Source organism: Salvelinus alpinus, chromosome 2 (genome assembly GCF_045679555.1).
Source record: "Salvelinus alpinus chromosome 2, SLU_Salpinus.1, whole genome shotgun sequence".
Taxonomy (NCBI): Eukaryota; Metazoa; Chordata; class Actinopteri; order Salmoniformes; family Salmonidae; genus Salvelinus; species Salvelinus alpinus.
Window position 1 is genome coordinate 12,567,522 of NC_092087.1, and position 144,179 is coordinate 12,711,700.

The following is a 144,179-nucleotide window of genomic DNA, read 5'->3' on the forward strand; positions in this document are numbered from 1 at the left end:
ATGTGGAGGCTATATACAGGAGGTGCCGGTACCGAGTCAATGCGGAGGCTATATACAGGGGATGCCGGTACTGAGTCAATGTGCAGGAGTACAGGTTAGTTGAGGTTAGTGTTTTTGGTTATTGTCCTGCTTAAAGGCGAATTCATCTCCCAGTGTGGTGGAAAGCAGACTGAACCAGGTTTTCCTCTAGGATTTTGACTGTGCTCAGCTCTATTCCGTTTCTTTTTTCATCCTGAAAAACTCCCCGGTCCTTAACGATTACAAGCATATCCATAACATGATGCAGCCACAACTATGCTTGAAAATAAGGAGAGTGGTACTCAGTAATGTGTTGTATAACATTTGCCCCAAAAATACCACAATGTATTTAGGACAAAAAGTTAATCGCCTTGCCACATTTTTTGCAGTATTACTTTAGTGCCTTGATGCAAGCAGGATGCATATTTTTTAATATTTGTAATTATGTACAGGCTTCCTTCTTTTCACTGTCAATTAGATTAGTATTGTGGAGTAACTACAGTGTTGATCCATCCTCAGTTTTCACCTATCACAGCCATTAAACTCTGTAACTGTTTTAAAGTCACCATTGGCCTCATGGTGAAATCCCTGAGCGGTTTCATCCCTCTCCGGCAACTGAGTTAGGAATGACGCCTGTATCTTTGTAGTGACTGGGTATATTGATTCACCGTGCTCAAAGGGATATTCAATGTGTGACCTCCCTGGTCTTTGTGGTGGAAAAGATGTTTGAAATATACTGCTCGACTGAGGGCCTCAATGTGGGGTTCAGAGACAAGGTAGTCATTCAAAAACAAAGTTATTAACCAACCGCTTGTGAAGCACATTTTTACTCCTGTACTTAAATTAGGCCTGCCATAACAAAAGGGGTTGAATACTTATTGACAATTCAGCTTTTCATTTTTAATTAATTTGTTAAAAAGAGTAAAAATATAATTCCACTTTGCCATTATGGGGTATTGTGTGTAGGCCGATGACACAAATCTCCATCAATCTTACATTCAGGCTGTAACAACAAAAAATGTGGAAAAAGTCAAGGGGTGTGAATACTTTCTGAAGGCTCTGTATTAATTGGGAGAATATAACGTAGTATAGGCCTAAGAAATGTGACAACATATTAGGAACACCTTCCTAATATTGATTATTTTGCCCTCAGAACAGCCTCACTTCGTCAGGGCACTGACTCTACAAGGTGTTGAAAGCGTTTCACAGGGATGCTGGCTCATGTTGACTCCAATGCTTCCCACAGTTGTCAAGTTGGCTGGATGTCCTTTGGGTAGTAGGTCATTCTTGATAAACACCGGAAACTTGGGAGTGTGAAAAACCAAGCAGTGTTACAGTTCTTGACACAAACCAGGGCGCCTGGCACCTACTACCATACCCCGTTCAAAGGCACTTCAATCTTTTGTCTTGTCCATTCACTCTCTGAATGACACACATACACATTCCATGTCTCAATTGTCTCAAGGCTTAAAAATCATTCTTTAACCAGTCTCCTCCCCTTTATCTACACCAGGTATGGGCACCAGGTATGGGCACCAGGTATGGGCACCAGGTATGGGCACCAGGTATGGGCACCAGGTATGGGCACCAGGTATGGGCACCAGGTATGGGCACCAGGTATGGGCACCAGGTATGGGCACCAGGTATGGGCAACTGACGGTGGGGGCCACAAAAAAAAAAAACTCATGAAGGGCCGCAGTGGCTCCTGGGTCTGTATACCCACATCCATAACCCCCTACACATTTTGTCCTAGGGTATAATAAAAATAAAAAATACAACTTTTTAAAGTTTGCTGCAATTTTACACAATGGGTCCCATCCTGGTCGGTAATTGGACTATGCTTTACTACAGGTTTAGATAGCTGGCCGATAGACTGACTTACCAATCTAAAACAACAATATTCTATTATTCTAAGTTCCAAAAAAATACAAATAGTTTACTTCTTTTTGATGTATTTGACCTTTTTCTCCCCAATTTCTTGATAACCAATCTTGTCTCATCGCTGCAACTCCCCAACGGGCTCTGGAGAGGCGAAGGTCGAGTCATGCGTCCTCCGAAACATGACCCACCTATCCACGCTTAACACCTGCCTGCTAAACCTGGAAGCCAGCCGCACCAATGCAATCAGACGGAGGAAAGAGCTTCCAAACTGACGACCAAAGCCCGGCCCACCACAAGGAGTCGCTAGAGCGCGATGAGCCAAGTAATGCCCCCCCGCCGGCAAAACACTCCCCTAAACAGGACGACACAGGGCCAATTATGCGCCCCCCTATTGGACACAGCCTGGGATCGAACCCGGGTCTGTAGTGATGCCTCAATCACTGCGATGCAGTTCCTTAGACCGCTGTGCCACTCGGGGGCCCTAACTTATTTTTACATTTTTGTTACTCATTGGTACGTACGCAGGCTGCCAGTTGCCCATCCCTGAACTACACTGAGTGAAGTGGATTTAACAAGTGACATCAATAAGGGATCATAGCTTTCACCTGGTCAGTCTGTCATGGAAAGAGCAGGTGTTCCTAATGTTTTGTACACTCAGTGTATGTTCCATTCAGAAGAGAACGAGGCTTGTCTAGCCCACACAGAATGTAATACAGAAATTATATTTTAGCTTTGAACTTTGCCTCCTGCAGTTCTAGTCATTAGGATACTCATCCAAACCACTAATGACAACTTAAACTATCTTCCTGAGTCTTTAATGAACCTTACCAAACTTTAGTAATTTAGTTTCTTCAGTGCAATAGTTACTGTAAAATGTCAGTTGTGTACTATCAGTGTAAAATGTTGTGAATACCACTAACTAGTGTGTAATAACCACAAATACCACTCCAATAGTATTGTCTTGCATCAGATCGCATGACGACAGCCTGCCCTCACTGTCGGTTGAGGAACGAGCGTCGCACACGAGTGAGGCCACCGGTCTGGAAGAGAATGCTCCCATGGTGTAACAGTCAGTTCTCTCTTGTTTCAGAGGCAGCCTGAGGTCATCGACCACAGACTTACCACATACAACATTAACATGACTGAAGGCTCAGAAGTGTTGATTGAGTAAAGCCCAGCTAGTTGATAGCCAATAAAAACTCCAATACAAGGACTTTACTATAATTAATGTAGAACGGTGGTAATAAACATAGTAATAAAAAAAATAAAAAAAGCATATTAATATTTGCCGATCGTGTGTAATCATGTTTCTTCAGTTCCTTTCCCCAGCCTGGGCTCGAACCATGGACCCTGTGAACATATTGACAACTTTCACCCACCAAGCATCGTTACCTCGCACCCCTAAATAGCAAGCGTTTGACACGCCGGCAACACTCGTTTTACTGGAATATAGAAAATACTATATAGCATCCTAACAATTACAAGTCAGCCATTTCCAAAATGTTCATTTTTTATTAAGTACAGAAAAGAGGCTCGATTTAGCAGTAAACAATCAAAGGCAGAGGAGGAGGAAGAGGCAAGGAGCGGTCAGGGAAAGAGAATAGAGAAGGGAGGGGCTTGTAGAAAAAGAGCAAAACGGGGGGGGGGGGGTATTCCAGCCTCATTATTATTACAATCCACGATTTTGTTTCTCTTTGATGCAGTTAAAACAGCAGACCACTGCAAGCGGGGCAACATCAGTATGAAAATATGCTTTAAAATGCAGCAAAAAACTAGCAAACGCGTCTCAAGGCTTCAGTTGACATCCTAAACGACTCAAACAATTTCAACACCGCAAGTGGCACCCTATTCCCTATATAGTGCACTACTTTTGAACTGGGCCCTTAAGAATCGGGTCAAAAGTAGTGCACTGTGTAGGGAATAGGGTGCCATTTGGGACGTAGACAGCCCCCTCTCCTTTATAACGTACACCGTTGAAACAGCAGCTCCTAAAAACTGTACAGCCGCTGTTCTGTAGAGGGAAAGCAGAGAGCCACGGTCAACGTATTTAGTACAGATATGTACAACACAGGGGTCCAGATATGGCACCGTGTTCCTAACTTTATAGGGAACAGGGCGGCCATTTTTGGAAGGCAACCACGACCTTCTGAATAGAAAATAAAAATCTGATTTTCTGGAATCAGATACAGTAGTACCCATTCTGATAATTTTGTGAAAGTGGATAATTGATTCATGATATTGTATCACACCATCTAGCTAACACCCAAATCATTTTTTTTCCTTTCTCTGAGGCAAACCTTGTGTGGAACGTTAAACACCACAGGAGAGAACATATGAAACATGGTTATTCAGTAGCATTAGTCATGGTCTGTGGACCCATGCAGGTAACAGAAAGTAGTAAATTAAAATTGAGTTCATGGTACTGTCCCCACATTGTGCGAAGTGCTATTACAAAGCTGCTACCTGGAGCGAGACAACGAAGGGACAGGGATGATGTCACAGAACCACTTACGGAACCAGACGGTTCCATTCCGTTCAGGAAGTTTCAGTTCATTCACATCGGTTCCCAGTTCAGGAAGATCTCATGGAGAATCCTTAGAATCTATGACAGTCCAAACCTTCTTTATCGTATTCTAGGCAGCTACGCTTCCCCACAAAACACACAATAAATATATGTTTTGTTATTGAAGGAAAGATTCAAACTAACCTCTATCAATACTGTACATAGAACAAAACTATTCTGATGTGCTAGTCTAGTGGTAGACAGTTGGTGTTCTGGTGATACGATCCATTGGAGGTCTGTACTTAACTCTGACAGGTGTGTGCATATTCAATCAAACAAGACAAAAACTAAAAGACAGGATACTCTCAGAACAAAACGTGTTACCAGGTGTCATCGTTGGTACAGAGAGAAAAGAGAGGGAGGAGAGAGAAAAGACGTTGATACTCAAGTGATATCCAGTCAGTAGAAACAAGGAACCGAATAAGAGACAAACAGATAAGAGTTCTACTGGATTATACCTGGGACACTAGGGTGTTCAGCAGCCAGTCTAGTGTGTGTGTTGAACCACTAGGTGGAGATGCAGTCATAGTGAAAGCCCTGGCTCTCCGTTGAGGTGTGTGTTTATGTATGTTTGAATGTGTGTATCGAAGAGTGTATGCGTTAGTGTGTTTATGTACATGTCTGCTGCTTGTGACTGTGGTAGCGCCCGGGGATCCTCTAGGGGGCGATCCATGCGTGTCGGAGGCACTCCGCAGCCGTGGCTCTCTTCTCTGGTACCAGGTCTAACATCGGGAGCAGGAAGCTGGAGAAGGTAGCTGCCTCCTCTTTAGACCACTCATACTTCTCCACCAACACCTCCAACAGACCCCACGGCTTCAGCTTGGTGATGTGCCGGAGGTCCCCTACAGAGAGAGAGGGAGTTCACTACACACATACCGCAGAAAGATAAAACAGAAAGACATACACCCTCACACTTAGACAAGGCTCAACTTTAAACCAAATCAAACAACGCAGTTAAGAAAATATTTACAAAAATCTAGTAAAAAATAAAGAAAATTGAAAACAAACAAATACTTTAAAGAGCAACATTAAAATAACAATAGCGAGGTTATATACAGGAGGTACCAGTACAGAGGCAATGTGCAGGGGGCACTGGTTAGTTGAGGTAATATGTACATGTTGGTAGAGTTATCAAAGTGACTATGCATAGATAATTAACAGAGTAGCAGCAGAGTAAAAATGGGGGAGGGGGGATTAGCTGTTCAGCGGTCTTATGGCTTGGGGGTAGAAGTTGTTAAAAAGCCTTTTGGACCTAGACTTGGTGCTCCGGTACTGCTTGCCGTGCGGTAGCAGAGAGAACAGTCTATGACTGGGTGGCTGGAGTCTGACAATTTTTAGGGTCTTCCTCTGACACCGCCTGGTAGAGAGATCCTGGGTGGCAGAAAGCTTGGCCCCAGTGATGTACTGGGCCGTACGCACTACCCTCTGTAGCACCTTGCGGTCGGAGGCCAAGCAGTTGCCATAGTAGGCAGTGATGCAACAAGTCAGGATGCTCTCGATGGTGCAGCTGTATAACTTTTTGAGGATCCATGCCAAATCTGTTCAGTCTCCTGAGGGGGAATAGGCTTTGTCGAGCCCTCTTCACAACTGTCTTGGTGTGCTTGGACCATGATAGTTTGTTGGTGATGTGGACACTGACAAGCTCATAACCTGCTCCACTACAGCCCCGTCAATGAGAATGGGGGCGTGCTCGGTCCTCCTTTTCCTGTAGTCCACAATCATCTCCTTTGTCTTGATCACGTTGAGGGAGAGTTTCTTATCCTGGCACCACACGGCCAGGTCTCTGACCTCCTCCCTATAGGCTGTCTCATCGTTGTCAGTGATCATGCCTACCTAACACTGTTGTGTCGTCGGCAAACTTAATGGTGTTGGAGTCGTGCCTGGCCATGCAGTCATTAGTGAACAGGGAGTAAAGTATGGGACTGAGCGAGAAAGTTACCTACGCAAAGACCTTGTATAGGAAAGAGCAAAAAGACAGAAAAACATCACATACACTAACAAACACAGTAAGAAACAGCAGATGTAACGTTTGTTTACCTTTCTTGGTGAAGAATTCCTTGGAGTATTTTCCTGCTAGGATCAGCTTCCTAGGAACTTTACCCAGCAGCTCAATGATCAGCGCTATGTGGTCTACACACAGGATGAAGAAAGGAGAAGTGAATAACACAGACGTCCAGAATCCTCCCTGGGGAGACAGTAGCAGGATGACATGGGATGCCAGTGTCTAAAGTAGGGCCCTGTGTTTTGTGCAAACATGACATGCTTGGATTTTAACCTTTATTTAAAAATACTGACCCCTTTTCTTTTTATGTCAGACTGTCCTGCACCACCCTCAGCCAACTGCTTTTCATTTTCACTTCTTGATTAAGCTTAAAATACAGGATAAACTCTTGCTATGTCACATTAAATCGCTCAAAACACAGGTCCCTAAACTTTGAGGTACAAAATATGACAGACTTTTTAAAAGGCACAATCTGTAAGACTTAAATAAGAGGGGGGAGAGGTGGAACATGCCTTCATCTCTGGTGTAGTCCTGTCCAGAGTGAGGCTCAAACAGGTAGTCTCCTGTAGCCAGCTCAAAGGCCTGGTTAAAACACACAGTCACAACAGTTCATATACAACACACTACCACAAAACATTGTATATAAACACAGTAAAATAACTTGTCCTTGTACCATTACTGTCCTGTCCTCTGTGTTTTCCCTCCATAACATCTCTCACATTCCTTTGTGGTTTAACAGCCTTCTGACTGTCAAGGAAGGCTGATCTCCTGTGTGAGCGTGTCCTTCAGGGAACGCTCTCCTTTATGCGTCTGTAACTAATGAAGTAGACCATAGCCAGCCCTTATTGTTGTTTTGAAACGCTCAGTCATACCAGACAGGGTAGACTGATGACTAGCCAGCCGGGCAGCTCAATACAAGCCCATATCAAAGCACTGTCTGCTAGGCAGTTAGACTTACTGAGGCTATACATTTACTGAGGTGTTTCAAGTTCCTGGGGGACCTCCTTAGGAAACTAACCCATTTATTAAACATGCTTGTATTTATAAGTTATAACACGCATTCATTTTTCGTGGTGCAGTGTGGTGCAGACTTTGTGGTGCAGACTTAGTCAACATCATACAGCCCACCTGACCTGCGGTATTTCTAACAGATGAAAAACACAAACATTCCACGTTCATTTGACAGGAACACAGAAACATTCCAACTGACAGGCATGTTTTGGGTTGATATTACATGCATGAGAGAGAGAGAGTGTGTGTGTGTGTGTCCACCCACCATTGCAGCAGTGCTCCAGATATCAGCAGGCGTCCCGTAGCCCGCTCCCATCAACACCTCCAGAGAACGGTACTGACGAGTTTGGATGTCATCTGTAAAGTGTTTGTGCTGAGGGATGGAGAGAGAGACAAGGAGAGAGAAGGGTTCACTGATCTGAAATGACTGGTATTAGTAAAACTGTTGCTAATTCAGTCATTAGTTTCATCATCTGATCGTTTGGAGTTGATGAGAAGTGGAACTTCCTGATTAATAATTAAAACCTCTTAAGGATCAAACCTCTTTTTCTTTTCAATTTTGGCCAAAAAACAACATACCCAAATCTAAGTGCGTGTAGCTCAGGACCTGCAGCAAGGATATGCTGATTCATGACACCACTTGAAAGGAAACACTTTGAAGTTTGTGGAAATGTGTAACTAATGTAGGTAGGAAGTATAAAAAGATGCATTTAAATGTTTTTAAACAGTCTGGTCCAGTGGTCCTGGGGTCTAGGGTGGTCCAGGGTGGTCCAGTAGTCTAAGCCACTGCCTCCAGAACATCCACCACTGCAGAATGGGTGCCATGTCAACCCACTACTATTTCAACACCATCTTGCAGAATGTCTGATGTACTCACCACCCAGCAGGCGTTCCCCAGGTCGGCGATTTTGATCTGGATCTTGTCTGCATTGAGAGGTTCCAGAGGGTTGACCAACAGACTACCTGCTGCTACTTTATCTACAGACAAGAGAGAGAGAACGAGAGATGGACAAGGAGAGAGGAACACAATGCATTAGCCAAGTGAACATACCGACATGACCAAAAGTAAGTGGACACCTGCTCGTCGAACATCGCATTCCAAAATCATGGGCATTAATATGGAGTTGGTCCCCCCTTTGCTGCTATAACAGCCTCCACTCTTCTGGGAAGGCTTTAAACTAGATGCTGGAACATTGCTGCGGAGACTTGCTTCCATTCAGTAACAAGAGCATTAGTGGGGTTGGGCACTGATGCTGGCCGATTAGGCCTGACTCGCAGTCGGCGATTCCTCCCAAAACTGTTCGATGGGGTTGAGGTCAGGGCTCTGTGCAGGCCAGTCAAGTTCCTCCACACCAATCTTGACAAAACATTTCTCTACGGACCTCGCTTTGTGCACGGGGCGGCAGGTATCCTAGTGGTTAGAGCGTTGGACTAGTAACCGAAAGGTTGCAAGATCGAATCCCCGACCTGACAAGGTAAAAATCTGTCGTTCTGCCCCTGAACAAGGCAGTTAACCCACTGTTCCCCTGAACAAGGCAGTTAACCCACTGTTCCCCTGAACAAGGCAGTTAACCCACTGTTCCTAGGCCGTCAATGAACAAAAATAATTTGTTCTTAACTGACTTGCCTAGTTAAATAAAAGGTAAAAGAAAAAAATGTATTGTCATGCTGAAACAGGAAAGGGCCTTTCCCAAACTGTTGCCACAAAGTTGGACGCACAGAATCGTCTAGAATGTCAAGATTTCCCTTCACTGGAACTAAGGGGCCTGAACCATGAAAAACAGCCCCAGACCTTTATTCCTCCTCCACCAAACTTTACAGTTGGCACTTTGCATTGGGGCAGGTAGCGTTCTCCTGGCATCCGTCGGACTTCCAGATGGTGAAGCGTGATTCATCACTCCTGAGAACGCGTTTCCATGAAGCTCCCGACGAACAGTTCTCGTGCTGACGTTGCTTCCAGAGGCAGTTTGGAACTCATTAGTGAGTATTATAACCGAGGACAGACGATTTTTACGCATTACGCACTCAGTGGTTCCATTCTGTGAGCTTGTGTGGCCTACCACCTCGCGGATGAGCCATTGTTGCTCCTAGACGTTTTCACTTCACAACAACAGCACTTACAGTTGACCGGGGCAGCTCTAGCAAAGCAGAAATTTGACGAACTGACTTGTTGGAAAGGTGGCATCCTATGACGGCGCCACGTTGAAAGTCACTGTGAAGAGAGGAAAGAGAGGAGGAGGAAAACGAAGAGGAGATTGAAAGAGTACTGAAGAGGTGATATTAGAAGCACTTAGGAGGTGGTTAGTGGGGAGACTAACATACCGCCGCGCCTACAGATAACACTACAGATACCGCCACGCCTACAGATAACACTACAGATACCGCCTTGTCTACAGATAACACTACAGATACCGCCACGCCTACAGATAACACTACAGATACCGCCTTGCCTACAGATAACACTACAGATACCGCCACGCCTACAGATAACACTACAGATACCGCCTTGTCTACAGATAACACTACAGATACCGCCACGCCTACAGATAACACTACAGATAACACTACAGATAACACTACAGATACCGCCGCGCCTACAGATAACACTACAGATACCGCCACGCCTACAGATAACACTACAGATACCGCCTTGCCTACAGATAACACTACAGATACCGCCTTGACTACAGATAACACTACAGATAACACTACAGATACCGCCGCGCCTACAGATAACACTACAGATACCGCCTTGCCTACAGATAACACTACAGATACCGCCTTGTCTACAGATAACACTACAGATACCGCCACGCCTACAGATAACACTACAGATACCGCCTTGCCTACAGATAACACTACAGATACCGCCACGCCTACAGATAACACTACAGATACCGCCTTGTCTACAGATAACACTACAGATACCGCCACGCCTACAGATAACACTACAGATACCGCCGCGCCTACAGATAACACTACAGATAACACTACAGATAACACTACAGATACCGCCGCGCCTACAGATAACACTACAGATACCGCCGCGCCTACAGATAACACTACAGATACCGCCTTGCCTACAGATAACACTACAGATACCGCCTTGACTACAGATAACACTACAGATAACACTACAGATACCGCCGCGCCTACAGATAACACTACAGATAACACTACAGATACCGCCGCGCCTACAGATAACACTACAGATACCGCCACGCCTACAGATAACACTACAGATACCGCCTTGCCTACAGATAACACTACAGATACCGCCACGCCTACAGATAACACTACAGATACCGCCGCGCCTACAGATAACACTACAGATAACACTACAGATAACACTACAGATACCGCCGCGCCTACAGATAACACTACAGATACCGCCGCGCCTACAGATAACACTACAGATACCGCCTTGACTACAGATAACACTACAGATACCGCCTTGCCTACAGATAACACTACAGATACCGCCGCCCCTACAGATAACACTACAGATAACACTACAGATACCGCCGCGCCTACAGATAACACTACAGATACCGCCTTGACTACAGATAACACTACAGATACCGCCACGCCTACAGATAACAGTACAGATAACACTACAGATACCGCCGCGCCTACAGATAACACTACAGATACCGCCACGCCTACAGATAACACTACAGATACCGCCTTGCCTACAGATAACACTACAGATACCGCCTTGCCTACAGATAACACTACAGATAACACTACAGATACCGCCGCGCCTACAGATAACACTACAGATAACACTACAGATACCGCCGCGCCTACAGATAACACTACAGATACCGCCGCGCCTACAGATAACACTACAGATAACACTACAGATACCGCCACGCCTACAGATAACACTACAGATACCGCCGTGCCTACAGATAACACTACAGATACCGCCGCGCCTACAGATAACACTACAGATAACACTACAGATAACACTACAGATACCGCCACGCCTACAGATAACACTACAGATACCGCCGCGCCTACAGATAACACTACAGATAACACTACAGATACCGCCGCGCCTACAGATAACACTACAGATAACACTACAGATACCGCCGCGCCTACAGATAACACTACAGATACCGCCGCGCCTACAGATAACACTAGATACCGCCACGCCTACAGATAACACTACAGATACCGCCGCGCCTACAGATAACAGTACAGATAACACTACAGATACCGCCGCGCCTACAGATAACACTACAGATACCGCCACGCCTACAGATAACACTACAGATACCGCCGCGCCTACAGATAACAGTACAGATACCGCCGCGCCTACAGATAACACTACAGATACCGCCGCGCCTACAGATAACACTACAGATACCGCCACGCCTACAGATAACACTACAGATACCGCCGCGCCTACAGATAACAGTACAGATAACACTACAGATACCGCCGCGCCTACAGATAACACTACAGATACCGCCACGCCTACAGATAACACTACAGATACCGCCGCGCCTACAGATAACAGTACAGATACCGCCGCGCCTACAGATAACACTACAGATAACACTACAGATACCGCCGCGCCTACAGATAACACTACAGATACCGCCTTGCCTACAGATAACACTACAGATACCGCCTTGCCTACAGATAACACTACAGATACCGCCTTGCCTACAGATAACACTACAGATACCGCCGCGCCTACAGATAACACTACAGATAACACTACAGATAACACTACAGATAACACTACAGATACCGCCGCGCCTACAGATAACAGTACAGATAACAGTACAGATAACACTACAGATAACACTACAGATAACACTACAGATACCGCCACGCCTACAGATAACACTACAGATACCGCCGCGCCTACAGATAACACTACAGATAACACTACAGATACCGCCGCGCCTACAGATAACACTACAGATACCGCCACGCCTACAGATAACACTACAGATAACACTACAGATACCGCCACGCCTACAGATAACACTACAGATACCGCCGCGCCTACAGATAACACTACAGATACCGCCGCGCCTACAGATAACACTACAGATACCGCCGCGCCTACAGATAACACTACAGATACCGCCACGCCTACAGATAACACTACAGATAACACTACAGATACCGCCGCGCCTACAGATAACACTACAGATACCGCCGCGCCTACAGATAACACTACAGATACCGCCGCGCCTACAGATAACACTACAGATAACACTACAGATAACACTACAGATACCGCCACGCCTACAGATAACACTACAGATACCGCCGCGCCTACAGATAACACTACAGATAACACTACAGATACCGCCGCGCCTACAGATAACACTACAGATAACACTACAGATACCGCCGCGCCTACAGATAACACTACAGATACCGCCGCGCCTACAGATAACACTACAGATAACACTACAGATACCGCCGCGCCTACAGATAACAGTACAGATACCGCCGCGCCTACAGATAACACTACAGATAACACTACAGATACCGCCGCGCCTACAGATAACACTACAGATACCGCCGCGCCTACAGATAACACTACAGATAACACTACAGATAACACTACAGATACCGCCGCGCCTACAGATAACACTACAGATAACACTACAGATAACACTACAGATACCGCCGCGCCTACAGATAACACTACAGATACCGCCGCGCCTACAGATAACACTACAGATACCGCCTTGCCTACAGATAACACTACAGATACCGCCTTGCCTACAGATAACACTACAGATACCGCCACGCCTACAGATAACACTACAGATAACACTACAGATACCGCCGCGCCTACAGATAACACTACAGATACCGCCGCGCCTACAGATAACACTACAGATAACACTACAGATAACACTACAGATACCGCCGCGCCTACAGATAACAGTACAGATAACAGTACAGATAACAGTACAGATAACACTACAGATACCGCCACGGCTACAGATAACACTACAGATAACACTACAGATACCGCCGCGCCTACAGATAACACTACAGATAACACTACAGATACCGCCTTGTCTACAGATAACACTACAGATAACACTACAGATACCGCCACGCCTACAGATAACACTACAGATACCGCCGCGCCTACAGATAACACTACAGATACCGCCGCGCCTACAGATAACACTACAGATACCGCCGCGCCTACAGATAACACTACAGATACCGCCACGCCTACAGATAACACTACAGATAACACTACAGATACCGCCGCGCCTACAGATAACACTACAGATACCGCCGCGCCTACAGATAACACTACAGATAACACTACAGATACCGCCGCGCCTACAGATAACACTACAGATACCGCCGCGCCTACAGATAACACTACAGATAACACTACAGATACCGCCGCGCCTACAGATAACACTACAGATACCGCCGCGCCTACAGATAACACTACAGATACCGCCGCGCCTACAGATAACACTACAGATAACACTACAGATACCGCCGCGCCTACAGATAACACTACAGATAACACTACAGATACCGCCGCGCCTACAGATAACACTACAGATACCGCCGCGCCTACAGATAACACTACAGATAACACTACAGATACCGCCGCGCCTACAGATAACACTACAGATAACACTACAGATAACAGTACAGATACCGCCGCGCCTACAGATAACACTACAGATACCGCCACGCCTACAGATAACACTACAGATACCGCCGCACCTACAGATAACAGTACAGATACCGCCGCGCCTACAGATAACACTACAGATACCGCCTTGTCTACAGATAACACTACAGATACCGCCACGCCTACAGATAACACTACAGATAACACTACAGATACCGCCGCGCCTACAGATAACACTACAGATACCGCCGCGCCTACAGATAACACTACAGATACCACCGCGCCTACAGATAACACTACAGATACCGCCGCGCTTACAGATAACACTACAGATACCGCCGCGCCTACAGATAACACTACAGATACCGCCACGCTTACAGATAACACTACAGATACCGCCGCGCCTACAGATAACACTACAGATACCACCGCGCCTACAGATAACACTACAGATACCGCCGCGCCTACAGATAACACTACGATACCGCCGCGCCTACAGATAACACTACAGATACCGCCGCGCCTACAGATAACACTACAGATAACACTACAGATAACACTACAGATACCGCCACGCCTACAGATAACACTACAGATACCGCCGCGCCTACAGATAACACTACAGATACCGCCGCGCCTACAGATAACACTACAGATAACACTACAGATACCGCCACGCCTACAGATAACACTACAGATAACACTACAGATACCGCCACGCTTACAGATAACACTACAGATACCGCCGCGCCTACAGATAACACTACAGATACCACCGCGCCTACAGATAACACTACAGATAACACTACAGATACCGCCGCGCCTACAGATAACACTACAGATAACACTACAGATACCGCCACGCTTACAGATAACACTACAGATACCGCCGCGCCTACAGATAACACTACAGATACCGCCACGCCTACAGATAACACTACAGATAACACTACAGATACCGCCACGCCTACAGATAACACTACAGATACCGCCACGCTTACAGATAACACTACAGATACCGCCGCGCCTACAGATAACACTACAGATACCGCCGCGCCTACAGATAACACTACAGATAACACTACAGATACCGCCACGCCTACAGATAACACTACAGATAACACTACAGATACCGCCACGCTTACAGATAACACTACAGATACCGCCGCGCCTACAGATAACACTACAGATACCACCGCGCCTACAGATAACACTACAGATAACACTACAGATACCGCCGCGCCTACAGATAACACTACAGATAACACTACAGATACCGCCACGCTTACAGATAACACTACAGATACCGCCGCGCCTACAGATAACACTACAGATACCGCCACGCCTACAGATAACACTACAGATAACACTACAGATACCGCCACGCCTACAGATAACACTACAGATACCGCCACGCTTACAGATAACACTACAGATACCGCCGCGCCTACAGATAACACTACAGATACCGCCACGCCTACAGATAACACTACAGATACCGCCACGCCTACAGATAACACTACAGATAACACTACAGATAACACTACAGATACTGCCACGCCTACAGATAACACTACAGATACCGCCGCGCCTACAGATAACACTACAGATACCGCCACGCCTACAGATAACACTACAGATAACACTACAGATAACACTACAGATACCGCCGCGCCTACAGATAACACTACAGATACCGCCACGCCTACAGATAACACTACAGATACCGCCGCGCCTACAGATAACACTACAGATACCGCCACGCCTACAGATAACACTACAGATAACACTACAGATAACACTACAGATACCGCCACGCCTACAGATAACACTACAGATACCGCCGCGCCTACAGATAACACTACAGATAACACTACAGATACCGCCACGCCTACAGCTGTAGTGTATTCAGTGATGTGAAACATTCAGAATGTTGCAGATAGACATGTAAGGAGTAGATCTGACGATCATTTAATCTACATGTTAGAGAGACGTGTGATGTACATGACATCTCTGTTCCATCTGAATGTTCAGTAACGCTGCGGCTTCCTGATGAAGTACCCAGCAAAGTGTCACTTCTCCACCACTAACCGTTCCTCTCCTCCTCCTCTTCATCCTCTATTCCAGGCATCATCACAGTCTCCATCTCCTTCTCTGGTCGTTTACACTCCTCCATCTCTCTCTCCTTCCCCTGCTCTCTCCCTTGTTTACCGTCTGTACCGGGATCGTGTGGGTCACCGGGACCTTTGCCGTTGTACTCTGGGTAAGATGCATTGACCGGCAGGTCTCGACCCTCCGTGCTGGCGTTGAGTTTGTTGGCTTTCTGTTGGTCCTCTTCGTCTATCTCCTCTTCTTCCTCGGTCCTCTGTACCTCCTGGCTCGCCGTGTCCTCCTCTGTGTGGCCGTTGCAGGTCACCTCCATCCTGCTCTCCTCCTCCTCCTTCTCTTCCGGTTTATCTAGACCTGGGTCAATGCAACAGATCAGTCAGTCAGTCACACGAATAGCAATCAATACACTGCCGTGATCGCCAAACAGAAGAAAACGGCCTGAAACAGGGAAGGTACTACGTCAACTTATGCAAGAACTGGCAGAAATGTTTTGCTGTAGCGTGCCCTAATGTACACGATCCAAGTCACCAACCCTGGTCCCATGATATATGGTTTAAAAAGAAATATGCCTTTCAGGTCCTTTAAAAACAAAAAAGGAAACAGAATCTAATAGAGGTCCGCAGCATCGTTCTGATCTAGATTAAAGGTGAAGCACAGTCCCCGGGTGGGTTTACCTGCTGTGACATCATTAGCCATGTCCTGTAGCGTGTCAGACGAGGGCGGGGGGGCACAGGGAGGGGCGTCTGTAGTGGTCTCTTCCTCCCCCTCCTCTTCCTCTCCTCCTTCCGGCGCTCCCTCCATCTCCTGAATCCTCTTCTCTAACATCTCTGCCTGCTTCTTCTGTTTCTTCTTCATCTTCTTCTTCTTGTTCTTAGACATCTTCACCGTCTGAGGGGCGAGGAGAGAAGAGGGGCAAGGAAGAGAGGGGCGAGGAGAGGAGCGAAAATAGGGACGACGAGGAGAAGAGGGACGAGGAGAGGGACGACGAGGAGAAGAGGGGCGAGGAGGGGAACGAGGAGAGTTGAGGAGAGGGGCGACGAGAAGGGGGGGAGAGGATACGGATAAGGAGACGGATAAGGAGACGGATAAGGGGGAGAGGGATGAGGAGGAGGGGATATGGATAAGGGGGAGAGGGATGAGGAGAGGATAAGGGGGAGAGGGATGAGATGAGGGGGTAAGGAGAGGATATGGATAAGGAGAGAATGATAAGGGGGAGAGGGATGAGGAGGGGGTAAGGAGAGGATATGGATAAGGAGAGAATGATAAGGGGGAGAGGGATGAGATGAGGAGGGGGTAAGGAGAGGGAGATTAAAATAAATAAAATGGGAAGAGAGAAGAAGGCTTAAGGTTTGGACTACTGTACCATTGCTAAGTGTGAACAGAACCACCCACTCCAACACATTATCTGGTAGATACAGCTGGTAGCAGCCACCACACACACAAAACAACATGCTTTTAGAAATAACACAAAGACTGATAGACTCACTGGTTTGGGTGCTGGAGCTGTGCTCACTGTGAACAGAGAGAACATTTTAGTCAGTGTTATGTCCTCAGCAAAATAACGACTAAACCAGCAGCAAAGGTGATATGTCATATCTGCCTCAGTAATTAGCATGCAGTTTCAGTAGTACAGTGTGCATGTACTTTGTGTGTGTGCGTGTACTTTGTGTGTGTGCGTGTACTTTGTGTGTGTGTGTGTGTGTGTGTGTGCTCTGATTCACACACAGCTCTCCAGTGTCGTGGACCAGCGGGACTCGCACACCATCCCCGACCCCGCCTAAGAGACGGACGGTTATTTCTGCACCAAAACCCAGTGACTCACTGAACACCTATTTTTTATAGCCTTCGTGGCTTTGCATAATGGCCTGTTCTCTAGTGTCTTCTCTTTCTGTTGCATAATGGCCTGTTCTCTAGTGTCTTCTCTTTCTGTTGAATAATGTCCTGTTCTCTAGTGTCTTCTCCTCTTTCTGTTGCATAATGTCCTGTTCTCTCGTGTCTTCTCTTTCTGTTGAATAATTGCCTGTTCTCTAGTGTCTTCTCTTTCTGTTGAATAATGGCCTGTTCTCTCGTGTCTTCTCCTGTCTGTTGAATAATGGCCTGTTCTCTAGTGTCTTCTCCTGTCTGTTGAATAATGGCCTGTTCTCTAGTGTCTTCTCCTATGTCTGTTGCATAATGGCCTGTTCTCTCGTGTCTTCTCCTGTCTGTTGAATAATGGCCTGTTCTCTAGTGTCTTCTCCTATGCCTGTTGAATAATGGCCTGTTCTCTCGTGTCTGTTGAATAATGTCCTGTTCTCTAGTGTCTTCTCTTTCTGTTGCATAATGTCCTGTTCTCTCGTGTCTTCTCTTTCTGTTGAATAATTTCCTGTTCTCTTGTGTCTCCTCCTGTCTGTTGAATAATGGCCTGTTCTCTAGTGTCTTCTCCTATGTCTGTTGCATAATGTCCTGTTCTGTCGTGTCTTCTCCTCTCTGTTGAATAATTGCCTATTCTCTAGTGTCTTCTCCTATGTCTGTTGCATAATGGCCTGTTCTCTCGTGTCTTCTCCTGTCTGTTGAATAATGGCCTGTTCTCTAGTGTCTTCTCCTATGCCTGTTGAATAATGGCCTGTTCTCTCGTGTCTGTTGAATAATGGCCTGTTCTCTAGTGTCTTCTCCTATGTCTGTTGCATAATGGCCTGTTCTCTAGTGTCTTCTCTTTCTGTTGCATAATGGCCTGTTCTCTAGTGTCTTCTCTTTCTGTTGAATAATGTCCTGTTCTCTAGTGTCTTCTCCTCTTTCTGTTGCATAATGTCCTGTTCTCTCGTGTCTTCTCTTTCTGTTGAATAATTGCCTGTTCTCTAGTGTCTTCTCTTTCTGTTGAATAATGGCCTGTTCTCTCGTGTCTTCTCCTGTCTGTTGAATAATGGCCTGTTCTCTAGTGTCTTCTCCTGTCTGTTGAATAATGGCCTGTTCTCTAGTGTCTTCTCCTATGTCTGTTGCATAATGGCCTGTTCTCTCGTGTCTTCTCCTGTCTGTTGAATAATGGCCTGTTCTCTAGTGTCTTCTCCTATGCCTGTTGAATAATGGCCTGTTCTCTCGTGTCTGTTGAATAATGTCCTGTTCTCTAGTGTCTTCTCTTTCTGTTGCATAATGTCCTGTTCTCTCGTGTCTTCTCTTTCTGTTGAATAATTTCCTGTTCTCTTGTGTCTCCTCCTGTCTGTTGAATAATGGCCTGTTCTCTAGTGTCTTCTCCTATGTCTGTTGCATAATGTCCTGTTCTGTCGTGTCTTCTCCTCTCTGTTGAATAATTGCCTATTCTCTAGTGTCTTCTCCTATGTCTGTTGCATAATGGCCTGTTCTCTCGTGTCTTCTCCTGTCTGTTGAATAATGGCCTGTTCTCTAGTGTCTTCTCCTATGCCTGTTGAATAATGGCCTGTTCTCTCGTGTCTGTTGAATAATGTCCTGTTCTCTAGTGTCTTCTCCTCTTTCTGTTGCATAATGTCCTATTCTCTCGTGTCTTCTCTTTCTGTTGAATAATTGCCTGTTCTCTAGTGTCTTCTCTTTCTGTTGAATAATTGCCTGTTCTCTCGTGTCTTCTCTTTCTGTTGAATAATGGCCTGTTCTCTAGTGTCTTCTCTTTCTGTTGCATAATGGCCTGTTCTCTCGTGTCTTCTCCTGTCTGTTGAATAATGGCCTGTTCTCTAGTGTCTTCTCCTATGTCTGTTGCATAATGGCCTGTTCTCTTGTGTCTTCTCCTCTCTGTTGAATAATTGCCTGTTCTCTAGTGTCTTCTCCTATGTCTGTTGCATAATGGCCAGTTCTCTCGTGTCTTCTCCTGTCTGTTGAATAATGGCCTGTTCTCTAGTGTCTTCTCCTGTCTGTTGAATAATGGCCTGTTCTCTAGTGTCTTCTCCTATGTCTGTTGAATAATGGCCTGTTCTCTAGTGTCTTCTCCTGTCTGTTGAATAATGGCCTGTTCTCTAGTGTCTTCTCCTATGTCTGTTGAATAATGGCCTGTTCTCTAGTGTCTTCTCCTATGTCTGTTGAATAATTGCCTGTTCTCTCGTGTCTTCTCCTATGTCTGTTGAATAATTGCCTGTTCTCTCGTGTCTTCTCCTATGTCTGTTGAATAATAGCCTGTTCTCTCGTGTCTTCTCCTATGTCTGTTGAATAATTGCCTGTTGTCTCGTGTCTTCTCCTATGTCTGTTGAATAATGTCCTGTTCTCTAGTGTCTTCTCCTCTTTCTGTTGCATAATGTCCTATTCTCTCGTGTCTTCTCTTTCTGTTGAATAATTGCCTGTTCTCTAGTGTCTTCTCTTTCTGTTGAATAATTGCCTGTTCTCTCGTGTCTTCTCTTTCTGTTGAATAATGGCCTGTTCTCTAGTGTCTTCTCTTTCTGTTGCATAATGGCCTGTTCTCTCGTGTCTTCTCCTGTCTGTTGAATAATGGCCTGTTCTCTAGTGTCTTCTCCTATGTCTGTTGCATAATGGCCTGTTCTGTCGTGTCTTCTCCTCTCTGTTGAATAATTGCCTGTTCTCTAGTGTCTTCTCCTATGTCTGTTGCATAATGGCCAGTTCTCTCGTGTCTTCTCCTGTCTGTTGAATAATGGCCTGTTCTCTAGTGTCTTCTCCTGTCTGTTGAATAATTGCCTGTTCTCTAGTGTCTTCTCCTATGTCTGTTGCATAATGGCCTGTTCTCTCGTGTCTTCTCCTGTCTGTTGAATAATGGCCTGTTCTCTAGTGTCTTCTCCTATGTCTGTTGAATAATGGCCTGTTCTCTAGTGTCTTCTCCTGTCTGTTGAATAATGGCCTGTTCTCTAGTGTCTTCTCCTATGTCTGTTGAATAATGGCCTGTTCTCTAGTGTCTTCTCCTATGTCTGTTGAATAATTGCCTGTTCTCTCGTGTCTTCTCCTATGTCTGTTGAATAATAGCCTGTTCTCTCGTGTCTTCTCCTATGTCTGTTGAATAATTGCCTGTTGTCTCGTGTCTTCTCCTATGTCTGTTGAATAATGTCCTGTTCTCTAGTGTCTTCTCCTCTTTCTGTTGCATAATGTCCTATTCTCTCGTGTCTTCTCTTTCTGTTGAATAATTGCCTGTTCTCTAGTGTCTTCTCTTTCTGTTGAATAATTGCCTGTTCTCTCGTGTCTTCTCTTTCTGTTGAATAATGGCCTGTTCTCTAGTGTCTTCTCTTTCTGTTGCATAATGGCCTGTTCTCTCGCGTCTTCTCCTGTCTGTTGAATAATGGCCTGTTCTCTAGTGTCTTCTCCTATGTCTGTTTCATAATGGCCTGTTCTCTTGTGTCTTCTCCTGTCTGTTGAATAATGGCCTGTTCTCTAGTGTCTTCTCCTATGTCTGTTGCATAATGGCCTGTTCTGTTGTGTCTTCTCCTGTCTGTTGAATAATGGCCTGTTCTCTAGTGTCTTCTCCTATGTCTGTTGCATAATGGCCTGTTCTGTCGTGTCTTCTCCTCTCTGTTGAATAATTGCCTGTTCTCTAGTGTCTTCTCCTATGTCTGTTGCATAATGGCCAGTTCTCTCGTGTCTTCTCCTGTCTGTTGAATAATGGCCTGTTCTCTAGTGTCTTCTCCTGTCTGTTGAATAATTGCCTGTTCTCTAGTGTCTTCTCCTATGTCTGTTGCATAATGGCCTGTTCTCTCGTGTCTTCTCCTGTCTGTTGAATAATGGCCTGTTCTCTAGTGTCTTCTCCTATGTCTGTTGAATAATGGCCTGTTCTCTAGTGTCTTCTCCTGTCTGTTGAATAATGGCCTGTTCTCTAGTGTCTTCTCCTATGTCTGTTGAATAATGGCCTGTTCTCTAGTGTCTTCTCCTATGTCTGTTGAATAATTGCCTGTTCTCTCGTGTCTTCTCCTATGTCTGTTGAATAATAGCCTGTTCTCTCGTGTCTTCTCCTATGTCTGTTGAATAATTGCCTGTTGTCTCGTGTCTTCTCCTATGTCTGTTGAATAATGGCCTGTTCTCTAGTGTCTTCTCCTATGTCTGTTGAATAATGGCCTGTTCTCTAGTGTCTTCTCCTCTGTCTGTTGAATAATGGCCTGTTCTCTCGTGTCTTCTCCTGTCTGTTGAATAATGGCCTGTTCTCTCGTGTCTTCTCCTGTCTGTTGAATAATTGCCTGTTCTCTAGTGTCTTCTCCTATGTCTGTTGCATAATGGCCTGTTCTCTCGTGTCTTCTCCTGTCTGTTGAATAATGGCCTGTTCTCTAGTGTCTTCTCCTATGTCTGTTGAATAATGGCCTGTTCTCTAGTGTCTTCTCCTGTCTGTTGAATAATGGCCTGTTCTCTAGTGTCTTCTCCTATGTCTGTTGAATAATGGCCTGTTCTCTAGTGTCTTCTCCTATGTCTGTTGAATAATTGCCTGTTCTCTCGTGTCTTCTCCTATGTCTGTTGAATAATAGCCTGTTCTCTCGTGTCTTCTCCTATGTCTGTTGAATAATTGCCTGTTGTCTCGTGTCTTCTCCTATGTCTGTTGAATAATGGCCTGTTCTCTAGTGTCTTCTCCTATGTCTGTTGAATAATGGCCTGTTCTCTAGTGTCTTCTCCTCTGTCTGTTGAATAATGGCCTGTTCTCTCGTGTCTTCTCCTGTCTGTTGAATAATGGCCTGTTCTCCCGTCTGTTGCATAATGGCCTGTTCTCACGTGTCTTCTCCTCCGTCTGTTGCATAATGGCCTGTTCTCTAGTGTCTTCTCCTATGTCTGTTGAACAATGGCCTGTTCTCTTATGTCTTCTCCTGTCTGTTGAATAATGGCCTGTTCTCTCGTGTCTTCTCCTATGTCTGTTGAACAATGGCCTGTTCTCTCATGTCTTCTCCTGTCTGTTGAATAATGGCCTGTTGTCTCGTGTCTTCTCCTATGTCTGTTGAATAATGGCCTGTTCTCTAGTGTCTTCTCCTTGTCTGTTGCATAATGGCCTGTTCTCTCGTGTCTTCTCCTGTCTGTTGAATAATGGCCTGTTCTCTAGTGTCTTCTCCTATGTCTGTTGCATAATGGCCTGTTCTCTTGTGTCTTCTCCTGTCTGTTGAATAATGGCCTGTTCTCTAGTGTCTTCTCCTATGTCTGTTGCATAATGGCCTGTTCTGTTGTGTCTTCTCCTGTCTGTTGAATAATGGCCTGTTCTCTAGTGTCTTCTCCTATGTCTGTTGCATAATGGCCTGTTCTGTCGTGTCTTCTCCTCTCTGTTGAATAATTGCCTGTTCTCTAGTGTCTTCTCCTATGTCTGTTGCATAATGGCCAGTTCTCTCGTGTCTTCTCCTGTCTGTTGAATAATGGCCTGTTCTCTAGTGTCTTCTCCTGTCTGTTGAATAATTGCCTGTTCTCTAGTGTCTTCTCCTATGTCTGTTGCATAATGGCCTGTTCTCTCGTGTCTTCTCCTGTCTGTTGAATAATGGCCTGTTCTCTAGTGTCTTCTCCTATGTCTGTTGAATAATGGCCTGTTCTCTAGTGTCTTCTCCTGTCTGTTGAATAATGGCCTGTTCTCTAGTGTCTTCTCCTATGTCTGTTGAATAATAGCCTGTTCTCTCGTGTCTTCTCCTATGTCTGTTGAATAATTGCCTGTTGTCTCGTGTCTTCTCCTATGTCTGTTGAATAATGGCCTGTTCTCTAGTGTCTTCTCCTATGTCTGTTGAATAATGGCCTGTTCTCTAGTGTCTTCTCCTCTGTCTGTTGAATAATGGCCTGTTCTCTCGTGTCTTCTCCTGTCTGTTGAATAATGGCCTGTTCTCTCGTGTCTTCTCCTGTCTGTTGAATAATTGCCTGTTCTCTAGTGTCTTCTCCTATGTCTGTTGCATAATGGCCTGTTCTCTCGTGTCTTCTCCTGTCTGTTGAATAATGGCCTGTTCTCTAGTGTCTTCTCCTATGTCTGTTGAATAATGGCCTGTTCTCTAGTGTCTTCTCCTGTCTGTTGAATAATGGCCTGTTCTCTAGTGTCTTCTCCTATGTCTGTTGAATAATGGCCTGTTCTCCCGTCTGTTGCATAATGGCCTGTTCTCACGTGTCTTCTCCTCCGTCTGTTGCATAATGGCCTGTTCTCTAGTGTCTTCTCCTATGTCTGTTGAACAATGGCCTGTTCTCTTATGTCTTCTCCTGTCTGTTGAATAATGGCCTGTTCTCTCGTGTCTTCTCCTATGTCTGTTGAACAATGGCCTGTTCTCTCATGTCTTCTCCTGTCTGTTGAATAATGGCCTGTTGTCTCGTGTCTTCTCCTATGTCTGTTGAATAATGGCCTGTTCTCTAGTGTCTTCTCCTATGTCTGTTGAATAATGGCCTGTTCTCTCGTGTCTTCTCCTGTCTGTTGAATAATGGCCTGTTCTCTCGTGTCTTCTCCTGTCTGTTGAATAATGGCCTGTTCTCTAGTGTCTTCTCCTCGGTCTGAGGCTGTTAGAGTTAGCGCTACTGCAGCTCTCCCTCTCAATGTCACCCCTACCATTACAGATGGATCAGCATCAGACAGCTAGATAAAAGGGTTAGTTTCATCACTTCAACACCACACCAGAACAAAGCCCAGTCTCATCTCAATCCATATCTACCATCAACTACTTTTTTCACCTAAACGTTAGGCTCAGTCTTTAGATATCAAGTCTGTCAGTGATTTGCCTCTGATGCTTGTGTCTGAATTTCCCTATAAAACTCTTGATGTACCAGCAAAACAGGAATCCAGACAATGAATGAATAACCTTAATGTTTTTCCCTCTTTGTTCTGATCATTCTCCTAGACTGGCTGGTGATCCCAGACTGAAACGCTGAATGTCTGGCTCGACTTGGCAGGGCTCGCTCTTTTTGTTCAGAACATTGGGACAAAGCACCATACAAAAAAATATATGATCCTTTGAAGAGCTTATAATTAAGAGCTTTGAGTGAAAAGCACTAATTAATACAATCTCATTATTCACCAGCATGCCAAGCCCTGATGGTAATGCTATTATGTCCATGTTGATACAGCTTTCCAACACTGCACCGTGTTCATTCAAAATGGTGGATGCGAGGGGTCAGTTACCAGCAGCCATCTTCCTGACATAGTGTGTGTGTGTGTGTGTGTGTGTGTGTGTGTGTGTGTACCTGCGGAACCGGAGGGGGGTGGAGCTCCAGTCCTCTGCCATTCCGTTGCCTCGGCAGCCATCTTCCTGACATAGTGTGTGTGTGTGTGTGTACCTGCGGAACCGGAGGGGGGTGGAGCTCCAGTCCTCTGCCATTCCGTTGCCTCGGCAGCCATCTTCCTGACATAGTGTGTGTGTGTGTGTGTGTGTACCTGCGGAACCGGAGGGGGGTGGAGCTCCAGTCCTCCGCCATTCCGTTGCCTCGGCAGCCATCTTCCTGACATAGTGTGTGTGTGTGTGTGTGTGTGTGTGTACCTGCGGAACCGGAGGGGGGTGGAGCTCCAGTCCTCTGCCATTCCGTTGCCTCGGCAGCCATCTTCTTGATGTAGGGCTCGTTGACCGTCAACAGGATGTTCTCTGGCTTGATGTCTGTATGGATGATCTTACACTTGGAGTGAAGGTAGTCCAGGCCCTGGAGAACCTACAGGAGGGCAGAGGATCAGTAAGACCACGGCTGTATCTGAGGGTTTCAACAATGAGGAAACATTCCCCAGATTCCAGTTGGAGGACTCCTGGAACCATGGAAACTTTTGGTAAAGTTTCTGGAATTTTAAACCCGCTTTCAATACCAATTACTAACAGTTTCAGAGTTAAAATTCTGTTGAATGTTTGTTTTTGCTATCAAAATAACCTGGAACGCACCCAACCTGGAACGCACCCAATGTTGTGTGAGAAATAAGCTGAGTTGTTTTACCTGTCGTATGATGCTCTTGACGCAGGGCAGAGGAAGGCCCTGGTAGTTAGACTTGATGATCCACTTCAGCAGGTGATGACCCAGAACCTCAAACACCATACAGACATCTGACAGGGGAGGTCAAGGACCTGTACAGGACTAGTACAGGACAAGTAGAGGACAAGTACAAGACTAGTAGAGGACAAGTACAGGACTAGTACAGGACAGCATGGGAGAGGTGGGAAGCCTAACTCAAAACACACACCCCCTTGTCATTCACCCTTTTGCATTTGGCTTACACCTACGCAATATAAAATGTCAACACCTAAAAGGTTCTGCCAAGAACCAAGATGGAAGTAGGCACACCAACCCAGAACTCATTACCAACTCTTCAAGAAGCTAGGACATGCTGGGACGGAGTCTGGGAGTGTTGCCTGGACACCCAGCTGTGATCAGGATGTAACGGTCTCTAGCTAGGCGAACAGAGAAACTGTCAGAACTTTGGGCATCCGTGTGTGTCCTCTAGCTGGAATGTGTTGTGTTGCCAAACGTCCAGACAACGCTGGCCAAACGTCAGCAAGGCAGGGACACATCTGTGTGTCCTCTAGCTGGAATGTGTTGTGTGGCCAAACGTCAGCAAGGCAGGGACACATCTGTGTGTGTCCTCTAGCTGGAATGTGTTGTGTTGCCAAACGTCCAGAGAACGCTGGCCAAACGTCAGCAAGGCAGGGACACATCTGTGAGCCACCAATAGTTAGTGGCAGGACTTGGGCAATTAATCGTTTAACTTCTTTGGGACAGCGGGGGCAGTATTGAGTAGCTTGGATAAAAAGGTGCCCAGAATAAACTGCTTGCTACTCTGTCCTAAAAGCTAGAATATGCATATAATTAGTAGATTTGGATAGAAAACACTCTGAAGTTTCTAAAACTGTTTGAATGATGTCTGTGAGTATAACAGAATTCATATGGCAGGCAAAAACCTGAGAAAAAATCCAACCAGGAAGTGGGGAATCTGAGGTTTGAAGTTTTCAACTCTTTGCCTTTCTAAGATACAGTGGAAATGGGGTCATGTTGCACTTCCTAAGGCTTCCACTAGATGTCAACAGTATTTAGAACCTTGTTTTATGCTTCTACTATAAAGGAGAGGGGAATGAGTCAGAGGTCTGGCAGAGTGCCACGAGCTGGCCACGCGCATTCACATGAAAGGTAGCTTGGAACATTATTGAAGATTTATGATAAAAACATCCTAAAGATTGATTCTATACTTCGTTTGACATGTTTCTACGGACTGTAATATGACTTTTCGTCTGAACTTTCGCCTGGACCTGCCAGCGCGTCGTCAGTTTGGATTGTGTACTAAATACGCGAACAAAAGGAGTTATTTGGACATAAATGATGGACTTTATCGAACAAATCAAACATTTATTGTGGAACTGGGATTCCTGGGAGTGCATTCTGATGAAGATCGTCAAAGGTAAGTGAATATTTATAATGCTATTTCTAACTTTGTTGACTTCACAACATGGCAGATATCTCTTTGACTTGTTAGGGCTCTGAGCTCTGTACTCAGATTATTGCATGGTGTGCTTTTTCGGTAAAGCTTTTTGAAATCTGACACAGTGGTTGCATTAAGGAGAAGTTTATCTAAAGTTCCATGCATAACACATGTAATTTCATCAACATTTATGATGAGTATTTCTGTAAATTGATGTGGCTCTCTGCAAAATCACCAATGTTTTGGAAGCAAAACATTACTGAACGTAACATGCCAATGTAAACTGTGATTTTTGGATATAAATATGAACTTTATCGAACAAAACATACATGTATTGTGTAACATGAAGTCCTATGAGTGCCATCTGATGAATATCAAAGGTTAGTGATTAATTTTATCTCTATTTATGATTTTTGAGACTCCTCTCTTTGGCTGGAAAAATGGCTGTGTTTTTCTGTGGCTATGTACTGACCTAACATAATCATTTGGTGTGCTTTCGTCGTAAAGCCTTTTTGAAATTTGACACGTTGGCTGGATTCACAACAAGTGTAGCTTTAATTTGGCGTATTGCATGTGTGATTTCATGAAAGTTAAATTTTTATAGTAATTTATTTGAATTTGGAGCTCTGCATTTTCACTGGATGTTGGCCATGCGGGACGCTGGCGTCCCACATATCCCAGAGAGGTTGAGGCTCATAATATTGACCAATAGTAACACACTGATCCGAGTGAGTACGGAGTACATGGAATATGCCGGTTCTCTCTTGTTGTCAGTTTTCATACTATGTTGAGCAGCAGTGTTGTCGTGGACGTTTAACTGAGGATACGAGTTCCGTTGATGCCAGAGATCCTGAAGTCATCCAGTAGCTGAACTACCCTCTCCCTGCTGGGGTCCTTCTGGTCCGTGTTCCTGACCTGGAACACACACATCAATACTAATCATATTGAGTACAAGTGAGCGACTGAGTGACTGAGTGAGTGAGTGTATGTGTTCCTCACTGATCTCAGCAGCTTGATCTCATCCAGGGCTGTCTCAGTGTAATGCTCTGCACTCTTCACCACCTTCATGGCCACAAAACACTTCCCCCTGGAAATACAGGACAACATATGTTACACAATGAAACACCAATAAGCCTCTACCACTTTAACGGGCCTTTACTCAGCACCATTTACACAGACAGAACTTACTGTATGTCCCAGGCCAACCACACGGTGGAGAAATGTCCCCAGCCCAGCTTCCTGATCACATGGTATCTACCATTGAACAGGTCTCCTATCTTCACATGGTGGTAACCTCCTGCAATAGTAACACATATTAGTTGGATGTGTGCATGTGTGTGTGTTGTACCTCTACAGTAGCCGGTGAGTGTGTGTGTGTGTGTGTTGTACCTCTACAGTAGTTGGTGTGTGTGTGTGTGTGTGTGTGTGTGTGTGTGTGTGTGTGTTGTACCTCTACAGTAGTTGGTGTGTGTGTGTGTGTGTGTGTGTTGTACCTCTACAGTAGTTGGTGTGTGTGTTGTACCTCTACAGTAGTCGGTGTGTGTGTCTATCATACCTCTACAGTAGTCATTGGGGTCTTCCTGCTCCTCATCGTCAGAGCCCAGTATCTCCTCATCCTGGTCTGGGAGAGGAGAGTCATTCTGCTGGGATGCAGGGTCTGGTCTGGAGAGAGAGAGGGAGAGATGGGGAGAAAGGAGAGAGAAGAGTGAATGGGGAAAGGAGGGAGAAAGATTAGACAAAGCTTATCTTTTTCATTCAAATCGCAGAAATTTCTCAAATTTTGGCCACAAATATATTTACATCCCTATTGGTGAGCATTTCTCCTTTCCCAAAATATTCCATCCACTTTACAGGTGTGGCAAATCAAGAAGCTGATTAAACAGCATGATCCTTACACAGGTGCACCTTGTGTTGGGACAATAAACGGCCACTTCAAAATGATATGATTGAGCGTGCTATTGGCACGGTAATGTGGTAATGCCCACAGTCAGCAATGCTCATTTCTCTACCATAAGCCACCTCTAACGTTGTTTTAGAGAATTTGGCCGTATGTCCAACCGGCCTCACCACCGCAGACCGCACATAGCCACGCTAGCCCAGGACCTCCACATCTGGCTTCTTCACCAGTGGGATAATCTGAGGGGTTGAGAAGTATTTCTGTAATAATGCCCCAGTGGGTGTGCCTGGCTGCCAAGTTCATGTGCCCTCCCAGGCCCACCCATGGCTGCGCCCCTACCCAGTCATGTTAAATCCATAGATTAGGATCTGATGACCTTATTTCAACAGACCGATTTCATTACATCAACTAACTCAGTCAAACCTTTGAAATTGCTGCATGTTGCATTTATATTTTCATTCAGTATACACACACACACACACCAGAACAAAGCCAAAGTCTCATCTCAATCCATAGATTATATACATACACTATATATGCACAAAAGTATGTGGACACAACTTCAAATTAGTGGATTTGGCCATTTCAGCCACACCCGTTGCTGACAGGTGTATAAAATTGAGCACACAGCCATGCAATCTCCATAGACAAACATTGGCAGTAGAATGGCCTCACTGAAGAGCTTGGTGACTCAACGTGGCAATGTCCGAACGAGTCAGTTTGTCAAATTTCTGCCCTGGTCAACTGTAAACATTGTGACTGAAGTGGAAACGTCTAGGAGCAACAACGGCTCAGCGGCGAAGTGGTAGACCACACAAGCTCACAGAACGGGGCCGCCGAGTGCTGAAGAGCATAAAAATGGTCTGTCCTCGGTTGCAACACTCACTACCGAGTTCCAAACTGCCTCTGGAAGCAAAATCAGCCCAATAACTGTTTGTCGGGAGCTTCATGAAATGGGTTTCCATGGCAGAGCAGCCGCACACAAGCCTAAGATCACCATGCGCAATGCCAAGTGTCAGCTGGAGTGGTGTAAAGCTCACTGCCATTGGACTATGGAGCAGTGGAAACGCACTCTCAGGAGTGATGAATCACGCTTCACCATCTGGTAGTCCGATGGACGAATCTGGGATTGGCGGATGCCAGGAAACACTACCTGCCCCAATGCATAGCGCCAACTGTAAAGATTGTTGGAGGAGGAATAATTGTCTGGGGCTGTTTTTCATGGTTAGGGCTTTTCCCTTCCAGTAAAGGGAAATTTTAACGCTACATCATACATGGACATTCTAGATGATTCTGTGCTTCCAACTTTGTGGCAACAGTTTGGGAAAGGCCCTTTCCTGTTTCAGCATGACAATGCCCCCCCGTGCACAAAGCGAAGTCCATACAGAAATGGCCTGCACAGAGCCCTGACAACCCCATCAAACACCTTTAGAATACCCAACATCAGTGTCCGACCTCACTAATACTCTCGTGGCTGAATGGAAGTCCCTGCAGCAATGTTCCAACATCTGGCGGAAAGCCATCCCAGAGGAGTGGAGGCTTTATAAAGACAGGTCTATAAATCAATAGCCTAACGGTTAAATGTGCCTAATTAAAGTTGGGGTTTCCCCTCCTCAATTTTCTTGGACAATTAAGGGCTGTTTCCTCCTCTCTTCACTAAGCTGCTGCCTCCGCCACATTGTCCAACACCAAGGTAACTTTGGTGTTATGCACATAGCAACATAGGGAACGGCGCCAATTCAACGGCGCACTGAAGATTGTGTCAGAACCGCGGCCAGCAACCCAACGCAGGTGAAAGTGCATTTGTTATAAAAATATATTTAGTGTTGCCCCATTTTTTTTGGACATAATATAACCATATACAATTTCAGTAACACGTCTTAAGAGTGATCTACTGTGCCACCAGTGGCCTCCGCAATGGATTAGTCCACTGAGACAGGTGTGAATCAGATGGGTGTCTTGGGCACCATGGGAAAAATAGATTTGCGACTGCTTGACTAAAGAAATCTGTCGACCAAGAGCCTATCGACCAAATAATCGACCAGTCAACTAAATGTGGTCAGCCCTAGTTTACTATATACACAGTCAGCCCACTGAGCCCAGTGGAGTGGAGAGTCCGTCAGTAGTGAGACTGTGGATGGAGACTGAAGTAGCTTATTAAACGGAAGCGTCTGTTTCTCTGTGCTCTACTTTATAATCATCGGTCTGTAATGGATGGGGGGGGATTGGCGAATATATCAGACTCAAAAGAAACGTGGCTTTTCTCTGCAACTTCACTATTACCGTTACACTTCGTTATTACCCGTGATGGCGCGGGAGGAAATGGCTCCCGTCTTATCGGCTCTTAACCAATCATGCTATTTTGTTTGTTTTTTCACGTTGTTCGTAACTTGTCTTGTACATAATGTTGCTGCTGGCGTCTCTTATGACCAAAAATAACTTCTGGACATCAGAACTGGGATTACTCACCTCAAATTAGACGAAGAGTTTATCTTCAATGAGTCGGACGGGAGGGATATACTAGACACCCGACTAGACCCAGATCCCTGTCATTCGCTGGAGAAGGAAACTGAGATCTCACTGAAAAATATCAGGGTGCCTTGTGAGGATCAGGTGACGAGTGGCTAATCTGCCTTTGCCTTCCGTCCTGCTAGCTAACGTTCAATAGCTGGAAAATAAATGGGACGAACTGAAAGCACGTATATCCTACCAACGAGACATTAAAAACGATAATATCTTATGTTTCACCGAGTCATGGCTGAAGGACGACATTAAGAACATACAGCTGGCGGGTTATACACTCTATCGGCAGGACAGAACAGCAGCATCTGGTAAGACAAGGGGCGGGGACCTATGCATATATGTAAACAACAGCTGGTGCACGATATCTAAGGAAGTAGCTAGGTTTTGTAGAGTATCTCAAGACCACACTACCTACCTAGAGAGTTTCTGTATTTTCCGTAGCTGTTTACATACCACCACAGAACGAGGCTGGCACTAAAACAGCACTCAATGAGCTGTATAAAGCCATAAGCAAACAGGAAAACGCTCATCCAGAGGCGACACTCCTAGTGGTCGGGGACTTTAATGCAGGGAAACTTTAAAACAGTTTTACCTCATTTCTAATCAGCATGTTAAATGTGCAACCAGAGGGAAAGAAATTCTAGACCACCTTTACTCTACATACAGAGATGCGTACAAAGCTCCCCCTCACCCTCCATTTGGCATATCTGACCATAATTATATCCTCCTGATTCCTGCTTACAAGCAAACACTAAAGCAGGAAGTACCAGTGACTCGCTCAATACGGAAGTGGTCAGATGATGCGGATGCTACGCTACAGGACTGTTTTGCTAGCACAGACTGGAATATGTTCTGGGATTCTTCCGAAGGCATTGAGGAGTACACCACATCAGTCACTGGCTTTATCAATAAGTGCATTGAGGATGTCATCCCCACAGTGACTGTACGTACATACCCCAATCAGAAGCCATGGATTACAGGCAAAGTTCGCACTGAGTTAAAGGGTAGAGCTGCCGCTTTCAAGGAGCGGGACTCTAACCCAGAAGCTTATAATAATTCCCGCTATGCCCTCTGACGAACCATCAAACAGGCAAAGCTTCAATACAGGACTAAGATCGAATCGTACTACACCAGCTCCGACGCTCGTCGGATGTGGCAGGGCTTGCAAACTATTACAGACTACAAAGGGAAGCACAGCCGAGAGCTGCCCAGTGACACGAGCATACCAGACGAGCTAAATAACTTTCATGCTCGCTTCGAGGCAAGTAACACTGAAACACGCATGAGAGCACCAGATGTTTCCCGGACGACTGTGTGATCACACGCTTATCGGCTGCAGAGTGTAAGACCCTAAAACAGGTCAACATTCACAGGGCCAGACAGATTACCAGGACGTGTACTCAGAGCATACGCTGACCAACTGGCAAGTGTCTTCACTGACATTTTCAACCTCTCCCTGTCTGAGTCTAATACCAACATGTTTCAAGCAGACCACCATAGTCCCTGTGCCCAAGAACACTAAGGTAACCTGCCTAAATGACTACCGACCCGTAGCACTCATGTCTATAGCCATGAAATGCTTTGAAAGGCTGGTCATGGCTCACATCAACACCATTATCCCAGAAATCCTAGACCCACTCCAATTTGCATATCACACCAACAGATCCACAGATGATGCAATCTCTATTACACTCCACACTGCCCTTTCACACCTGGACAAAAGGAACACTTATGCTATTCATTGACTACAGCTCAGCGTTCAACACCACAGTGCCCTCAAAGCTCATCACTAAGCTAAGGACCCTGGGACTAAACACCTCCCTCTGCAAGGACCGAGCACGCCCCCATTCTCATCGACCGGGCTGTAGTGGAGCAGGTTGAGAGCTTCAAGTTCCTTGGTGACCACATCACCAACAAACTAACATGGTCCAAACACACCAAGACGGTCATGAAAACCTAGACGGTCAACAAAACCTATTTCCCCTCAGGAGACTGAAAAGATTTAGCATGGGTCCTCAGATCCTCAAAAGGTTCTACAGCTGCACCAACGAGAGCATCCAGACGTGTTGCATCACTGCCTTGTATGGCATTTGCTCGGCCTCCGACCGCAAGGCACTACAGAGGGTAGTGCGTACGACCCAGTACATCACTGGGGCTAAGCTTCTTGCCATCCAGGACCTCTATACCAGGCGGTGTCAGAGGAAGGCCCTAGTGAAACACTCCAGCCACCCAAGTCATAGACTGTTCTCTCTGCTACCACATTGCAAGCGGTACCGGAGCACCAAGTCCAGGTCCAAAAGGCTTCTTAACAGCTTCTACCCCTAAGCCATAAGACTCCTGAACAGCTGATCAAATGGCTACCCAGACTATTTGCATTGCCCCCCCTCCCATGCTGCTGCTACTCTGTTTATTATCTATGCATAGTCACTTTAATAACTCTACCTACATATACATATTACCTCGACACTGGTGCCCCCGCACATTGACTCTGTACCAGTACCCCCTGTATATAGCCCCACTATTGTTATTTACTGCTGCTCTTTAATGATTAGTTATTCTTATCTCTTACTTTTCTTTTTTGGTATTTTCTTAAAACTGCATTGTTGGTTAAGGGCTTGTAAGTAAGCATTTAAGTGTAAGGTCTACTACACCTGTTGTATTCGGCGCATGTGACCAATACAACTTTATTTATCAGTAGCATTTTATTATTATTATTATTTAAGTTATTACCTTTAAATATTTGTCTAGTATACAAACTAACAAACGTCAGATTGGAGAGGAATTACGGAAAAAATACAGATTCCGATTTTGACACTAAACCATTCACACCAAGTCAGATTCGTTTGTCCCTCCACTTTCCTGAACAATTCGCACAACACTTATTTGGTTACTACATGATTCCATATGTGTTATTTCATAGTTCTGATGTATTGACTATTATTCTGTACAAAATAGTAAAAATAAAGAAAAACCCTGGAATGAGTAGGCGTGTCCAAACTTTTGACTGGTAATGTATAAACATCTGTGACAGGCATGAAGATGAAATGGACGACCATTAGAAAACAGAGGCACGCAACCTGTCCAAAGCCTAATAATCAGGTACATTTTAACAACCTGTCCAAAGCCTAATAATCAGGTACATTTTAACAACCTGTCCAAAGCCTAATAATCAGGTACATTTTAACAACCTGTCCAAAGCCTAATAATCAGGTACATTTTAACAACCTGTCCAAAGCCTAATAATCAGGTACATTTTAACAACCTGTCCAAAGCCTAATAATCAGGTACATTTTAACAACCTGTCCAAAGCCTAATGATCAGGTACATTTTAACAACCTGTCCAAAGCCTAATGATCAGGTACATTTGAACAACCTGTCCAAAGCCTAATGATCAGGTACATTTTAACAACCTGTCCAAAGCCTAATGATCAGGTACATTTTAACAACCTGTCCAAAGCCTAATGATCAGGTACATTTTAACAACCTGTCCAAAGCCTAATGATCAGGTACATTTTAACAACCTGTCCAAAGCCTAATAATCAGGTACATTTTAACAACCTGTCCAAAGCCTAATGATCAGGTACATTTTAACAACCTGTCCAAAGCCTAATGATCAGGTACATTTTAACAACCTGTCCAAAGCCTAATGATCAGGTACATTTTAACAACCTGTCCAAAGCCTAATGATCAGGTACATTTTAACAACCTGTCCAAAGCCTAATGATCAGGTACATTTTAACAACCTGTCCAAAGCCTAATGATCAGGTACATTTTAACAACCTGTCCAAAGCCTAATGATCAGGTACATTTTAACAACCTGTCCAAAGCCTAATGATCAGGTACATTTTAACAACCTGTCCAAAGCCTAATGATCAGGTACATTTTAACAACCTGTCCAAAGCCTAATAATCAGGTACATTTTAACAACCTGTCCAAAGCCTAATGATCAGGTACATTTTAACAACCTGTCCAAAGCCTAATGATCAGGTACATTTTAACAACCTGTCCAAAGCCTAATGATCAGGTACATTTGAACAACCTGTCCAAAGCCTAATGATCAGGTACATTTTAACAACCTGTCCAAAGCCTAATGATCAGGTACATTTTAACAACCTGTCCAAAGCCTAATGATCAGGTACATTTGAACAACCTGTCCAAAGCCTAATGATCAGGTACATTTTAACAACCTGTCCAAAGCCTAATGATCAGGTACATTTTAACAACCTGTCCAAAGCCTAATGATCAGGTACATTTGAACAACCTGTCCAAAGCCTAATGATCAGGTACATTTTAACAACCTGTCCAAAGCCTAATGATCAGGTCAGCTGTTGATCAATTTTAGTGAAGCAATGGGTTGACAGTGTTTTATCAGTGCAACCACTTATTGATAAAGGTAAATGCAGGCGGATATTATTTTTCTCTGTCTTTTAGGGTTGACTAAAGCATAGGTGGTCACCTAGATTCACTACACTAAGCTGTTCTATATACTATGTTACACTATACTATGCCACACCATACATTACAATACCGCACTATATACTTTACCATACCACATACTATACTATAATATATACTATACCATACTATACCACACCATAAAAGGCTATACGAACGAAGGCATTCATATTTTTGTTTTCGCCGTTCCCTTTTTGCGTAATTCAGGCATCTTGGCTGGCCCATCTCTTCCCCCTAACTCTAGTGCTTGAACGAGTACCCTATATATAGACAAACAGCAGCAATATAGTTTGAAACTTATTTCAAGCAATTTTTTTAAACTATGGCCTATTTGAGGAGAGAAGCATCGATCCATCCTATTGGCCTTTCTAGGGAGTTTTTTCTAGCCACCGTGCTTCTACACCTGCATTGCTTGCCGTTTGGGGTTTTAGGCTGGGTTTCTGTACAGCACTGAGATATCAGCTGATGTACGAAGGGCTATATAAATACATTTGATTTGATATTGCTTGCCGAATGGCTATAAAAATAGGCTACAGCGTTGGCAATGAACAGACAGGTTTGAATGACGAGAGTGACGTGTAACCTAGCTCTGCTGTGACGTGATCACATTGGCTAAACTGATACCGTACAAATGTAAAAACAGGCAGAGAGATCTGTGTTCATTAATTCATTCACACAACGAATACACAGACCTGTCATTCGCAGTGCGCAGCCTGTCAGTGGCAGCGTCCCAGATAACAATTTATATTGGTCAACAGCTTATTTTGCAACCTGTTCCGAATAAATAATTGACAGATTGTGGCAGGACAATATTTCACAATTGGTGTAAAGGACTTCATAAACAAAAGACGTGGCTTCTGTTTATTTATTTATTCCTAATTATTCGGTCGAAAACAACAGACTTGGTGAGAAAGGGCCTTTTGTGAAAATAGGCCTTTTACAAGATGAAATCATGACAGGAACGTTTGATTCTTATTAAAAGATAGAGAGTCCAGACTGGCTACTTTAGGAAACTTTCAGAATGGACATATAGGCCTATAGAGAGCATCAGAATGGACATAAAGGCCTATAGAGAGAATCAGAATGGACATAAAGGCCTATAGAGAGAATCAGAATGGACATAAAGGCCTATAGAGAGCATCATAATGGACATAAAGGCCTATAGAGAGCATCAGAATGGACATATAGGCCTATAGAGAGCATCAGAATGGACATATAGGCCTATAGAGAGCATCAGAATGGACATAAAGGCCTATAGAGAGCATCAGAATGGACATAAAGGCCTATAGAGAGCATCAGAATGGACATAAAGGCCTATAGAGAGCATCAGAATGGACATATAGGCCTATAGAGAGCATCAGAATGGACATATAGGCCTATAGAGAGCATCAGATTGGACATAAAGGCCTATAGAGAGCATCAGAATGGACATAAAGGCCTATAGAGAGCATCAGAATGGACATAAAGGCCTATAGAGAGCATCAGAATGGACATAAAGGCCTATAGAGAGCATCAGAATGGACATATAGGCCTATAGAGAGCATCAGAATGGACATATAGGCCTATAGAGAAAACCAGTGTTCACACAGCACCACCCTGTGTAAAAAGACCAGTCAACCAAAGCCACCAATGTATGTCAGACACAAGAGCAAATATTCTTTCCTTAAAACCTATTAAAAAACCTAGGCCTACCTTAGGCTTTCCCGAAAGTAGGCTACAAGATAATGAATTGACAAGGACAGTACGCAGGGAGACAGCTATGATATAGTATGAAGATGAAACTGACAATCAAATAGAAACAAATACACGCAACATGTCCATAGCCTATTTATCAGCATAGATTTGTCTATACATTATTAACAGATTCCATATCATACCATGCCTGGAGGGATAGCATTGTCTATTTGACACAACATTAACGTATTATAGGGCTCAGAGCCAGAACCTTGTCGACTGGTGTTGAATAATTAATAAAGTCAGACACACCCAACCGGTTTTAAAAGACCGCTTTATTTATTTACAAGCAAGCAATGAACACGTGCACTGCATAAAAGAATGTCCACACATCAAAGACTGAAGTGCCATAGCCTATAGCACTTCCACACCCCCGCGCATCTAGCCAATTAGCTGCTAGCACTTCCACACCCCCGCGCATCTAGCCAATTAGCTGCTGGAGCATCAAACGACAGTTGGAATGGGGAGACGTAGAATGCTTAATAGACAGACTCAAAATTCGCAAAAAAATTGGTTATAATCCTTAGAAAGCAATTGCGATATTAGGTCAAGTTTATCTAGATGGAAAATAAAGTTAATAAAAATAATTTAAAAAATGAATGTATGCCGATTTAAAACGGTTTTGATGACAGTGTTTTTATTTTCATGGCAGCACTCATCCATAACCGTCAGACAGACAGTTATTCAGTTACCGTCACAGACCTAGCATCTCATACACACTGTTGTTACCCAAACACAGACACACTGGTCTCACCCAAACACACTGCTCACATACTGGTCTCACCCAAACACACTGCTCACATACTGGTCTCACCCAAACACACTGCTCACATACTGGTCTCACCCAAACACACTGCTCACATACTGGTCTCACCCAAACACACTGCTCACATACTGGTCTCACCCCAAACACACTGCTCACATACTGGTCTCACCCCAAACACACTGCTCACATACTGGTCTCACCCAAACACACTGCTCACATACTGGTCTCACCCCAAACACACTGCTCACATACTGGTCTCACCCCAAACACACTGCTCACATACTGGTCTCACCCCAAACACACTTCTCACTCACACACACTGGTCTCACCCAAACACACTGCTCACTCACACACACTGGTCTCACCCAAACACACTGCTCACATACTGGTCTCACCCAAACACACTGCTCACATACTGGTCTCACCCAAACACACTGCTCACTCACACACACTGGTCTCACCCAAACACGCTGCTCAATCACACACACTGATCTCACCCAAACACGCTGCTCACTCACACACACTGGTCTCACCCAAACACGCTGCTCACTCACACACACTGGTCTCAGCCAAACACACTGCTCACACACTGGTCGCACCCAAACACACTGCTCACATACTGGTCTCACCCAAACACACTGCTCACATACTGGTCTCACCCAAACACACTGCTCACTCACACATACTGGTCTCACCCAAACACACTGCTCACTCACACATACTGGTCTCACCCAAACACACTGCTCACTCACACACACTGGTCTCACCCAAACACACTGGTCTCACCCAAACACGCTGCTCACTCACACACACTGGTCTCACCCAAACACACTGCTCACACACTGGTCTCACCCAAACACGCTGCTCACTCACACACACTGGTCTCACACAGAGGCGGGTGGCTTGTTGATGCTGATGCTTGTCCTCCAGCCTCATCATTACTATGAAATATTACATCTACCATATTATCCCTGAATAAGTAACCAACCATTCACACCACTTCAATTAAGAGGCTTAAAGACACACCAGTGAATTATTAAAACATTAACCCCACCTTTGTGGTAACAGCATAGCCCCAGTTCATTAAGTAGAAAACATGGAATCCATTTTATATACGTGAGGCTACATTGGGGTTCATTAAAAAGGCTGTTGAAATATTGAAGGTGGAAACGGCATGTAATCAGTCCAAACCAAGCTGGAGGGAGGGAGAGAGAGATGGGACCAGTCCAAACCAAGCCAGAGGGAGGGAGGGAGAGATGGGACCACCTTCCATTGACCAGTCCAAACCAAGCCAGAGGGAGGGAGGGAGAGATGGGACCAGTCCAAACCAAGCCAGAGGGAGGGAGGGAGAGAGGGGACCAGTCCAAACCAAGCCAGAGGGAGGGAGAGAGAGATGGGACCAGTCCAAACCAAGCCAGAGGGAGGGAGGGAGAGAGGGGACCAGTCCAAACCAAGCCAGAGGGAGGGAGAGAGAGATGGGACCAGTCCAAACCAAGCCAGAGGGAGGGAGAGAGAGATGGGACCAGTCCAAACCAAGCCAGAGGGAGGGAGAGAGAGATGGGACCAGTCCAAACCAAGCTAGAGGGGGGAAAGATGGGACCAGTCTAAACCAAGCCAGAGGGAGGGAGAGAGAGATGGGACCAGTCCAAACCAAGCTAGAGGGAGGGAGAGAGAGATGGGACCAGTCCAAACCAAGCCAGAGGGAGGGAGAGAGAGATGGGACCAGTCCAAACCAAGCCAGAGGGAGGGAGAGAGAGATGGGACTAGTCCAAACCAGGCCAGAGGGAGGGAGAGAGAGATGGGACTAGTCCAAACCAAGCCAGAGGGAGGGAGGGAGTGGAAACCAGTCCAAACCAAGCCAGAGGGAGGGAGAGAGAGATGGGACCAGTCCAAACCAAGCCAGAGGGAGGGAGGGAGAGAGGGGACCAGTCCAAACCAAGCCAGAGGGAGGGAGAGAGAGATGGGACTAGTCCAAACCAAGCCAGAGGGAGGGAGAGAGAGATGGGACCAGTCCAAACCAAGCCAGAGGGAGGGAGAGAGAGATGGGACCAGTCCAAACCAAGCCAGAGGGAGGGAGAGAGAGATGGGACCAGTCCAAACCAAGCCAGAGGGAGGGAGAGAGAGATGGGACCAGTCCAAAACCAAGCTAGAGGGGGGAAAGATGGGACCAGTCCAAACCAAGCTAGAGGGAGGGAGAGAGAGATGGGACCAGTCCAAACCAAGCCAGAGGGAGGGAGAGAGAGATGGGACCAGTCCAAACCAAGCCAGAGGGAGGGAGAGAGATGGGACCAGTCCAAACCAAGCCAGAGGGAGGGAGAGATGGGACCCGTCCAAACCAAGCCAGAGGGAGGGAGAGATGGGACCCGTCCAAACCAAGCCAGAGGGAGGGAGAGATGGGACCAGTCCAAACCAAGACAGAGGGGGGAAAGATGGGACCAGTCCAAACCAAGCTAGAGGGAGGGAGGGAGGGAGTGGAAACCAGTCCAAACCAAGCCAGAGGGAGGGAGAGAGAGATGGGACCCGTCCAAACCAAGCCAGAGGGAGGGAGAGATGGGACCAGTCTAAACCAAGCTAGAGGGAGGGAGTGGAAACCAGTCCAAACCAAGCTAGAGGGAGGGAGAGAGAGATGGGACCAGTCCAAACCAAGCCAGAGGGAGGGAGGGAGAGATGGGACCAGTCTAAACCAAGCCAGAGGGAGGGAGGGAGAGATGGGACCAGTCCAAACCAAGCCAGAGGGAGGGAGAGATGGGACCAGTCTAAACCAAGCCAGAGGGAGGGAGAGATGGGACCAGTCTAAACCAAGCCAGAGGGAGGGAGATGGGACCAGTCTAAACCAAGCCAGAGGGAGGGAGAGATGGGACCAGTCCAAACCAAGCCAGAGGGAGGGAGAGATGGGACCAGTCTAAACCAAGCCAGAGGGAGGGAGAGATGGGACCCGTCCAAACCAAGCCAGAGGGAGGGAGAGATGGGACCAGTCTAAACCAAGCCAGAGGGAGGGAGAGATGGGACCAGTCTAAACCAAGCCAGAGGGAGGGAGAGATGGGACCAGTCTAAACCAAGCCAGAGGGAGGGAGAGATGGGACCAGTCTAAACCAAGCCAGAGGGGGGAGAGATGGGACCAGTCTAAACCAAGCCAGAGGGGGGAGAGATGGGACCAGTCCAAACCAAGCCAGAGGGAGGGAGAGATGGGACCAGTCCAAACCAAGCCAGAGGGAGGGAGAGATGGGACCAGTCTAAACCAAGCCAGAGGGAGGGAGAGATGGGACCAGTCTAAACCAAGCCAGAGGGAGGGAGAGATGGGACCAGTCTAAACCAAGCCAGAGGGAGGGAGGGAGAGATGGGACCAGTCCAAACCAAGCCAGAGGGAGGGAGAGATGGGACCAGTCTAGGAGAGATGGGACCAGTCTAAACCAAGCCAGAGGGAGGGAGGGAGAGATGGGACCAGTCCAAACCAAGCCAGAGGGAGGAGGATGGGACCAGTCCAAACCAAGCCAGAGGGAGGGAGAGATGGGACCAGTCTAAACCAAGCCAGAGGGAGGGAGAGATGGGACCAGTCCAAACCAAGCCAGAGGGAGGGAGAGATGGGACCAGTCTAAACCAAGCCAGAGGGAGGGAGATGGGACCAGTCTAAACCAAGCCAGAGGGAGGGAGAGATGGGACCAGTCCAAACCAAGCCAGAAGGGGGAGAGATGGGACCAGTCCAAACCAAGCCAGAGGGAGGGAGAGATGGGACCAGTCTAAACCAAGCGCCTTGTTGGCCGCGGATCGGCAGTTCCAGAGGCTACCGGAGACCTGGAACTCCACGTGGGTCGTGCGGGCTGGGACCACCAGGTTAGGGTGGGCGCGGCCACGCGGTGTGAAGCGTTTGTATGGTCTGTGCAGAGAGGAGAGAACAGGGATAGACAGACACATAGTTGACAGGCTACAGAAGAGGCTACGCTAAAGCAAAGGAGATTAGAATGACAAGTGGGCTACACGACTCGAATGTTCAGAAAGTTAAGCTTACGTTGCAAAAAAATAAATAAATAAAATAAAAGATCTAATTGACTAAAATGATATAGTACTGCTGGCTGGTGAAGTAGCCTGGCTAGCAGTGGCTGCGTTGTTGAAAGTGAAGCTGGCTAGGTGACCTCGACAATTTCTCTAAATTTCTCTAAACTACACAATTATCATGGATACAAGGACAGTAAAGACAACTAGCTAACACTACGCTAATCAAGTCGTTCCGTTGTAATGTAAGTTTCTACAGTGCTGCTGTTCGGTAGAAGTTGGCTAGCTAGCAGTGTTAGCTAGCAGTGTTGGCTAGGTAGGAGGACGGCAGCGCGGCAGGCGAAAAATAGCTGGCTAGCTAACCGATAATTACTCAAAGCTACACAATTATCTTAGATACAAAGATAGCAAAGAAAACTATGTAGCTAGCTAACACTACACAAATCAAGTCGTTCCGTTGTAATGTAATCGTTTCTACAGTGCTGCTAATCGGTGGCTAGCTGGCTAGCTAGCAGGGTTGACTGCGTTACGTTACGTTAGGACGAGAATACCTGGCTAGCGAACCTCAGCGAACCTCGATAACTACACAATTATCCTTGATACAGAGACGGCTACGTAGCCAGCTAAGTAGCTAGCTAAGATCAAACAAATCAAAGATAGCAAAGACAACTGTGTAGCCAGCCAACACTACACTAATCAAGTCGTTCCGTTGTAATGCACTCGTTTCTACAATGCCAGAGGGAGGGAGAGATGGGATTGTCCCTCAGAGAAGGTGTGTGGTAATATTGCAGTACCAAAACAGTATGATACTCACGATAAACATTTTAGAGCACCGTAATACCGTTTCATATGATACTACCAACTTCTTCAGCCCTACCGACCCAAAGAACCTGCTGGCGCCTGTTTATAAAGTCAGTGTTGTTTATAAAGTCAGTGTTGTTTATAAAGTCAGTGTTGTTTATAAATTCAGTTGAATTGAAACAACAGCCTCCAGTCTCTTGTATGTTCAGGTCCAATCATATCCACTTCACTTCAATCATATCCACTTCACTTCAATCATATCCACTTCACTTTCATGTACAGATCACGTGACAGCTGTAATCAGCCATCCTCATCCTCTACCAGCCCTCACGCCTGCTTCTCTCCGTCCACTCTTCACACGCGTCTATTTCGCCTTCATTTTATTTTGGGATATATCATTTAGCAGTGATGGCGAGCAGGGACCCAGACCCAGATTAGTCTTTTTGTTAGATTTGCACATTTGTTACATAAGAGCAGAGCGAAAAGCGAGCAATGTTGATACATTGTATAATTTGTTATTATTAAGAGCACAGATCAGACAGAGTAGACTGTGCAAGATCAAATCAAATTTTATTTCTATAACTGTCATGCTGCCTCACTGTCAAGAGTGAAAATGGAGCACAGGCATGCCTGCAGCTTTACAGCAAAGAAAACTGCTTGTTTCTAGTCTAAACAGTTATAGAAATATGACCCGTGTTACCAGAGGTCTTGTTTCTAGTCTAAACAGTTATAGAAATATGACCCGTGTTACCAGAGGTCTTGTTTCTAGCCTAAACAGTTATAGAAATATGACCCGTGTTACCAGAGGTCTTGTTTCTAGTCTAAACTGTTATAGAAATATGACCCGTGTTACCAGAGGTCTTGTTTCTAGTCTAAACAGTTATAGAAATATGACCCGTGTTACCAGAGGTCTTGTTTCTAGCCTAAACAGTTATAGAAATATGACCCGTGTTACCAGAGGTCTTGTTTCTATTCTAAACAGTTATAGAAATATGACCCGTGTTACCAGAGGTCTTGTTTCTATTCTAAACAGTTATAGAAATATGACCCGTGTTACCAGAGGTCTTGTTTCTAGCCTAAACAGTTATAGAAATATGACCCGTGTTACCAGAGGTCTTGTTTCTAGTCTAAACAGTTATAGAAATATGACCCATGTTACCAGAGGTCTTGTTTCTAGTCTAATAAGTTATAGAAATATGGCCCGTGTTACCAGAGGTCTTGTTTCTAGTCTAAACAGTTATAGAAATATGACCCGTGTTACCAGAGGTCTTGTTTCTATTCTAAACAGTTATAGAAATATGACCCGTGTTACCAGAGGTCTTGTTTCTAGTCGAAACAGTTATAGAAATATGACCCATGTTACCAGAGGTCTTGTTTCTAGTCTAAACAGTTAAAGAAATATGACCCACGTTACCAGACACGCCTTTTTCTTTCCAGCGGGATGTACCTTTTATATAATTTTACATCGTGTTTTACAATCATGTCGCGTGCTGCTTTAAACTAGTCCCGGGTCGCAAATTATTGGTTTGATAACAAACAACGTAGTTCAGTCATGTTACCTAGCTAGCTAATAACTTGACAGTAGGTCTAGGCAAATTTCATTGGCACAGAAAGAAGAAAGGGTTTGCTACTCAGGATATGTGCTTAAAAAAAGAGGTAGGATTCATATAGGCCTAATGGAAGACTAAACTACACAGAACTAAATATAAACGCAACATGCAACAATTTAAAAGATTTTACTGAGTTCATAAAAGGAAATCAGTCAATTGGAATTAATTATTTAAGCCCTAATCTATGGATTTCACATGACTGGGAATACAGATATGCATCTGTTGGTCAAAATATCGTAAAAAAAATTAAAGTACGAGTGTGGATCAGAAAACCAGTCCGTATCTGGTGTGACCACTATTTGCCTCATGCAGCGCGATAGAGCTGATCAGGTTGTTTATTGTGGCATTTGGAATGTTGTGGCAATGAAGAACTGGGACATTTTCAGCCTCCAGCTGTCTACCCCTTCAAACGTTCAACCTCCAACTTGAGACATCTGTGGCATTGTATTGTGTGACAAAACTGCACATTTTAGAGTGGCCTTTTAGTGTCCCCAGCACAACGTTCACCTACGTAATGATTCGAGGTCGATGATTCGATTTTTCATCGCCGATACCGATTATTGGAGGACCAAAAGAAGCCGATACCGATAAAAATATATATATATTTTTTAATTCAATTAATAAAAAAAAATTAAAAAAAATTAAAATTAAAAACGGCCAATTTTTTTTATATATAATTTGTGAAAATGACAATTACAACACTGAATGAACACTTATTTTTTTACTTAAAATAATACATAAATAAAATCTATTTAGACTCAATTAAATAATGAAACATGTTAAATTTGGTTTAAATACGCAAAAACACAGTGTTGGAGAAGAAAGTAAAAGTGCCATGTAAAAAAGCTAACGTTTAAGTTCCTTGCTCAGAACATGAGAATATATGAAAGCTGGTGGTTCCTTTTAAAATGAGTCTTCAATATTCCCAGGTAAGAAGTTTTAGGTTGTAGTTATTATAGGACTATTACTCTCTATACATTTGTATTTCATATACCTTTGACTATTGGATGTTCTTATAGGCACTATAGTATTGCCAGCCAAATCTCGGGAGTTGATAGGCTTGAAGTCAAACGGGTGCTGCTTCAAGCATTGCGAAGAGCTGCTGGCAAATGCAGGAAAGTGCTGTTTGAATGAATGCTTACGAGCGTGCTACTGCCTACACCACTCAGTCAGACGGCTCTATCAAATAATACACTTAATTATGATATAATAAACACACAGAAATACGAGCCTTAGGTCATTAATATGGTCAAATCCGGAAACTATAATTTAGAAAACAAAACGTTTATTCTTTCAGTGAAATACGGAACCGTTCGATATTTTATCTAACAGGTGGCATCCTTAAGCCTAAATATTGCTGTTACATTGCACAACCTTCAATGTTATGTCATTATGTAAAATATTGGCAAATTAATTACGGTCTTTGTTAGAAAGAAATAGTCTTCACACAGTTCGCAACGAGCCAGGCGGCTCAAACTGCTGCATATACCCTGACTCTGCTTGCACAGAACGCAAGAGAAGTGACACAATTTCCCTAGTTAAAAGAAATTCATGTTAGCAGGCAATATTAACTAAATATGCAGGTTTAAAAATATATACTTATGTATTGATTTTAAGAAAGGCTTTGATGTTTATGGTTAGGTACACATTGGTGCAACGACTGTGCTTTTTTTGCGAATGCGTTTGTTAAATCCCCGTTTGGCGAAATAGGCTGTGATTCGATGATAAATTAACAGGCACCACATCAATTATATGCAATGCAGGACAAGCTAGATAAACAAGTAATATCATCAACCACGTGTAGTTAACTAGTGATTATGTTAAGATTGATTGTTTTTTATAAGAGAAGTTTAATGCTAGCTAGCAACTTACCTTGGCTCCTTGCTGCGCTCGCATAACAGGTGGTCAGCCTGCCACGCAGTGTCCTCGTGGAGTGCAATGTAATTGGCCATAATCGGCGTTCAAAAATGCAGATTACCGATTGTTATGAAGACTTGAATTCGGCCCTAATTAATCTGCCATTCCGATTAATCGGCCGACCTCTAATAATGATCATGCTGTTAAATCAGCTTCTTGATATGCCACACCTGTCAGAAGGATGGATTATCTTGGCAAAGGACACATGCTCACTAACATTGATGTAAACAAATTTGTGCACAACATTTGAACGAAATAAGCTTTTTGTGCGTATGGAACATTTCTGGGATCGTTGATTTCGGCTAATGAGACACGGGACCAACACTACATGTTGCATTTATATTTTTTGTTCAGTGTATATCAAAAATCTATTTATTTCTGGTGCTCCTTAAATTCTGTTTGGTGCCTAATGTTTTAGGGAGACAGTGTGGGGGAGACAGTGTGTCTTAACTGAAGAGTAAAGAAGGTTTCATGCAGTATCTTCCCCCTACTGACACAATGACATGCAGATCAAAATGTTGGTATCGTGACAAGCCTAGTGTGTGTGTGTGTGTGTGTGTCAGGGTGGGGTTATGAATTTTAAAAAATCCTGAACAGGTCTGACAAGGGGAAAAGACTTGAGGAAATGGAAAGACACCAGTTGTTACCACAGAGACAAAAACAAGAGAAGGCACTCAACGTTAACAACAGTTACCTCAGACAGGCTCCCGTCTACCACTAGACTAGACAATACACTGAGGCCGGGATTCGTCTGCATTGCACGTTTTAAAAGAAAATGTTCCCGCGCTCGCAAAGGTGACATTCACCGTAAATGCGGCATATGTCGGCCCAATCGGAAATGACCTTTAAATGGCACATTGTCCAAATCCCCGATAGCACTGAATCCCAGCCAGAATCTAAACCAGGGATTTCAGATCCTCCTCTCTCTGTCACATAACTGTCAGGGTAGACAGATTCAACTTCAACGATAAATAATTTAAATATGTTATGTGCTGCTGCCTGTGGCAAGGCAAGTCACTCCCAAGAATGTCATGTAGACATTCCAATTAGACACATGGGACCACAGCCCAAAGAACTAGAATTCTATTCCTATGCCACAGCCTCAACCCACAGACATTCTAACAACACACACAGGCATCATGCTTCTAGAATATTCTGAACATTCTGATTCTATAGACAAAGACATGCCTATAGAATGTTTACTATCTTTTCTCCTTCTCCCATCAGAAGCTGTTCCACTGCCCACCAACCAATCAGCAACTAGCTAGGCCATACAGTCACAGCCTCTCCATCCTCAGAAGAACCCAACATCTGATCTGTGTGAGACCACTGTCATGTTCTCCTGTCAGATCAATGTCAGCTATGATTGGCTAGCTGAGAGGGGCCAGGAGTCAAGTACAGCAGCACTATGTTGAGCTTCAGGGACAATTTCAAGGGATGTTTCTCAACTCATCTCCACTCGATTCCTTGCATGCCATCTCCTTGCGTCCTTCTTAACCGTATTGGAGGATAAGTCCAAGGTCCCTTCCCTCGGACCTTCTCCAATAGCCTATGTTTTGAAAAAGGAGGGCGAAGTGAAAGGGTGCGAGAAAGAGCCACGGTCTTTGTCCACAAAAGCAGCAGTCTATAGTGCTGCCATAGGGATCCATCAGCATACACAACACACGCCGGCGGCCATTTTTCCTCCTCTACTGGCTCCAGGTCTAACACTGTAGGGGGAGGTGGTATTTTTATCACGCACTTCCTTGGCAACAACTTACAGATAATTCTATTGCTATTCTTCATCTTCACACCCACAGATTTCACATAGAGGAACACTGCTCCATCTGTCTACACATCGCCATCACTTCTCTTTATGATTGAGAAAAGATAACTGTGGAGTCGAGTAAATGTTTGAACAATAAGGAGGAGAGGGTGCATGTGTGTCGCCTGCGCGGGCCTGTCTGGGCGCCTGGTATTGACGAGGGTTAAATCAATGTGAGCCTTGGCTTTCAGAAATGTTCCAGCCCACACACACACACACCTTAAGTTGTACAGCAGCAGGAGGAACACTGCCAGCATTCTGTTTATCAGTCTAACACAAACCAGAAATAAAATCCAGAACATTCTGACGTAGTCACGCACACAGCAAACAGGTCCTGTCAATGACACGTCTCAGTATCCTGTCTAACCTTCAATGTTTGCTGCTGTGCTGTTGTCTATCCCCCTAACCCAAAGCTGTAGTCTGCTATATTCCGTCCCACCTCCTCTACGCTCTCTCCCTCCAACACGGTCGTTGTGGATGGGCCGCCCAAAAAAATCCTGAATTAAAATAATGATTGTGCCGTTATACAACACATAGGAAAAACAAAATGATTTAAGATGTCTTTAGTGCATCAATGGAATAGCCAATACCATGATGGCAACAACAAAAAAATACATTTGAGAGTGCGCTGAACCTGGTGCTAGATGGGGTACACAGCTGGAGGTTGAACGTTTGAAGGGGTAGACAGCTGGAGGTTGAACGTTTGAAGGGGTAGACAGCTGGAGGCTGAACGTTTGAAGGGGTAGACAGCTGGAGGTTGAACGTTTGAAGGGGAAGACAGCTGGAGGTTGAACGTTTGAAGGGGTAGACAGCTGGAGGCTGAACGTTTGAAGGGGTAGACAGCTGGAGGCTGAACGTTTGAAGGGGTAGACAGCTGGAGGTTGAACGTTTGAAGGGGAAGACAGCTGGAGGTTGAACGTTTGAAGGGGTAGACAGCTGGAGGCTGAACGTTTGAAGGGGTAGACAGCTGGAGGTTGAACGTTTGAAGGGGTAGACAGCTGGAGGTTGAACGTTTGAAGGGGAAGACAGCTGGAGGTTGAACGTTTGAAGGGGTAGACAGCTGGAGGTTGAACGTTTGAAGGGGTAGACAGCTGGAGGTTGAACGTTTGAAGGGGTAGACAGCTGGAGGTTGAACGTTTGAAGGGGTAGACAGCTGGAGGTTGAACGTTTGAAGGGGTAGACAGCTGGAGGTTGAACGTCTGAAGGGGTAGACAGCTGGAGGTTGAACGTTTGAAGGGGTAGGGGACTATAAAAAGTTTGGGCCTGTACTTCAACATTCTAGTAAACCACCTCTGCGTTTGGACTGTATTATGCATTCTGGATGGAGTCCAAACGTTCTATCCATGAGTCTGGAAGAGAACGTACAGGCCTCGGTGATGCCGTTGGATCATTGATTGTGCAGGGCAGCTTACCGTTAGCCTGCAATTATAGTGAATTTGAATAGCCTAGTAAGTAATATATATATATATTTTTCATAATTAAATAGGCTGACGCATTATCTTTAGCTACAGAATCTCACCGCCGTGCGTTTGTATCTCTCCTTCATTCCTTTCGAGTGTGCAGAGAGAGGACCTGTCAACAGTTTAAATGAAATATGTTTTGTTGTGAAAACATGTTACTGTTGAATGTTCGCATGACAATAACCCGGGAGACAAAATGTCATAATTGCCCCAGCCGCACTCCAATCCTCACACCTGTCGGAGTGGAGGGTAAAACAGACCCCTGGTTCCTTCCAACCACACAGACCTGAACACCGGCCTCTGTTGATGCTTACCCAACATGACACTACACAAGAATCAGAAAGGAGAGAACGAGCCAGACAATCCAACAAATGCCATTTCCCATCTCCATTGATGAGCAACCGTCACACGTTTTTGCCTTTTTCCCCCCCAACACACACACACACCTCCTTCCTTTACTGTCCCGTTTCTGTCTAACCTTGACCAGATTCAAACATCAGAGCCAGAGCAACAGACCTCCCCTGAGCACCATTACATACCCAGTTAGGCAAGAGCAGTGATTCCCCACTCCAGTCCTCCAGTACCCCCAACGGTACACATCTTTATTGTAGCCCCGGACAAACACGCCTCATTCAACTGATCATGGCTGTGATGATTCATTGACAAGTTGAATCAGTTGTGCTTGACGGGGGGGTACTTGAGGACTGGAATTGGAAAACAGACCGTGTTTGCAGACAGACTCTCCCTAAATCCCTGAACTGTCTCTCCTGCGTCCTCAAACCTGAGGACCACCGGAGAGGACAGAGTCCAGCTGTTACAGCTCACACACACTCACCGCAGGGGTACTTCAAGGACATGCAAGTGCAGAGACCCCCGACAGACTCTCCCTCTCCGCTTACCTGCAGGATGCTCGGACGCCCATGGAGGGAGGTGTAGAGGAGGGACGCAGGTGGGGGCCAGAGACCCTCTCTCCATGCACCAAAAGAGGACAGGAGAGGGGAATGAGATGGAGAGAAAGAGGGGGTGAGGAGGAAGAAGAGAGCAGACGGTAGTTGTTCGGGGGAAAAAGGGGGGAGAAGTACAGGGAAAGAAAGAGAAAGAAGAGCACAGCAATGGGAAAGGAAGAGAAGGGAGCAATGCAGAGAGAAGGATGAGAGAGGAGAAATCTGTGAGCATCAGTGTCACCACAGGCTCAGGCAAAGTAGAGCTTGACGCTGATTCTCTCTCTCTCCCTCCCGCTCATTCACGCTCTCCCTCTCTGACAAGAAATCTCATTGGCTGTAGTCAGTGCCTGGCCCCACCCCCTATCCTCTCTGCTTAGCTCTGATTGGTTGACTCAGCATCGCACTGCATTGCAGGTGAAGAACGCTCTCGCTTCCTCCTCCTCAGACCAAAACATCCACCGCTCTCATTCCACCCAGTCCCTCTTCTATTTTCCCTCTCTGCTTCTTTCAACACATTCTCACCATCTGTACCATCTTGGTCTCTATTCAAATCACTCTGCCATTTTCTCTTTCGCTCTGTGTACACTCCTCTCTGTTTGGCTTTATCTGACTGCTTCTATCTTCTCTTGTCGTACTGTGAGTGAATTCATATATTACTCAGTAGAGATGTGACGAATGGAACCATTTTCTTAATGCTTAAAAATGTGTTATCCGATAAGAACAATTTATTAGTATTCCACGTGAATTCACAATGCAGAATATGGTCCTATTGTGTAATGTCCACTAGGGGGCAATGAAGTTCTATCTACAGCAGTCAAGGGCTGAATCTAAAACCCAACACTTTGCCCCTAAAGGCGTTCGCATGCTTCCCAGCTGAAACAGTTTGGTAGAGTTTCTGCATATATTATGACATTGTGACGTTTTTACTCATTTTGGACTTCGGTGAAGGATTTAAATCGGCTGTTCGGGAATACATTTTCTGGAGCCGAAGCCTAGTCCGGTGATTGGTCAACAGTAGGGATTCCTCAAAGTATTGTCATTCAACAAGAGACGCCTCGTTTTTGTTGACAACTTTTCATAGAAAAATATTGCACCAAACAGTAAAATTGCACGATTAAGAACTCTTTGGCCAAAATATCAAAATTAATGAGATTTCTTGAGTTATCTTAGACTAATTCTGACCGTTCTGAGGTAGTGTATACTGGCTACAGTATATTGGCCAACCGTAGTATTGCCGATTTCCCCCCAATTTTTTTTAAGCAATGTCTTTAAGGGAGTATGGGAGCACAGTAGTTTGGTTCTGTTAGGAAAATCAGGCACCGGACATTTGACCTGCTGCATTTTAAATTTACCGTCATTTGAGAAATGTATCAGACCCATATGCATTGGGTGCTCAACCTGATCAGGGAGTCCACCCACAGTGCTCAGAATGACAGAAACCATATTTATATTATGGTAATTCATTAACAGAACATGCAAGTCGAGGATACAATGATGTGCGCTCCTTCTTAACAAATTCTGACAGACACTTTGAAGATGTTAGAATGACTGTCCACATGTACTTTTCCTCAGTCAACAAGATGAGTAACTAACAGCAAAATCACTAGCCTGTCAATCTACTACCCACCATAGTGGAAAAGTTTCCCTATTCTATTGCCTATTCCAAACAGACCCTGGTACAGTTGTCCCAAAGTCATTCAACAAGTAGGCCTAGCTGGACGACATTCTTTAAAAAGCATTGAGTCTAATGCCACAGATCAGACTGCTAAAACTATTATTTCTTAACATTATAAGTAGGGATGCACAATATATCGGTGAACATATCGGAATAGGCCGATATTAGCTAAAAATGCCAACATTGGTACCGGCCGATGTCTAGTTTAACGCCCCGATGTGCAAAACCGATGTAAAAGCTGACGTGCATACCTATATAAACACAGGTACATGACGTAGTGACGCCACGTAAAAATTTTGCGCTAAACGTGCAGCACAGCATTCCTAAACTAGCCCACAATGTCTGCTGTGTGGATCGAGCAGTCATTTGAAAGAGTAACAAAATTTCAGCGAGACAACTCAAAGGCAAAACCCATTAAAAGGCAAGATAATTCACTGCCCTTGACAATAAACCTCTGTCGTGGGTGATGTTGGCTTTCGCCGACTGGTCGAGCACCGGTACAGACTACCAAGTGCGCTATTATTCAGATGTTGCCCTACCGGAGTTACACAGTAATAGCGTCACTGCTATTATAGCTTCACGACATACATAATATGGAACGCCGTTTGGGTCTTTTTGTGTCAAAAAAAGCAAACACCGGCCACGAACAAGCAAACACCGGCCACGAACGATGCGTTTACAATACCGCGTTGGTAATAAAGCATAATTTGTTCAACCGCAACTTCTGGGGTAGCTAGCTTTAGCTCGGTACCTAGCTAGCACCAATACAACCAGCCTGAAAACAATGACCAGTAGAACCTGCAGTCATTTTCGTTATTGTTAGCAATGATTTAGGAATCCTTGTGAGTAAGTATTAGCTATTTGTTGTTCGGCTATTGAAGTTGAACTTCAGTTCATGAAAATAAATAGCTAGTCAGCAACATAACCCTGTTGCCCAAAGCTAACATTATAAGCAGCCAGCTAGCTTCATCTGGCTAGTGAGGCTTGACCGCACCGGGTTATGTGTTGTGAAGCTAGCGACAATAAGGATTAGGCAGTAGTGGAATTTGCAGTTTGCCTTCAAAATAAAAGTATGGCATAATTCTAATATCTGTATTCATTTGCATTACTGTCAAGTACATACTTTTATTTTGAAGGCCAACCCACAAATTCCAGTATGCCATTGACAGTAATGCAAATGAATACAAATAGTAGAATTAAGCCATACTTTTATTTTGAAGGCTAACCGCAAAGTCCACTATTGTGGCGAATCCATATTTTGGCAAGATTCACATAGATGGGTCCGACCATTAATTAAATTACTGTCTAATAAATTAGGGTTATTTTAGATGACACCTAGCTATATAGTTAGCTAGCTAACTATAGCTACTGAAACAGATGTGTTGTTTGAGGGCCCTCGTAGTGTGGTGTCAGGAAAATAACCGCACTCAACGTCAACAAAACAAAGGAGATGATCGTGGACTTCAGGAAACAGCAGAGGGAGCACCCCCCTATCCACAGCGACGGGACAGTAGTGGAGAAGGTGGAAAGTTTTAAGTTCCTTGGCGTACACATCATGGACAAACTGAAATGGCCCACCCACACAGACAGCGTGGTGAAGAAGGTGCAGCAGCGCCTCTTCAACCTCACGAGGCTTAAGAAATTTGGCTTGTCACCAAAAACACTCAAACTTTTACAGATGCACAATCGAGAGCATCCTGTCGGGCTGTATCCCCGCCTGGTACAGCAACTGCTCCGCCCACAACCGTAAGGCTCTCCAGAGGGTAGTGAGGTCTGCACAATGCATCACCGGGGGAAAACTACCTGCCCTCCAGGACACCTACACCACCCAATGTCACAGGAAGGACAAAAAGATCATCAAGGACAACAACCACACGAGCTACTGCCTGTTCACCCCGCTATCATCCAGAAGGCGATGTCAGTACAGGTGCATCACACCTGGGACCGAGAGACTGAAAAACAGCTTCTATCTCAAGGCCATCAGACTGTTAAACAGCCATCACTAACATTGAGCGGCTGCTGCCAACATACTGACTCAAATCTCTAGCCAATTTAAAAATAAAAAAATGGATGTAATGTATCCCTAGTCACTTTAAACAATGCCACTTTATATAATGTTTCAATACCCTACATTACTCATCTCATATGTGTATACTGTACTCTATACCATCTACTGCATCTTGCCTATGCCGTTGGGCCATCGCTCACCCATATATTTATATGTACATATTCTTATTCATTCCTTTACACTTGTGTGTAAAAGGTAGTAGTTGTGAAATTGTTAAATTACTTGTTAGATATTACTGCATGGTCAGAACTAGAAGCACAAGCATTTCGCTACACTCGCATTTACATCTGCTAACCATGTGTATGAAACCAATAAAATGTGATTTACAGCCTGAATTCGAACCAGGGTGTGTAGTGACGCCTCTTGCACTGAGATGCAGTGCCATAGACCGCTGCGTCCATGTATGTGTGTGTTAACTATTTAACTGTACTAAAATGCTTAAAAGGCTGCTAAAATCGTTTTTTTTTTGTGCAAGAAAACATTGGATACCGGTATCGGCCAAAAATATCATATCGGTGCATCACCAATTATAAGTGCAGCAATGCGCACGAGGCAGTAGGCTGCGCACGAGGCAGTAGGCTGCGCACGAGGCAGTAGGCTGCGCACGAGGCAGTAGGCTGCGCACGAGGCAGTAGGCTGCGCACGAGGCAGTAGGCTGCGCACGAGGCAGTAGGCTGCGCACAAGGCAGTAGGCTGCCCACAAGGCAGTAGGCTGCCCACAAGGCAGTAGGCTGCGCACAAGACAGTAGGCTACGCACAAGGTAGTAGGTTGCGCACAAGGCAGTAGGCTGCGTAAAAGGCAGTAGGATACGCACAAGGCAGTAGGCTACGCACAAGGCAGTAGGCTACGCACAAGGCAGTAGGCTACGCACAAGGCAGTAGGCTACGCACAAGGCAGTAGGCTACGCCCAAATGTTCGTTCCATAATGCAATTAGCTGGAAAACAGTTATCAAAAGCGCACTGGTTTCATGTGACAGATGAAGATATCCATTAGAACTGGTTTCATGTGACAGATGAAGATATCCATTAGAACTGGTTTCATGTGACAGATGAAAATATCCATTAGAACTGGTTTCATGTGACAGATGAAGATATCCATTAGAACTGGTTTCATGTGACAGATGAAGATATCCATTAGAACTGGTTTCATGTGACAGATGAAGATATCCATTAGAACTGGTTTCATGTGACAGATGAAAATATCCATTAGAACTGGTTTCATGTGACAGATGAAGATATCCATTAGAACTGGTTTCATGTGACAGATGAAGATATCCATTAGAACTGGTTTCATGTGACAGATGAAGATATCCATTAGAACTGGTTTCATGTGACAGATGAAGATATCCATTAGAACTGGTTTCATGTGACATATATCCATTAGAAATGCAGAAAGAGGGGAGATCTAATATCTAAATATATCTAAATATCTAGATCTAATAATTTTTTTAGGTTAAAGAAAGCCGAATTCTGCGTTAACGCGACCCCTGACTCAAAACGTATTTAGAAATGGATTATTCAGAAACACGAAATTATGTAAAATACTGCCATACATGTAAAAACAGAGAAAAATATCACGATATATTTTGTCTATAGCGGCATTGCGCCCAGCCCTACTTGACAGAATCACTCTTCAGTCATAGACTAAAACATCCAATTAACACTCATTAAGAGCAGTCCCACTTTAGGCCACTCCATCAGGGATTTGTCAACAACTAGGCCCAATCAGCCATTAATCAGGTATTCATTTCTTCCATTAGTGGCAAAAAAGATATCATGTAGTGTATGTCCCAAATGGCACCCTAAATAGTGCACTACTTTTAGTAGTGCACTATATAGTATATAGTAGTAGTGCACTATATAGAGAGTCATTTGGGATGCACACATACATACAGAATGTTGTGGCTGTATTATTCCCTCCAGACTGTGGTTAAAAGTGATTGTGAAATGTCAAGTGTACACCCCCACCACCTCCCCGCCAGAGAAATCAACGCCTCAACAGTTGAGCTCAATGCTGAGACAAACAGCAGAGAGACAAACAGCAGAGAGACAAACAGCAGAGAGACAAACAGCAGAGAGACAAACAGCAGAGAGACAAACAGCAGAGACAAACAGCAAAGAGACAAACAGCAGAGAGACAAACAGCAGAGAGACAAACAGCAGAGAGACAAACAGTAGAAAGACAAACAGCAGAGAGACAAACAGCAGAGAGACAAACAGCAGAGAGACAAACAGCAGAGAGACAAACAGCAGAGTAATAGCTGGAGGTGTTAGAGCTAAGCTAGCTATACCAGCTTTTCAAACCAGTGGATATATGCTAACATTAAAAGCTGGTATTCTACCAAAGTCTTGCTATGTCGATGCAGCACAGAGAAACAGCAACGCGGGACAAAGCAGAGCAGGGCAATAGCTGGAGCTGGATGTGTTGGCTCCATTACCTGGCTGCCATTCCAAGTTAAACCATCTGAGATATGCTAACATTTCACATAAAACAACTTGTCAGGTCAACAAACATGAAAACTAGATCTCCCTGTGCAGCGTGAGCCTGGAGAAGACCTGCAACACCTCAGCAGAAATTCTAAATGTTCTGAGGATTCTGACAATGAGCTTAACTTCTGGCAGAGAAAACACAAGAAGGTGACTCACCAGCTAGACCAAGAGGAGGCCTATCAGTCAGTCAGTGAGACAGCTAGCCAGTCAGTCAGTCAGCGAGCGAGCCCGCCAGTCAGCGAGCGAGCCCGCCAGCGAGACAGCCGGCCAGACAGCCAGTCAGCGAGACAGCCGGCCAGTGAGCCAGCGAGACAGTCGGCCAGACAGCGAGACAGTCGCCCAGTGAGCCAGTCAGCCTGCCAGCGAGCCAGCCAGCCTGCCAGCGAGGTAGCGAGCCAGCCCGCGAGCCAGTCAGCCAGCCCGCGAGCCAGTCAGCCAGTCAGCCCGCGAGCCAGTCAGCCCGCGAGACAGTCAGCCCGCGAGACAGTCAGCCCGCGAGCCAGTCAGCCCGCGAGACAGTCAGCCCGCGAGACAGTCAGCCCGCGAGACAGTCAGCCCGCGAGACAGTCAGCCCGCGAAACAGTCAGCCAGCGAGACAGTCAGCCAGCGAGACAGTCAGCCAGCGAGACAGTCAGCCAGTCAGCCTGCAAGACAGTCAGCCAGTCAGCCTGCAAGACAGTCAGCCAACAGTAGTTCTGTAGCCTTCTATCTGCACACACAGTCTGCAGTGCTCCTTCCTCACCCCTACCTCCTACCGCCCTTTCTCCGCATGTCCTAACAAGCTCCCGCTCACTGCCTGGGGCTAGGTTACACTAGCTCCTCTCTGCAGTCCGCACCAAAGTCTTGCTATGTCGATGCAGCACAGAGAAACTAGCAACGCGGGACAAAGCAGAGCAGGGCAATAGCTGGAGCTGGATGTGTTGGCTCCATTACCTCGCCGCCATCCCAAGTCAAACCACCCTGAGATCTCCTAACATGTCCTATACAAACAACCCGTCAGGTCAACAAGCATGAGAGCTAGGTCTCCACTGTGCAGCGTGAGCCTGGAGAAGACTCTGCAGCACCACACCAGAAGTTCTAAATGTTCTGAGGATTCTGACTGCAGCGCAGCTTAACTGCTGGCAGACAAAGCACGAGCATGTGGCTCACCAGCTAGACCGAGCTGGAGGCCTGTCGGTCAGTCCAGTGAGCCTGGCTAGCCAGTCCAGTCAGTCAGCGAGCCAGCCCGCCAGATCATGCGAGCGAGCCCGCCAGTCAGCGAGCGAGCCCGCCAGCGAGACAGCCGGCCAGCGAGACAGCCGGCCAGTCAGCGAGACAGCCGGCCAGTGAGCCAGCGAGACAGTCGGCCAGACAGCGAGACAGTCGCCCAGTGAGCCAGTCAGCCTGCCAGCGAGCCAGCCAGCCTGCCAGCGAGGTAGCCGAGGCCAGCCTGACTGAGCCAGTCAGCCAGCCTCTGGCAGAGCCAGTCAGCCAGCCCGCGAGCCAGTCAGCCCGCGAGCCAGTCAGCCCGTCAGCCCGCGAGCCAGTCAGCCCGCGAGCCCGTCAGCCCGCGAGCCCGTCAGCCCGCGAGACAGTCAGCCCGCGAGACAGTCAGCCCGCGAGACAGTCAGCCCGTGAGACAGTCAGCCCGCGAGACAGTCAGTCCGCGGGACAGTCAGCCCGCGGGACAGCCAGCCCGCGGGACAGTCAGCCCGCGGGACAGCCGGCCCGCGGGACAGCCAGCCCGCGAGGCAGTCGGCCAGCGAGACCAGCCGGCGAGACAGTCAGCCAGCGAGACAGTCAGCCAGTCGAGACAGTCAGCCAGCGAGACAGTCAGCCAGCGAGACAGTCAGCCAGCCAGCCAGTCGGCCAGCGAGACAGCCAGCCCGCGAGCCAGTCAGCCAGTCAGCCCGCGAGCCAGTCAGCCAGTCAGAACAGCCGTTCTGTAGCCTTCTAGCTGCACACACAGTCTGCAGTGCTCCTTCCTCGCCCCGCCCCCGGCCACCCTGTCGCCTCATGTCCCAGCGAGCTCCCGCTCACTGCCCGCGGGCCCGGTTACACTAGCTCCGCGACTGTCAGTCCACGCCAGAGTCTTGCTATGTCGATGCCGCGCAGAGACAGCGGCACCGCGGGACAAAGTCAGCGCCGGGCAATAGATGGAGCTGGATGTGTCGGCTCCATTGCCTGGCTGCCATTCCAAGTCAGCCCGTCTGGGACATGCTAACATGCCACGCGGGGCAGCTCAGGTCAACAAACGCGAGGACTAGATCTCCCTGTGCAGCGTGAGCCTGGAGAAGACCTGCAGCACCGCAGCAGACATTCTAAATGTCCCGAGGATTCTGACAATGAGCTTAGCTTCTGGCAGAGAAAACACAAGAAGGTGACTCAGCCAGCGAGACCAAGAGGAGGCCTATCAGTCAGTCAGCGAGACAGCTCAGCCAGTCAGTCAGTCAGCGAGCGAGCCCGCCAGTCAGCGAGCGAGCCCGCCAGCGAGACAGCCGGCCAGACAGCCAGTCAGCGAGACAGCCGGCCAGCTGCGCCAGCGACACAGTCGGCCAGACAGCGAGACAGTCGCCCAGTCAGCCAGCCAGCCTGCCAGCGAGCCAGCCAGCCTGCCAGCGACCTAGCGAGCAGTGGCCCAGCCCAGCCCCAGTGGGCCCCGAGCAAGACCACTAGCTGCCTCTCAGCCAGTCCAGCACGCTGAGATCAGCCCGGCCCATGCCAGCCCTCACGCAGGCCAGCAGCCCGAGCACGCAGCCCGGCGGCCACCCTGAGCAGCTCAGCAGCTCGTGCAGCAACCAGCTCCTTAGAGAGCCCACAGTCAGCGACGTGTCAGCTCAGCCAGCCTGCAGAGAGCCCCAGCCAGCTGCCAGCCTACACCAGCCTGACAGCAGTCGTGAGCTTTCAGATCCCAGAGTCACAGTGCCCGCCACCCCCTACCACCCTTTCGCCTCAGGTCTGAGCAACTCCCTCTCACTGCTTGGGGCTTGGTTACACTAGCTCCTCTCTGCAGTCCACGCCAAAGTCTTGCTATGTCGATGCAGCACAGAGAAGCCGCAACGCGGGACACAGCAGAGCAGGGCAATAGATGGAGCTGGATGTGTTGGCTCCATTACCTGTAAAGCTGCCATTCCGAGTTAAACCACCTGAGATATGCTGACATTTCATACAAAACAGCTTGTCAGGTCAACAAACATGAAAACTAGATCTCCCTGTGCAGCGTCAGCCTGGAGACAGACCTGCAACGCCTCAGTCAGAAATTCTAAATGTTCTGAGCGATTCTGACTGAATGAGCTTAACTTCTGCCAGAGAAAGCGCAAGAGTGCGAGCCCGCCAGCTAGACCAAGGCCAGGAGGCCTATCAGTCAGTCAGCGAGACACAGCCTAGCCAGTCAGTCAGCCAGCGAGCGAGCACACGGCCAGACAGCGAGACGAGCCACGCCAGTCAGCCGAGTCGAGCCCGCCAGCGAGCCAGCCGGCCAGCCAGCGACGACCGCCGGCCAGTGAGCCAGCGAGACAGTCGGCCAGACAGCGAGACAGTCGCCCAGTGAGCCAGTCAGCCTGCCAGCGAGCCAGCCAGCCAGCGAGGTAGCGAGCCAGCCTGCGAGCCAGTCAGCCAGCCCGCGAGCCAGTCAGCCAGCCCGCGAGTCAGCCAGTCAGCCCGCGAGCCAGTCAGCCAGCGAGCCAGTCAGCCCGTCAGCCCGCGAGCCCGTCAGCCCGCGAGCCCGTCAGCCCGCGAGCCCGTCAGCCCGCGAGACAGTCAGCCCGCGAGACAGTCAGCCCGCGAGACAGTCAGCCCGCGGGACAGTCAGCCCGCGAGACAGTCAGCCCGCGGGACAGTCAGCCCGCGGGACAGTCAGCCCGCGGGACAGTCAGCCCGCGGGACAGTCAGCCCGCGGGACAGTCAGCCCGCGAGACAGTCAGCCAGCGAGACAGTCAGCCAGCGAGACAGTCAGCCAGCGAGACAGTCAGCCAGCGAGACAGTCAGCCAGTCAGCCTGCAAGACAGTCAGCCAGTCAGACAACAGTAGTTCTGTAGCCTTCTATCTGCACACACAGTCTGCAGTGCTCCTTCCTCACCCCACCCCCTACCACCCTTTCTCCTCATGTCCTAACAAACTCCCTCTCACTGCTTGGGGCTTGGTTACACTAGCTCCTCTCTGCAGTCCACACCAAAGTCTTGCTATGTCGATGCAGCACAGAGAAACAGCAACGCGGGACAAAGCAGAGCAGGGCAATAGATGGAGCTGGATGTGTTGGCTCCATTACCTGGCTGCCATTCCAAGTTAAACCACCTGAGATATGCTAACATTTCACATAAAACAACTTGTCAGGTCAACAAACATGAAAACTAGATCTCCCTGTGCAGCGTGAGCCTGGAGAAGACCTGCAACACCTCAGCAGAAATTCTAAATGTTCTGAGGATTCTGACTGAATGAGCTTAACTTCTGGCAGAGAAAACACAAGAATGTGACTCACCAGCTAGACCAAGAGGAGGCCTATCAGTCAGTCAGTGAGACAGCTAGCCAGTCAGTCAGTCAGCGAGCGAGCCCGCCAGTCAGCGAGCGAGCCCGCCAGCGAGACAGCCGGCCAGACAGCGAGACAGTCGCCCAGTGAGCCAGTCAGCCTGCCAGCGAGCCAGCCAGCCTGCCAGCGAGGTAGCGAGCCAGCCTGCGAGCCAGTCAGCCAGCCCGCGAGTCAGCCCGTCAGCCCGCGAGCCAGTCAGCCCGTCAGCCCGCGAGCCAGTCAGCCCGTCGAGCCAGTCAGCCCGTGAGCCAGTCAGCCCGCGAGCCAGTCAGCCCGCGAGCCCGTCAGCCCGCGAGCCCGTCAGCCCGCGAGCCCGTCAGCCCGCGAGCCCGTCAGCCCGCGAGCCCGTCAGCCCGCGAGCCAGTCAGCCCGCGAGCCAGTCAGCCCGCGAGCCAGTCAGCCCGCGAGCCAGTCAGCCCGCGAGCCAGTCAGCCCGCGAGCCAGTCAGCCCGCGAGCCAGTCAGCCCGCGAGCCAGTCAGCCCGCGAGCCAGTCAGCCCGCGAGCCAGTCAGCCCGCGAGCCAGTCAGCCCGCGAGCCAGTCAGCCCGCGAGACAGTCAGCCCGCGAGACAGTCAGCCCGCGAGACAGTCAGCCCGCGAGACAGTCAGCCCGCGAGACAGTCAGCCCGCGAGACAGTCAGCCCGCGAGACAGTCAGCCAGTCAGACAACAGTAGTTCTGTAGCCTTCTATCTGCACACACAGTCTGCAGTGCTCCTTCCTCACCCCACCCCCTACCACCCTTTCTCCTCATGTCCTAACAAACTCCCTCTCACTGCTTGGGGCTTGGTTACACTAGCTCCTCTCTGCAGTCCAACACACACACACACACTGCAGAAAGAAATGGGTTATATAATGAGCAGGAGCAGCAGCTATGCAGAAAGAGAGAGAGAAAGGGGAAGATAGAAAGTTAGGGGGGGGAAAGAGATTATATGAGAAAGAGGCCAAGAGGGAAAGGGAAGAGAGATGAAGGGGGGGATTGAGAGACAAGAGAGAGAAGGAAAATGCAGCAGAGAATTCCAGTGTGTTAGAGAAACACTGCAGTAACACACAGTCCAATAACACAACTGGAACTGACTGGTCTTCCCATTCTAAATATGTGGGACAATGGTCAGCATTGGGAGGCAGGGAAAAGACTAGAGCAGGGATGGGCAACTTAGATGGTGGTGGGGGCCACAGTGGCTGTGTACCCACATCCATGCCCACACATCACATCAAAATCTATTGGTCACATGCGCCAAATATTTACAGTGAAATGCTTACTTACAAGCCCTTAACCGACAATGCGGTTTTAAAGAAAAATAAGCGTTAAGTATTTACTAAAAGTCAAAAAAATGTGTCCAGTGTTCATTTGGTCGACAAAAATATTTTTCAGCTGCAATTCACAACGGTAACTGACTAAATAGACCAAGAAATAACTATAACTAAACTAAAATGATTTTTCATTTCGGGTGACGAAAACGAGACTAAATTATCTGTGTGACTAAAATCGGACTGGACAATAGTTCTTGGAGACACTGAGAGCTTTTCAGTGTTCTTTGTTTGGTCCAATCCAAAGCATACATGACTTTGGCAGAATTGTATGGCTTTCTCAATGCAATGCTATTATAGGTGGAAAATAAATACCACACCCATGTCATTCATGAGTCAACTCCGCCCAGCAACCGAACTCCAATCTGCCGGCAAAAAAATGACTGATGCAAATAAGGCACATTTCTGTTTATCCTCAGTTGCACACAAGGTCCAAACAGAAACTTGACTTAAGCTTTTGGACAAACCCCACTGAATCAGAGAGGTGTGGGTGGCTGCCACCACTGCTCTTCCCACAATGGGAGTCGGGGAGCTGTTGTTGTTGGGGTTAACTGCCTTGCTCAAGGGCAGAACCAGAGATTTTTTAACGTGTTGGATATTTTCTCCAAACGATTTCCGAGGGAGTGTGCACATGAAACGATTCTGGGTGGATGGGTTAACGAAGAAACAGGTCCTCCTATTTCCTTAATTTAGAGTTATTTATGCAACTTTAGTTGTTCTATAAACGTTGGGCTATATGTTTAGATGTCTAATACATTCTGAGGCTGCATGATGCGACTAATGAGGATTTGAAAAAAGTTGCATGAAAGACATGAGCTCTGCTTTGTTTCTTGCGTAGGCGGCACACACTTCATCAGTCTCTCATTCACAATTTGACTTGATAATATTCTCACCAGGCCTCGAATTTCCCGGCGGCATCCCCCTTGTCTGGCTGCCAATCGCCGCGCTCTGAAGCACCTCTCATTCACATGGCTCTCTCAGATATCTCAATTCTTATTATCAAACGCCTGTCACGTGATCGGGCCATTCTCACCGGCATCTCAGCTACTTATTTATTTTATATTTAACTAGGCAAGTCAGTTAAGAACAAATTCTTATTTACAATGACGGCCTAGGAACAGTGGGTTAACTGCCTTGTTCAGGGGCAGAACGACAGATTTTTATCTTGTCAGCTCAGGGATTCGATCTAGCAACCTTTTGGTTACTGGCCCAACACTCTAACCACTGGGCTAACTGCCACCCCAAGCGTAGACAGAAACATTGGACACACAATTGCGCGTGTCCCTTTCTTGTTTTTTTTAGTTTTTTTTACATTGTTAATACTTATGTATACAGAACAAAAATAAAACATGCAACAATTTCAACGACTTTACTGAGTTACAGTTCATAAGAGGAAATCAGTCAATTGAAATGAATTCATTAGGCCGTAATATATGCATTTTACATGGCTAGATAGAGAAATGCATCTGTTGGTCACAGATACCTTCAAAAAAAGGTAGGGGTGTGGATCAGAAAATTAGTCTGTATCTGGTGTGACCACCATTTGCCTCGTGGAGCGCGATAGAGTTGATCAGGCTGAATGTTGATCAGGCTGAATGTTGTCCCACTCTTCAATTGGTGTGCGAAGTTGCTGGATATTGGCTGGAACTGGAACACGCTGAAATACACATACTCATTGGGTAACATGTCAGGTGAGTATGCATCCCATGGAAGAGGTCAGCTTCCAGGAATTGTGGACAGATCAATGCGACTTGAGGCAGCGCATTATCATGCTGAAACATGAGGTGATAGTGGCCGGTGAACGGCACGACAATGGGCCTCAGGATCTCGTCACGGTACCTCTGTGCATTCAAATTGCCATCGATAAAATGCAATTGTGTTCATTGTCCGTAGCTTATACCTGCCCATACCACAACCTCACTGCCATCATTGGGCACGTTGACATCAGCAAACTGCCCGCCCGCCCACCCAACACCATACACAAAACATGAGAATATATGAAAGCTGGTGGTTCCTTTTAACATGAGTCTTCAATATTCCCAGGTAAGAAGTTTTAGGTTGTAGTTATTATAGGACTATTTCTCTCTATACCATTTGTATTTCATATACCTTTGACTATTGGATGTTCTAATATGTACTTTAGTATTGCCAGCCTAATCTCGGGAGTTGATAGGCTTGAAGTCAAACAGTGCAATGCTTGAAGCATGGATGTGTTATGTGACAAACCTGCACATTTTAGAGTGGCTTTTTATTGTCCCCTGCACAAGGTGCACCTGTGGTAATGATCATGCTAATGATCATGCAAGTTTCTTGATATACCACACCTGTCAGGTGGATGGAATATCTTGGCAAAGGAGAAATGCTCACTTACAGGGATGTAAACACATTTGTGCACAAAATTGGAGCGAATCATTTCTGGGATTGTTTATTATTTCAGCTCATGAAACATGGGGCCAACACTTTACATGTTGCATTTATATTTTTGTCCAGTGTAAATGAGATCTGTGTTTTAGTTTAAATACATTTGCAAACATTTCTAAAAACATGGTTTTCAATTTGTCATTATGGGGTATTTTGTGTAAATGGGTGAGAATTTCATTTAAGTTTAGTAAGGCAATTCAAATGTGATGACTAAAATGTGACTAAAACAAAATAACATTTAGTTGACTAAAACGGCCCACTGTCATTTTGACAATAACTAGACTAAATCATTATTTAAATGACAAATGTGACCAAGACTTAATTATATTTTAGTCTAAAAAAGAGCACCAAAATTATGTCTAACAGGGATGGAGTCAGAGCCTGCCCTAGATTTTTGAGAGGAGAGAGACAAGAGAGGAGAGAGACATGAGGACAGAAAGAGAAAGAGAGGGAAGGAGGGGGGGGGGGGCGAGCGGGAGGGGAGCAATCGAGAACGAGAGGGATGGGATAATTAAGTCTTAATGAAAACAGTCAAATCTGCCACTCACTTGCACCTCAGGCCGGTGGCCAGCTTGACCACGGTGGTATTGAGAGAGACGATCCAGTCAAGGAGCCACATGGCCCAGGGGACTCTCGGCTAGGCTAACCAAGGAACTGTGCTCTAATCTGGGGATCGCTCACCACGCCGCTCCCCGACTCTCCTCTTCTCTGTACCACACCAGAACTGAACACACTGCGCTGCCTGCTCAGCTAATATTACTGAGCTACTGAGGTAAGGGGGGGGGGGGGGGGGAAAGAGAGAGAAAGGGAGGGGAGGGTGAGGAGGGAGGGAAGCGAGCAGGACTCAGACGGACGAATGGGAGGGGGGAAGGAGAGGCAAGTTGTGAGAAATGAGAGAAGACGCGAAGGGAGAGAGGGCGAGGTAAGACGCGAAGGGAGAGAGGGCGAGGTAAGACGCGAAGGGAGAGAGGGCGAGGTAAGACGCGAAGGGAGAGAGGGCGAGGTAAGACGCGAAGGGAGAGAGGGCGAGGTAAGACGCGAAGGGAGAGAGGGCGAGGTAAGACGCGAAGGGAGAGAGGGCGAGGTAAGACGCGAAGGGAGAGAGGGCGAGGTAAGACGCGAAGGGAGAGAGGGCGAGGTAAGACGCGAAGGGAGAGAGGGCGAGGTAAGACGCGAAGGGAGAGAGGGCGAGGTAAGACGCGAAGGGAGAGAGGGCGAGGTAAGACGCGAAGGGAGAGAGGGCGAGGTAAGACGCGAAGGGAGAGAGGGCGAGGTAAGACGCGAAGGGAGAGAGGGCGAGGTAAGACGTGAAGGGAGAAAGGGGGAGGTAAGACGCGAAGGGAGAGAGGGCGAGGTAAGACGCGAAGGGAGAGAGGGCGAGGTAAGACGCGAAGGGAGAGAGGGCGAGGTAAGACGCGAAAAGATGGGTAGAAGATGGGAACGTAAAGACAGTTAAAGTTGTGTTGTGTAGATCATCTTAGGACAACCAGACAAAGCCTGAGGACAGGAGGCAGCGTGTGTTTCCCCCTGAGCCCTGGAAGCAAAGTAGGTGTGTGTGTGTATGTGCGCGCGTGTGAGAGACAGTGAGATCTGCAGTATCCCAAAAAGACAGCCAAACAGACTAGGCAGAAGCGCAGTCCCTCTTCATACTGAAGCTACCAAGACCCTAGGCACTAGTTACAAGGATTGGGATTGGTGTGTGTGTGTGTGTGTGTGTACCGTAGTGTCCTCACTTCAGCAGCCTTACGTAACAGAGTCCTCTGAGGGTTGGGGCTCAGCCGTTTGGAGAGCAACTGCCAACCAAGACACTTTTTTATTTAACCCTCATTTTACCAGGTACGTTGACTGAGAACACATTCTCATGTACATCAACGACCTGGGGTATAGTTACAGGGGATGAATGAGCCAATGGGAAGCACACACACACACGCTTGTAGAGAGCAAACCCCGTCCCCAATCAACTTCACACGCGTCCTGAAACGAATCCAAACCTCTCTGGGACCACAAAACTCTGTTCCAAGGGGCGACGCTCCATGATATCTAATGATGCCTGAAGACAGCACACCATCGATCTCGGTCGGTCGGTCAGACCTCTACATACAACACAACCCTACAGCTCCACAGGCCTTCAGGCCCTATGAGCACTGCTATCTCCCTCAGAGCACAAAACACCAGAGCAGATGAGTATGTGTGAGCTCAGAGGAGAGAAGGCTAATCAGGCCGTCTCCCTGAATCTCAAAAGGCAAAGCTCTGGCTAGAGAGCCGTCTCCTTGAATCTCAGAGAGCCGTCTCCCTGAATCTCAAAAGGCAGAGCTCTGGCTAGAGAGCCGTCTCCTTGAATCTCAGAGAGCCGTCTCCTTGAATCTCAGAGAGCCGTCTCCTTGAATCTCAGAGAGCCGTCTCCTTGAATCTCAGAGAGCCGTCTCCTTGAATCTCAGAGAGCCGTCTCCTTGAATCTCAGAGAGCCGTCTCCTTGAATCTCAGAGAGCCGTCTCCTTGAATCTCAGAGAGCCGTCTCCTTGAATCTCAGAGAGCCGTCTCCCTGAATCTCAAAAGGCAGAGCTCTGACTAGAGAGCCGTCTCCTTGAATCTCAAAAGGCAGAGCTCTGGCTAGAGAGCCGTCTCCTTGAATCTCAAAGAGCCGTCTCCCTGAATCTCAAAAGGCAGAGCTCTGGCTAGAGAGCCGTCTCCTTGAATCTCAAAAGGCAGAGATCTGGCTAGAGAGCCGTCTCCTTGAATCTCAAAAGGCAGAGCTCTGGCTAGAGAGCCATCTCCCTGAATCTCAGAGGCTAGGTGTGTACATAGAGTAGCCAGCCAGGCCCCGCTGGTTCGTCATGTGTTTATGCCCTATAAGCTCTATTTTTGTGGCCTCTGGTACATTCTAATGCCTTGACTCCATCTGAAACGTACAACACTTTGAGTTCACCTCCCAGATTGGAAAAATGTGTTGTGGTATTGTGTAGAAAGACATGACTTTTGAATTAAAAATGACTGAAAATGTATGAATTCAGTGTGTTGGTCTAGATGATCATGGTTGTTTTTCCCAAAAGCATTGTACCTTTCAGATCATTTAGTTTCAGTGGAATTAACATGCACCAAAGATCCTAGTACTACCATGCTTTAGGGTAGGACTATTTTTTAAGTAAGATAACATTAAAACACTTAACTTGTCTTCTCTTGAGATTAACCCCTAGAGAGTCTATTTCCGTAGCCCCTCAGAAATTTAATTAGCATAATAATAATTCTAAAATCCCCATCCAAATCTGCCAGTTTAAGCTACATCCGCCGACGTCCCCCTTCCACATCTGAGGTGAAAGGTGACAGAGCTAAAGCAAAGTTTGTCAGACGATGAGAGATCACGAAAAAAAACGTCTGTAGCGTCCAAACGGTTTGGCCTAGAAACTATTATGACCCACTCTGTGGAAAGATGAGTGTTTTGCTCTACGGCCGCCATTAGCGTCACGGGACTAGTCTGAAGTCGGTACATCCGATCTGCTATCAGTACCATCCAAACAGTTTGGCCTACACACTAATATGGAAAGGTGAGTCTCACACGAACGTGTAGATGTCGGTTGTTTTGTTCTAGGACACCCACAAGCCTCACAAGACTGGTCTGAAGGTAGCTGGGTACCAGTTAAAAACATTCATGGAAGTATATATGGGAGATAATATAGTGCTTAAAATATGAGGTTAAATACATTTGGGAAAATGGTTTCCTGATCTTTCTTATACATCTCAGATATAGGACAGACAAACTTCATTTAGATTTTTTGGGGGGACAGTCTGTTTATCCATGTATGATGCTGTTTTTCAATGCGTTTATGGGCTAGACGCATTAAGGTAAAAATCTATGTTTCATAAAACTCCAAAACAAATAGCTAAATGATCCTTGGTATGACCATCTTAAAACAATTCCATATGTTATCTTAGTAGAAACCCCGCCCCTGGCTTAGACTCAAGGGCCTTATTTACACTTTTACTGCAAGATATGAAATGCCACAATATTTGTTTTTCAAATTATGTATTTTATTAAAACAGAAAAATGAAGTAAATAGCCCACATTCTAAAAATAAATGTATGTTTTTCCAGGTTTCCATTCTACCAATTATTCTCACTCTCTAAATACGACGTGGAAAATGTAGCTGGCTAAAAAAAACAGGTCTGTAAGCAGCTGATTAGCCGACGCTAATGAAAAACACTGGTGTGTGTATGAGGGAGGGGGGCACAATGGGGACAGGCTGAAGACAGATGTGTCTCTAATGAAAAAGCTCGTTGCCGTTAACCCTGTAGTGATTGCAGCCAGAAGTCCCCTCCAAAACACAGGAGGTATTCAGTGAAAGCATAAGAATGACTATCGTCATAGGAACACCACTGTCATCAGGAATAATGTCAACGGTTGTTTAAATGTATTCATTAATGACCAGTAACAGCAGCACTCAGGACTGGTGCCTTCTCTACTACCCCCAAGGTAGATGCAGCACTGGATGCAGGAATGCCTGTATCAGGGCAGCTTTCGCTTCACATGTCAGTGGAAGTGATTGAGTCAACGGGGTCATTCCTAATGTCCAGTGCCCTTTGGACCTACATTTATTGGGGGAGAAAAGTAAATAAAAAATAGATTTAAGCAATAAGGCCCGAGGGGGTGTGGTATATAATAAGAAAGAGATAAGGAACAGTACTGTGCAGCCGTATTCATCGACCTGGCCATGGCCTTCGACTGTCAATCACCACATCCTCATCGGCAGACTCGATAGCCTTGGTTTCTCAAATGATTACCTCGCCTGGTTCACCAACTACTTCTCTGATAGAGTTCAGTGTGTCAAATCGGAGGGCCTGTTGTCCGGGCCTCTGGCAGTCTCTATGGGGGTGCCACAGGGTTCAATTCTTGGACCGACTCTCTTCTCTTTGTATACATCAATGATGTCGCTCTTGCTGCTGGTTAGTCTCTGATCCACCACTACGCAGATGACACCATTCTGTATACTTCTGGCCCTTCTTTGGACACTGTGTTAACAAACCTCCAGACGAGCTTCAATGCCATACAACTCTCCTTCCGTGGCCTCCAACTGCTCTTAAATGCAAGTAAAACTAAATGCATGCTCTTCAACCGATCGCTGCCTGCACCTGCCCGCCCGTCCAGCATCACTACTCTGGACAGTTCGGACTTAGAATATGTGGACAACTACAAATACCTAGGTGTCTGGTTAGACTGTAAACTCTCCTTCCAGACTCACATCAAAAATCTCCAATCCAAAGTTAAATCTAGAATTGGCTTCCTTTTTCGCAACAAAGCATCCTTCACTCATGCTGCCAAACATAACCTTGTAAAACTGCGCCATCCGTTTTGTCACCAAAGCCCCATATACTACCGACCACTGCGACCTGTATGCGCCCGTTGGCTTGCCCTCGCTTCATACTCGTCGCCAAACCCACTAGCTCCAGGTCATCTACAAGACCCTGCTAGGTAAAGTCCCGCCTTATCTCAGCTCGCTGGTCACCATAGCAGCACCCACCTGTAGCACGCGCTCCAGCAGGTATATCTCTCTGGTCACCCCCAAAACCAATTCTTCCTTTGGTCGCCTCTCCTTCCAGTTCTCTGCTGCCAATGACTGGAACGAACTACAAAAATCTCTGAAACTGGAAACACTTCTCCCTCACTAGCTTTAAGCACCAGCTGTCAGAGCAGCTCACAGATTACTGCACCTGTACATAGCCCATCTATAATTTAGCCCAAACAACTACCTCTCCCCCTACTGTATTAATTTATTTTGCTCCTTTGCGCCCCATTATTTCTATCTCTACTTTGCACATTCTTCCACTGCAAATCAACCATTCCAGTGTTTTACTTGCTATATTGTATTTACTTCGCCACCATGGCCTTTTTTGCCTTTACCTCCTTATCTCACCTCATTTGCTCACAATGTATATAGACTTATTTTTCTACTGTATTATTGACTGTATGTTTGTTTTACTCCATGTGTAACTGTGTTGTTGTATGTGTCGAACTGCTTTGCTTTATCTTGGCCAGATCGCAATTGTAAATGAGAACTTGTTCTCAACTTTCCTACCTGGTTAAATAAATGTGAAATTAAAAATATATATGGTGAATTATACCACAGCTAAGGGCTGTTCAAAAGCAGGACACAATGCATAGTGCCTGGATACAGCCCTTAGCCGTGGTATATTATCCATATATCACAAACCCCAGAGGTGACTTATTACTATTATAAACTGGTTACCAAGGTAATTAGACCAGTAAAAATAAATGTTGTCATACCCGAGGTATACCACGGCTGTCAGCCAATCAGCATTCAGGGCTCGAACCACCCAGTTTATTTATTTATTAATAAATAAATACCACACACACAACTGGTCAAAAGATTTAGAACACCTACTCATTCCAGGGTTTTTCTTTATTTTTACTATTTTCTACATTGTAGAATAATAGTGAAGACATCAACACTATGAAATAACACACGGAATCACTTAGTAACCCAAAAATATTTTACTATTTTCCTTTCTAAATATATTTTATATTTCAGATTCTTCAAATAGCCGCGCTTTGCCTTGATGACAGCTTTGCACACATTTGGTTAATTTATCATCGAATCACAGCCTACTTCGCCAAACAGGTGATGATTTAACAAGCGCATTCACTAAAGAAGCACCGCCGTTGCACGAATGTACCTAACCATAAACATCAATGCCTTTATTACAATCAATACACAGAAGTATATATTTTTTAAAGATGCATATTTAGTTAAAAGATAATGTTAGCAGGCAATATTAACTCGGGAAATTGTGTCACTTCTCTTGCGTTCTGTGCAAGCAGAGTCAGGGTATATGAGGCAGTTTGGGCCGCCTGGCTCGTTGCAAGCTGTGTGAAGACCATTTCTTCCTAACAAAGACCGTAAATAATTTGCCAGAATTGTACATTATTATGGCATAACATTGAAGGTTGTGCAATGTAAAAGCAATATTTAGAGTAGGGTTGCCACCAGTTAGATAAAATATGGAACAGTTCCGTATTTCACTGAAAGAATAAACGTTTTGTTTACGAAATGATAGTTCCCGGATTTGACCATACTAATGACCTAAGGCTCGTATTTTTGTGTGTTTATTATATTATAATTAAGTCTATGATTTGATATTTGATAGAACAGTCTGACTGAGCGGTGGTAGGCAGCAGCAGGCTTGTAAGCATTCATTCAAACAGCACTTCCCAGCGCTTGCCAGCAGCTCTTCGCAATGCTTGAAGTAGCACTGTTTGACTTCAAGCCTATCAACTCCCGAGATTAGGCTGGCAATACTATATTGCCTATAAGAACATCCAATAGTCAAATATATATGAAATACAAATGGTATAGAGAGAAATAGTCCTATAATAACTACAACCTAAAACTTCTTATCTGGAAATATTGAAGACTCATGTTAAAAGGAACCACCAGCTTTCATATGTTCTCATGTTCTGAGCAAGGAACTTAAACATTAGCTTTCTTACATGGCACATATTGCACTTTTACTTTCTTCTCCAACACTGTGTTTTTGCATTATTTAAACAAAATTGAACATGTTTCATTATTTATTTGAGACTAAATTGATTTTTATTTATGTATTATATTAAGTTAAAATAAAAGTGTTCATTCAGTGTCGTTGTAATCGTCATTATTACAAACATATAAAAATCTGCTGATTAATCGGTATCGGCTTTTTTTGGTCCTCCAATAATCGGTATCGTTGTTCAAAAATCATAATCGGTCGACCTCTAGTAGCAACTCAAAAACATGGTACAAACATTATTGGGCAAAGTCAACAGCACAAAAGGTCAATAAGGTAGAGACAACAATACATCATACAAAGCAGCCACAACTGTCAGTAAAACTGTTCAAGACTGTTGGAAAAGCATTCCTCATGAAGCTGGTTGAGAGAATACCAAGAGCGTGCAAAGCTGTCATCAAGGCAAAGGGTGGTTACTTTGAAGAATCTCAAATATAAAAAATATTTTGATTTGTTTAACACTTTTGGTTACTCCATGATTCCATGTGTTATTTCATAGTGTTGATGTCTTCACTATTATTCTACAATGTAGAAAATAGTAAAAATAAACAAAAACCCTTGAATGAGTAGGCGTGTCCAAACTTTTGACTGGTACTGTATATTTATGAGGAAAAAGACATTTGAGTTTCAGAAAAACATAGTGGTCAAGCTCAGGCACTTCATTTAGTTGACGCATTTCCAAACCTGTTGGTGCACAATCCTAACAGGGTGGAAATTTGGAGCCTAAATTTGCCAGAGCTCTGCAAGATTAAGTAATGAACACTTTAACCTCTATAACGCATACTTTTACATTGGAATTATATCTATAATTATACCTAACACTTGATTTTAGTGAGACATACAAACTAACATGAAACATAGATAAAACTGAGTGTTTACTTATTCACCTTTGAAATTATTCCCACCAAAGAAATGACACTTCCTGAATGTGTCGTCATTGTAGGAAGGGGTTGTTTTCTTACAGGAGAATTACAAACTAACAGGGTGGAAAGGGATATCAGGGACACAAATCTTAATAAGAATAAATATAATAACCATGAAAACACATTGACAAGACAAGGGACATATAATAAATATTTTAGGCTTAAATTTCTCACATAAGCTGATGAATACTACCCGGGGAAATGGCAAAAATGCCAGACATCCACTGAAATAAAGTGTTCAAAAGGCATAAAATTCCCTTTCAAGATCCACATTTTTGTGTTCAGGTAAAGGACACCTGACATATTTAAAGCCCTTTGGAAACCACATTTTACACTAAATAAGAAGAAATATGTCCTGGGGACGGAAAAGGCACCGCATGGTAGGAATGACAACCACACAAATCAGGATGTGGAACGTAATGATTTTTTAAAAACTAAACACCGGGCAGCTACCAATGATGCTCTGCCCGGAGTTCCCCTGATGTACCCCCCCAAGTGCATTTGACCAGTAGACCTATGGTCTCATGAGTCTTCTCAATTACTGGTCAAACTGTCATTTAGATAGGCCAAATACTCCCATTACCCCTGGTTGGGAACCACTGCAGTACATGACCAAAAGTATGTGGACACCTGCTTGTCGAACATCTCACTCACAAATCATGGGCATTTATTTGCTGCTATAACAGCCTCTACTATTCTGGGAAGGATTTCCACTAGATGTTGAAACATTGCTGCGGTGGACTTGCTTCCATTCAGTCACAAGAGCATTAGTGAGATTGGGCACTGATGTTGGGCGATTAGGCCTGGCTCGCAGTCGACGTTCCAATTCATCCCAAAGGTGTTCAACGGGGTTGAGGTCAGGGTGCTGTGCAAGCCAGTCAATTTCTTCCACACTGATATCGACAAACCATTTCTATACGGCCCTTGCTTTGTGCATGGGGGAATTGTCATGCTGAAAAAGGAAAAGGCCTTCCCTAAACTGTTGCCACAAAGTTGGAAGCACAGAATCATCTAGAATGTCATTATATGCTGTCAGATGAAGATTCATCACTCCAAAGAACGCGTTTCCACTGCTCCAGAGTCCAATGGCGGCAAGCTTTCCACCAGTTGACGCTGCTCGGCAATGGAAACCCATTTCATGAAGGTCCCAACAAACAGTTATTGTGCTGACGTTGCTTCCAGAGATGGTATGGAACTCGGTAGTGAGTGTTGCAATAGAGGACAGACAATTTTTACGCACTTCAGCACTTGGCAGTCCCATTCTGTGAGCTTGTGTGGCCTACCACTTTGCGCCTGAGCCGTTGTTGCTCCTAGACGTGTCCACTTCACAATAACAGCATTTACAGTTGACCAGGGCAGCTCTAGCTGCTCAGACATTTGACAAACTTACTTGTTGGAAAGCTGGCATCCTATGACATTGAAAATCTCTTGAGCTCTTCAGTTAAGGCCATTCTACTACCACTGTTTGTCTATGAAGATTGCATGGCTGTATGTTTGATTATATACAACTTTCAACAACGGTTGAGGCTGAAATAGCCAAATCTACTAATTTGAAGGGGTGTCCACATACTATTACATATAAAAAGTATATATAGTCAAACTTATTTATAATGCCCATTTTACACCAGCAGATGTCAAAGTGTTATACAGAAATATAGTGTACATAAATTATTGCTTTATCTAATGTTCACCAGTTCCATGTCTGGACTGTCATAGCAGTGCATGAGTGCTCGTGTGCTGCCCAGCTGACCCTACACTTTCAATTCAGTTATGCACAGCCTTTACAAAAAAAGATTGCTGCTTTGAAACGGCAGTAGACTGTGGTATTTTGAACGCAGTAATTGGAGAATAACTGCAGTTATACTGCACTCTTGACTGCAAAATGTTTTTCGTAAGGGAGAGAAGCACTCGACAGTTCATATGGCTAACTAACCAACAAAAGTTACTAGCTAGGTACTCACTTTTTGCCGGGTTTCTTAGTCTTTGTCCTTTTCTTCCTCGCCTGTAGTGCAAGAACTGTCACGGGGATAGATGACAAAATACCATTTCATTCAGGAGAACCCTCACTTTTTCATGAAAATATTAGTTAGCTAGCAGGCAAGGTGTATCAAGCTAGCTAGTTACATATAATATTGATAGCAGGCTATAGCCAAAACACCAGTGAGACTTTTTTGCATAGCGAAAACCAGGGATACAGAGTGGTTGCATAAATTACAAATGTGGAGGTAACTAAAATAGCAGCACAGATACTGATAACTACCGTTAGCGATAACGACAGTTGCTAAAATGGACAGACTTAGCTAGCTACAAAATATATCTAGTTATAGTTAACACAGATGGGTTTTGTTTATTCAATTACACAAACGAACTTAATAATCTGTTTATAAACGTCAGAAATCAGCATGAAACAAACTGAGATTGTCGACGTTTATTTGGGCGCGTGCACCCATGCTGAAAACACTAGCGCACGCCTGACGCCCAAACCAATATTTCTTTCCAGAATGTATACAATCTGAGTAAGGGTTTGGTTAAAGCAGTGGTCAGTTGTTGTTGTTTTTCTAGTCTGTTTAAGCGTCAGCGGTATCCTTAGTCTCTCCCCCCACCCAAGCGCTGTGCAAATTAGCAATGCTAACTAGCTTTTACAGCTCATTTTAGTTAGCATGTGGTGGCTAGCCAGCTACAACGCGTGGTTCGCTATTGTTCAGTTTAGCAAAAAATGTTCGGCCTTGACAATTCCTTTAATAACAGTCATATGTCCAAAATCAACGGCCTCGGTCTGTTGGCGTATTACTGTGCGAATTCACTGCTACTATTCATTTAACATCCCTATTCTTTGGGCAGGTTACCTTTCCTTTCCATGCTGTAAGCGAGGCGGCTGGAGTTAAAGCTGAAGTTAAGCGGTAGGTTTTTAGTGTAGCAGTCTGCGCAGGCGCACCTTCCCAAGGAAAAGTTCAACTAACTTTCACTATTTACCACGCCCACTTATTGTCTGTGCCCCTTGACCTATGAAACAAAATAATAATTTATGTCAAATATATCCTATTAGAAAATAAATGTGTTTATGGATCCTATTGCTTTATGGTTATATCGAATCTTATTACCTGAATAAACCGTAGTCCTGGTTCACTTGCCCCAAAAATCGATAATCGTTAATCAAGCAGATGTGGCCTACTGTAGGCCAAGTCTAGGCCTACTTTATTTATAACAGAAGTTTGTCATGCATTTGATCTATTCTGTACATTTTCCACACGCCTTCATGGCATGTAGGTTGGATGATGCACTGTCAAGTGCCAACCTGTCCAACACCAGTCTAGTAGCTTCACCTAGTGGTACCAGTATGCACACACACCGATCAGTACAAGTATAGATTCTTAAATAGCTGGTTTCCCCTATTCATCTGAGGTAAAAGTGTTGCTTTCCTACTATATATATGCCAGGGGAGGGGGAACATGTCGTTGTCGCTAACAATGACTAGGAACTGCCATATGGGGAATCGTAAGTGACTTGCTTCAGCTCGTTTCATCTTGATACCAGGGGTGAAATTAAGTTAGTACGGTCAGGTACGGCATCCCGTCAAAATAAATACTGTACGCCGTACCGGTAAAACGTGAGCCTATCACAATCCATGCAACATTACCAAAAAACTATAGGCTATTATACCATGACTTATGTCAGCCGCATGAAACATTTACGAATTGACTGGAAACCGGGTGGTATATGCTACAAATTGTGTTGTGGTTTCAGGAGATGAGTGGCGGAGACGCTCCAGCAAAAGGCAAGATCAGTGGCGGAGAACGAGGCGCGCGTGGACAGTGGATGCATCGATTCAGGCTAAAAGTGTAGGCAATCGCATAATGTCATTACAATGTATCTTTCCATTCATCAAATTGTGGATGCACAAGTGCTCTGTTGGGGTTAGGATGCTGAAATTATTTTGTGAGTGAACATGCACGGGTAGCCTACAGGAGCGCCTTTGTTAAGTGATTGTTTGACAATCAGATGAAAACGTCATGAATGGTTGTGTTTATGCCACATTAAAAAGGCATGGGCGGCGTGTCCATAAGGCTAGGGGAAGCTTTCCCTAAAGTAAGCTTCTTAAAAAAAAGCTGTTGATTGTTTTAAATTGCATAGCCTATAGTCAGAAGGGCCCACAATTTGGGCAGTGCCTGCTGCAAATACACTGAACTAAAATATAAATGCACCATGTAAAGTGTTGGTCCCATGTTTCATGAGCTGAAATAAAACATCCCAGACATTTTTCCATATGCACAAAAATCTTATTTCTCTCACATTTTGTGTATAAATTGGTTTACATCCCTGTTAGTGAGCATTTCCTCCTTCGCCAAAGGAATCCATCTACCTGACAGGTATGGCATATCAAGAAGCTGATTAAACAGCATGATCATTACACAGGTGCACCTTGTGCTGGGGACAATAAAAGGCCACTCTAAAATGTGCAGTTTTGTCACACAACACAATGCCACAGATGTCTCAAGTTTTGAGGGAGCGTGCAATTGGCAAGCTGACTGTAGGAATGTCCACCAGAGCTGTTGACAGATCATTTATTGTTCATTTCTCTACCGTAAGCCACCTCCAACATAATTTTTGAGAATTTGGCAGTACGTCCAACCGGCCTCTCACCCGTAGACCACGTGAATGTCGTTGTGTGGGCGAGCGGTTTGCTGATGTCATCGTTGTGAACAGCTGGCTCCATGATGGTGGTGGGCTTATGGCGAGATCCTGAGGCCCATTGTGAGGCCCATTTTCTTTAAGGTATGTGTGAACAACAGATGCATATATGTATTTCCACATTCTGGGACTCATACACAAACAGGACCAAGCCTGGCCTGCTGAGGAGTGACGGACTCCATCCTAGCTGGAAGGGTGCTCTCATCTTATCTATGAACATAGACAGGGCTCTAACTCCTTTAGCTCCACAATGAGATAGGATGCATGCCAGTCTGCAAGCTGTCCAGCCTGCCAGCTTAGTGGAGTCTGCCACTAACATAGTCAGTGTAGTCAGCTCAGCGCTCCTCATTGAGATCGTGTCTGTGCCTCGATCAAGGTTGGGCAAAACTAAACATGACGGTGTTCGCTTTAGCAATCTCACTGGAATAAAGACCTCCTCCATTCCTGTCATTATTGAAAGAGATTGTGATATCTCACATCTCAAACTAGGGCTACTTAATGTTAGATCCCTCACTTCCAATTAACTAATTACTGATCATAATCTTGTTGTGATTGGCCTGACTGAAACATGGCTTAAGCCTGATGAATTTACTGTGTTAAATGAGGCCTCTCCTCCTAGTTACACTAGTGACCATATCTTCAGCACATCCCGCAAAGGCGGAAGTGTTTGTATCATTTACAGGCCGATAGATTTAGACCCCATCATAGTACTGAGACTGCACTCGTGAAAGTGGTAAATTACCTTTTAATGGCGCCAGACCAAGGCTCTGCATCTGTCCTCGTGACCTAGACCTTAGTGCTGCTTTTGACACCATCGATCACCACATTATTTTGGAGAGATTGGAAACCGTAATTGGTCTACACGGACAAGTTCACTATATATTTTACCTCTTGGTGATGTCATCCGGAAACATAATGGTAACTTTCACTGCTATGCGGACGATACACAGCTGTACATTTTGATGAAACATGGTGAAGCTCCAAAATTGCCCTCCCTGGAAGCCTGTGTTTCAGACATAAGGAAGTGGAAGGCGGCAAATGTTTTACTTTTAAACTCGGACAAAGATGCTAGTTCTAGGTCCCAAGAAACAAAGAGATCTTCTGTTGGACCTGACAATTAATCTAGATGGTTATACAGTTATCTCAAATAAAACTGTGAAGGATGTCGTGGTAATTTCCTGTATTACTCAATGATGAGAGAGCCCACCACACACAAGTCAGAGTTATATTATAAATTCCATCTTTAATAATATATGAGCTTCACCATAGCCCTTTTTGACTCTCAGATCAATTCAGTGTCTATAAATGAATTCTCTGAGAGTCCCTACAAAACAATTCTTAGTGTCATTTATAGCCAAGATACACCCCTCTCAACTTACAAAGAACCTTTAACTTGAAAGAGGAGTATCCCATAGCTAGATAGCATTAGCTATAAATTATCGTTCAGTTTGGTCTCCTAAGACGAGGTTTCAATCTCATGCTTGGTACCAAAACATTACCTCATCCAATGGCATATATCAATTGTCAAGTCTAGATACTCCCATCTAAAATACACCCCCTCCTGGATAAGCTCAGAAAAGACAGTGAGCCTCTTAGGTCATATACTAGGTCAAGATAAGGGCAACCTCAGAGGGGACATACAATGGTTCCAGACACTGCCTTACTCCTTCCCCCAATGAGAAAAGTAGGGAGTGACTGGCGTACAGACATTGTATGAGATAACTAACTGGTTCCCCATTAATAACGCCATCCCTTCACATGGTTAAGGAATAGTTACAGACACATTCCCATAAGAAGACAATGTTCCATTCTGTCCTCCTCCCCTTCTGATATTCTACATAGCACCACATGGTTTAACAGCTACATTGACATATGAAGACAAGCCTGACCTCTCCCCTCTCTGGGCCCCAAGTGACTAAGCCCTAGCTCAGAAGGGAAAATGCACTGCCAACCCTATAGTCCAAAGGGAACCCTTCTAATGACAAGTATCTCACAAGCATATGATGAAAATAACATCTTATCTATCTATGTTACCTAACTAATTCTGATTCAGCCACGACAAGGACCTGTGTGTTACTCTGGACCCTGATCCCTCTTTTGACGAACATATCAAGAATATTTCAAGGACAGCTTTTTTCCATCTTCGTAACATTGCAAAAATCTGAAACTTTTTGTCCAAAAATGATGCAGAAAAGCTAATCCATGCTTTTGTCACTTCAAGATTAGACTACTGCAATGCTCTACTTTAACGGAATAAGGCACTAAATAAACTTCAGTTAGTGCTAAACACGGCTGCTAGAATCTTGACTAGAACCAAAAAATTTGATAATATTACTCCAGTGCTAACCTCTCTACACTGGCTTCCTGTTAAGGCTAGGGTTGATTTCAAGGTTTTACTGCTAACCTACAAAGCATTACATGGGCTTGCTCCTACCTATTTCTCCGATGTGGTCCTGCCGTACATACCTACAAGTACGCTACAGTCACAAGACACAGGCCTCCTTATTGTCACTTGAATTTCGAAGCAAACAGCTGGAGGCAGTGTTTTCTCCTACAGCGCTCCATTTTTATGGAAGGTTCTGCCTATCCATGTGACAGATGTAGACTCGGTCTCGACCTTTAAGTCTTTATTGAAGACTCGTCTCTTCAGTAGGTCCTATGATTGAGTGAAGTCTGGCCCAGGGGTGTGAAGGTGAACGGAAAGGCACTGGAGCGACGAACCGCCCTTGCTGTCTCTGCCTGGCCGGTTCCCCTCTCTCCACTGGGATTCTCTGCCTCTAACCCTATTACGGGGGCTGAGTCACTGGCTTGAGTGGGTTGACTCACTGATGTGCTCTTCCTGTCCGGGTTGGCGCCCCCTCGGTTTCATGCCCCCTCGGCCCCCTCGGTTTCATGCCCCCTCGGTTTCATGCCCCCTCGGTTTCATGCCCCCTCGGTTTCATGCCCCCTCGGTTTCATGCCCCCTCGGTTTCATGCCATGGGGGAGATCTTTGCGGCTATACTCGGCCTTGTCTCAGGGTGGTAAGTTGGTGGTTTGAAGATATCCTTCTAGTGGTGTGGGGGCTGTGCTTTGGCAAAGTGGGTGGTGTTATATCCTGCCTGGTTGGCCCTGTCCGGGGGTATCGTCGGACAGGGCCACAGTGTCTCCCGACCCCTCCTGTCTCAGCCTCCAGTATCTACACTGCAGTAGTATTTTTCCTGTCTTATCCGGTGTCCTGTGTGAATTTAAGTATGCTCCCTCTAATTCTCTCTCTCTCCCTGGGACCACGCCTCAGGACTACCTGGCCTTATGCCTCCTTGCTGTCCCCATTCCACCTGGTGGTGCTGCTGCTCCAGTTTCAACTGTTCTTCCTGCGACTATGGAACCCTGACCTGTTCACCGGACGTGCAACCTTGTCCCAGACCTGCTGTTTTCGACTCTCTCTACTGCACCTGCTGTAACTCTGAAAGCTCGGCTATGAAAAGCCAACTGACATTTACTCCTGAGGTGCTGACCTGTTGCACCCTCGACAACCACTGTGATTATTATTATTTGACCCTGCTGGTCATCTATGAACGTTTGAACATCTTGGCCATGTACTGTAATAATCTCCACCCGGCACATCCAGAAGAGGACTGGCCACCCCTCAGAGCCTGGTTCCTCTCTAGGTTTCTTCCTAGGTTCCTGCCTTTCTAGGGAGTTTTTCCTAGCCACCGTGCTTCTACATCTGCATTGCTTGCTGTTTGGGGTTTTAGGCTGGGTTTCTGTACAGCACTTTGTGACATTGGCTGATGTAAAAAAGATTTTGATTGATGTGAAATCCATAGATTAAGGCCTAACACATTTATTTCAATTGACTGATTTTCTTATATGAACTGTAACTCAGTAAAATCTTTGAAATTGTTGCATGTTGCGTTCATTTTTTTGGTTCAGAATAGATGATTGTTGAGTTGCGACTGTCAGTGAAAAGCAGAGACCTAGCCAGGCATTCCGCAATATTTAAAAATACTATCGCGGGAAAACTGTTTGGAAAGCAAATGGCTATTGCTGTAAAGAGATGACAATGAAAAGACTCCAATCTGTCTTTTAGTTATCAAAATTCTCAACTTAATTGAGCAAACAGTGGCCTATCTTATTGGCACCGGCGGCGGAGAACATCGGCCATGTCCCCGGTGAGTGCACATATTCACTGTCTTTGTCATTGTGTCAGTGCAAATCTTGTTTGTTTTTGAACAATGATTTCCTCCTCCAGGTTAGATGGACACCATATTGTATTTGTGTCTCCCCTTTTCGCAGGCCGATTATATGGATCAGACATTGTTTTTATTGATCTGTTTGTCAGTGTCAGCAGAGTAGGCTACCCGGTAATTTTTGTAGTATAAAAAAAATGTGTGCGTGCCCTTGAATGTCCCGTACTGGTGAGAAACGACATCTACTTCACCCCTGCTTGATACCATGTCTTGTTTTGAGGTGTTTTGGCTGATATGTCACTGCTAATATGGCAAAAATTCGCAAACTAGCTAACCAAGAACTAACAATTTATTTGAGAGACAAGTGCTCATTGTGCACATTTACTTATGTTTTCAATAAACATTGGAGAGGAAATATAGTTTACATGTTGTCAACAGTCTGTTTTGCCCCATAGTTGCGTGTTTTTGTTGTTGTTGCTAAATAACCAACCCATCGCCTCATAGTACCAAGATAACACAGTAAACATAAATCCGGGACACTCAAATTAGTGGTGCTCAACTCCAGAATTTTTGGAGTTGACTCCGACTCATGTGGTTGGAGTGGAAAGAAGTTGATTCTTACTTTTTTTTTAAACATCACAGTCAAATCTATAAATGTTGAAATGATGCCTTTTGTAATTAAAAGCTTTTTTCTCAGAGATGTTGGGGAAAAGTCCCATATAAAATCAGTCTAAAATGTGTTTGAAGAGAGAACAGCCAGACACAATGAAAAGTATACTGTATTTTTCCCAGCTTGATTTGAATCAATTAAATATAGTGACGAGCCAGCCAGGAGTCGAACCTAGAATCTTCTGATCCGTAGTCAGACTCGTTATCAACTGCACCACTGACCCCACAGACAAGCTGAAGTCAGGTCACTCCTAGACCAGTGTACACAGTCATAGCGTCTGTCACCGACAAGGTTCCTTGGTTTTCTGTTATAGATGCATATCTTCATTTGATCCTCCTGTTGTTGCATGAATTTTACTGCAGAGCAAGAAATGCAAACATGAAGTGTATTCAATGTTTAAAAAGCCTTGTGTCACACCCTGGCCTTAGTATTATTTGTTTTCTTTATTATTTTAGTTAGGTCAGGGTGTGACATGGGGAATGTATGTGTTTTTGTAGTGTCTAGGGTGGTTGTATGGTTTAGGGGGTTAAATAGAGTAGATGGGTTTGTGTTTAATATAGATGTCTAGCTGTGTCTATGGTTGCCTGAATGGTTCTCAATCAGAGACAGATGTCATTAATTGTCTCTGATTATGAGCCATATTTTAGGCAGCCATAGGCACTAGGTTAATGTGGGTAATTGTCTATGTTGTACGTTTGTAGCCTGTGTGTGCACTTACGTTATTAGCTTCACGATTCGTTTGTTGTTTTGTTTCATTTTGTTATAGTGTTTGTTGCGTGTTTTTTTCCCTTTCTCTACAATAAAAGAGAATGTATTTTGCACACGCTGCGCCTTGGTCCACTTTCTCTCAGCAAGACGATCGTGACACCTTGTCAATTTTGAATCTACATAACATTTCACATTTCCTGTTGCTGAGGGAATATTGTTGTGTTGTGCGATACTGCTGCCAGTTAAAATCTGTTGTTACACAAGTGCATGCAAAATAATACGATTTTCTTTCCCATACCGGGAGTTGAACCCATGACACCTGTGTGTACACCAGAAATCCTAACCGATAGACCATATGGGAAAACACTTACTTACTTTCTGTATTATACTACAACATCAGTCTGACTGAATATGGATGTTGTGTTGGTTGAATGTTCCAGGTAGTTTCCAGAATGTTCTTCAGATGGTGAACCTCTTCTTTTGTTGGGTGATGACAGCTGGTTTAGCAGGCTTTGGCGCTGTGGCGATGTTCCTTGTAGAAAACCATCTGGTCGTTTCTGCACTCCACAGCCAGGTGGAAAAAGTTTCTCTATACATTCTTCAGCACCCAATGGTACGACCTCTTGCAGAAGATTTGTTTGTGCTGAAATTCTCCTGGAAATAAATTAAGACTGATCATGAGGATGTGTTGTGTAACCATACAATAAACTATGTTCATCTGTAAACACAAAAGGGTACAGTAGACTGGTATGTGTTTTGTTACACTCAGAATCAATAATGGGGCATTGAAATGGGCTGTCAGGAAACTAGACGTATGTCACGCGTCACTACTTCACAGGAGAGACATTTGAATGTAAAATTACTTCTGGAACATATGAACTTTCATGTGCCTTAATAACAAACTTGTATGCCATCTGTAAATATGAATACAAATGTTAAATTACGAACCTAGTTGGTTTAGCGATGGAAAAAGTCAGGAACCTTCCCGCTAGCCATGATTGGCTGAGATAATTGATGGGCTGGACATACCGAGAGATGAGTTTGGATTGGTCTGCCATGTGGCACGCTTCTGTCTATAATATGAGCTGGTTAGTATGTGTTGGTAATCCTTTCTAATGCTGCTTGTTTGAAAGATATCACGAAGAACTGCAAAAGTGTTGTTAAGGCTCTACACTTTCTGGGGGACTGAGTTTTGAATTTTAATGGCCGGTGGAAGCAGAATATGATAGCTAAGGAGATGGAGAAAATTGAAAATCAGTTGTATAAACACTGGTCTCTGGATTACATCTTCAAACTAAGGGCAACCATGGCATCCGTGACAGAGAGGGAAAAGCGTTCATCCATGTCTAGCTAGCTACATTTTCAGATATTATACGTTTCTAATTTTGTCAGAAAGTATTTTTTATTGCAAGTTAAACCATACTGTTAGCTAGCTATCTAACGTTAGCTGGCTGGCTGCCTCGCTATCTAACGTTACGTGTATGATCTGTGTAGAAATATTATTTGTATCTCGGAGCCATTTATATTGCTAGTTATAGCCTAATGTTAGCTAGCTAACTTTAGCTACCTGTAGATTCATGCAGGGTGGTAACGTTATGAGTTGGGATTATGGTACATTGTTTAGCTAGCTGCCTAGCTACAAGACTCCACTATGCAAGTAACCATGTCAATGTACTGTTTACACCTTCTGTATCCTACGCATGTGACGAATAAACTTTTCTTTATTTGATATAGTGTGTGTTTACCAGAGATGGTAATGTAAAGCACAACATGACCTGTACCAAAGTCAAATTAGGATATAATGTTAGGCCAACGAGACAGTGTCCAAGTTCTAAAATTCTCCAGTAGAATGCCCTGCTTTTATTTCGTCACACTCACAGTAAGTAACAGTAAGCTATTTTCTGTAATTTGCTCGCCGTTAACTTGTAAATAATGATATTGTTGTGAGTTTATTTTCCTGTAATAATGAATACAAATTAGCTAAAGTGAAGACGTTGTTAGCTATATGATATGGCCATTATTTGAACTGGATAGCCAGCTAATTTAACGTTACCTAACTAGCTAACAAGCTAGAAATGAACCAAAACCTTGTTAAGAAAGTTGCTTTTAGTTGCCCGGTTTGCTAGATTGACAGATACTAAATTCATTGTTAAACGGATGGCTTTATTGGTGCTGATGTCATGCAGCCTGTTGTTTATATGTTTATACTTTTTCATAACGCCAACAACAAGTTTTATATCGGACGACAATAGAATGTTCATGATATCACTGCGACAACTGTATACAGACATGTCGATCAGTGGCGATTTTAGCATGTAAATCTTGGTGAGGCCCCAAAAAGAAAAATGTGGGATACATGCCAGCAAAGCCACTACACAACACAACACTTAACAATACATTAATTACACTATAACGGTGCCCACAAACTGTTAGAGCCTACATAAAGCTGTCCCAACAGCAGAGTCCCAACAGCAGTCCCAACACTGCTACACCTGGCTATCAGCAGAGCCTTGTCTGGCAGCAAAACAGTTCATTCAGCCTCATTTACTGCCTTTTAAAAAAACTGCTGAAATGGCTGACTTGGTTAAACAAATGTGGTTTCTACTGACAATTGAGAAGTACAAACTATGGCATAAAGGAACGACAAGCGGATAAGAGGCAATTCGTAATTTAAATTAAGACATTAATGAGCGAGCTAGGACGGACGTAGTCAACTATTTGTTCAGCACTTTTAAAATGTACAGCGAAGCATTCAGAACATGGGGCATTCTTACAGTGTTCTCCCTGTACACCGAGTCATAACCGTAGGATAAATAAAGGGGGCATATAAGCAGACAATTAAAGGTCTTAAAATATTTGATGATTACATTTCTCAAAAACAGGTTATAGGCTACATGTGCACCACCAAGTCAGAACAGTAGGCAAAATTAAGAAGTGAAAATAGACCAAATTATTAGGGTGAGGCACATGGGCTACTAACAGCTTACTACACAACATACACTTAGTATTACTTTCTTAGGTACAGTATACATATCTCCCTGGTATATTACATAATTTATGCAGCAGCATAAAATACATTTTTGAACTCACCTTGTTGTGCTGTGCTCACTTGAACAGGAAGGTGGCGCGGAGGATTTTTGTGGGCAAATTTTGTCATCAAACTTTGTCATCAAAGTCTGGCATTCTCTGGATTTATGGTGCTTTCAAGACAATTGGGGTCTCAAAGAAGAAAAAAAGGTTGAATCACGATAGCGTCATTGATCTTCAGGTCGTAGCTCTAGAAAGAGGTCAGAGTTCCCGATTTACATTTCCGAGTTGGATGAAAGTTCAAAACATATTTTCCCAGTTGTAGCTCGTGTATCCTGATTTCCTAGTTGTCTTGAACTCACTAAAGTCAGAGTTTGCCATTTCGAGTTAACAGTTGTTTAGTGCACGGCACAAATCATACTTCATTGACAGCATGGCCAATGTTGAATGTTTGTCATTTTAAACTAGGAAAAGAGACCCTTAATCTTAGACTTGGGACCACACAGCCACTCCACTGAATAGCAGGCAAATGATTGCTTTGCATTGCTTGCAGTTAGCCACTGATTCCCTCCAGACCACTCATTGCTGAATAGTCGATTTCCAACTTGTTGTGTAATATTTATGTCCAATGGCCGATGAGCACTGTTACGTTTTATCTTTAATTTCTCTTCATTATTTCTCTTCATATAAGGATTAAAAAGGATTTGTCAGTATATCGTTGACTTGATTCATGATGATGACTGCTAGCTAAGTATGATGTTGACATGATCATTCCAATCAAAGCTACAGTAAATCTAACGTGATTTGACGTCATTTTATCTCTGGCCAATGACCTTGAGCCTTCTTGGATGGGCACTTCTAATGTAACTCTTAGACCACCACCACAGAAAAGCTGAAGCACCTGCATTTTGGAGCTGCCTTACTCAAGGAAACAAAAAAGAGACCATGTTTGTATGCAGCTTTATTTTTTTTATTATATACTGTATATCTTTTTTACATTGTTTGCCAACTGATATGCTCTTCTCCACCTGCCCTGAATGACGTGTCACCACTGATGTCGGTAGTATAAACCAGCCTTTAGTCTTAATCTTTGGTAGTTTAGTACACTACCGTACTCACTGTTTATCACATGGCTTCACATGTGAATTCTTAAAGAGATGGGTGGGGCTGAATGAACATGCAGCTTACAGACGGTAGCCAATTAAGGTCACAGTTATGAAAACTTAGAACACTAAAGAGGCCTTTCTGCTGACAAACACAAAAGAAAGATGCCCAGGGTCCCTGCTTATCTGCGTGAAAAAAGTGCTCTTCACTGACGAGTCGCGGTTTTGTCTCACCAGGGGTGATGGTCGGATTCGTGTTTATCGTCGAAGGAATGAGCGTTACACCGATGTCTGTACTCTGGAGCGGGATCAATTTGGAGGAGGAGGGTCCGTCATGGTCTGGGGCGGTGTGTCACAGCATCATCGGACTGAGCTTGTTGTCATTGCAGGTAATCTCAACGCTGTGCATTACAGTGAAGACATCCTCCTTCCTCATGTGGTACCCTTCCTGCAGGCTCATCCTGACATGACCCTCCAGCATGACAATGCCACCAGCCATACTGCTTGTTCTGTGCGTGATTTCCTGCAAGACAGGAATGGCAGTGTTCTGCCATGGCCAGTGAAGAGCCCGGATCTTAATCCCATTGAACACGTCTGGGACCTGTTGGATCGGAGGGTGAGTGCTAGGGCCATTCCCCCCAGAACTTGCAGGTGCCTTGGTGGAAGAGTGGGGTAACATCTCACAGCAAGAACTGGCAAATCTGGTGCAGTCTATGAGGAGGAGATTCACTGCAGTACTTAATGCAGCTGGTGGCCACACCAGATACTGACTGTTACTTTTGATTTTGACCCCCCCCCCTTTGTTCAGGTACACATTATTCCATTTCTGTTAGTCACATGTCTGTGGAACTTGTTCAGTTTATGTCTCAGTTGTTGAATCTTGTTATGTTCATACAAATATTTACACATGTTAAGTTTTCTGAAAATAAACGCAGTTGACAGTGAGAGGATGTTTCTTTTCTTGCTGAGTTTATATATATGTATATAAATATATATATATATATATATATATATATATATATATACAGTATATATAGTACCAGTCAAAAGTTTGGACACACCTACTCATTCAAGGGTTTTTGTTTATTTTTACTATTTTCTACATTGTAGAATAATAGTGAAGACATCAAAACTATGAAATAAAACATATGGAATCATGGAGTAACCAAAAAAGTGTTAAACAAATCTAAATATATTTTAGATTTGAGATTCTTCAACGTTGCCACCCTTTGTGTTGATGACAGCTTTGCACGCTCTTGGTATTCTCTCAACCAACTTCATGAGGTAGTCACCTGGAATGCAATTAACAGGTGTGCCTTGTTAAAAATTTATTTGTGCAATTTCTTTCCTTCTTAATGCGTTTGAGTCAATCAGTTGTGTTGTGACAAGGTAGTGGTGGTATACAGAAGATAGTGTCACGCCCTGACCTTGGTTCCTTTTTTATGTCTCTATTTTGGTTTGGTCAGGGCGTGAGTTGGGGTGGGCATTCTATGTTTTGTTCTATGTTTTGTATTTCCAGGTGTTTGGCCTGGTGTGGTTCTCAATCAGAGGCAGCTGTCTATCGTTGTCTCTGATTGAGAACCATACTTAGGTAGCCTCATTCCCACCTGTGCTTGGTGGGAAGATGTTTTCTGTTTTGTGTATTGCACCTTGCAGAACTGTTCGTTTGTTGCTTTGTTGTTTTTGTTCAAGTGTTCGTATTTATTAAAAGTATTATGAATACTTACCACGCTGCACCTTGGTCCTCTTCTCCTTCTCCCGACGACATTCGTTACAGATAGCCTTTTTTGGTAAAAGACCAAGTCCTTATTATGGCAAGAACAGCTCAAATAAGCAAAGAGAAATGACAGTCCATCATTACTTTAAGACATGAAGGTCAGTCAATCCAGAATATTTCATGAACTTTGAAAGTTTCTTCAAGTGCAGTCGCAAAACCATCAATGTGTCACACCTTGATCTGTTTCACCTGTCTTTGTGCTTGTCTCCACCCCCTCCAGGTGTCTCCCATCTTCCCCATTATCGACAGTGTATTTATACCTGTGTTCTCTGTTTGTCTGTTGCCAGTTCGTTTAGTCCGTCAAGCCTACCAGCGGTTTCCCCCTTACTCCAGTCTTTTTTCTATAGTTCTTGTTTTCTAGCCTGCCGTTCTGTACCTAGTAACACCGCCCTGGATTATTGACCTCTGCCTGCCGTTATGTACTTTGACTCTGATCTGGATTACTGACCTCTGCCTGACCCTTGACCTGTCGTTTTGCCTGCCCCTGTTCTAGAAATAAACTTTTGTTACTTCGACACTGTCTGCATCTGGGTCTTCCCTAAAACATGATACAAGCGCTATGATGAAACTGGCTCTCATGAGGACCGACACAGGAAAGGAAGACCCAGAATTACCTCTGCTGCAGAGGATAAGTTCATTAGAGTTACCACCCTCAGAAATTGCAGCACAAATAAATGCTTCACAGACTTCAAGTAACAGACACATCTCAACCTCATCTGTTTAGAGGAGACTGCGTGAATCAGGCCTTCATGGTTAAATTGCTGCAAAGAAACCCCTACTAAAGGACACCAATAATAAGAAGAGACTTGCTTGGGCCAAGAAACACGAGCAATGGATATTAGACCGGTGGAAATCTGTCATTTAGTCTCATGAAATCAAATTTGAGATTTTTGGTTCCAACCGCCGTGTCTTTATGAGACGCAGAGTAGGTGAACGGATGATCTCCACATGTGTGGTTCCCTCCGTGAAGCATGGAGGAGAAAGTGTGGGGGTGCTTTGCTGGTGACACTGTCAGTGATTCATTTAGAATTCAAGACACACTTAACCAGCATGGCTACCACAGCATTCTGCAGCGGTACGCCACCCCATCTGGTTTGCGCTTAGTGGGACTATCATTTGTTTTTTGACAGAACAATGACCAAAAACACACCTCCAGGCTGTGTAAGGGCTATTTGACCAAGAAGGAGAGTGATGCAGTATTGCATCAGATGACCTGGCCTCCACAATCACCCGACGTCAACCCAATTGAGATGGTTTGGGATGAGTTGGACAGCCGATTGAATGAAAAGCAGCCAACAAGTGCTCAGCATATGTGGGAACTCCTTCAAGACTGATGGAAAAGCAGTCCAGGTGAAGCTGGTTGACAGAATGCCAAGAGTGTGTAAAGCTGTCATCAAGGCAAAGGGTGTATACCTTTAAGAATCTCAAATATATTTAGATTTGTTTAACTCTTTTTTGGTTACCACATGATTCCAAATGTGTTATTTCATAGTTTGTTGCTTCACTATTCTACAACGTGCCACTGCCTGTTAACCACGCTATCATCCAGAAGGCGAGGTCAGTACAGGTGCATCAAAGCAGGGACCGAGAGACTGAAAAACAGCTTCTATCTCAAGGCCATCAGACTGTTAAACAGCCACCACTAACATTGAGTGGCTGCTGCCAACATACTGATTCAACTCCAGCCACTTTAATAATGGAAAAATTGATGTAAAAAATGTATCACTTGCCACTTTAAACAATGCCACTTAATATAATGTTTACATACCCTGCATTACTCATCTCATATGTATATACTGTATTCGATACCATCTACTGCATCTTGCCTATGCCGTTCTGTACCATCACTCATTCATATATCTTTATGTACATATTCTTCATCCCTTTACACTTGTGTGTATAAGGTAGTTGTTGTGAAATTGTTAGGTTAGATTACTCGTTGGTTATTACTGCATTGTCTGAACTAGAAGCACAAGCATTTCGCTACACTCGCATTAACATCTGCTAACCATGTGTATATGACAAATAAAATTTGATTTGATTTGATAGTCAAAATAAAGAAAAACCCTTGAATGAGTAGGTGTGCCTAAACTTTTGACTGGTACTGTATATGTTTACATAACTTATTTTATTGAATAAAAGTCAGAAGACAGCCATCCAGACCTTCCTAGGACCATGCAAACGTCATTTGTCTAATAAACTTGTATTTGTCTCCCTCTGGTGGTCGGCTGCATCATTACATCCACTTATATCACTTCACTGCAACGTTAGGTCAAAGGGGACTTCGATTTTTTTTTATCCAGCTCGACTGCTTAATGGCACAGACATGGCAAAGCAATCGCTGAATAGCTTTCATAGCTCTACGATAAACAATGCGACCTATACACTTCCTTAAACCTAAAATAAATAAAGAAGTAATTTTGTGTGGAAGTCAAACATTTGTTTTACGTCGGAGGCAGACACATTGCATATGCTCAGAACGATAATATCGAGTCCTTTACATAGCCCTTCTCCCCTTGTCTATAGGAGGGATGCACGCTGTTTAAATAGCCCAAATCTTCATTTAGACTTTCAAAACAAAAAAATCTCCCAATTTCGATCTTGCCTCATCGCTGCAACTCCCCAACGGGCTCGAGAGGTGAAGGTCTAGTCTTGTGTCCTCCAAAACATGACCAGCCAGCCTGCAGGTGCCCGGCCCGCCACAAGGAGTCACTAGAGCGCAATGAGACAAGTAACGACGGCGGGCCAATTGTGCACCGCCCTACGGGACTCCCGATCATGGCCAGTTGTGATACAGCCCGGGATCGAACCCGGGTCTGTAGTGACACCTACTAACACTGCAATGCAGTGCCTTAGACCGCTGCACCACTCGGGAGGCCAGACATTCACAAATTGAACAGATTTTGACTATCACTAATGTCATGATATGTGTGGAAAAGTAATAAAAACTGTGAAATATATTTGGGTAGATGTTCCTAAAACAGATTTATAACTATATATGGACATATTATAAAGTATGACAAGACTTATTCATTAACATTTATTTGATTCTTATGTTAGGTTCTAAATAGACAATTATAAAAGCTTTAACCAAGTTCATTCACCCACTGGGTCATACAGCTGCATAATACAAAGACATGATTCCACCAGTGGTAGTATTTATACCTCAATTTGGGTGTTTCCTCCTTCCCTCTAAACATTACATATTTATTGCTAAGCAGGAAGTTAAGTGATGCGGGCAATAAACTGTTCCTTCTCCCTTAATGTGACCTGACCTCCATTCCTCACTAAACCACATCTCTCCACCCTTATCTTATCAGTAACTGCAACCATGTGATTGCCTTTCCTTTACTCAGTACATTCCAAGCTTAATTGCCTCCACCATATACATTCCTCCTACAGATAACCATTAACTTCTGTTGTAGAAACCAGACTATGGCACTCCTAATTTCCATAGGATACCTGATAATTAACAATATTTCAAGTTTAGGAGTCAGAACCCATCAAAATCAGCATATTTGTATCTTTTTTATTATACTTTTGTGTAATAGGCCATCATTGTAAATAAGAATTTGGCCTTAACTGACTATCCCAGTTAAATAAAGGTTGAATAAATAAAATACTAGATCATATGGGTTGAAAAGTTGTTTTTTCTCAGACATAAATAAACAATTCCAGGTGAAAGCCAAAGGTAATAGCCTTCTAAGGGGGGGGGACACTACTACATTAATAAAATATTGCCCTCTTACTAGATTGATGACTAAAACCATAGCGAAACAATGTGCAAAACGGCTGTCAGTTCAATTATCCACAAGAATCGCTAGCTCCTCCTTATAACTGGCATTGATCACCCCTCATAGCTAGCAGCCAATGGGCACAACTTGTAATAAACGTGGATGCAGATAGACCCTTCTCGTGACTCTTCTCGTGGACTTCAGGAAACAGCAGAGGGAACACCCCCACTATCCACATCGACGGGACCGCAGTGGAGAAGGTGGAAAGCTTCAAGTTCTTCGGCGTACACATCACTGACAAACTGAAATGGTCCACCCACACAGAGAGTGTGGAGAAGAAGGTTCAACAGCGCCTCTTCAACCCCAGGAGGCTCAAGAAATTTTGCTTGGCACCTAAAGCGCTCACAAACTTTTACAGATGCACAATTGAGAGCATCCTATCGGGCTGTATCACCGCTTGGTACGGCAACTGCACCGCCCACAACCGCAGGGCTCTCCAGAAGGTGGTGCGGTTACCTGCCCTCCAGGACACCTACAGCGACCGATGTCACAGGAAGGCCAGAAAGATCATCAAGGACAACAACCACCCAAGCCGCTGCCTGTTCACCCCGTTATCATCCAGAAGGCAAGGTCAGTACAGGTACATCAAAGCTGGGACAGAGAGACTGACAAACAGCTTCTATCTCAAGGTCATCGGATTACCTATATACATAGACTTGAGATCACTGGCCACTTTAATAAACAGAACACTAGTCACTTTAATAATGTTTACATATCTCGCATTACTCATCTCGTATGTATATACTGCATTCTATACTATTCTACTGTATCTTAGTCTATGCCGCTCTGACATTGCTCGTCCATATATTTATATATTCTTAATTACATTCCTTTACTTAGATTTGTGTGTATTGGGTATATGTTGTGAAATTCTTAGATATTACTTGTTAGATACTACTGCACTGTTGGAGCTAGAAACACAAGCATTTCGCTACACCCACAATAACATCTACTAAACACGTGTATGTGACCAATAAAATTTTATTTGAAAGCCACAGGTCCCTCCACTCTGACCTTCTCCTCCAATGGGTTTTGAGAAGGAGGCGAGGATAGAGGATGCGAGGATATGCAAGACTGAGAGCGAATATAAAGGCTGTGTTTGAGAGGATCAAAACCGTAAGAGGCTGCAGTTGCACACTATAGCGTGTTTTGTCCGAAGGCAAAGAAGGACGACATCCCTAGGGGTTCCTGCTGATTGTACGGAGATTGTGACAGCCGGTTAAATGGCGTCCCTTGAAAAGGCAATAACAAGATGTATGTCAGGAGAAGTGCAGTATTATCATAAGGAGATGTATACTTGGAATGGAGGGAAAAAGAGAGGCAGAGGAGGTCTGAGAGAGGGAGGAAGAAGGTGAGCTTGAGTCGGTTAAAAATGGCAGAAAAAAAGGAGATGGTTTGTTAAAGAAGAACGGTAGAAAGTGTAAACAGAGTGAGCTGAAGACAAGAGGAGAAATGGATGTGAATGAGGTCAAAGTATCAGAGGGGGTAGGTATGGTGAAGTTCTCGGAGCCTGAGGCTTGCACCGAGGGTCAGGATAAAGATGAGTCTGTGACAGTAGGAGTGAAGTCTTTGTAAAAAGTGGACCCTTGCCTTTTGGCTGATTCATTTGTGGTTTCATGGTGGGTGAAAACAGAGTTGGGTGCTGTGGAATCGGTGAGGGTAACCAGAAATGGTCTTGTGATAATAGTTTGTTTCTGCTGGTCAGAGGGAGAAGGTGCTCCGCGTTAAACGAATGGGGGCAAGAAATGTGAATTGTTTTGCTCTCAAGAAAAGGGTGCCACTGAAAGGAGTGATTACTGGGGTAGCAGTAAATGTAGAAGTTGACCAACTGAAGGGGAAGATTCTCGGTGCTTGTGATGCTTGTCGTTTGGTGCGACGCAGACAGGGTGGCGTGAGTGGTGAAACAGAAGAGTCGTTGTCTGTTCTTTTGAGTTTTGATGTTGAGTCTTTGCCCGACAAAGTGATGTTAGGATATATAAGTTATCCTGTACAAGTTTTTATGCCGAATACATTACGTTGTTACAAATCAAATCAAGTTTATTTTATATAGCCCTTCGTACATCAGCTAATATCTCGAAGTGCTGTACAGAAACCCAGCCTAAAACCCCAAACAGCAAGCAATGCAGGTGTAGAAGCACTGTGGCTAGGAAAAACTCCCTAGAAAGGCCAAAACCTAGGAAGAAACCTAGAGAGGAACCAGGCTATGAGGGGTGGCCAGTCCTCTTCTGGCTGTGCCGGGTGGAGATTATAACAGAACTATGCCAAGATGTTCAAAATGTTCATAAGTGACAAGCATGGTCAAATAATAATCATGAATAATTTTCAGTTGGCTTTTCATAGCCGATCATTAAGAGTTGAAAATAGCAGGTCTGGGACAGGTGGCGGTTCCATAACCGCAGGCAGAACAGTTGAAACTGGAATAGCAGCAAGGCCAGGTGGACTGGGGACAGCAAGGAGTCATCATGCCCGGTAGTCCTGACGTATGGTCCTAGGGCTCAGGTCCTCCGAGAGAGAGAAAGAAAGAGAGAAGGAGAGAATTAGAGAGAGCCAAGATTTTCAAAATGTTCATAAATGACAAGCATGGTCAAATAATAATCAGGAATAAATGTCAGTTGGCTTTTCATAGCCGATCATTAAGAGTTGAAAACAGCAGGTCTGGGACAGGTAGGGGTTCCATAACCGCAGGCAGAACAGTTGAAACTGGAATAGCAGCAAGGCCAGGAGGACTGGGGACAGCAAGGAGTCATCATGCCCGGTTTGCCGTGACGTATGGTCCTAGGGCTCAGGTTCTCCGAGAGAGAGAAAGAAAGAGAGAATGAGAGAATTAGAGAGAGCATACTTAAATTCACACAGGACACTGGATAAGACAGGAGAAGTACTCCAGGTATAACCAACTGACCCTAGCCCTCCGACACATAAACTACTGCAGCATAAATACTGGAGGCTAAGACAGGAGGGGTCAGGAGACACTGTGGCCCCATCCGATGATACCCCCGGACAGGGCCAAACAGGAAGGATATAACCCCACCCACTTTGCCAAAGCACAGCCCCCGCACCACTAGAGGGATATCTTCAACCACCAACTTACAATCCTGAGACAAGGCCAAGTATAGCCCACAAAGATCTCCACCACAGCACAAACCAAGGGGGGGCGCCAACCCAGACAGGAAGATCACGTCAGTAACTCAACCCACTCAAGTGACGCACCCCTCCTAAGGACGGCATGAAAGAGCACCAGTAAGCCAGTGACTCAGCCCCTGTAATAGGGTTAGAGGCAGAGAATCCCAGTGGAGAGAGGGGAACCGGCCAGGCAGAGACAGCAAGGGCAGTTCGTTGCTCCAGAGCCTTTCCGTTCACCTTCACACTCCTGGGCCAGACTACAATCAATCATATGACCTACTGAAGAGATAAGTCTTCAGTAAAGACTTAAAGGTTGAGACCGAGGCTGCGTCTCTCACATGGGTAGGCAGACCGTTCCATAAAAATGGAGATCTATAGGAGAAAGCCCTGCCTCCCGCTGTTTGCTTAGAAATTCTAGGGACAATTAGGAGGCCTGCGTCTTGTGACCGTAGCGTACGTATAGGTATGTACGGCAGGACCAACTCGGAAAGATAGGTAGGAGCAAGCCCATGTAACGCTTTATAGGTTAACAGTAAAACATTGAAATCAGCCCTTGCTTTAACAGGAAGCCAGTGTAGGGAAGCTAGCACTGAAGTAATATGATCAAATTTCTTGGTTCTAGTCAGGATTCTAGCAGCCGTATTTAGCACTAACTGAAGTTTATTTGGTGCTTTATCCGGGTAGCTGGAAAGTAGAGCATTGCAGTAGTCTAACCTAGAAGTAACAAATGCATGGATTAATTTTTCTGCATCATTTTTGGACAGAAAATTTCTGATTTTTGCAATGTTACGTAGATGGAAAAAAGCTGTCCTTGAAACAGTCTTGATATGTTCGTCAAAAGAGAGATCAGGGTCAAGAGTAACGCCGAGGTCCTTCACAGTTTTATTTGAGACGACTTTACAACCATCAAGATTAATTGTCAGATTTAACAGAAGATCTCTTTGTTTCTTGGGACCTAGAACAAGCATCTCTGTTTTGTCCGAGTTTAAAAGTAGAACGTTTTCAGCCATCCACTTCCTTATGTCTGAAACACAGGCTTCTAGCGAGGGCAATTTTGGGGCTTCACCATGTTTCATTGAAATGTACAGCTGTGTGTCATCCGCATAGCAGTGAAAGTGAACATTATGTTTTCGAATAACATCCCCAAGAGGTAAAATATATAGTGAAAACAATAGTGGTCCTAAAACGGAACCTTGAGGAACACCGAAATGTACAGTTGATTTGTCAGAGGACAAACCATTCACAGAGACAAACTGATATCTTTCCGACAGGTAAGATCTAAACCAGGCCAGAACTTGTCCGTGTAGACCAATTTGGGTTTCCAGTCTCTCCAAAAGAATGTGGTGATCGATGGTGTCAAAGGCAGCACTAAGGTCTAGTAGCACGAGGACAGATGCAGAGCCTCGGTTTGACGCCATTAAAAGGTCATTTACCACCTTCACAAGTGCAGTCTCAGTGCTATGATGGGGTCTAAAACCAGACTGAAGCATTTCGTATACATTGTTTGTCTTCAGGAAGGCAGTGAGTTGCTGCGCAACAGCTTTTTCTAAAATTTTTGAGAGGAATGGAAGATTCGATATAGGCCGATAGTTTTTTATATTTTTCGGGTCAAGGTTTGGCTTTTTCAAGAGAGGCTTTATTACTGCCACTTTTAGTGAGTTTGGTACACATCCGGTGGATAGAGAGCCGTTTATTATGTTCAACATAGAAGGGCCAAGCACAGGAAGCAGCTCTTTCAGTAGTTTAGTAGGAATAGGATCCAGTATGCAGCTTGAAGGTTTAGAGGCCATGATTATTTTCATCATTGTGTCAAGAGATATAGTACTAAAACACTTAAGTGTCTCTCCCGATCCCAGGCCCTGGCAGAGCTGTGCAGATCCAGGACAGCTAAGCCCTGGAGGAATACGCAGATTTAAAGAGGAGTCCGTAATTTGCTTTCTAATGATCATGATCTTTTCCTCAAAGAAGTTCATGAATTTATTACTGCTCAAGTGAAAGCCATCCTCTCTTGGGGAATGCTGCTTTTTAGTTAGCTTTGCAACAGTATCAAAAATAAATTTTGGATTGTTCTTATTTTCCTCAATTAAGTTGGAAAAGTAGGATGATCGAGCAGCAGTGAGGGCTCTTCGGTACTGCACGGTACTGTCTTTCCAAGCTAGTCGGAAGACTTCCAGTTTGGTGTGGCGCCATTTCCGTTCCAATTTTCTGGAAGCTTGCTTCAAAGCTCGGGTATTTTCTGTATACCAGGGAGCTAGTTTCTTATGACAAATGTTTTTCGTTTTTAGGGGTGCAACTGCATCTAGGGTATTGCGCAAGGTTAAATTGAGTTCCTCAGTTAGGTGGTTAACTGATTTTTGTCCTCTGACGTCCTTGGGTAGGCAGAAGGAGTCTGGAAGGGCATCAAGGAATTTTTGTGTTGTCTGAGAATTTATAGCACGACTTTTGATGCTCCTTGGTTGGGGTCTGAGCAGATTATTTGTATCGATTGCAAACGTAATAAAATGGGGGTCCGACAGTCCAGGATTATGAGGAAAAACATTAAGATCTACAACATTTATTCCATGGGACAAAACTAGGTCCAGAGTATGACTGTGGCAGTGAGTAGGTCCAGAGACATGTTGGACAAAACCCACTGAGTCGATGATGGCTCCGAAAGCCTTTTGGAGTGGGTCTGTGGACTTCTCCATATGAATATTAAAATCACCAAAAATTAGAATATGATCTGCTATGACTACAAGGTCTGATAGGAATTCAGGGAACTCAGAGAGGAACGCTGTATATGGCCCAGGAGGCCTGTAAACAGTAGCTATAAAAAGTGATTGAGTAGGCTGCATAGATTTCATGACTAGAAGCTCAAAAGACGAAAACGTCATTTTTTTTTTTGTAAATTGAAATTTGCTATCGTAAATGTTAGCAACACCTCCGCCTTTGCGGGATGCACGGGGGATATGGTCACTAGTGTAACCAGGAGGTGAGGCCTCATTTAACACAGTAAATTCATCAGGCTTAAGCCATGTTTCAGTCAGGCCAATCACATCAAGATTATGATCAGTGATTAGTTCATTGACTATAACTGCCTTTGAAGTGAGGGATCTAACATTAAGTAACCCTATTTTGAGATGTGAGGTATCACGATCTCTTTCAATAATGGCAGGAATGGAGGAGGTCTTTATCCTAATGAGATTGCTAAGGCGAACACCGCCATGTTTAGTTTTGCCCAACCTAGGTCGAGGCACAGACACGGGCCTCAATGGGGATAGCTGAGCTGACTACACTGACTGTGTTAGTGGCAGACTCCACTAAGCTGGCAGGCTGCCTGGCCTGCACCCTATTTCATTGTGGAGCTAGGGGAGTTAGAGCCCTGTCTATGATCGTTGATAAGATGAGAGCACCCCTCCAGCTAGGATGGAGTCCGTCACTCCTCAGCAGGTCAGGCTTGGTCCTGTTTGTGGGTGAGTCCCAGAAAGAGGGCCAATTATCTACAAATTCTATCTTTTGGGAGGGGCAGAAAACAGTTTTCAACCAGCGATTGAGTTGTGAGACTCTGCTGTAGAGCTCATCACTCCCCCTAACTGGGTGGGGGCCAGAGACAATTACTCGATGCCGACACATCTTTCTAGCTGATTTACAGGCTGAAGCTATGTTGCGCTTGGTGACCTCTGACTGTTTCATCCTAACATCGTTGGTGCCGACGTGGATAACAATATCTCTATACTCTCTACACTCCCCAGATTTAGCTTTAGCCAGCACCATCTTCAGATTAGCCTTAACGTCGGTAGCCCTGCCCCCTGGTAAACAGTGTATGATCGCTGGGTGATTCGTTTTAAGTCTAATACTGCGGGTAATGGAGTCGCCAATGACTAGGGTTTTCAATTTGTCAGAGCTAATGGTGGGAGCCTTCGGCGTCTCAGACCCCGTAACGGGAGGAGTAGAGACAAGAGAAGACTCGGCCTCAGACTCCGACTCGCTACTTAATGGGGAAAACCGGTTGAAAGTTTCTACCAGTTGAGCATTCCAACAGCATTTCCCTCCAGAAGCCATGAGAAAGTTGTCCGGCTGCAGGGACTGTGCGGGGGGATTTATACTAACGTTACTATCTGTACTTACTGGTGGCACAGACGCTGTTTCATCTTTTCCTACACTGAAATTACCCTTGCCTAACGATTGCGTCTGAAGCTGGGCTTGCAGCACAGCTATCCTCGCCGTAAGGCGATCGTTCTCCTGTATATTATGAGCACAGCGACTGCAATTAGAAGACATCATGTTAATGTTACTACTTAGCTTCGGCTGTTGAAGGTTCTGACGAACCATGTCCAGATAAAGCGTCCGGAGTGAAAAAGTTGAATGAGGGGAAAAAGTTGTGATGGAAAAACTAAAAATATAAACGGTAATTAAAAAGAAAAAAAACGTAAAGTTGTCAGCTAGGTGTCAAGCTTATGGACATGTGGCAGCAGTGTGTAGGAGGGAGGTTCCTAGGTGTGAGAAGTGTGTAGAAGGGCATGAGACAAAGGAATGTGTAGCATTGGGGAAAGTGCGAGAGTGGCAGGTTGACATTTCCAGAGTTAGATTAGTACAGAAGTTGTCATATGCTGAGGCAGTGAAAAAAGTAAAGTAAGATAGGTCAAGGGGGAGGGATCCTGAGGGGAGTGGTGAGTAGTAGATCTGTACCAGTACAGAGGGATGAACCAACAAGTGATATATGTTTAAATTAAGATTGGATTTTTAGCATTTATACCAATGGTTATCAACTGTACTGCAGGGATGGAATGTAAGTCGCAGAAAATTGAGGTTGTGGTGGCATCTGCAGAGAGGTATTTTGGTGTGCGAGACTTGACATCAGAAGAGTTACACACGGAACCCAAACCGGCTACGCGCGTGCGCCATCGTGCGCCATCGTGCATAAATTTATTTTGGCCCCCCACACCAAACGCGATCACGACAAGCAGGTTAAAATATCAAAACAAACTCTGAACCAATTACATTAATTTGGGGACAGGTCGAAAAGCATTAAACATGTATGGACATTTAGCTAGCTAGCTTGCACATGCTAGCTAATTTGTCCTATTTAGCTAGCTTGCTGTTGCTAGCTAATTTGTCCTGGGATATAAACATTGAGTTGTTATTTTACCTGAAATGCACAAGGTCCTCTACTCCGACAATTAATCCACACATTAACCGAATCGTTTCTAGTCATCTCTCCTCCTTCCAGGCGTTTTCATCTTTGAATTTATATGGTGATTGGCATCTAAACTTTCATAGTATTACCACCACAACAGTTCGTCTTTCAATCACCCACGTGGGTATAACCAATGGGGAGATGGCACATGGGTACCTGCTTTTATAAACCAATGAGGAGATGGGAGAGGCAGGACTTGCAGCGCGATCTGTGTCAGAAGTAGGAATGACTTCTATCGTTGGAGCGCGCGAGCAGTGCGGTTGCAATAATTGAATAACATGGATTTCTACATTTATTTTGCAACGCTCGCGCACACAACATGTCCGGTCTGGTCAGCATGTACGTGGTGGTGTTCCATCCTTTCAGGTTGTTGGACTGAGGTAGGACTAAATAGATTTAAATAGTGGAATAGGGTGGGGTTATTTTTAATTTGTGAGTGTAGTGTTAGATGGTAGAGTATTTGTTTCTTTTTTTTAAAGCAAAGTATAAGGGAGTTATACTCCAGTGTAATAGGGGGCGGTAATGCAACATGTATTGGATGCCAACCGCCGTTAAACCTCATCAAAGAAGATCAAAACCGTAATGTATCATGGGTAAATTGTGACTGACTGATCTACAGATAATAATGAGTAGTTATTTATGATGGAAGATGATTTGTAGATCAGTTAGTTTGCTCATCAAAGAAGATCAAAACCGTAATGTATCATGGGTAAATTGTGACTGACTGATATATAAATAATAATGAGTAGTTATTTATGTTGGAAGGTGATTTGTAGATCAGTTAGTCGGCTGCAATCTTCAGCAAGCTCATATCTCCGGTTGGTGAGATCTAGGCGTGCCGCATTTACTCGTCTAGTCACGATTGAGGAACTGTCGACATAAATTATCTGTCTTCCGTTTCACGGACGCTGTTGAAGGTGTTTAACTATGTCTCCTAGAGATATAGAACAACAGACATTTAATATTATTAGTTGCTTTTTTGAAGAGGAGCATAACCAAACATGGAATCGGACGGTGAAGGTGTGCGAAAGAATCGAGTCTGATGGACCTGGAGATGGTAATAATTGCACAATGAGAACTGTCATTTCTTTAGGCATATCATGTTGATTAAATTGAAACACAGACTACTCAACAGGAGGCTAGGGTTTTCTTATTTTGAATCGGAATTTGTTTTTCAATGCTCCGTTGGGTTGGATCCCCTCCAGAACCGAAGTTCGTCAGTAAGACTGGAGAGAGTAAGATTGAATACCTGCCACTGTTTTCTACCCTAATCATACAGTAAAGTTAGGATTTGGGGGATGGTAAACTGATCCCAGATAATGAATGACATACAGATCACCTGACGTGTTTTGCAGATGACGGGTTTGACCCAGTTGTAATAGCTGATAAACTGAGGGAACTTGGAGATGATTTTGATGTTAAGTTTATCCAGCCTCATATCAGAAAACTCCAACAAGCAGTTGCAGACAAGGTAAGCATACTGTTCAATGAGGCCGTGTTAGGAGGATACATTGACACTGGTGTTGTTCGTCTAGGGCCTGCGAACCGTGCTAATATATCCTCCAAACACCGGCTTCGATGGCATTATCACTTTTATACTACGGGGTACCAACATATTCAAATAATGATTGACATATTTTCATTAAAGTTATTTTGATTATTGTATTCATACTATTTCATCTTTCCACAAGATTTAGCCCCGAAACAAATCTAGGGTTGCTACCTAAACCGGCTGGTCGTTCGTTCTATTGGTTCGGTTGCCAGAAACGCGACCCAGTCATTGTCTCTGTTCTGTATGTATGGACGCGACCCAGTCATTGTCTTTGTTCTGTATGTATGGACGCGACCCAGTCATTGTCTTTGTTCTGTATGTATGGACGCGACCCAGTCATTGTCTTTGTTCTGTATGTATGGACGCGACCCAGTCATTGTCTTTGTTCTGTATGTATGGACGCGACCCAGTCATTGTCTTTGTTCTGTATGTATGGACGCGACCCAGTCATTTTCTTTGTTCTGTATGTATGGACGCGACCCAGTCATTGTCTTTGTTCTGTATGTATGGACGCGACCCAGTCATTGTCTTTGTTCTGTATGTATGGACGCGACCCAGTCATTGTCTTTGTTCTGTATGTATGGACGCGACCCAGTCATTGTCTTTGTTCTGTATGTATGGACGCGACCCAGTCATTGTCTTTGTTCTGTATGTATGGACGCGACCCAGTCATTGTCTTTGTTCTGTATGTATGGACGCGACCCAGTCATTGTCTTTGTTCTGTATGTATGGACGCGACCCAGTCATTGTCTTTGTTCTGTATGTATGGACGCGACCCAGTCATTGTCTTTGTTCTGTATGTATGGACGCGACCCAGTCGTTCGTTCTAAATGTTCCATTGCCATACTGCTGGCAATGTTCGTAGCCCCTGCTTGCTAGCTAGCCAACAGGGGGTAATTTACAGTCACGTCAAACAGTGCAGACAGAATAACAACAGTAGCTGCATTTGTTTAAACTGTTCTCTAGTGACATTTATTTGGATACATCCATAACAATGAGCTAACGAGGCACGTTTTCGCCTGGCATAGAACATGTGCTCTCTCGTTAAGACAATGTTGTTCAGAGGAGCTAGCCAACAACACAGCTAACACAATAACTTCAAGCTGAAGCTGGAAAGAGAGCAAACTAGCTGCGTTTCGTTTGACATTTTTTCAATTGATATTTCTTTGTATATATCCATAAAAATCATGCCAGCTGATTCAGGATTTCGACTGGCTGAGAAACGATGCCTGGCTCTCTCGTCCCAACACCTAACGTTACACATTTATTACTATGGGACAGTTGGAGATGGACTTTGAATATTGAAACAATGTTGCAGATATCGGAGACAGACAGCAAGGTTTATACAAATCTCCGCTGTTGCAAACGAAATGTTAGTCTAAAAGAAATTTGAGATAATGTCTAGATGCTTTTTATAGTGGAGATCAAGTTACTAACTTCCCTGCCTGTGTTGATGAGACAGTGGATTGCACAGTCAGATGGAACAGAGTAAATAAGCATTTTAAGGTCATAGATTTAGCCGTATACACTGGCTGGAGTGCGCTTTTAACCAATCAGGATTCAGGATTAGACCCACCCGTTGTATAATATGACACACACACACACACACACACACAATAATGCCTTGTCAAACCCCACAATATTCCTGTTTGGGGCCTACATACAACCTGCACTACAACCATTGGCTTAGTAAAATAGTTAGACAGGCATGTGTATAGTGTTGGTGCTGCAGGTGTTGTGAAATAGTGGTGCCTATTGAAATGTGTGATTAATGTGGGGTTAGATAAGTTTCATTGTCACATGATGGTAGAGCACTCAGATGGAACATTCTGAACCAGGAAGTGTTTCAATTTAGAATGATTGTTTACCTGAAGTAGTCTGTTCCTCAGACATAATGCAGGTGTTTTACAAGTCCTGCATGGCAACTAGGAAGGGACAACTCTAGTTTGTTCTTGACTCACTGCTGCCCTACATTTAACTCTGTACACTCCCAACTGAGTAACAGACTACAGCAGTAGTCCAACCTAGTGGAGCAATGTTACTGTTTGTGTTTCACTTTAGAGATCTTTTGCTCTGAACAAAAATATTACAACAGATTTTACTGAGTTACAGTTCATATAAGGAAATCAGTCAATTGAAATAAATAATAATAAATTAAACCCTAATCTATGGATTTCACATGACTGGCAATACAGATATGCATCTGTTGGTCACAGATACCTTTAAAAAAAAGTAGGGGCGTGGATCAGAAAACCAGTCAGTATCTGGTGTGACCACCATTTGCATCATGCAGTGTCGACACATCTCCTTCGCATAGAGTTGATAAGGCTGTTGATTGTGGCAGTGGAATGTTGTCCCACTCCTCTTCAATGGCTGTTGGAAGTTGCTGGATATTGGTAGGAACTGGAATAAGCTGTTGTACACATTGATCCAGAGCATCTCAAACATGCTCAATGGGTGACATGTCTGGTGAGTGTGCAGGCCATGGAAGAACTGGGCCATTTTCAGCTTCCAGGAATTGTGTACAGATCCTTGTGACATGGGGCTGTGCATTATCATGCTGAAACATGAGGTGATGGTGGCAGATGAATGGCACGACAATGGACCTCAGGATCTCATCATGGTATCTCTGTGCATTCAAATTGCCATTGATAAAGTGCAATTGTGTTTGTTGTTCTTAGCTTATTCCTGTCCATACTGTACACGGTGCACAACGTTGACATCAGCAAACTGCACGCCAACACAACGCCATACACTGTCTGCCATCTGCCTGGTACAGTTGAAACCAGGATTCATCTCTGAAGAGCACACTTCTCCAGCGTGCCATTGAAGGTGAGCATTTGCCCACTGAAGTTGGTTACGACACCGTACTGCAGTCAAGTTAAGACCCTGGTGAGGACGACGAGCGCGCAGATGAGCTTCCCTGAGACGGTTTCTGACAGTTTGTGCAGAAATTCTCTGGTTGTGCAAACCCACAGTTTCATCAGCTGTCTGGGTGGCTAGTCTCACCCGCAGGTGAAGAAGCTGGATGTGGAGGTCTTGGCCTGGAGTAGTTACACGTGGTCTGCGATTGAGGCCGGTTGGACATACTGCAACACAAATTCACCAAAACAATGTTGGAGGTGGCTTATGTTAGCGAAATTAAGATTCAGTTCTCTGGCAACAGCTCTGGTGGACATTCCTGCAGTCAGCATGCTAATTGCCCGCTCCCTCAACTGGGGCATTGTGTTGTGACACTAAAATGTACAGTTGTCCTTTTATCGTCCCCAGCACAAGGTGTACCGGTGTAATGATGGGGCTCTCGATGGGCGCAGCGGTCTAAGGCACTGCATCTCAGTGCAAGAGGCGTAACTACAGTCCCTGTTTCAAATCCAGGCTGTATCACAGCCAGCCGTGATTGGGAGTCCCATAGGGCGGCGCACAATTGGCCCAGCGTCGTCCAGGTTTGGCCGGGGTAGGCCGTCATTATAAATAAGAATTTGTCCATAACTTACTTTCTTAGTTAAATAAAATGAAAAAATGATCATGCTGTTTAATCAGCTTCTTGATATGCCACACCTGCCAGGTGGATGGATTATTTTGGCAAAGGAGAAGTGTTCACTAACAGAAATGTAAACACATTTTTGCTCAACATTTTAGAGAATTAAGCTTTTTGTGCATATAGAACATTTCTGGGATCTTTTATTTCAGATAATGAAACATGGGACCAACACTTTTGTTGCATTTATATGTTTGTTCAGTGTACATAAGGAACTTCTCCAGTTTGCCGACCATTTGAGACTTCCAAACGTACTAACGTAGGCTACATTAAATTCTTTGGTAGTAGTTTTGAAATTGTGTAAAGGCACAATTGAATCATACATGTACAGTACATTGGTGTCTAAAATGGTTGCTTCATTTCCTATGACATGGAACTTAGAAGTGTGTGGTTAGGTTCTTTGGTCAGGCCGGACAAAGTTGAATTACCGTTTAACGGTTGCCCCGCCTCAATTTTCTCCACACCCCGAGAAAAAAAAATCTGTTCTTTTTGGGCCAATATATGCAGCTCTTTGTTTATAATGCACTGTCCGCTCCTCCTTGAGTCTTATCTTATTTTTTTCATGTCCATATAGCCTAGGACAATGTGGTAAAGTACAGTTATACCTTATCCACTGAAGTATTTTAGTTTTTTTTAAGCCTCACTTTTCTGGGGGGGGGGGGGATCCTTAACAGTGAATCAATTTTCTCTGGCCTAAAAGTAAATTAAATGTAAAAAATATATAAATAAACAACCCACCAAGCACTATGCAACATGTTTGACTCAATAAAAGGGCCAGTTAGAACAGGATATGAGAATAGTGTAATACTTCCTCAGAATGTTTGTATCTCTGGGGCTGAACTATCATAAAGGGCAGAATCCCAACTGGAGATTCATGCTTTTACGGAATCATTGTGAAAAGGACGACGCCCTGGAGTTGGAGTGTAACAGCCTGTCCTCCCCCCTCCCCCTTCCCCCCTCCGCCTCTCTCCCCAGGCGGTGGAGGAGTTTGCACGTAGCGTGGACAGCCTGTGTGCGGCCCAGGGAGGAGAGGTGGCCCCTGAGATGCAGCTGCTGAGGGCCTCCATGGCCCTGGGTCTGTACGTTAAGAAGACCTGTCCTGACCTTAGAGCCACCATCCAGTCTTGTATGACTGCCTTCATTAACACCCGGCTGGCAGGCTGGATCAACCAGCAGGGAGGATGGGTGAGTACCAAATAAATACCCATGATTTATGTAAACCCCCAGGACATGTTCAGGCATGTATTTTATGACGCGGTGGGGATATTGCAATGCTGCCTGGGCCTTACTGACATTTACAAAGCATCATTGCAGATGGTACAGGAAACGCTTAGTCACAAGATGACAGTGAGCAGCTATTTGCATGGAGAAAAGTCATCTGTTTTTAACTTAGCTTAGCTTTTTGCGTACACTAGTTGCTTACACTTTCATCAAGACACGCTTGTGTGTTTACTTTGTCTTGAAGACAAATGGACTACTCTAACATTACAGTAATAGCACTGGTATAGCACCACTGCTACCAGTGGTAGTCCCAGTGGTATTGATGGTGGTTCTCAACCCACCCGCCCTGCTGGGTGTAACAGCAGTAATGGTACCGTTTCTAGTACACATGACAATATTTCCTGTACTCAGTGGTGATGGTGCTAGTACCAGTAACAGTACTATCTCTGATACAGTGCATTCAGAAAGTATTCAGACCTTGACTTTTTCCACATTTTGCTACGTTACAGCCTTATTCTAAAATGTATTAAATTATTTTTTCCCCCTCAGTAATGACAAAGCAAAAACTTTTTTAAAAATTCTTTAGCAAATTTATTAAAAAGAAAAAACTGATCACATTTACATAAGTATTCAGACTAGTGATGCACCGATATGACATTTTTGGCCAATACGATATCTGTTATTTTCCTTGCATAACGATAACCGATATTTACAATTTTAGAGACCTTTTAAGCATTCTAGTACAGTTAAATAGTTAACACACACACATGGACGCAGCGGTCTAAGGCACTGCATCTCAGTGCAAGAGGCGTCACTACAGTCCCTGGTTTGAATCCAGGCTGTATCACATCCGGCCGTGATTGGGTGTCCCATAGTGCGGCGCACAATTGGCCCAGCATCGTCCGTGTTGTCATTGTAATTAAGAATTTGTTGTTAACTGACTTGCCTAGTTAAATAAAGGTTACACACCACACTGACCAAAATGTTATTTTGTTGGCATTTACGTATGTCCCCATTTACCAGTAAAACATCATCAAAACCTATTTCTTTCATTTACTTGATGTGCTGTTTCGTTGTTCAGTCATTTCATTCTCAGCCAGGATTTCTATTGAACGCTGTTTTGGTCTTTGTGTGTCAAAAAAGATACATGTCAAATAACACATCTGTTTCAGTAGCTATAGTTAGCTAGCTAACTACATAGCTAGGTGTCATCTAAAATAACCCTAATTTATAAGACAGTTCTTATTTGATTAATGGTGGTCGGACCCATCTATGTGAAGCTAGCCACAATAAGGATTAGCCACAATAGCGGACTTTGCGGTTAGCCTTCAAAATAAAACTATGGCTTAATTCTACTATTTGTATTCATTTGCATTTTCTGTCAATGACATACTTTTATTTTGAAGGCTAACTGCAAATTCCACTTGTGCCTAATCCTTATTGTGGCTAGCTTCACAACACATAACCCGGTGCGGTCGAGCCTCACGAGCCAGATGAAGCTAGCTGGCTGCTTATAACGTTAGCTTTGGGCAACAGGGTTAAGTTGCTGACTAGCTATTTATTTTCATGAACTGAATGTCAATAGGCGAACAAGTGGAAACCTAGCTAATACTTACTCACAAGGATTCCTAAATCATTCCTAAGAATAATGAAAATGACTGCAGTTTCTACTAGTCATTGTTTTCAGGCTGGTTGTATTGGTGCTAGCTAGGTACCGAGATAAAGCTAGCTACCCCAGAAGTTGCGGTTGAACAAATAATGCTTTATTACCAACGCGGTATTGTAAACGCATCGTTCGTGGCCGGTGTTTGCATCTTTGCAGATTTTTTTGTACAGCTTCGACAGTGCTGCTGTATCTTTTTTGACACAAAAAGACCCAAACGGTGTTCCATAGTATGTATGTCGTGAAGCTGATAGCAGTGACAGTATTACTGTGTAACTCTGGTAGGGCAACATCTGAAAAATAGCGCACTTGGTAGTCTGTACCGGTGCTCGACCAGTCGGCGAAAGCCAACATCACCCACGACAGAGAACGGTTGATTGTCAAGGGCAATGAATTCCATTATCTTGGCTTTAATCGATTTTCCCTTTTGAGTGGTCTCGCTGAAATTGTGTTACTCTTTCAAATGACTGCTCGATCCACACAGCAGACATTGTGGGCTAGTTTAGGAATGCTGTGTTGTGCAAAATTTTACGTGCTGTTATTACATCATGTACCTATGTTATATAGGTATGCAAGTCAGCTTTGACATCGGTTTAGCACATCGGGGCGTTAAACTAGACATCGATATGCCCGATTCCGGATATAGCCGATTCCAATATGTTCACCGATATATCGTGCATCCCTAATTCAGACCCTTTATTCAGTACTTTGTTGAAGCACCTTTGGCAGCAATTATAGCCTCGTGCCTTCTTGGGTATGACGTCAGAATGTTGGCACACCTGTATTTGGGGAGTTTCTCCCATTCTTCTCTGCAGATCCTCTCAAGCTCTCAGGTTGTATGGGCAGTGTTGCTGCACAGCCGTTTTCAGGTTTCTACAGGGATGCTCGATCAGGTTCAAGTCTGATATCTGGCAGGGCCACTCAAGGACAGTCTTTTTCCGAAGCCACTCCTGCGTTGTCTTGGCTCCTGCGTTGTCTAGGGTCGTTGTCCTGTTGGAAGGTGAACCTTCGCCCCAGTCTGAGGTTCTGAGTGCTCTGGAGGAGGTTTTCATCAAGGATCTCGCTGTACAATGCTCTGTTCATTTTACCCTCAATCCTAACTAGTCTCCCAGTCTCTGCTGCTGAAAAACATCCCCAAAGCATGATGCTGCCACCACCATACTTCAGCATAGGAATGGTACCAGGTTTCCTGGCATGACATTCTTGGCATTCAGGCGAAAGAGTTCAATCTTGGTTTCATCAGACCAGATAATCTTGTTTCTCATGGTCTGAAAGTCCTTTAGATGCCTTTTGGCAAACTCCAAGCGGGCTGTCATGTGCCTTTTACTGAGGAGTGGTTTCCGTCTGGCCGCTATTATAAAGGCCTGATTGGTGGAGTGCTGTAGAGATGGTTGTCTTTCTGGAATGTTCTCCCATCTCCACAGAGGAACTCTCGAGCTCTGTCAGTGACCATCGGGTTCTTGGTTACCCCGCCTGACCAAGGCCCTTCTCTGCCGATTGCTGGCCAGTTCTAGGAAGAGTCTTGGTGGTTCCAAACTTCTTCCATTTAAGAATGATCGAGGCCACTGTGTTCTTGGATCTTCAATCCTGCAGACATTTTTTGGTACCCTTCCCCAGATCTGTGCCTCGACACAATCCTGTCTCGGAGCTCTACGGACAATTCCTTCGACCTCATGGCTTGGTTTTTGCTCTGACATGCACTGTCAACTGTGCGACCTTATATAGACAGGTGTGTGCCTTTCCAAATCATGTCCAATCAATTAAATTTACCACAGGTGGACTCCAATCAAGTTGAAGAAACATCTCTAGGTTGATCAATGGAAATAGGATGCACCTGAGCTCAATTTCGATTGTCATAGCAAAGGGTCTGAATAGTTAAATTAAGTGTTTCAGTTTTTTATTTTTAATGCATTTTCTAAAAATAACTGTTCACTTTGTCATTATGGGGTATTGTTTGTAGATTGAGGAAATCACATATTCTAAAATGTATTAAAATAAGGCTGTAATGTAACAGAATTTGAAAGGGAAGGGGTCTGAATATGTCAGTCAGACAGGTGTATTAGACTTAGTTACTGACTACCTGCTTCAATTTACTCTATTTTCCTGCCAGTGGAAATACTATGCATTTCTAAAGGACCTAAGCGATTTACGTCAGACAGGCTGAGACTTCATCGCTTAACTTCCTTAGAAATGTGATGCTCAGTAAGGTTCACTAAGCTGTCCTTAACTCTGAAGCAGTTTAAACAAGGCCTGTTCCACAGAACCACTTCAGAGATTTACTCTCACATTTTGGCTCTCAGCAGCACTCCTGTTTTGTTTCTGTTCATAGATACTGTCTGTAGCTGTTTAAATCTGCTGCTGTTATTGTACTGGTGTTAAAGAGGTAGCAAGATGTGGCCAGCTCCCAACATGTAGCTGACTGTCACCATTGTGAAGGTCATCGACATAAACAGAATATTGTCTCAGTGTTAAGATTTCACCTTGTCGTGTTTATAACCCAGCTAAAGAAACGTTATTTTATTGCCTGCTATTCAGAAGCTGTGATGACTTTGCTCTATTAAACAGATTTATACTGATTGCAAGGCTGTGGTGACTCAGTAAACCTGTATCATACCTGGCATGAGGTTATACCTGTTTTGGCAGAGAAACAGTCTGCCATGAATTCAGTTCCTTCTCTGTCTACCTTCTCTGTCTACTCTGTACTTCTCTGAGTACCCATGAAGTCTGTTTCAGTCCCTTAATGACTCATGTATTATGCTTTTGTTTTGTTGGTTGTTTTTCAGGATCAAGTTACTATGGTATAAAAACATGGAGAAGATGACATCCACATCATTTTTGTACAATGAGGAAGAGGTCTTAATGAGGAAGAGGTCTTAATGAGGAAGAGGTCTTAATGAGGAAGAGGTCTTAATGAGGAAGAGGTCTTAATGAGGAAGAGGTCTTAATGAGGAAGAGGTCTTAATGAGGGAGAGGTCTTAATGAGGGAGAGGTCTTAATGAGGAAGAGGTCTTAACTCCTCAAGTCTGTATATGTGTTAAGTCTTCCCTCTTTCTTACTTTCTCCCTCCCTCCTTCCCTTTTTTTTATTTTCTTTATTTCTTCCCTCTTTCTTTATTTCTTCTTTCTTTCTTTCTTTCATCTTTCTTCCGTTCCTGTCATGGCCATTTGAACTTGCCAGTTGTACTCCCTCTTCACTTCCCCTGAGTTGGTTCTTCGAGGAAGAGACTGTGTCCCACTATCAGCAGAATGTGACATCTCCACTGACTTTTTGACCGTCCTCACAATGGGCATCTGAAGTAACGTTGCATATTGGAATCATGACGTATTGCAATCCATGGCATTTTCTACATCTACATCACATTGTCAAAACAAGCAATATATTTCTGTAGAAAAACAATCAGTTGCAATGTTTTGTACTTTTGAAGCCTTTTCCTAAACAATAGAAGCAGGTTACCAGATAATCACAACAAGCTTTCATTTTTAAGCCGATGGACCATCTTTCATTTAATGTGAGAATCAACTTTGACCTAATAAAATGACTCCCAATAAAAGTCCATGTAATCACCGAAGCTGTGATGTTAAATACTTGAAAGTGAACCGTCACCGAGTCATGCATCCCTTGATGTAACCTGAAATGCTTTGACTTGTTTGACCGTGTTTTCTAACATGCTCTTATCCTCACTCAGTGCTTGTTAAACATGCTCAACAAGTCAAATAATGAGTTTGTTAAATGTGTGTGTTGCTGGTGATAGCTCATCTTGATTTGAGTAAAAGGAAAAAGTCTTAAATATGATATGAATTAAGAAAACAAATTAGTGTTAACCAACTGTGAGTTTATAGTTTTGTAGACTTCATCAGAGCTTGTAGAGGGGAGCTCCAGCAGTGACAAGTGCTTCTGGTCAAAGTCAGTATTGTTTCAATGTCAACTCTGACTCATACCATTTACAGTCACTTCTCCTTTATTAAAGATGCACAGCACCACCATGTGTAAATGGACCAAAGGGAATTAGAAAGTAGATGAGGTTTTATTGTAACTTTTTTTTCAATTGTGCCTAGTTGTGTGTAATTCTGTCTTTCTGGTTTTAATAAAACATGGAGCTTAGTTGTGAAGTCTCAGGGCCTTGCCTCAGTGTTCTGGTGTGATAATGAACACTATTTATATTGTCATTGTTCTGCATTTGGTTCATTCTGTAGGAGGACTCAGCCTGCTTGTTCTATTCAATGAAAGACATTTCAATCAATGAGTTCTTTAAAAAGAAGTCAAACAACATTCCTTTAAGCACCGTTTGAAATGTACTGGATGGGCTGTTCCAACTCAAGGTGTCTTAAATGTTCAAACCCTCCTCCCTCGTATCATTTATTCTAAAGAATGTTTACGATCACAAATAACAGCAGCGTCCCTGTTTTTATAAAAGTGGATATCAACTTTTCCACTTCAGCGTGCTTCCCTGACCACAGTCGATGCCACGCAGGGCTGAGAGCAAGAAGATTGAGGGTTCTCTGACCACCACAGTCGATGCCACGCAGGGCTGAGAGCAAGAAGATTGAGGGTTCTCTGACCACAGTCGCACTCAATCTCCCTGCCTGTTTCACTAGACCTACACTACGATCAGAGCCGGCTGCAGACAATCATCAGCTAGGAGGACATCACATTTTCAACATTTTGATGCCATATTTATAATTATATAAAATATATGCAAAACAAATAATAATTGTATCACCAACATGTTTCTGTGCCAATGCACCACAACCAATAAACAAAGCATACCGACTTCAGGTGCTTCAATATCATGGTCTGTGTTTTCAACACACCAATAAATAGACTCAATCTCGACAAACAGAAAATACATTCCTCCCTACCCAATATCAAATGCTTGGCTTGACAATCTTTTAATGTCATTGAACTTTTTGGTGTTTTGTAACAATGTCTCATACTATTCATCAAATGTCTGCTGCACAGTTTGGTTGATGAATTATTGATTTCATTTTTCAATAAAGAAATATATATATATATATACAGTACCAGTCAAAAGTTTGGACACACCTACTCATTCAAGGGTTTTTCTTTATTTTTACTATTTTCTACATTGTAATATAATAGTGAAGACATAACTATGAAATAACACATGGAATAATGTAGTAACCAAACCAAAATATATTTGAGATTCTTCAAAGCAGCCACCCTTTGCCTTAATGACAGCTTTGCACACTCTTGGCATTCTCTCAACCAGCTTCACTTGGAATGCGTTTCCAACAGTCTTGAAGGAGTTCCTACATCTGCTGAGCACTTGTTGGCTGCTTTTCCTTCACTCTGCAGTCCAACTCATCCCAAACCATCTCAATTGGGTTGAGGTTGGGTTATTGTGGAGGCCAGGTCATCTGATGCAGCACTCCATCACTCTCCTTGGTCAAATAGCTCTTACACAGCCTGGAGGTGTGCTGGGTCATTGTCCTGTTGAATAACAAATGATAGTCCCACTAAGCGCAAACCAGATGGAATGGCGTATCGCTGCAGAATGCTCTGTAACCGTGCTAGTTAAGTGTGCATTGAATTCTAAATACATCACAGACAGTGTCACCAGCAAAGCACCACCACACCATCACATCTCCTCCATGCTTCATGATGGGAACCACACGTGCAGAGATCATCCGTTCACCTACTCTGCGTCTCACAAAGACACAGTGGTTGGAACCAAAAATCTCAAATTTGGACTCATCAGACCAAAGGACAGATTTCCACCGGTCTAATGTGTCCCCAGCCAGCCCAACCATTCACTGGACCCATATGATCACTTGGCTACGCATGCCTCTTTCTAATATCAATATGCCTCGTCAATTACTGTCCTGGTTAGTGATTACTGTCTTATTTCACTGTAGAGCCTCTAGCCCTGCTCAATATGCCTTAACCAACCATGTTGTTCCACCTCCTACATATGCGATGACATCACCTGGTTTAAACGTCTCTAGAGACTATATCTCTCTCATCTTTACTCAATGCCTAGGTTTACCTCCAATGTACTCACATCCTACCTTACCTTTGTCTGTACACTATGCCTTGAATCTATGCTATCGTGCACAGAAACCTGCTCCTTTTACTCTCTGTTCCGAATGTGCTAGACGGCCAGTTCGTTTAGCCTTTAGCCGTACCCTTATCCTACTTCTCCTCTGTTCCTCTGGTGATGTAGAGGTTAATCCAGGTCCTGCAGTGCCTAGCTCCACTCCCACTCCCCAGGAGTTGACTTCTGTAACCGTAAAAGCCTTGGTTTCATGCATGTTAACATTAGAGGCCTACTCCCTAAGTTTGTTTTACTCACTGCTTTAGCACACTCTGCCAACCCGGATGTCTTAGCCGTGTCTGAATCCTGACTTAGGAAAACCACCAAAAACCCTGAAATCTCCATCCCTAACTATAACATTTTCCGCCAAGATAGAACTGCCAAAGGGGGCGGTGTTGCAATCTACTGCAAAGATAGCCTGCAGAGTTCTGTCTTACTATCCAGGTCTGTACCCAAACAATTAAAGCTTCTACTTCTGAAAATTCACCTTTCCAGAAACAAGTCTCTCACCGTTGCCGCTTGCTATAGACCACCCTCTGCCCTCAGCTGTGCCCTCAACCCCATATGTGAATTGATTGCCCCCCATCTATCTTCTGAGCTCGTGCTACTAGGTGACCTAAACTGGGACATGCTTAACACCCCGGCCATCCTACAATCTAAGCTTGATGCCCTCAATCTCACACAAATTATCAATGAACCTACAAGGTACAACCCCAAATCCGTAAACACGGGCACCCTCAGATATCATCCTAACTAACTCGCCCTCCAAATACACCTCTGCTGTTTTCAATCAAGATCTCAGCGATCACTGCCTCATTGCCTGCATCCGTAATGGGTCTGTGATCAAACGACCACCCCTCATCACTGTCAAACTGTCACGTTCGTCATAATGAGTAGACCAAGGCGCAGCGTACGTAGAGTTCCACATATTTTAATAAATTGAAACTCACCAAACAAAACAATAAAGCACAAACGAAACATGAAGCTACTGGTGCGCACACAGGCAACTAACTGTAGACAAGATCCCACAAAGCACAATGAGGAAATGGCTGCCTAAATATGATCCCCAATCAGAGACAACGATAAACAGCTGTCTCTGATTGGGAACCATACCCGGCCAACATAAATCATTAATCACCTAGATGACCCACCCTAGTCACTATCACGCCCCAACCAACATAGAGAATAAACAGCTCTCTATGGTCAAGGCGTGACACAAACGCTCCCTAAAACACTTCTGCGAGCAGGCCTTTCTAATCGACCTGGCCGGGGTATCCTGGAATGACATTGACCTCATCCCGTCAGTAGAGGATGCCTGGTTATTCTTTAAAAGTGCCTTCCTCACCATCTTAAATAAGCATGCTTCATTCAATAAATAAAAAAACTAGGAATAGATATAGTCCTTGGTTCACTCCAGACTTGTCTGCCCTTGACCAGCACAAAAACATCCTGTGGCGTTCTGCATTAGCATCGAATAGCCCCCATGATATGCAACTTTTCAGGGAAGTTAGGAACCAAAATACACAGGCAGTTAGGAAAGATAAGGCTAGCTTTTTCAAACAGAAATTTGCATCCTGTAGTACAAACTCAAAAAAGTTCTGGGACACTGTAAAGTCCATGGAGAATAAGAGCACCTCCTCCCAGCTGCCCACTGCTCTGAGGCTAGGAAACACTGTTACCACCGATGAATCCACTATAATTGAGAATTTCAATAAGCATTTCTCTACGGCTGGTCATGCTTTCCACCTGGCTACCCCTACCCCGGTCAACTGCCCGGCACCCTCCACAGCAACCCGCCCAAGCCCCCACCATTTTTCCTTCACCCAAATCCAGATAGCTGATGTTCTGAAAGAGCGGCAAAATCTGGACCCTTACAAATCAGCCGGGCTAGACAATCTGGAACCTCTCTTTCTAAAATTATCTGCCGAAATTGTTGCAACCCCTATTACTAGCCTGTTCAACATCTCTTTCGTATCGTCTGAGATTCCCAAAGATTGGAAAGCTGCCGCGGTCATCCCCCTCTTCAAAGAGGGTGACACTCTAGACCCAAACTGCTACAGAGCTATATCTATCCTACCCTGTCTTTCTAAGGTCTTCGAAAGCCAAGTTAACAAACAGATCACCGATCATTTCGAATCCCACCGTACCTTCTCAGCTATTCAATCTGGTTTCAGAGCTGATCATGGGTGCACCTCAGCCACGCTCAAGGTCCTGAACGACATCATAACCGACAACGATAAGAACAATACTGTGCAGCCGTATTCATCGACCTGGCCAAGGCTTTCGACTCTGTCAATCACCACATTCTTATCGGCAGACTCAACAGCCTTGGTTTCTCAAATGATTGACTCGCCTGGTTCACCAACTACTTCTCTGATAGAGTTCAGTGTGTCAAATCGGAGGGCCTGTTGTCCGGACCTCTGGCAGTCTCTATGGGGGTGCCACAGGGTTCAATTCTCGGGCTGACTCTCTTCTCTGTATACATCAATGATGTCGCTCTTGCTGCTGGTGATTCTCTGATCCACCTCTACGCAGATGACAGCATTCTGTATACCTCTGGCCCTTCTTTGGACACTGCGTTAACTAACCTCCAGACGAGCTTCAATGCCAGACAACTCTCCTTCCGTGGCCTCCAACTGCTCTTAAATGCAAGTAAAACTAATTGCATGCTCTTCAACCGATCGCTGCCCGCACCTGCCCGCCCGTCCAGCATCACTACTCTGGACGGTTCTGACTTAGAATATGTGGACAACTATAAATACCTAGGTGTCTGGTTAGACTGTAAACTCTTTTTCCAGACTCACATTAAGCATCTCCAATACAAAATTAAATCTAGAATCGGCTTCCTATTTCGCAACAAAGCATCCTTCACTCATGCTGCCAAACATACCCTCGTAAAACTGACCATCCTACCGATCCTCGACTTCGTTGATGTCATTTACAAAATTAGCCTCCAACACTCTACTCAACAAATTGGATGCAGTCAATCACAGTGCCATCCGTTTTGTCTCCAAAGCCCCATATACTACCCACCACTGCGACCTGTACGCTCTCGTTGGTTGGCCCTCGCTTCATACTCGTCGCCTAACCCACTGGCTCCAGGTCATCTACAAGTCTCTTATACCTTATCCCAGCTCACTGGTCACCATAGCAGCACCCACCTGTAGTACACGCTCCAGCAGGTATATCTCACTGGTCACCCCCAAAGCCAATTCTTCCTTTGGCCGCCTTTCCTTCCAGTTCTCTGCTGCCAATGACTGGAACGAACTGCAAAAATCACTGAAGCTGGAGACTCATATCTCCCTCACTAGCTTTAAGCACCAGCTGTCAGAGCAGCTCACAGATCACTGCACCTGTACATAGCCCATCTGTAAACAGCCCATCTATCTACCTCATCCCCATACTGTATTTATTTATTTATCTTGCTCCTTTGCACCCCAGTATCTCTACTTGCAGATTCATCTTTTGCACATCTACCATTCCAGTTGAATTGCTATATTGTAATTACTTCGCCACCATGGCCTATTTATTGCCTTAACTCCCTTATCTTACCTCATTTGCACTCACTGTATATAGACTTTTTGTTTTCTTTGTTCTACTGTATTATTGACTGTATGTTTTGTTTATTCCATGTGTAACTCTGTGTTGTTGTATGTGTCGAATTGCTATGCTTTTTCTTGGCCAGGTCGCAGTTGCAAATGAGAACTTGTTCTCAACTAGCCTACCTGGTTAAATAAAGGTGAAATAAAAAATAAAATAAATAAATATTCATGACCTGGTGGTGCTGTGGCAGCCTGGTGGTGCTGTGGCAGCCTGGTGGTGCTGTGGCAGCCTGGTGGTGCTGTGGCAGCCTGTTGTGGACATCAAATCACATCATATTCATGACCTGGTGGTGGTGTGGCAGCCTGCTAGACCTGACCTGGTGGTGCTGTGGCAGCCTGCTAGACCTGACCTGGTGGTGCTGTGGCAGCCTGCTAGACCTGACCTGGTGCTGCTGTGGCAGCCTGCTAGACCATGTTCATTGCTCGTGTTTCTTTGCCAAAGCAAGTCTCTTCTTCTTATTGGTGTCCTTTAGTAGTGATTTATTTGCACCAATTTGACCACGAAGGACTGATTCACATAGTCTCCTCTGAACAGTTGATGTTGAGATGTGTCTGTTACTTGAACTCTGTGAAGCATTTATTTGAGCAGTAATTTCTGAGGCTGGTAACTCTAATGAACTTATCCTCTGCAGCAGAGGTAACTCTGGGTCTTTCTTTCCTGTGGCGGTCCTCATGAGAGCCAGTTTTATTTCAAGAATTTCAAATGTAAAATATATTTTAATTTGTTTAACACTTTTTTGGTTACTAAATGATTCCATATGTGTTATTTCATAGTTTTGGTATCTTCACTACTATTCTACAATTTAGAAAATAGTAGAAAAATAAAGAAAAACCCTTGAATGAGTAGGTGTTGTAAAACTTTTGACCTGTACTTTCTTGTATAGAAAGTTCTTAGAAATATATAACTTACTAATATATTATAAAGAATTTAATTCTATATGCAAAGCAATACCTTCAGGACTTTATTAATTAAATCTCATATGTGTTTTGGAGAACATGTCAAGATAGATGCACAATTTATGTTAGAAGGTTGCCCCCTGCTGGATAACAAATGTAATAATACATTATTTTTAATTCCAAGAACAAGATCTCCTAGAGGGAAATTCATCTGGGATTGCATATATTACTGAAATTGAATGTAAGAAAGCTTGGTTGCTCCCTCACAAATGTTGTATATCAAATAAAGTAAAATTAATTAATTTTAGAATATTTTACAAAATATACCCTTGCAATAATAAATTCATGGATTTAGAGAACATGTGTCTTTTCTGTGATTAAGAAGGGGAAACTATAATACACATTTTTTATGAGTGTGACTGTAAAGTTATTTTGGAGCAAGTGTCTAAATTTTTTATTTCATTAATAAGACCAATGTATTTACAATGAAATATGTAATATGTTATTATTCAAATGAAAACAAAACTACTGAATTAGTCGTTAATTTCTTCATTCTCTCTGGTAAATGTTATATACACAAAAACAAATATTTGAAATCTGTCCCCAAATGCAATACATTTTTACTTGAAATCTCTAGAATTTGTCAAGAAGAACAACAACAAAAAACACTGTATTCTTACAACTCTATCATATGTTTGTACAATTGTAACCCCTGACCTTATTTTTTTACATTTTATTTTAGGTACTAAATTCATGTGTAGTGATTTTACTTTAATCCGTTACTTACCAGCAAAAATATTGTATCAAATTACAGATACTTTGTTTGCGAAAAAAAAATCTTTGACACTTCTGTTTTTTCAATGACATTCAAATCAGCATTCAAAAAAGGCGCACATTTAAATTTGTTCCACCTGAGCGAGTCTGATCACTATGAAGACACACCAAATGTGTTTGAAGGATGACAACAGTGGTGTAGTCTACGGTGATGCGGATATCACTTATTGTTATCTACATAGAGCATTGATGTGAATCCCACTGCTAAGGTGCCTGTCAATCATTGTTTTTCAAACCAGTGGACAGCCAGTGAAAAATGCGTTCTTGCAACAGCTGCATAGTGCGGATCCCATCCTATGGAATAAAAGTGGGGCTGTTATTGCTCAATCTAATTCCTGCTGATAAAATAAATAAATCCATAGGCCGAATGGACACATGCTCAAACTCGCACACTTTTGATAGACTTAAAGGGGCAATCTGTAGTTGCTACATCCATTTCTGGACTTTTAAATTATATCTATTAATGTAAAGATATCATTTAATCGTATTATATGTAATAGAAAGCGATGAGTTAGAAGAAGCCTACATAAGCAACCCATAAAGTAACATGTAACATCCATATATGGCCAGCTATGTAAACATTAACATTTACTTATCCTGCGATAGATGTGGTTCAATAGGTAACATACATTTTTGTCTTCCTCTAATGCCTCTTAAGGGGAAAGTAATCTAAAAGTAACTGAATGTAATCAGATTAAGTTACTGAGTTTGGGTAATCCAAAAGTAGCGTTACCGATTACAATTTGGACAGGTAACTAGTAACTAAGGATTACTTAAATTATTATTTAAAAAGTAACCTACCCAACTCTGAGTGTAGTGATGTCTTATATACATATTTTTGTTATTGTATTGTAATTTCAAATGTAATAAAAAAAATGAAAACAATATTTTCAATAAAGCGGGGCAGGCTAGCTAACGTTAGCTAGCGAGGCAGGGTAGCTAATGTTTTAGCTAACGTTATCGTACTGTAGCTAGCTACTGCATTACAATTTAGTTCGGTTGTAACTCATACAAGTTTATTGTCTAGATACTGCTGGTTATGTAACGTTATCATTTGATAATGCTAAGGAGGCGGGCTAGCTAACGTTAGCCTACAAATCGGATTTAGAAGTTAGTCCGTAGCTCATACAAGTGTATTATGTTTTGTATAGGGGAAAACGAAATAATGGATGCAGCTATGGTGGTAGCTAACTCATCTCTAAATCTTTTTTTATTTTTTAGAATGAACTAGGAGGAACGTCACCGGCCTGAATCTAATCCAATCTGGATCTACAGTCAATCTACATCTGTAAAGCATAGAATTAAGGTTTCCACTAGTTACCATAGCCACAAAGTCAAAATTGTCTATATTGTAAAAATACATGAACACCAAAAATAGCTTTTTGGTCTTAATTTAAGGTTTAGGCATAAGGTTAGCAGTGTGGTTATGTTTAAAATAACATTTAAAGAAGATACATTGTAGAAATAGGCGGACTTTATGACTGTGGTAAGTAGTGACGACCTAGAATTGTACTGAACAAAAACAAACGCAACATGCAACAATTTCAACGATTTACATTTCCGGGAGAGAAAAAAATGTCACCTCATGAAACATGGGACCAACACTTTACATGTTGCGTTTATATTTTTGTTCAGTATAGCTTTACCCAATTTACTGCCCTGATGAAAAAAGATGACTTAATTGAAAATGGTAACATATGTGTTATGTGAAAAGTTGTATTAAAAATGACCCAGTTTGATAAACTAGTATGTTAATTACCCAGCCTAGCAGATACAACTAGTACAGTAATTTTGGTTGTGACGTGCATTATCAAAAAGCGTTGTACTTTCTTTAGAACAAAATGCAATTGACCTCTTTGCTGTCTTTTGTATCACCCTGTCACAGGCCCTCCCAGTCAACACCACCTCATAAGATGAAGTATACTGAACCAAAATATAAATGCAACATGTAAAGTGTTTCATGAGCTGAAATTAAAGATCCCAGAAATGTTCCATACACACAAAAAGCTTATTTCCCTCAAATTTTATGCACAAATTTGTTTACATCCCTGTTAGTGAGCATTTGTCCTTTGCCAAGATAATCCATCCACCTGACAGGTGTGTCATTTCAAGAAGCTGATTAAACAGCATGATCATTACACAGGTGCACCTTGTGCTGGGGACAATAAACCCAGCCTAAAACCCCAAACTGCAAGCAATGCAGATGTAGAAGCACGGTGGCTAGGAACAACTCCCTAGAAAGGCAGGCACCTAGGAAGAATTGCTGGAGAGCATACTTAAATTCACACAGGACAACGGATAAGACAAGATAAATACTCCAGATATAACAGACTGACCCTAGCCCCCCGACACATAAACTATTGCAGCATAATTACTGAAGGCTGAGACAGGAGGGGTCGGGAGACACTGTGGCCCCACCCGACTATACCACAGACAGGGCCAACCAGGCAGGATATAACCCCATCCACTTTGCCAAAGCACAGCCCCCACGCCACTAGAGGGATATCTTCAACCACCAACTTACTACCCTGAGACAAGGCCGAGTATAGCCCACGAAGATCTCCCCCACGGCACGAACCCGAGGGGGGCGCCAACCCGGACAGGAAGATCACACCAGAGACTCAACCACTCAAGGGAAGAGCCCCAGTAAGCCAGTGACTCAGCCCCTGTAATAGAGTTTGAGGCAGAGAATCCCTGTGGAGAGAGGAACCGGCCAGGCAGAGACGGCAAGGGTGATTTGTCGCTCCAGAGCCTTTCCGTTCACCTTCACACTCCTGGGCCAGACTACACTCAATCATAGGACCTACTGAAGAGATGAATCTTCAATAAAGACTTAAAGGTCGAGACCGAGTCTGCGTCTCTCACATGGATAGGCAGACCATTCCATAAAAATGTAGCTCTATAAGAGAAAGCCCTGCAAGGGGAACCTTGGCATCACCCAGACATGCCCTCGCTGTGAGCATTCCTGTAAAAAAAAGTTTTTCTATTTTTATTTAACCTTTATTTAACTAGGTACGTCAGTTAAGAACAAATTCTTATTTACAATGGTGGCCTACCCAGGCCAAACCCGGACAACGCTGGGCCAATTGTACGCCGCCCTATGGGACACCCAATCACGGCCGTATGTGATGCAGCCTGGATAAATGGAAAAGGGAGGACACTTGAATCAGGTTGGTGACATTTTACCTGGTCAAAACAGTTGAGTTTTGTCCCAATTCACCTTCATAACCTAGCCTGGTTGAACCAGCCTGATTGCTGCATTTACCATTCTATTTAACGCCACATATTATAATATCTGAAGCGAAATAGAAAAGTGAGTGCAGGCTAGGTTAGAGAGAGAAGAGTTTATTTCCAAAACACTATATATCTGTTTTCAGAAATGTTGGTAAATTATATTTTATTGTTTAAAGAACTTATGAAAGAGAGATCGTTTTTTTCACTAATCACGGCATGGGGTTGTTCAATGACAGACATGTAATTTGTTACAATTTTATCACTTGATGGTTTAATTTCAGAGACAAAAATATACACTTTTTTTGCAAAATGCTATATATCCGCCTCACTCTCAGAGAAATAAGTAGTACTGATAGGTTTTACACAGTCTAATGTAACTAATAACTACATTTTTAATAAAGAACTATACAAATTATACATCATTTTTATAATTCACACAGTAATATGAGATCTGTATGTAAAACATTTACATGAGATATTTTAATTATTATGAGCAGATGCTCCAGAGTGACTTACAGTTAGTGCATTCATATTAAGCTAATTAGATGAGACAACCACATGTCACAGTCAAATATACAGGATACAAACATTCCATTCCACCTAAACAATGGATATATAGTGTTTTGCAAAAAAAAAAGACAATTTAATTCACATCTAAAATCTATAAATTAAAAATCTGACGTTACACACACACACACACACACACATGAAGGTACCCATAAGCAACCATTTCAGATGAAAAAACACAAATGTGAAAAATTGGTGGATATCGCATTTTTGGAAATTAACTCTTAATTTCAAAACAACCCTCTCTTTGTCTTTCTGTCCAGAGCCATATATTTATATAAAGTAGGCCTATATGGCTCTGCTTCTGACCCTCAGTGCCCTGTGGTGCATAAGGCTATGGAATATGACATTTCAGTATCGGCGGAATGAGAGAGACATTTAGCTTTGCGATCATGTGAGGTTGTCCGTACAGAAAGGCCATGTGTTTTTAGTTCAGTTCAAAGTTCACAGATGGAGCAGCCCTGCCCTCCAACCATCTGACACCGATACTGTAGTCATAGGGTGCATCTTAAATGGCACCCTATATAGTGCACTACTTTTGACCAGAGACTATGTGGGTCATGTTTAAAAGTAGCGCAGTGTTCATTATGTGCTACTAACAAACGCTTAGTGATTGAGTTCAAAAAGTTGCTATTAGTACCTTCTGGAAGCCCTTTGGCCCATATGACATGATTGTTCCCTAAGCCAATAGGAGATGGTTAGTCATTGTTAGTAGTTCCGCCATTCCTTTTAATTCGGAATCCTAATCACCATGGTGACCTGACAACTCCATTGTTCTGTTCAGTTGCATTGTCTTAAGTCAGGTCAGATAATGTCATATAGGAGTGACGACATTCTGCTGCATTCTAGAATGAAGAGAGATCAGATAACCAATGATGTCAGAACCTAGTCACCGGTGTATAGTTAGTTCAGCCAATCCAGTCCACCTTGTGTGAGGTAACATTTCAACACTCAGTCTGTAACATTCCCCACCGTGTGGGGTCAAACTGAGGTTAGGTTCCCTCCCACCACCTCCACATCTTTCTCTAACCAGCAGGCAAATCAACATAGAAACCGTTCTCATGTACATCCGTCTGAACTAATAATCCAGTGTCTTCACATCCCGACATCTTCAACACCAGATCAGACGTCATCGTCGTCATCGTTCGCCCTCAGCCTCCTCTCCACTCCACTCTGGCCCCTCTGACTCCCTCTCTGGGGCAGCTTGCCCACCGGGTCCCTACACAGCACATACTGCTCCCAGATCTTACGGAACGCATTCCGGAATTTCTTGATGCGGAATGCGTAGACGATGGGGTTGACGGCAGAGTTGCCGTGCGTGAGCAGGATGGCGATGTAGATAAGGAATATGGGCTTTTTACAGTCCGGGCAGAACAGCGTGATACAGTTGAGGATGTGTAGAGGAAGCCAGCTGATGGCAAACAGGAAGAGGACCAGGGCCAGGGACTTGGCTAGTTTAAGTTCCTTCCCATAGTAACGGCTTGGGTCTGTGTGGCTCGCCGTCACCTGGGATAGGAGGGAGAAGAGGAAGACGATTTAGACTTCAGATTCAGAGGTTGGTCTTTGGGAAAACCTTAGAGCATTATACATTTCTGTAATGCTTTCTTACAAGTTAACCAATGTTCTTTCTGGTAAAAACTAAGTTATTATATTCCATTGTATTGTATTCTAAGTGTGTTTCATTTGCACAGCAGTGTGTCCTGGGTGGAGTGAGTTGCCACTTGATTTAAAAACCTGTCATTTCAGCCGACAATCAGCACCTCTGCTCAATAATGTCTGTCTAAGCTGTCAGCCCTGAGGGGGATAAATTGTTCCTGTTACCTTTCTGGTGCATGCCACAGGACTGCCGATTTATACATCAAATGTAAACTCCTCCGCTTCCCTCCACCTCCCTCTACCTGCCTCCGCCTTCCTCCCTCCATCAACTCCCTCTAACTCACTCCTCCAACTCCCTTCACCTCCCTCTACCTCCCTGCTATGCTTATCAAACACACTCAGTTCATTCTGTCCTATTCATCTGACTCTAGTCTAGACAAGTGACCTTCATGTAGCCTGGTCCCAGGTCTGTTTGTGCTGTCTTTTCAACTCCTATAGTTAATGCCATGTGACAATGACCCTTGGAGTTGGCAAGACCGAACAAACAGATCTGGGACCAGGCTATGGTCCTTGTAAAGCTGCCAGTGGATCATCTGATTCTATAGCCTGGTTAAACCAGACTGAACGTTGCCGTCACCATTGTTTTAACTTCCTGAGAGTCAGCTTTAACAAGGCTAGTTATTGTAGATTGTAGACAGTCACCTTCTTGTTGAGCTGCCGGTGTATCATGTAAAAGATCTCAGCATAGATGAGCAGCATGAGGACGAGGGGCGGCAGCACCCAGCCGAAGAAGTTGAAGTAAACCATGTAGTCCATGCTGATGACGTTCTCAAACTGACACGTCACTAAGAGGTCAGTGGTCACCAGGGATCCGTTGTCACGGAGACGCTGCAGGTTGTTCCAGCCCAGCATGGGCGTCAAGCCGACCACGATGGCAACCATCCAACACACCACCACCGCCGTGCCCGCGCGCCGCGGAGTCACCACACGCTTGTAGCTATGGAGACAGGAGACAAAAAAACGGGTGAGGTGTTAGTGTATCCTGAGCTGTACCTCTTTTAGTTCCCTTTTACATGATATTTTAGTTCCCATTACATCATTTTTTGTTTCCATTTACATTATATTTTAGTTCCCATTTACATGCTTTCAAGAGCTTTGTTGTTTGACTTCGAGAACACGTTTGTGTAATGCACTACAAACTGTTTTCAGAGCATGCCAACGTCTGCAACTTGTCAAAACATTGTGTTTTTTCATTTAATGAACCCACACTTTAACAGATATGACCAGTGGCATGTATTCATGGATGACAAGGGAAGACAGGCTTCCCTAAAAAATTTACCAATAAAAATATATAAAATAATGTATGCTTCGTCTCTCTGTGTTTCATAATTTTCCTTCAATTCGCAAGAGGCTGAATGTATCTAACAGGAGAAAGCATCCGAGCGAGCGAAACCGTGTCCCTCTGTCTCTCTACGTGTAGACCATCTATCTGATGCTGTCTGGTCCAAACGAGTAAGACATTGTTGCCGCCCATACCATTGAATGCAAGGCAAGCCAAGTACCATTTGGCCTCCAAAATATACAAATTTGCCAATCAGCATTGAGCTAAACTGAGTGTGCTCATCTGTGAATGGTCCAGGCGCAGCAAAAAAAGTGTAAAGGGAAGCCAGCTTGGATTTTGGCGTCACTCCTATCAACTCGCATTAAGATCATACGTTATTGACAGAAACAACTTAAATTGTTGCATCTCCTTGCGTTGTCCTCCGGTGGCTAGCTAGCTACAATGGACAATTTCCTAAATTAGCCATGGATGGAGATAGGGACTTGGACTTGTGCTTTTTGATCCGCGCACCGCTGCTGGATATGAGAGTATATCCAACAAGCTCCAAGTCTTGGCTGACTGACTAATGTTCCGAGAAAAGAATCACTGCGATTGGCTTGTGTCCACCGTGTTCTGCAATCCATGGTACAGTACGCCGGGTACCGCACTAGACTGTCTACAACTCTGTCAAACTTCTGAATTACATCCAAGTTTATAATACAAATCTGGGATTCTTTCCTTCTTTTGAAGGTCATCGCTGAGTCACTATACAAGAGGAATGAACTGATGTGCTCTGCTCACACACCAGAGCAGAGGAAGCATTGCTGTTAGACATATATATCTTTGGTTAGTGTGAGTTTGCTGAAGGAGTTGCTTCTCTGAGGTGTGACAGTACAACACACACCCTTAGACAACAAGTAAATAATCTCAAGAGAAACCTACATATACCCACACATCTTTAACACACACTCACGGAAACACACACTCCTTTGCTGTCTCTTTGCCAACCCTACTCACTCTACACATTCTCTCCCCTTCCGGTCTCTTTCTCTCTCTCTGTCTGTCTCTGTCTCTTGCTCTCTCACACATTCTCTCTCTCTCTCACACATTCTCTCTCTCTCTCTGTCTGACTGTCTCTCTCTCTTTCTCTCTCTCTCTCTCTCTCTCTCTCTCTCTCTCTCTCTCTCTCTCTCACACACACACTCTCCTCTCTCTTTCTCTCTCACACATTCTCTCTCTCCTCTCTCTCTCTCTCTCACATTCTCTCTCCCGCTCTCTCTCGCTCTCTCTCTCACACACACACACACACACACTCTCTCTTCTCTCTCTCTCTCACATTCTCCCTCTCTCTCACACATTCTCCCTCTCTCTCACACATACTCTCTCTCTCTCTCTCTCTCACGTACTCTCCCTCCCTCTCTCTTTTTCACTCACTTACTCACTCACTTACTCACTCACTCACTCACTCACTCACTCACTCACTCACTCACTCACTCACTCACTCACTCACTCACTCACTCACTCACTCACTCACTCACTCACTCACTCACTCACACACACACACACACACACACACACACACACACACACACACACACACACACACACACACACACACACACACACACACACACACAGTGGGTGGTGTGATGCATACACTTCTGAGGATAAATGGTCTCTCACAGGAAGCTGGAAGGAGAACCCACTGAGTAATCTGCCACAGAGCTGCCAGGATATAAAACACTCGCTGCCACTCAATGTCACACACACAGGCGCAAACATAGACACATACGCAAGCGAACACACATACAGTATGTGCGTATTCACACACACGCACGCACACACCAGTCTCATAATGTCACTGAGGACACACACACACACATTCACAGACCATCAATCTCCTAAGAAGCAGTCGGTCATTGAGTGCTTAGACTATCTTCCTTAAGTGCGTATAAATGATCCAGTAGACGTTGCTTCTGGAATAGCTCTTCAATAATTCCTTTCATTGATCTGTACGTTTAATGTTTCCCTGTGCATTCACATGCAGGGAAATGTTTCTGGCAACCTTTGTTGACTAAATGGACCCTTTCACTATCAACTCCTCTAATAAATGAGGGTTGGCCCAAATGGCACCCTATTCCCCATTATAGTTGACTACTTTTGACCAGGACCCATAAGGAATAGGATGCCATTTGGAATGCTTCCTATGTTAAATTCAGAGTCCCGGGCAGGGTGGCAGCCTGAGACATTACATATTCAGATCAGCCAACCAATCACAATAATCACATTGATCAATTATGCGTTCAATTATGCAAATTAACTGTAGCTTCCTTTTACAGCCAAGCTTTGCAAATCATGTTTTTTGTTGTTGTTGTAAGGATCTCAAATGCAGCCTAGTTATTGGTGCTGTTATAAAAGATCATCTATACTGTCTATATACCAATATACTGATGTACTTGTCTGATCTATAATGCATCCCACTCAGCACAAACGTCTGTTCAACGTCTAGTTTTGATTTACATTTGGTTGAGTTGTCAACTAACGTGAATTCAACGTGAAATCAACAACAAATGTCACCATGTCATTGGATTTAGGTTAAAAGTTTATATGAAATGCCCTTACGTTGAGTACTTTTTTCAAATCCAATCATTTCCCCACATTGATTCAACATTCACATAGATTTTTTGGGGTCGAAATGACGTGCAAACAACGTTGATTGAACCATTTTTTGCCCAGTGGGGATGAATGGGTAACTTATACCAATGTTTCTGGCACAAGACAGTTCGTCAAGTATTCTGGAGTGAACAAGAATGCCAGTGTGTGTGTAGTATGTTTTTTCTATATTATATCTCTATCATATATCTATCCTATATCTATCATATCTATCATATCTATCATATCTCTATCATATATCGATCATATCGCTATCATATATCTATCATATCGCTATCATATCTTTATCATATCTCTATCATATCTTTATAATATATCTATCATATCTTTATCATATCTCTATCATATCTCTATCATATCTCTAAACCTCTCATATATCTCCAAACACATTGATTAACCTACCCCACAAGATGTGTAAATCTATATTTTCTGTTAATTTTCTTTACTACTGGTTATTTGGTCAGCAACCCTGCTACTGTTTGAGATGAATGCTCAGTGCTCTGTAAAAATGTAGCTTGTCAAAACAATCTTATGTTGATTGCAACGTGTGATTTATCGCTCGTTCAAGTGAGCAAGGCATTCCATTTAATCTCCCCCCGAACCTGGAAAACCAACTAAGAAAATAACTTTTCCCCAATTTCTCCTCTGTTGAATCTTCCTCAATATTAAATCAAACCTCCTTAAACCTTATCAAACTAAGCCACTGAGTTGAGCTGAGATGATTTGGCTATTGAGTTCTGAACATTCCGACTTGCTAACACCTACATGTAGCCTAAGAGATAATTGAAAATGGATCGTGTCGTGATAATTTAATGAATTTCTTATTTTGTCTGACTGTTACTTCTACACATGTAGGCTATTGAACATGTGTGAGCAACCTGGACTCGGGTAGAAGTAACAATAGTACATGTGCATCCAGGACACTCCAATCAGTATGATATGTTTGGTACAGTGCATTAGGATTGTATTCAGACCCCTTGACTTTTTCCACATTTTGTTACGTTGCAGCCTTATTCTAACATTGTTTCAATTGTTTTTTCCCCCTCATCAATCTACACACAATACCCCATAATGACATCACAATACCCCATAATGACATCCCAATACCCCATAATGACACCCCAATACCCCATAATGACATGGCATGCAAATTTATTAAAGACAAAAAACTGAAATAATACATTTACATAAGTATTCAGACCCTTTACTCAGTACTTTGTTGAAGCACCTTTGGCAGCGATTACAGCCTCGAGTATTCTTGGGTATGACGCTACAAGCTTGGCACACCTGTATTTGGGGAGTTTCTCCCATTCTTCTCTGTAGATCCGCTCAAGCTCTGTCAGGTTGGATGGGGAGCGTCGCTGCACAGCTATTTTCAGGTCTCTCCAGTGATGTTAAATCGGGTTCAATGCCAGGCTCTGGCTGGGCCACTCAAGGACATTCAGAGACTTGTCCCGAAGCCACACCTGCACTGTCTTGGCTGTGTGCTTAGGGTTGTTGTCCTGTTGGAAGGTGAACCTTCTCCCCAGTCTGAGCACTCTGGAGCAGGTTCTCATCAAGGATCTCTCTGTACTTTGCTCTGTTCATCTTTCCCTCAATGCTGACTAGTCTCCCAGTCCCTGCCACTGAAAAACATCTTCACAGCATGATGCTGCCACCACCATGCTTCACCAAAGGGATGGTGCCACGTTTTCTCCCGATGTGGCATTCAGGCCAAAGAGTTCAATCTTGATTTCATCAGACTAGATAATCTTGTTTCTCGTGGTCTGAGAGTCTTTAGGTGCTTTTTGGAAAACTCGAAGCAGGCTGTCATGTGCCACTCTACCATAAAGGCCTAATTGGTGGAGTGCTGCAGAGATGGTTGTCCTTCTGGAAGGTTCTTCCATCTCCACACACAAACTCTGGAGCTCTGTCAGAGTGACCATCGGGTTCCTGACCAAGGCCCTTCTCCCCTGATTGGTCAGTTTGGCTGGGTGGCGAGCTCTAGAAAGAGACTTGGAGGTTCCTAACTTCTTCCATTTTAGAATGATGTAGGCCACTGTGTTCTTGGGGACCTTAAATGCTGCAGACATTTTTTGGTACCCTACCCCAGATCTGTGCCTCGACACAATCCTGTCTCGGAGCTCTTCTTGACAATTCCTTCGACCTCATGGCTTGGATTTTTGCTCTGACATGCACTGTCAACTGTGGGACCTTATATAGACAGGTGTGTGCCTTTCCAAATCATGTCTAATCAATTGAATTTACCACAGGTGGACTCCAATCAAGTTGTATACAAACATCTCAAGGATGATCACTGAAAACAGGATGCACCTGAGCACAATTTCGAGTCTGATAGCAAAGGGTCTAAATACTGTTTTCGCTTTGTCATTATGGGGTATTGTGATGTTATTATGGGTTATTGTGATGTCATTATGGTGTATTGTGATGTCATTATGGGGTATTGTGTGTAGATTGATGAGAAAAACATTTATGTAATCCATTTAAGAATAAGGCTGTAACGTAACAAAATGTGGAAAAAGGGAAGGGGTCTGAAAACTTTCCGAATGAACTGTATGTATTTATTTGTAGATTATCCATTTCTTATGATGTGTTACGAATTAATATTATATGTTACAAATTTTAAAAACTATGATATGTTACAAATTCCAATTTATTGTGGCTAACGTTAGCTATGTGGCTAACGCTAGGCTAGGGGTTAAGGTTAGGGTTAAGGTTAGGATAAAGTGTTAAGGTTAGGATTAGGAGTTAGGATAAAGTGTTAAGGTTAGGGGAACGGTTAGCTAACATGCAAAATAGCTAAAAAGTAGTAAGTAGTTGCAAAGTTGCTAATTAGCAAAAATGCTAAAGTTTCCCGTGATGAGATTTGAACACGTAACCTTTAGGTTGCTAGACGTTCACGTTATATGCTTCCCCATTCACCACAACCAACCACCCATAAGTAACCTTTTGTATTATGTAACCATACCAAACTTAACATACAGTATAATACTAATTTGAGTGTCCTGTATTTACGTTTACTATGTTGCGCCTAGTCTATGAGACCAGGCCGGTGTGTGCGAGGGGCCTTGCTGGTCAACACATGGTAAGGTTTTAACTCTCATTAGGAGAGCATACCTCAAAACTGGTGTGGAATTCAACAGCTATGAAATGCCCTCAAAGGCAAATAGAGCAGGTATGCTACACACATCTCACCTTGACTATGATGAACATGAACTTGACCTCAACTGAGACTGGCTATGTATTGAGCATAACAATGTCTGTATGGTCTGTCTGTGGGTGAAGTATCTCCGTGTTAGTATCTCTTTGTGAGAGCTGACTGTGCCTGTCTGGCAAAACTGTCAATAGGCGGTATTGTTTCAGCTATAAAAAAATAGGCTGAATAACCTTTTCAGGAAATCAGGCAACAAAATAGCAAAATAACAAAATATCTCAGATGCCATTGCCAACAAACAAACGAGACAGATGTTAAACCCAGTGACCTTGGAAAAGAAAGGCACAATATAAAGGCTATCCCTTTTCTTTCTCTCATTTTTTACCTCATGGGTATTTTGACTCTCAGGTAACGGTCGATAGCGATGGCCAGCAGGGCGAGGATGGAACTCTGCGTGAGCACCAGCACGGTGCATGCGACCAGCAGGCAGCTGTAGAAGTGCGTTTTGAGCCCGATGCTGATGGTTATGGCCAACGGGATGACCAAAGCCCCCACCGCAATATCCGCCAAAGCCAGAGACACTATGAAACAGAAGGTGGTGTCCCGCAGAGAACGGTTGATCCGTACCGCCCAGACCACCATCACGTTCCCGATCACAGAGGACACGGCGATAATCACCTCCATCCCGATGTAGAGGGCTTGGGCAGGCGGCAGACCAGACGGCATCCTGTCGGTAGCCTGGCGGCCCGGTTGTCTGGTTCTGTTAGTACTTTAGAAAGACAGGATGGAGAAGTTCTAGTATTCCTTTATGGAATTCGGGGAGCTGCTGGAACTCTTGTTTACGCATGGCGTTCTGTCTTATTCGATCCGTCCTAGGAGGATATTGCCCTAGATATCATTGCACTAAGGTTGTGCAGTCCTTTTGGAGACTGCGTTACTGAGCATAATATGGACTTTGTTTTGGACACATCATGCGTCCTGTGGTGCCAGTGAAAGTCGGTTACCTTGGTGAACCACTCCCTAAATATTAGGAGGAACAATCTTTCCAGTGAAAGTGTAATTGAGTCAAACCGGCGCCGGAGGTCCTTGTCCACAGTTTCCCAATTCAGCTCGCATCACCACTAGTCGTCATCATTAGTCAGAATAGAAAGTTGAAAAATAAAATATCTGAGACTGGTGTCATCAACGGTTAAAGCTGTCAGGGAATGAAAATAATAACGGTAACGCATTGCCCCAACTATTAATCAGCTTAAATATTACCCATTCTCCTCTCATTAAATTGTGATTTTCAGCTTCTTTTCACATGCAAGCTTTCGCGTAAAATCCAGTCTTCTTTGCCAAAACGTTCGTTTGGCAGAATGGTTTACAAAATAGGAAAAGCATAAAATGAACCGAACTGTCCCGAAGTCATTGACGGTGCGCTCAGCTCCAATACAATAGGCTATCTGGTTATTAGCAGCGAGTGAATTCTCTGCTCCGCTCTCTCTGCATACTACTTTCTGTGAAGTCACATGCGCCGGTGGACCTCTGTGCTCACCAATCCGAATGGACAAAAGAGGGGGGTGGGTGTTGGTGCCGTCCATCTAGAGAGATGGAGAAAATCTTAAATTCAATCATGGCCTAGCATATGGTTTATTTACTGGATGCTCTTGCAATTCATATTGTCAAGGTCATGGTAGTGTATAAGACCATTTGGTGTGATTGAGAAATGCTCCTTATTTTTATGCTGGAAGGCTACAAGGGGCGAAATATAATGACACACTATGTTAATAAATAATACATAATAAGGGACATTGTCATTAGTTCCCCATACTCTTCGATGTTGCGTATTGTTACAGTATGTCTCATGGGTTTCATAACCACATCTGTCTTTATAGAGGGTTGTATAGCAACAAAACCGACGCATGCGCAACTATGGGGCAAGACAGACGGGTTGGCTTAGATTGTTGACAGTTTGTCATCTATATTTCATCTCCAAAATTGATTGAAAACATAAATACATTTACACAATTAGCACTTGTTGGCTATCAAATACATTGTTACAGTTGTTGGTTATAGCATTTTTTTACATATTAGCATTCATTAGAAATCAACCAAAACACCTCAAAACAAGATATAGTATCAAGAACAAGATTTAACTAGATGAAACCAGTCACTTGCCATTCCTTACATGGCAGTTTCTTGTCATTGTTGGTAGCTACCTGGCCATCCAGAATCATAACAACTCATGGACTTCTGCCCCATTGAAGTGTTATTGTTTTCGTGACGTTAACCCATCTACACTACATGAATAAAAGTATGTGGACACCTGCTTGTCGAACATCTCATTCCAAAATAATGGGCATTAATATGGAGTTCGTCCCACCCTTTGCTGCTATAACAGCTTCTGCTCTTCTAGGAAGGCTTTCTACTAGATGTTGGAATATTGCAGCGGGGACTTTACATTTACATTTACATTTACATTTAGCAGACGCTCTTATCCAGAGCGACTTACAAATTGGAAAGTTCATACATATTCATCCTGGTCCCCCCGTGGGGAATGAACCCACAACCCTGGCGTTGCAAGCGCCATGCTCTACCAACTGAGCCACACGGGACCACACGGGACTTGCTTCCATTCAGCCACAAGAGCATTAGTGAGGTCGGGCACTGATGTTTGGCGACTAGGCCTGCAGTCGGCGTTCCAATTCATCCCAAAGGTGTTCGATGGAGTTGAGGTCAGGGCTCTGTGCAGGCCTGTCAAGTTCTTCCACACCGATCTCGACAAACCATTTCTGTACGGACCTTGCTTTGTGCATGGGGGCATTGTCATGCTGAAACAGGAAAGGGCCTTCCCCAAACTGTTGTCACAAAGTTGGAAGCACAGAATCATCTAGAATGACATGCAGTAGCATTTAAAATTTCCCTTCACCAAACCATGAAACCATCCCCAGACCATTATTCCTCCACCGAACTTCACAGTTGGCACTATGCATTGGGCCAGGTAGCATTCTCCTCGCATCCTCCAAACCCAGATTTGTCCATCGGACTGCCAGATGGTGAAGCGTGATTCATCACTCCAGTGAACGCGTTTCCACTGCTCCAGAGTCCAATGGCGGCGAGCTTCACACCACTCCAGCTGACGCTTGGTATTGCTTATTATTATTTTTTTGTCCAATTGGTAGTTACAGTCTTGTCCCATCGATGCAACTCCCATACGGATCGGGAGAGGCGAAAGTCGAGAGCCGTGCGTCCCCCGAAAAACAACCCAGCCAAGCCGCACAGCTTCTTGACAATGTGTTGGAGGAAACACTGTACACCTGGCGATCGTGTCAGCGTGCATTCCACAGGAGTCGCTAGAGCGCGATGGGACAAGAACCTCCCTGCCAGCCAAACTGTCCCCTAACCCAGACGACGCTGGGCCAATTGTGCGCCGCGCCATGGGTCTCCCGGTCACGGCCGGCTGTGACAGAGCCTGGACTCAAACCAGGATCTCTAGTGGCACAGCTAGCACTGTGGTGCAGTGCCTTAGACCACTGCACCACTCGGGAGGTGCCGCTTATGGTGATCTTAGGCTTGTGTGCGGCTGCTCGTCCATGAAAACCCATTTCATTACACTCCCGTGGCAGCTCTAGCAGGGCAGAAATTTGACGAACTGACTTGTTGGAAAGGTGGCATCCTATGATGGCACCACGTTAAAAGTCACTCGGCTCTTCAGTAAGGCCATTCTATTGCCAATGTTTGTCTATGGAGATTGCATGGCTGTGTGGTCGATTTTATACACCTGTTAGAAACGGGTGTGGCTGAAATAGCCAGAATCCACAAATTTTAAGTGGTGTCCACATACTTTTGTATTTATAGTGTATAACAATTCAATAATGAGGAGACAGGAGATAGGAATTAGTTCCACCATTTATATCAAACGTGCTCATCTCAACAAATATTACCCCTGAAGCTTTGCGTATACAACTACAGTATGTATGGAGGTGCAAAAAGTACAACCCTAATACACAATTCCTCCCCTCTTACATGAACCGTCGGGAGAGTCATTTCTACAAGTACAAGCGTCTAGGTGCCCGCCTATCAGTCGTAGGATAACGGTGGTCAACCAGACTCTCAATAACAATGTCTTTAGACTGTGGCATTGACACAGGTGTAGGCATATGGGTAGCCTGTGTCACAGTCTCGTCATGTACTGTGTGTGCGACTGAGTCACTTTCCTGAGAACCTGACTGTGAGCCGCTAGGTGATGACTGCTGGGTCAGGTTGTCACCCAGTAATAGTTCTGGACCACTACCCATTTGTGGTTCTGTCGGTGTTGCTTTACTCAACAGTAACTGATCTGTGAGCCTTTTTCAGATGACGTCCTCTGTAGTCTGGACAGTGTAGCACACAGGACCAGTCTGAGCAATGACTGTAGCAGGAACCCACTTTGGTCTGTTGAGGTAGTTCCTAGCTAAGACAGTTTCTCCAGGTTTGAATGCTCTGTTCTTTGCTCTGTTTTAATTGTATTTAACTAGGCAAGTCAGTTAAGAATAAATTCTTATTTACAATGACAGACAGTTGACAACATTTGTGTCAAGGCTCAGGAGAAAACCCAGATGCAGACAGTTTCGAAGTAACAAAAGTTTATTACAAAAACAGGGGGGCAGGCAAACTACAGGTCAAGGGCAGGCAGAGGTCAGTAGTCCGGAGCAGAGTCCGAAAGGTACAGAACGGCAGGCAGGCTCAGGGTCAGGGCAGGCAGAGGTCAGTAATCCAGGGTGGTATAACAAGGTACAGAACGACAGGCAGGCTCAGGGTCAAGGCAGGCAGAATGGACAGGAGCACAGGAAAAAACACTGCTAGGCTTGACGAAACAAAACGAACTGGCAACAGACAAACAGAGAACATAGGTCTAAGTACACTGGGGATAATGGGGGAGATGGGTGACACCTGGAGGGGGGTGGAGACAAGCACAAAGACAGGTGAAACAGATCAGGGTGTGAGTGTTTGACTTGACTCTCCTCTTGACGTCTTAATGTGTCGTACGCCATTCAGCTGTAGGAACGTGGACATTTCTTGGGACACTAGCTGCCGACCATTGTCGCTAATGAGTTGGAGTGGCGATCAAAAATATCTAAACACTTTCCCAAGCTTCTCAATGGTCTTCTCTGCAGTAGTAGACCTCATGATGGCAACCTCTGGCCACTTGCTATGAGCATCCATTACCTCGAGAAAAACATTGCCTTTTGAAAGGACCTGCAAAGTTTATGTGTACGCGTTGCCACGCTTCCTCCAGCCAATCCCACAGATGAAGAGGAGCAAGTTGAGGTACGTTGTGAACATTTCTTCTCATTACTTCCATCCAATCCAGGCCACCAGAAGTAGATTTGCACGATTTCCTTCATGAGAAACATTCCACAATGACCTGAGTGTAGCTGTTGCAACACTGGTTTCCTTAGCGAAGGCGGAATGATAACTATCCTACCCCACAGCAGACAACTGGACTGTACTGACAGCTCAGTTCTCCTCAAAAGGTAAGGTTTCAGTTCCCGGAGCATTTCCTGTACCTTTGATGATGATGTCCATCACTTCATATAACACCGGGTCGTTTCTGGTGTTTCTCCACACTTATGCTGAAGTGACTGGTGCATTGTCCACTTGTCTGAAGTAGAAGATGTCCACTTGGAGTGACTCTGGCTTGACCACAGGTAGTGGTAACCTGGAAGGTCCATATTGCATTGCAGTTCAGTTCTGATTTGTGGTACTTGATGTCGAAGGTGTGTGCCGAAAACAACAAAGCCCACCTTTGCATTCTGCTTGCAGCAAGTGCCAGAATCTCAGTTTGCAGTCCAAAAATGCTTGTCAGTAGACAATAATCTGTAAGAAGGGTGAACTTCCTTTCGTACAGATACTGGTGAAACTTATGCACTCCAAAAACTATGTCTAGAACTTCTTTGTTCTATCTGTGCATAGTTACATTCTGCTTTGTTCAATGTCCTTGATGCACAGGAAGGCATGATATGGGACACGACTGCTCCCAAGACATATATCACAAGCTAGTTGGATGGGCAATGATGGGCCGAAGTGTGTCAGTGCCTCAGATTTTAAGTAGTGTTTCCTTGGTTTTCACAAATGCTTCCTCGCATTGTTCTGTCCATGTTCATGTTTTGTGAAGGCTAGTAGCGTCAAAGATGTGTCCGAGGTATTCAACCGACGACTGGAATAATGCAGGAATTAGTTCAACCATTTATCTGTACATGCTCATCTGCAACCCATACCACCAGGGGTGGAAGTAACATATTACAAATACTCTCGTTACTGTAATCGAGTAGCTTTTCCGAGTACATGTACCTTTTTGAATATTTTTCAGTTAGTAATTTTACGTTTACTTAAGTATGTTTTGAATAAAGTGTTGTACTTTGCTACCTTTAAAAAATCACCCATTACAAAGTAAAATTGTGTAGGCTGTCCATAACTGCTCATCGTTGTTTAGTCAGTGACCAATCCAATCAAATATCACACATCGCGCCAATACATGTCAATCAAATCAAGCTGTGAATACAAACAAACGATAATGGTCGGAAGATTTCAAAAAGGCAAAAATAACTTAGTTTGAGACATTCGAGACATATAGTGAAAGAAAGAAAAGTTTTTTTATCAAAGCAGTGTGTGAAAACAATGGAGATGGAGATGGCTGTGACCAGCACAGGAGAGGCAATGCAACCTTGAACTTGAGGAAACATTGTAGAGGGAAGGTAACTAGCTAGCTATGAATGATCAAAATGTCACAATGGATGGCTTTAGCAGCTAGTATAGCTGTCTATCTAATAGTTTAACTTACATACATTGGCGATATCCTATTTGTCTAGCATGTTAACGTGAGCACGCTACCCTTGCAGCTAAGTTAGCTAGTTAGCTACATGGCTAACCACCATCTAATGATGGTAGCAGTTATGGCTAGCACGTCAATGTCACTATGTGTGGTGGTAGCTAGCTAGCTAGCCATGTAAGTTATCTGGGCTAGCTAACAACATTAGGCTAACGTCAGCAAGTGAGCTAGCTAGCTAGCTATGTGAACTAGCTAGCTAGCTAATGTTAGCTTGCTTGGTCATAACATACAGTATTTAGGGAGACCTAGGATTTTTAGCTATGTAATGTACCTTGTCTGTGTAAATTAGGATAACGTTAATCTAAAAGCCAGAGACTCAATAAGTTAAACTGTGCATATAACTGTGCCTATAACTGTGTGAGTCTACACAATAGATACAGCTAGACATGGACCCATCTCAACATTAGACAACTTTTAAGGTCTGAGAAAATCTGACAAACTTATTTCTGTCTCAGTATCTATTTATTTTATTTTATTAATATGACCATTTTAAAAACAAGCACACAAAACATGAAAAAGACATACATGCACATGAGTAAAATCATTGAGGATAACACACAATAAAGTCTTGGACCGATTTCCATTGTGGTCCTCTTGTGACAAAATGGCGAGGCAAGATCGGCAACATGGTTGTTAGTGCTGAGCATTAACCGAAATTTCTGGTATTTTTCAGTTTTTAAACAACTAATTGACCGAAGTTGGTTAAATGATTTTAATTCCATTTCATTATGTTTCTTTCTTCTGTGAGCTCAATGCGCACATTGCACAGTTTCTCTAGAGATAAATCAGATCCAGCCTGAACTGTGTGATGTAGTAGGGAGTTGTAGTTTCCAACAGGCCAATATTCTGTATAGGTTAGCGCATAAAATGTGGTAATTAACGACAATGACCATAATCCATTGCACATTTACTTATCCGGTGGATTCAGTGTTGGTTTCATCCCGTGGAAAAGCCCGTTTCCAGGTTGCTTGATGGCTCCAGAAGAAAGAGGAGGCTTCCAGACCAGCAGAGGGTTGATCTCCCCCGAGACAGAGGAACAAAGAGAGAGAGAGAGAAGACGGCGTACAGACACTACACCCCACAACAAAACAAAGCCAATTAGTGAAATAACTGTGTGTGTGTTTTCATAGCCTATGTGTATGTGTCCATGCATGTAGAATGTGTGTGTTCGTGCCTGTAGGTGGGTGGGCGTGCATGCGTGTACGATGTTCGTGTGTGTTTGTGAACCGCTTCAATAAATACATTTTATGTTCTGTTCAGTGTGTGCTCTAATTATTTCTCTGTGATTTCACAGAAAGACACAGTTGTTATCACACCTCCAGCATCACTCACCAGCACAGTGAAAATAAAGATCTCAAGGTTGTTCGAGTCCAGACAACAACAACATTTAATTACTGCATCTTCCAGCTTTTGGTATTTGAGTACAAGCAGGTTGTCATCTCCAGGGGGGCTTGAGACGGTGTGTGTGTCTGTGTGTGTGTGTGTGTCTGTGTGTGTGTGTGTGTGTGTGTGTGTGTGTGTGTGTGTGTGTGTGTGTGTGTGTGTGTGTGTGTGTGTGTGTGTGTGTGTGTGTGTGTGTGTGTGTGTGTGTGTGTGTGTGTGTGTGTGTGTGTGTGTGTGTGTGCGTGTGGTGGGTGTTGTACTTAATGACTCTGTCATAGGATGTCAGTATGGCTCACACACACACAGAGTTCTTTGAGGATCAAAGGGAGAAAAAAATACTGGAGGAACCAGCAGAGCAGGCCCATACTAGACTAGAACATTCCCTGGGGTCTTATGGAATTTATGGATAGGAATGAGAGTGGGAAAGAAATGTCAGAATTATGTACGTATGCGCACACACACACACACACACACACACCACAGGGGGCTGTTGACGGGAGGACGGCTCATAATAATGGCTGGAATGGAGTGAATAGAATGGTATCAAATACATGGAAACCATGGAAACCACGTGTCTAACATGTTCGATCCCATTCCATTCCAGCCATTATTATGAGTCTGTCCGCCCCGATTAAGGTGCAGCCTGTGACACACATACACAGACACACCCCACTGCTATGTCAAACTCCAATGAGAGCTGCTGCTGTTCAGCTGTAAATCAAACAACAGACTGACTGACTGACAGATGACCTCTCACATTGGTAATAAGAACCTACTATCAGTCCCCCAGATATCCCCTCACCTCCTCTAGCCACGCCAGAACCATCACAACAATCTCTGTCTGTTGATCTGTGTGTGTCTATGTGTGGCCGGCACCTTTAAACAGAAATTACCAGCTACTTTTCTGCAAAGTCCACCTCTCCCACAGCTTCCCAAGGCCATATACAGTACATTCTCACGGGACATCTTGATATTTACAGAGCTTCCCTTGGCTCAACCTTATTCACACTGTCTGTCTGCACACTGATGCTCCTCCTCACACAGGAAAACACATTGCATAAACAACACCATGGTTCAGCTACAGAGAAGACACACAGAATTGTCTGTAAAGAGAACAGTCATAGTGGTTAGTGGTGTGTGTGTGTGTATTGTGTTCAAAGGCCTGGCTAAAGGTACATACAATACGCTTTTGTCATCAAAGTGTACAACATATTACTCAGGCTAGGACCCATCTGGCCAGATCAGGTACGCTGCTTCGTAACCACGACTACCCTATTGAAAGATGAAGAAAGAAACAGTGGTGTGAGTTGTTCTTATCAATAGGGTATAGGGTAGTCGTGGTTACGCAGCAGAGTACTTCCTTCATCCGTGGTCTGACCAGATGGGCCATAGCCTGAGAAATATGTTGTATGAGGACAGAGAGACTCAAACTGAAGATGAGAATGTTGGTAGGTTTGAAGAGTGAGG

General features: G+C 44.3%; 3 protein-coding genes across 8 annotated transcripts; 1 reads left to right on the top strand and 2 right to left on the bottom strand.

Moving 5' to 3' along the window:
• Nucleotides 1-3,391: 3,391 nt before the first annotated feature.
• On the bottom strand, nt 3,392-77,316 carry LOC139553976 (SRSF protein kinase 1-like). Of its 4 annotated transcripts, XM_071366825.1 has the most exons (16): nt 77,182-77,316; nt 76,297-76,351; nt 29,043-29,149; nt 28,676-28,784; nt 28,487-28,574; nt 28,315-28,402; nt 26,014-26,120; nt 25,575-25,740; nt 17,723-17,748; nt 16,911-17,124; nt 16,219-16,590; nt 8,353-8,453; nt 7,741-7,848; nt 6,977-7,046; nt 6,500-6,592; nt 3,392-5,304 (listed from the first exon to the last, which is right to left on the bottom strand). In XM_071366825.1, exons 1-16 carry the CDS (start codon nt 77,192-77,194, stop codon nt 5,120-5,122), a joined length of 1,902 nt encoding a protein of 633 aa, XP_071222926.1. In that variant the 5' UTR covers nt 77,195-77,316; the 3' UTR covers nt 3,392-5,119. The 4 variants fall into 4 exon arrangements, with proteins under 4 accessions (XP_071222926.1, XP_071222942.1, XP_071222917.1 ...); XM_071366841.1 differs by lacking the exons at nt 76,297-76,351; nt 77,182-77,316 and adding an exon at nt 66,404-66,546 and having other exon boundaries at nt 16,339-16,590; XM_071366816.1 differs by lacking the exons at nt 76,297-76,351; nt 77,182-77,316 and adding an exon at nt 66,404-66,545.
• A 26,054-nt stretch (nt 77,317-103,370) lies between these two features.
• Nucleotides 103,371-114,644, top strand: LOC139554004 (bcl-2-like protein 15). Of its 3 annotated transcripts, none has more exons than XM_071366867.1 (5): nt 103,371-103,626; nt 103,775-103,804; nt 103,925-104,040; nt 108,635-108,844; nt 113,327-114,644. In XM_071366867.1, the coding sequence occupies exons 1-5, from the start codon at nt 103,497-103,499 to the stop codon at nt 113,345-113,347; spliced, it is 507 nt and encodes a 168-aa protein (XP_071222968.1). In that variant the 5' UTR covers nt 103,371-103,496; the 3' UTR covers nt 113,348-114,644. The 3 variants fall into 3 exon arrangements, 2 of the variants coding, with proteins under 2 accessions (XP_071222968.1, XP_071222977.1); XR_011670788.1 differs by lacking the exon at nt 103,775-103,804 and having other exon boundaries at nt 103,376-103,626; nt 113,327-113,447; nt 113,516-114,644; XM_071366876.1 differs by lacking the exon at nt 103,775-103,804 and having other exon boundaries at nt 103,376-103,626.
• A 10,765-nt stretch (nt 114,645-125,409) lies between these two features.
• Nucleotides 125,410-135,976, bottom strand: LOC139553997 (adenosine receptor A1-like). The gene is made up of 3 exons (XM_071366856.1): nt 134,862-135,976; nt 128,031-128,325; nt 125,410-127,238 (listed from the first exon to the last, which is right to left on the bottom strand). Exons 1-3 carry the CDS (start codon nt 135,200-135,202, stop codon nt 126,855-126,857), a joined length of 1,020 nt encoding a protein of 339 aa, XP_071222957.1. The 5' UTR covers nt 135,203-135,976; the 3' UTR covers nt 125,410-126,854.
• Between the last annotated feature and the right edge of the window lie 8,203 nt (nt 135,977-144,179).

What these genes read in the sequence shown, in the direction of transcription:
- LOC139553976 (XM_071366816.1), bottom strand. Translation starts at nt 66,474, where the DNA reads ATGTGGCTCCTTGACTGGATCGTCTCTCTCAATACCACCGTGGTCAAG. An exon ending in TCAAGAGCATCATACGACAG is followed by an intron (nt 25,741 to 26,013) that starts GTAAAACAACTC and finishes GCCCTCCTGTAG; the next exon opens with GTTCTCCAGGGCCTGGACTA. An exon ending in TCTGGAGCACTGCTGCAATG is followed by an intron (nt 7,047 to 7,740) that starts GTGGGTGGACAC and finishes TGTTTTAACCAG; the next exon opens with GCCTTTGAGCTGGCTACAGG.
- LOC139554004 (XM_071366867.1), top strand. Translation starts at nt 103,497, where the DNA reads ATGTCTCCTAGAGATATAGAACAACAGACATTTAATATTATTAGTTGC. An exon ending in GTCTGATGGACCTGGAGATG is followed by an intron (nt 103,627 to 103,774) that starts GTAATAATTGCA and finishes GATCCCCTCCAG; the next exon opens with AACCGAAGTTCGTCAGTAAG. An exon ending in CGTCAGTAAGACTGGAGAGA is followed by an intron (nt 103,805 to 103,924) that starts GTAAGATTGAAT and finishes CGTGTTTTGCAG; the next exon opens with ATGACGGGTTTGACCCAGTT.
- LOC139553997 (XM_071366856.1), bottom strand. Translation starts at nt 135,202, where the DNA reads ATGCCGTCTGGTCTGCCGCCTGCCCAAGCCCTCTACATCGGGATGGAG. An exon ending in AGAGTCAAAATACCCATGAG is followed by an intron (nt 128,326 to 134,861) that starts GTAAAAAATGAG and finishes CTGTCTCCATAG; the next exon opens with CTACAAGCGTGTGGTGACTC. An exon ending in ACCGGCAGCTCAACAAGAAG is followed by an intron (nt 127,239 to 128,030) that starts GTGACTGTCTAC and finishes CTCCTATCCCAG; the next exon opens with GTGACGGCGAGCCACACAGA.